This window comes from Lepus europaeus, chromosome 16 (genome assembly GCF_033115175.1).
Source record: "Lepus europaeus isolate LE1 chromosome 16, mLepTim1.pri, whole genome shotgun sequence".
Taxonomy (NCBI): Eukaryota; Metazoa; Chordata; class Mammalia; order Lagomorpha; family Leporidae; genus Lepus; species Lepus europaeus.
The window spans coordinates 10,000,556-10,144,734 of NC_084842.1; the positions used below are offsets into that span (position 1 = coordinate 10,000,556).

Consider the following 144,179-nt stretch of genomic DNA (forward strand, 5'->3'; position numbering starts at 1 on the left):
GCGGGCAGAGGATTAACCTACTGTGCCACAGCACTGGCCCCTCTCTTAAGTGTATTTTCTTTTCCTGTAATGCACCTTTGCTGTTATACTTATTTTCTGTGTGAGCGTCATTCAATTTCATGTCCTAGGTTCAAAAGAACCTGTACCTGGGATGGGGCTATCAAAGAAGGAGGTACCTTTCTCTGAAGGGAGGAGAGAACTTCCACTTTGTGGCCTTGTCTAAATAAGATAGGAGTTGGCGAACTCAAGAGGCTTCCATAGCCTTGGCAGCTCATGACAAGAGCCTCAGGTGATTACTGATGTCATAAATAAGAGTGTCAATTGTCAAGTCAACAACAGGAGTCACTGTGCACTTGCTCCCCATGTAGGACCTCTGTCCTTAATGTCTTGTACTATGAGATAACAGTAAAACTAGTCTTCAAATACTGCTTTATACTTCGTGTGTCTGTGTGGGTGCAAACTGTTGAAATTTTTACTTAGTATAGTGTTGATCTTCTGTATATAAAGGTAATTGAAAATGAATCTTAATGAAGAATGGGATGGGAGAGGGAGTAGGAGATGGGATGGTTGGCGGGTGGGAGGGTGGTTATGGGGGGAAGAACCACTATAATCCAAAAGTTGTACTTTTAAAATTTATATTTATTAAATAAAAGTTCCTATTTAAAAAAAAAAAAAAAGAACTGACTGGTGCCACGGCTCAATAAGCTAATCCACCGCCTGCGGCGCAGGCACCCCAGGTTCTAGTCCTGGTCGGGGTGCTGGATTCTGTCCCAGTTGCCCCTCTTCCAGTCTAACTCTCTGCTGTGGCCCGGGAGGGCAGTGGAGGATGGCCCAAGTGCTTGGGCCCTGCACCCGCATGGGAGACCAGGAGGAGGCACTTGACTCCTGGCTTCAGATGGGTGCAGTGCGCCGGCCGTGGCGGCCATTTGGGGGGTGAACCAACAGAAAAAGGAAGACCTTTTTCTCTGTCTCTCTCACTAACTCTGCCTGTCAAAAAAATAAAATAAAATAAATAAAATAAAAAGAACCTGTACCTGGTCCTCACCTGTCTACTCTCGACTCCCAGAGCACTCTGACAGTATGACTAGTACTGCTGCTAGTACAAGGATGTAAACCAGCAGTAACTCTCATCACCCATTGGACGGTGTGCAGTGACTCACTTTACAAGGTCATTTAGGAAAATCACATAAAACACGTCTTCTTATCCTACAGCCTGTAGTCCTACTTCCAGATACATACCCTAGAGAAATGTTCACATCTACCTACAAAAAGACATGCATAGGAATGTTTAAAGAAGCACAACAAACACAAGAATCTAAAAGTCCTCAACAGAAAAATGAATGTCAATTGTATCACTGGCATACGGTGGAAAATACTGGAGCAGTGAAAATGAATGCCAGATGCATAGTGCCAACACAGATAAATCCTAAAATCCTGATCATCAGGGAGAGCAATAAATTACAAGTGGAAACTGTATTTGTTTATCACTGTGTGTAACAAATTACCCCGCAAATGTAGCAGTTTCAAATCCCACATATATTTATTCCCTTACAGTTTTTATTAAGATTTATTTATTCATTTATGTTTATTTGAGAGGAAGAGTTACAGAGAGAGGGAGAGACAGAGAGAAAGGTACTTCCATCTGCTGGTTCACTCCCCAAATAGCCGCAACGGCTGGACCTGGGCCCATCCAAAGCCAGGAAACAGGAGCTTCTTCCAGATCTCCCATGCTGCTGCAGGGGCTCAAGGACTTGGGCCATCTTCTACTGCTTTTCCCTGCCACAGCAGAGAGCTGGATCAGAAGTGCAGCAGCTGGGTTTCGAACCGGTGGCCACACAGGATGCCAGCTATGCAGGCAGCAGCTTAAGCTGCTGCACCACAGCGCAGACCCCTCCCTTAGTGTTTATGGGTCAGGATTCCAGGCCCAGAGCAGGTGGTCTGCCACGCTGGGCTCAGGGTCCTTTAGGACTGTATAGGCAAGAGGGAGCATGCTCATTTGTAGGCTTGACTGGGGAAACATCTGCTTCCAAGTTCATTCAGAACTGGCAGCTATTATTTCCTGTGTGATGGGGGCCCAGCATTTTGTAGGCTGTGGCCTGGAGGCTGCCCTCAGGCCCTGGACGCTGTCTGTAGCTCCCTGCCACATGGCTTCCTCAACATGGCTACTTACATCAGCAAGCCAGCCATGAGAATCCCTCACTTCAACTTGCTAACACAGAATCTCATCAGTGTAATAATGGGAGTGACTGTCCATCACCTTTGCCATATTCTGTTGGCCGGATCAACTCACAGGTCCACTCTCAAGGGGAGGGGACAATATAGGGCAAGAACACCGGGGAGTGGGTGTTCAACCTAGGGCTACCTGCTTCTGATCTCTCTGCAGCAACTAAAATAGACAACATGAGGGCACGTCAAAAAGGTCATGAAAAATCGGACTGAAAAATAAGTCTAGGGATCAGGCATTGAATCTAGTGATTAAACATCCCACGTTGCACATTGGAACGCCTGGATTCTAGTCACAGCTCCAGCTCCAGCTCCTGACTCCATCTTCCTGCTAAGGCAGGGAGGCAAGGGTGATGGCTCAAGGAGGGGGGTCCTTGTCACCAACGTGGAAGACCTGGAATGAATTTCCTGCTCCTAGTTCAGTCTCAACCCAGTCTTGGTTGTTCTGGGCATCTGGGGAGTGAACCAGGGGTGACTCTGTTGTGTTTCTCTCTTTCTTCCCCTCTTCCCCCAAATAAATTTTAAAAAAGAAAAAGAATATTTTGGTATAAAATATATTTTAAAATCTATGTATAGATGTTTCATTTTTTTTCTTTCTTTCTTTTCTTTTTTTTTTTTTTTTGACAGGCAGAGTTAGACAGTGAGAGAGACAGAGACAGAGAGAAAGGTCTTCCTTTTTCTGTTGGTTCACCCCCCAAGTGGCCGCCACGGCTGGCGTGTTGTGGCCAGCACACTGTGCTGATCTGAAGCCAGGAGCCAGGCGCCTCCCCATGGTCTCCCATGCGGGTGCAGGGCCCAAGCACTTGGGCCATCCTCCACTGCACTCCCGGGCCACAGCAGAGAGCTGGCCTGGAAGAGGAGCAACTGGGACAGAATCCAGCGCCCCGACCTGGATTAGAACCTAGGGTGCCGGCGCCACAGGCAGAGGATTAGCCTATTGAGCTGCGGTGCTGGCCAGATGTTTTATAATATACATTTCCCATGTTTTTGAAGGCCTCTCATATTTGATATAAGGTTTAGTTTTTATAAAGATTTATTTATTTATATGATAGGCAGATTTACAGAGAAAGAAATCTATCTGATGGTTCACTTCCCAGTTGCATGCAATGGCTGGGGCTGGGCCAGGCGAAAGCCAGGAGCCAGGAGCTTCAACTGGATCTCCCAAGTAGGTGCAGGGGCCCAAGCACTTGGGCCATCCTCCACTGTTTTCCAGGCCCATTAGCAGGCAGCTGGATCAGAAGCGGAGCAGGGGCCAACGCTGTGGTGCACCAAGTAAAGCTGCTGCCTTTGGCACCAACATCCTGTCTGGGCACTGGTTTGAGTCCCAGCTGCTCCACTTTGATCCAGCTCCCTGTTAATATGCCTAGGAGATGCTTGGGCCCCTACACCCATGCGGGAGACCCAGAAGAAGCTCCGGGCTTCAGATCAGCCCAGCTCTGGCCGTTGTGGCCATTTGGGGAGTGGACCAGTGGATGGACAATCTCTCTCTCTCTCTCTGCCTTTTCGTCTCTCTCTCTCTAACTCTGCCTTTCAAATAAACAAATCTTTAAAAAAATGCACAACACCAGCCCCTCATTTTGTTTTAAAATGTATTTATTTATTTGAAAACAGAGTTACAGAGAGATGGAGAGACAGAAAGAGATCTTCCATCCACTGGTTTATTCCCCAAATGGCCATAATGACCAGGGCTAGGCCAGGACAAAGCTAGGACAGGGCCTCAACACTTGGAGTAGCAGGGCCCCAAGCACTTGGGTCATCGTCTGCTTCCTTCCCAGGTGCATCAGCAGGGAACTGGATCAGAAGTAGAGCAGCGGGACTCAAACTGGTGGCCATATAGGATGCGAGCATTGCATGCAGTGGCTTAATTAGCTTTGCCACAATGCTGGCCACCCGTGTGCTCATATTGAACGAGAAGTTAATCAAAGTGCTCGGCACTGAAGCCCTGCAGGGCCAGAACTTGGGTGAGGCAGACTCAGGACAGCAGCTCACACTCTGGGTGTTGCAGGAGCAGTCAGCACTCAGGAGAGGATTAGCGCTTCCTCAAAGTCTGAGTCCTAAGTGCCTCATTTGCCTTACCAAAGTCCCAGCCCTCCGGATATCTTGAATTACCTCCCTAGGTATATCTCCTCCTAGACTAAAGCAAAATAGTTCTATTTAGGCCACTTAGGTCTTCCCCACAGTGTTGTAGTCCATTTGTACTGCTTTAACAAAATATGTTAGACGTCTTAGTTTACTTTCTGTTACTGTACCACCTTGCCTGAGTACCTGAGATCAAATAATTCATAAAGAAAAAAATTATTTGCAACAGTTCGGGGATGGGGAAGTAAAGAGCAAGTCTGATGAGGGCCTCTTTGCTGCGTGGTAACACAGCAGGGCAGGCATGCCAGAAAGATCTTGCTTTTATAATAAAGCCACCCCTTCAATAACCCATTAACTATTAATAGATGAATCCATTCCTGAGGGCACAGCTCACATGAACCAATCACCTCCCCAAATCCCCATTGCAAATATCACCAACCTATGAAACTGGAGATGAAGTTTGCGACACCTTACACTTGAGGGACACCTTCAGACTGTAGCAATGGGTAATCTGTACACAGCAGAAGTGTATAGTTCACAGTTCTGCAGGCTGGGAAGTCGGAGATGAAGGTGCCAGCAGATTTGGTGTCTGATGTGGGTCAGTGCCTCACTGAGAGTGACTTTTACAAGGGTATTTCAAAAGGTTCATGGAGATTGGAATTAAAAGATAAGTTTGCTTTGATGCAAACAAACAATGAAATCCATGAAGACAGGGGCCAGTGTTGTAGTATAGAGGGCTACAGCAGTGGCATCCCAGATCAGAGCACCAGTTCAAATCCCAGCTCTCAGTTCCTCATGCAGCTCCCTCTTGATGTGTCTGGGAAGGCAGCCCAAGTATTTGGGCCTCTGATACATGCATGGAAGACCCAGGTGGGGCTCTGGACTCCTGGCTTTGGCCTGACCAGTCCTGGCCATTGCAGCCATTTGTGGAGTGAACCAGTGGATGGAAGATCTCTCTCTGTTTTTCTCACCCTTTCAATAAACAAATAAATCTTAAAAAAAAAAGAAATTGAGGCAGACGAGGAATCTTCTTCAAAAAGGTTGCAGAAAATGCATACTTTAAATAAACTGCATGAATTTCAAAATTTTTTGCACCAAAATTGACTTATCTGTTTTTTAAAAAATACTTAGATATTTTCACTTAAAAGGCAGGCAGGTGTGCACGTACACACACACACAAATATACAGAAAGGTCTTCCATCTTCTGACTCTCACCTCAAATGCCTGTAACAGCGGGGCTGGCCAGGTTGGAGTCAGGAGCCCAGAACAGGCACTCCATCCAGGTCTCCCACGTGGGTGGCAAGGACCCAAGTACACCTGCTGCCTCCCAGGGTGTGCATCAGCAGGAAACTGGGATTGGGAACCAAAGCAGGACTCAAACCTCAGCACTCTGATCTGGGATGTAGGCTTCCTAAGCAGCGTCTTACCACACTGCACTAAACGCTCAAACCCCAACTTATCTTTTCATTGCCTGTTTCCACAAACTTTTTGAAATATCCTCATATGTGTCCCCATATGGCAGAAAGTCTGGACTTTTTCTAAGGGCTCTAACCCCATCCATGAGGGCTCCATGCTCCTGACCTAATCAACTTCCAGCTGCCACACTTTCCAACACCAGTATTGACATGGGAATTTGGGGATGACGGGAAAATTCAAACCATCACAAACAATACGGTTAAACTAAAAGATCCTGTTTGGTCTACTGTTTGGATAGGCTAGGCCACTGAAACACAACTAATTAGTAAGTTAATTAATTAATTAGTTAATCCCAAAACTCCTGGTAAAATGGGCACAAATAGTCCATCCCCAACCTGACATTTTACTGCTCGGTTCCCCGTGGGGGCCGGCTCCAACTTCCACGAGCACCTCTCTGGGGACATATCCAACTGACAAGATCCTACACAGCAAACAAGGGATGTTCCAGCCACTCAAAACCCACCTCACGGAGTGGAGCCCCTCCTAACAGCACAAACAGGCTGTTGCCCACTCACTGCCGGGCGGGCTGAATCCCTGCTCAGACACCCACCCCGCCTTTCCCCTTACCTCGCTGTCCTGTCTTCAGTAAAATTCTTTCCTGCTGTAGCTGGCTGCCTCTTCGCTTTCTTCTTCAAACCCTACAATTCTAAAACTTACATCTACTAAACCTTGTGAGCAGACTGATTAAACAACCCAGCCTTGGCTCAGCTTTAAGGCGCTCTGAGTTCCTGAACCCGTGAATTTGTGCGCCAGGCCGAGTTGTTTGAGAAGCACCAAGCCTCCCCTGGGGTGGGGGTGGAGGGGTGGGAGTGGGGGTGAGGGGAGAGCCCAGGCCGGCACCAGGGAGGCCAGCATCCCATCTCCCAGGGCAGGTTTGAGTCCTGGTTGTTAGCGCGCCTGGCAAAGCAACAGAGGATGGTTCAAGTGCCCGCGCCTCTGCACCCACATGGTGGACCTGGAGGAAGCTCCTGCCAGGCTCCTGGCTTTGGCTTGGCCCAGCCCTGGCTGTTGGGGCCGTTTGGAGAATGAATTCCCTCGCTCGCTCTCTCTCTTCCTCTCCGACACTCTGCCTTTCAAATACATATAAATAAATATTTAAAAAAAAAAGTTTCCTGTGACTTTCTTAGGAGAGGGTCTCTTGCGGGGCCGGGCTCACCAGTGCAGGGCGCGCCAGTGCCCCTGGACCGCGAGTCCCGCTAGTTTCTAACAGCGGGGCGAAAGCCTGGATCCCGGAAAACTCGGCCAGAGCGCTGCCCGGGTTATCCCCGCCTCCGCCATTCCAACCTCTCCTTTCCCGGGCTTCCGCTGAGCTCGCGCGGGGGCGCAAACTGAAAGTGAGAAGCCGGGGCGGCCGCCGCCGGGGACAGGTGAGTGGGGTGTCCTGGGGCTTTTCCGGCTTGAGTGACAGCCGGGTCTGGGCTGAGACCCCCCTCAGGAGACTTCTGCGGAGTCGCAGCCGAGGGACTGTGTGCCGCGGGAGGAAGACGGAGTTGTGTGCGCAAGAAGAACCCCCTCTGGGGGACGTGGCGACCGTGCGCGGCGGCGCCGGGAGCCGTGCCTGAGACCTCGGGCGGCGAGGCCGCTGAGCCGGCGCCGGCGGGAGGCTGCGGACGGGCGAGAGCGTGCGGGGGTCCCGGCCCTGGCCGGCCCGAGCCCGCGGCGCCGGGGCCAGGCTCGCACCCGTGCCTTCCCCCTGCGCTGCGGTCTGCGTCCTCTTCCCGGAGAATCACTTGTTGCTGGGAACCTGTGCTGGAGCCGTAGCGGTTCCGACCTGCCCGGGTGTAGAGGATGGAGAGCAGGCCCGGGGAGAACCCCACCCCTACCCCGCCCCGCCCCGGGCCTCAGCCCAAAGCCTTTTCCTAGGTGTTTGTGTGCCTGAGGTGGGCGCCCTCAGGGGAGAACTCAGGGTGTGTGTGTGTGTGTGTGTGTGTGTGTGTGTGTGAGAGAGAGAGAGAGAGAGAGAGAGAGAGAGAGAGAGAGAGAAATGACATTACTGTGGTCTCGGGATTTTCTGGGGGACCTATTAGTGACGCTTTGTAGAACAAATGCCATGCAAGATAAGTGCCTAAACTCCTCAGCTGTGACAGGCTGCTCCCTGCGCCGCCTCTCTCCCTGAAATACTTGGGTAGAGATTGTTAAGTTCATTTGTGGAATGGATGCAACTCTGGCTGGGCACAATTTATTTTTTTTAAAGTTTTTATTAAAGAGAGCAGACCTCATGCGTTTCAATTGCAAGGAGACAACCTTGCCCGGCTTCCTGCTAGATGGCAGTGTGCAACAGTGAATTAAATGCACAACCTCGGCTGTGAGGGTGTGATTGCTGCTTGTCTGTTGTTCAATAAGAAAATAAGAAGTTTAGTTTTATCCTACAAGCATTTTTTAAAAATTCAGGTGTGTTAAATTTAGGCAATTAAGGAAAGGGATATAGCTCGGACAAACAATAGTGTTATTCATGTATGTGTAGTGTTGCAAACACTTGATTTGTATTTATTTATTAAATGTTTGTTTTCATCAATTTGAAAAGCAGAGTGACACACACACAGAGAGAGATACCTTCCATCCACTGGTTCACTCCCCAGACAGCCAGGGCTGGGGCAGGCCGGAATAGGAACCAGGATCTCCATTCAGATTCCCATGTGGGTGGCAGCTGAACAAGCACTTGAGCATCATCTGCTTCCTCCCTGGATGCGCTGGCGGGGAGCTGGGTTGGAAGCAGAGTGGTCAGCACTGGGACTGCTGCGGGCTGTGGGTGTCCCAAATGGCAGTTTACCTCGCTGCACCGCAGCACCCACCACCGACCCATATTTAAAAGTGCTTGTATTTGGAATGGAAAGAGTTGACTTCAGGAAGAAATTCAGTATCTGATTCAACTACCAGCATTCTACAATAAAAATTAATATTTCTGAACATGCGTTTTTGAAAATTAAAAATTAACTTAGTTATCTTTACAGCACCTTTTTTTTTTTTTCTTGAGAATAAAATTTGTTTTTAAAAGGTGAGGTTGGGCTGGCGCCCAGCTCACTAGGCTAATCCTCCACCTGCGGTGCCGGCACCCCGGGTTCTAGTCTTGGTCGGTGCACCGGATTCTGTCCCGGTTGCCCCTCTTACAGTCCAGCTCTCTGCTATGGCACGGGAGTGCCGTGGAAGATGACCCAAGTCCTTGGGCCCTGCACCCGCATGGGAGACCAGGAGAAGCACCTGGCTCCTGGCTTCGGACCAGCGCAGCACACCGGCCGCAGCACGCTGGCCGCAGCACGCTGGCCGCAGCGGCCATTGGAGGGTGAACCAACAGTAAAGGAAGACCTTTCTCTCTCTCTCTCTCACTGTCCACTCTGCCTGTTAAAGAAAAAAAAAAAAGGTGAGGTTGAATTTTGTAAATAGTAGAAACAAAGATCATGTAATCCTAAACTTGTTAAATACAAATATTTTTGTTTGATATTTCCAGAACTCTTTTTTTTAAAAGATTTGTTTATTTATTTGAAAGGCCAAGTTATATATATATATATATATATATATATATATATATATATATAAAGAGAGAGAGAGAGAGAGACAGAGAGAGACAGAGAGGGAGATCTTCCCTTGGTTGGTTCACTCCCCTAATGGCTACAAGGGCCATAGCTGGGCCAGGTCAAATCCAGGAGATTTTCCCATGTCTCCCATGTAGGTGTGGGGGCCCAAGCACTTGGGATATCCACTGCTGCTTTCCCAGGTACATTGACAAGGAGCTGGATTGGAAATGGAGCAGCTGGGATGTGAACCTGTGCTCATATGGGATGCTGGAACCAAGGGAGCAGCTTTACCGATTATGCCACAGTGTTGGCCTCCTTCCAGAACTCTTCAATTGTCTAGATTACTGTCTTTTACCTAAATAATATTTCATCTATGGATTAGGTTTTGTTTTGCTCCTGGACACTATTCATGGAATCAGAGCTTGTTATTGGAATGAAACCTCAGATGCAGCCTGTGTCTTTAGGCACAGGAATTATTAGCCACATCTTGTCAGTATGCTTTCACCAGTTCCTCCTTCAGGATTATGTAATTGATAGAAGCAGAGGGGGGAGTTTATCTTTTTATGCTTGCTAACCTTTTAAGATTTATGTATTGCCTTGAAAGGCAGAGACACACTCACAGAGAGAGAGAGAGAGAGAGAGATCTTCCGTACACTGTTCACTCCCCAAATGTCTGTAACAGCTGGGAGTGGGCCAGGCCAATGCCAGGAGTTCAGAAATCCATCCAGGTATCCGCTGTATCTGGTAGGGGCCAAGTACTTGGACCACCTTTTGCTTTCCCAGGCTCATTAACAGGGAGCTGGATCGGGAAGTAGAGCAGCTAGGACTTGAACCAGCGCTCATATGGAATGCCAGCATCTCGGGGAGCAGCTTAACCCACCATGTCACAATGCTAGCAGATGAGGGATTCTTAAAATCAGATCTGACAGCTAGGGGGAAAAAAGCCCACGAAGTAATATATAATCTCTTGGAGACAGCATAGTTGCTGAGAAGACTTCACTGAAAAAACAAACTTGAAAAAAAAAATCCCTGCTTTTGAGGAGTTCCTAGTGTAACACATGGACTCGACTGCCTTTCTAAATCGAGTCTGGTGATTGATGGGGCATACAAAGTGTAGTCTGGATGGGTGTTGTGAAGAAGGTAAAGCTACTGCTTGGAATGCCCACGGCCCATATCTGAGTGCTAGTTCAAGACCCAGCTACTCCGCTTCTGATCCACCTCCCTGCCAAATGCATCTGAGGAGCAGCAGATAATAGGCCAAGTACTTGGGTTCCTGCCAGACTTGGGGGCCCAGAATGCAAGTTCTTGGCTCCTGGCTTCAGCCTGGCCACGCCCTGGTAGTTGCAGTTGAAGGAAGGAAGATCTCTCTATGTCTCTCCTGCTCTCTCTCTCTGCCACTCTGCCTTTCAGATACATAAGTAAACACATAAATAAAAGTGTAACCAGAGCACCCTCACATTTCTATTGTAGCACTGAGGGAGATGCCATTCTTAAATTCCAAACACATTGTGCAGTGTTAATGATATAATCCTACTGCTGTTGGGACTCTGTGTGAGCATTCCCGTACCCTTTGTAAAGCTGGGGCTGGGCCTGGCGGAAGCAGGAACTGGGAACTCAGTCCGGGTCTTTCACATGGCTGTCAGGGACCCGACAACTTGGGTCATCGCTGCTGCCTCCTGGAGTGCTCATTAACAGAAAGTCAGGAGAGGACCAGGAACTTGAACCTAGGCACTGTGATACAGGTGCAGGCATCCAGAGCAGCATCTTCACTGCTGGGCCACTGCCTGCCCCTGGTATGGTTTTTTTTTTTTTTGACAGGCAGAGTGGACAGTGAGAGAGAGAGAGAGAGACAGAGAGAAAGGTCTTCCTTTTTCCATTGGTTCACCCTCCAATGGCCGCTGCGGCCAGTGCATCGCGCTGATCTGAAGCCAAGAGCCAGGTGCTTCTCCCGGTCTCCCATGTGGGTGCAGGGCCCAAGGACTTGGGCCATCCTCCACTGCCTTCCCAGGCCACAGCAGAGAGCTGGCCTGGAAGAGGAGCAACCGGGATAGAATCTGGCACCCCAGCCGGGACTAGAACCCGGGGTGCCGGTGCCGCAAGGTGGAGGATTAGCCTGTTAAGCCACGGCGCCGGCCGCCCCTGGTATGTTTTTATGTAGTTTCTATGTCAATAAATACCCATTTCTGTGTGATTGTATTATTAACACTTCGTAACAGTGCTGCAAAGTGTGTCTTTGAAGAGTGGCGTCACTCTCACTTCTGCAACAGAAATGTTGCAGAAATGGCTACATCATCTGTCCCCCCATTCATCACCAGTCCTGACTTCCGTGGCTGCCAGTCTCCCTTTGTCTCTTCTGGTGTGCTTGCCTGAAACATGCTTGGCTGAAGAAGATGACCTTCCCCACTAGAATTCTGCAACCCGAGGCATGCCCAGCAAAGAGGACCTTCACAAAGAGTGAAGAATACACAAATGCAATTAAATGTTGCTATGCAAAATTGGGGAAAAGTAGAAGCTGTTGCACCATCACGTCACATTCATTTGGTGCTCAAGGGACTGTCACATGCGCTCAGGACGTCATCCTCTGCAAGTTAACAAAATAGGGCAGTGTTTTACTGTTCAACAGTTGTTGTCAATGCACCCAATAGAGAAGCTTTGAAGTTCCTGAAACCCCTCAGGTTCCTGCACTGTCTCCGTTGCTTTGATAGAGACAAGCACAGGGAACTATGGACCTTCTATACACTGACTTGGTTTGGGAGGGATAAAGCTTCCCAAAGTATTGGAGAATGGCTAAGCCTGTTGAACAGGTAGAAGTATTCTAGGTCGGTTCAAGAGCACAGACCAGGGAGCTATGTCCCAGAAGCTGCAGTAGCAAGGGCCGTGTGTGGAGGCAGGCGTTTGGGTGCAGTGGTTATGATCTGGCTTCGGATGCCCACATCCTGTATTGGAGTGCTTGGTTTGAGTCCTGGCTCTTCCATTTCTGAGCCTGCTTCCTGCTAATGTGCACGGTGGGAGATCTGGATTGAGTTGTGGGCTCCTGGCTTTAGCCTGGCCCTGCCCTGGCTGTTATGGGCATTTGGGGAATGAACTAGCAGATGGAAGATTTCTCTCTCTGTGTCTCTGCCTTTCAAATAAAGTGAAAAATAAATAAAATTAGTAATAATACAAAAGGACTGTGTGTGGAGACCAGGAATGGAAGTTAGAAAAGTAGGGCAGGAGCCGGCACTGTGGCGCAGCGGGTTAACACCCTGGCCAGCATCCCATATGGGCGCCAGTTCGAGACCCGGCTGCTCTACTTCCGATTCAGCTCTCTGCTGTGGCCTGGGAAAGCAGTAGAAGATGGTCCAAGTGCTTGGGCCCCTGCACCTATGTGGGAGACCCGGAAGAAGCTCCTGGCTCGTGGCTTCGGATCAGCGCAGCTCCGGCCGTTGTGGCCAATTGGGGAATGAACCATTGGATGGAAGACCTCTGTCTGTCTGTCTGTCTGTCTCTCTCTCTCTGCCTTTCCTCTCTCTGTGTAACTCTGACTTTCAAATAAATAAGTAAATAAATCTTAAAAAAAAGAAAAGTAAGGCAGAGCCTACATTGTCTTGTTTTCTAAGCTAACAGCTTCCTCCTCATCTCAGATCTTTGGGAATGCATTGAGGATTTGACTGAGAGGAGCGATACCCAATCAGCATCCTAGGAGCATCTTTTGGTAGCTTGCAGATGGCAGAGGGTCAGGCTGTGAAGAACGCCAGCATTTGGGTTTTTGGAGTCACCAGGAAGGAAGCAATGAGGAGGGCTGTCACTGAAAGTTCCTGAAGACATCCTCCCGTCAGCCATCTCATCATCCATTTCTGTGGACAACCGCCATTGTGGGGTGTTCCCCATTGATGGGGAGACACATGCTGTCGGGATCTGAAAGCTCCTGGCTTGGAGTGCATCACTCAGAGTTGGTTTCTCATTTCCTGGTCAGATGTGGGACTGGAATCATCTCTTGGTTGCATTTATGAGACTCTTAACCTATACCTTAAACTGTCCCTGCATGACCAAAATTTGAAGCTGGCAGCCTCTGACTGCTGACTCCCTTTAACATTCTCAGTCTTTCTTCTGTTTATCTTAATGCAAAATAAATTGGAAAAAAAGCTGCTGCTTTTGATGGGATGCCACTTGCAGGAGTATGAGGGAGTCACCCTCAGCTCCAGACCCCTGTCTGGGCAGCAGATGGCCAGCCCTGGACAGTACACAGGAGGCATGCAATGCATTGCAGAAGCTCAGCTCCTCAAGTCAAGAGGGCAGCTTAGTGAGAGACCATTTCAGATGTTACCCACCAGGGTCCTCCTAGGAAACACTTTGTTCTGTCCCAGAAGGGAGTGTTCTGGGCACCCTCTGGTGGGACTCTGAGATTCACCCTGCGATGTTTGAGTCAGGTAGAATTGGAGCTTGTTGGTCTCACGGTGCTCTCTGCAAGCCCATCTGTACTACCAGTGTGGGTACTGTTCACATGCTGACAGGTTCCTAAGGCATTAATACCATATATTCACTTGCCTGTTACTGTTGCAATGTCCCCTGCTGCCTGGTTGGTCACTACCTGCTACAAATCAAAATACTCTCCACCCTGGCTGGGCTGTGTTCTGTAGTGGTGGATACTTAACCACAGCTTGATCCTTGAGACTCTACCATCCTTTTAGTTTTGGGAGTATTATATAAGTGGTGATGCAAGGAAATCTGTATCCTTAAATTCTCCTGCCGTAGGTATACAGCCACATGGAGATCCTAAAAATGACTTGGTGGCTATGAAAATACTCAAAATTTTGTTTTCAGATTCTCTCTCCATCTTTTGTTTCCTTTTATTTCTGGTTCTTTTTATATGCTTAAAAATTGTTGAGAGTTCTTTTTATACTCTTCACTGCTTCCCCATCTCCTTCCTTCCCACTGATCTTAAGAGTCAGGTGATCTGATTGCTATACCCACTTCTGTGTTTAAAACAGAGAATCCTGGGCAAATCGCTTCAACTTGCTATTGGAAATAATAAGTAACACTGACCTTGCTAGTTTACAAAAGTGGTTAGAACTAAGATTGAGTAGAGCAATATCTAAATGTGTTTTGGAAACAATGTAGATTTATGCCCATTTAACGTGGTAATATTATTTCACTACCTAGTTTGAGTTGCATTAACTATAGCCATAATGAATTGCTTTTGCACATAAAGTAGAAATGTGATAATCTTTCTGTTGTGCAAGGCAAGGAAATAGTAATGATTAATGTTTATTATTTATTATGAAGAAAGGCTTGGAAAAATTCAGTCACTTGTCAAAATTGATATATGAGTGACAGAAACAGGATTGGAACTCAGATTACCAGCTCCACACTTTACATGCTAATAGCTGCTGGCCTCTTTTGAGTTTGAAGGAAAAGTGCTTTCTAGGTTCTGAGAGATTTTTGTTACTTTTTTCTCTGGTATACCAGCAGACAGACAACTGTTCTACAAAGGTTTTATTTTCTGATAACCTGGGAGTGTTAGCTTTATCTGGAGGGGATTCTACTATTACCATTAAACACGTTTATAAAAGAATACCTGAACTTCAGTGTCTGACTTGTTTTCGGCTGTAGCACTTAGCCTAGTGACAGACCTGGGCAGGTTACCTTGAAACTGTTTTTCCTCCTTTAAAATGCAGCTCGTCATTGCTCCTTCATGGCCTGAGGGAAGGATGGAGGAGTGGTGCGCGCTGAGCACTTAGAAAGGCCTTGCTTGAAATAGGTTACTCAGCAAATGCTGGTGGGCTCCTTTTCCTTGGCAAAGTGAACATTTCTCCTTTTTATTTTTTTTTTTAAAGATTTATTTACTTGAAAGGAAAAGTGAGAGACAGAGAGAGAGAGAGGGAGAAAGGGAGAAAAATCTTTCTGTTAGAAGATTGCCCAGATGACTGCAATGCCTGAAACTGGGTCAGGCTGAAACCAGGAGCCTGAATTTCCAGCTGAGTCTCCCATGGGGGTGACAGGGGCCCAAGCACTTGGGCCATCTTCCTCTGCTTTTCCAGGTACATTAGCAGGGAGCTGGATTGGAAGTGCAGCAGCCAGAACTCTAACCAGTGCTCTTTCGAGATGCTGGAGTTGCAGGCAGCTGCTTAATTCACTGCCCCACAATGCCAGCTTCCCCTCTATCTTTTTTTTTTTTTTTTTAAGATTTATTTGAAAGGCCGAGTTACAGAGAAGCAGTGGCAGAGACAGAGACAGAGAGAGAGAGAGAGAGAGAGAGAGAGAGTCTTCCATCCGTCGGTGTCTTCCATCCGTCGGTACACTCCCCAAATGGCCACAACAGATGGAGCTGTGCCGATCCAAAGCCAGAAGCCAGGAGCTCTTCTGGGTCTCCCACACAGGTGCAGGGGCCCAAGGACTTGGGCCATCTTCTACTGCTTTCCCAGGCCATAGTAGAGAGCTGGATCTGAAGTGGAGCAGCTGGGACAAACTGGTGTCCATATGGAATGCCTTACCTGCCATACAACAGCACTGGCCCCTGTCTATCTTCAGGTATCTTGGAGATCTGCAGTTCTGACTTAGAAGTGGATCTTATGGGCTCTGTGAAGCACCCCTTCCCTTCGCTTCCCTGGAATGTTGATCCTTGCTCCACTCTGAACTCTGCAGAGCCACCTGCCCAGGACACTGGACTTCCTAGGATCTTGGAGAGAAAGAAATTCCATGGGACCATGTGGTTCCTTTTAGAAGCTTTTTGTAAAGATCCATTTTCAAATAGGTGAAAATCTTATTTTCTATTGTTCTATTGCACTTGCCACAAAAGACTTAACAAATAAGTCAGTAATCAGAATTCTTTGGCTGTGGCTAAAGTTGGTTTTCTTAGGGGACACTGGGGTCTGTTGATCATTATCCATTAAAACTAAAAAAAAAAAAAAAAATTTGAGAGTGCACCTGTTTAGTAGTTCACTCTCCAAATGCAACATAAGCTGGCCAAAACTGGGAGCCAGGAACTCAGTCCAGGTATTCCATGTGAGGGGAAGAACCTCGACTACTTCAGCCATCTCTGCTGCCTCTCAGGGTTTACATGAGCAGGACATTGGAATCGGGAGCAGAGGCAGGACTCGAACCTAGGGCCTTCAGTATGGGATGCGGACGTCTCAGTCACTAGGCCAAATGATTACCTTTGCCCGTTTTTGATCAGAGCCTGGATCTTTTATTTGTTTTCCTAATTCTTGCAGGAGTGGATAGGTAGTCCGGATCATTGCTGACTTATGTCTCTACTCCTTTGAAAAGCAGTTAGCAGGAAGGTACTTCATGTAAATGACTTCTGGAATTCACTTCTCTGATGGCAGTGAGAAATAAGTGGGAATGGAATTACAGATTTGGCATTCTCCATGGGTGGGCTGTGTGGCCTTGAGCAAGTTACTTCACCTCTCTGGTCTTGATTTCCTGGTCTATGAGTGGGGAGATATTAGGACTCTATGATCTCAGAAGTTCTTTTTCAGCTTAAAACTCGGACATTTCTAGGGCCAGTGCTATGGTGTAGTGAATTAAACCACCATCTACAGTGCCTTCATCCCATGTGAGTGCCTGTTCATATCCTGGGTATTCTACTTCCAATTCAGCTGCTTGCTAATGTTTCTGGGCCCCTGCACCCATGTGAGAGACCTGGAAGAAACTCCTAGCTCTTGGCTTTGGTCTGGCCCAGCCCTGGCTGTCTGGAGAGTGGGCCACTGGATGGAAGCTCTCTCTCTGTCTCTCCTTCTCTCTCTCTGTCACTCTGCCTTTCAAATAAATAAAACAAATTTTTTTAAAAAAAGCTTTAGTATTTCTACATAATAACCCTGCAAGATTACATTTCTTGTATGTTCTGCATGATGGCTAAAAGATCATCTGTTCATTTGTTACAGATTTTTGGTTGCCTTATTGTTTGAAGACTCTCCAGCTGCTCTGATGGTAGCTTAAGAAGACCGCACTCTGTGGCCGCCCCATGCCCAGCCAGGCCCACTCAGAACCTTGGATCTCTCTCCTTCATGGATACCAGGTCCCAGCAGGAATGGCAGGGCTGGAAATTGGCACCCAGATGGTTCCTCTGCGGGAAGTTGTCTTGGGCAATGGGCTGATGCGAGAACACCTGGTGCCCAGCCCGGCCCCCTGTCAGTCACCCAGGGCAGGGCAGCATGGTGCGGGTTCAGAGGAGGAAGCTGCTGGCATCTTGCCTGTGTGTTGCTGCGACCGTCTTTCTGCTCGTCACACTCCAGGTACGAAGAGTTTGGGTTGCAGGGCGTACGATTCTGGCTTTTGCCACCTCTCTCCCGTTCCCCAACTCCATTCTCTCAGAGCTCCAAGTACTTTTGGCTTAATCTTTCAAGATAAGGGGTTTTCTATGTCTTAAGTAAGGGAAATCACTTAAAAAAGATGAAGTTGAGGTTTAGTGATTGAGTGGGCCGGGTAGAAACCGAGTCATTGAGCTAGGCGGTCAGCGTAGGGTCCTGGTGTCAGCGTAGGGTCAGCCTGCAGGGTCTTGGTGTCAGGGAGATAGAAAAGTAAAGCTTGGTCTGCCAGGGCCAGCAGATTAAGCCACAGCGTGCAGTGCCAGCATCCCGTATCCCAAGTGCTGGCTCTGGTCTCCACTGCGGCATTTGCAATCCTGCTCTCTGCCAATGCTACTGGGAAGGCAGCGGAAGGTGCCCCAGGTGTTTGGGCCCACGCCACCCACTTGGGAGATCCGGATGCATTTCCTGGCTCCTGGCTTCAACCTGAATCAGTCCTGACCATTGTGGCCATTTGGGGAGTGAACTGGTGGAGGGAAGACTGCTATCTCTCTCTCTCTCTCTCTCTCTCTTTTTCTCTGTCTCTCTCTGTGTCACTCTGCCTCAAAAATAAATAAATAAACCTTATTAAAAAAAAAAGCTCAAGCCGGCTCCGCGGCTCACTAGGCTAATCCTCCGCCTTGCGGCGCCAGCACACCGGGTTCTAGTCCCGGTCGGGGCACCGATCCTGTCCCGGTTGCCCCTCTTCCAGGCCAGCTCTCTGCTGTGGCCAGGGAGTGCAGTGGAGGATGGCCCAAGTGCTTGGGCCCTGCACCCCATGGGAGACCAGGAGAAGCACCTGGCTCCTGCCATCGGATCGGCGCGGTGCGCCGGCCGCAGCGCGCCTACCACGGCGGCCATTGGAGGGTGAACCAATGGCAAAAGGAAGACCTTTCTCTCTGTCTCTCTCTCACTGTCCACTCTGCCTGTCAAAAAAAAAAAAAAAAAGAAAGAAAAGAAAAGACTAAGCCTGGCCCCTCAATCTCTGTGGCTTCCTGTCTTGCCATGTGGCTGTTCTCTCCCTCTTGCACACTTCCCACTTGGATGCATTTACCACGTTGTGATGTAGCCACCAAAGGCCAAAAGCATTGATGTCGCTGGACATTGTACTTTGGGCCTCTTAAAACTGTGAGCTAGGGCCAGCGCCGTGGCTCAACAGGCTAATCCTCCACCTTGCGGCGCCGGCATACCGGGTTCTAGTCCCGGTCGGGGCACCGGTCCTGTCCCGGATGCCCCTCTTCCAGGCCAGCTCTCTGCTGTGGCCAGGGAGTGCAGTGGAGGATGGCCCAAGTGCTTGGGCCCTGCACCCCATGGGAGACCAGGAGAAGCACCTGGCTCCTGGCTTTGGATCAGCATGGTGCGCTGGCCACAGCGGCCATTGGAGGGTGAACCAACGGCAAAGGAAGACCTTTCTCTCTGTCTCTCTCTCTCTCACTGTCCACTCTTCCTGCCAAAAAAAAAAAAAAAAAAAAAAGAAGCAAATCCTGGACATCATATAATTTTACCTGGATATACGTTAGTATGATTCTCTAATAGATAGGAACTTACACAAATTTACTATAACAACGTTACTACTATACCACAATAAAATGAACAGCAATTATTCAGAACCTTCTATATCCTAGGCCTTGTGAAATTTTTCCTGATTGTCTCAAGAAAGTCTTTGTAGTGGGTGCAGTTGTATCTGGAATGATTAAATTCTACACATTTGTATTCCTTGTATGTCTCAGGTTGTGTGTGTGTGTATGTGTGTGTGTTGTGGTTGTTTTCTGTAAACATTTCTTTTGCCCTACCTTTTACTCCTGGTCACGGGTTTGTTGAAGAAACTGGGCATTTAAAATCCTTTTGAGACTCCTAGGTTGTGGCTTTGGCTGAGTTTTACCTTGATGGTTCTGTGTAGTATGTCCCTCTGTCTGCCATACTTACCACAACCTAGCAGCGGTATCTGAGGTTAAATGCTTTTTAAAAAGCTGTTTGAAGAAAAAGTCTTCCTTACAACGATCCCTTGTTATTTGTGAGTGATCTTAGGCCTCACTCAGAAGTGTAGAACAGAGTTCACGTTTGAAGTTACATCCCCTGGCTTTCTAAAAGCCTTTCTTTCAAGTTGCTAGTTGGACGATAGAAGGGGACACTTGGTTGAAAAGATAGTTTGGGGTTAGAAGTCAGCTTCATTCCGTGAAGCCACTGGGGAAGAATCACATCATTGTGTTGTAGAAGAAGTGAGAGCACAGTTGGCAAAGGGGACACCTCAGTTTTCAGTGACTGTTTTTCTGTCCTAATGCTGCCTTGGGTGTCACAGGCAAACTGTACTTTTTTTTTTTTTAAAGCTAATGCAATTCCTTATTCCTATTGGAGTACCACTTGGTTTTTACTTAGCAATTTCTTCCTTTTCCCTTTTTTTAAAAGAAGTATTTATTTATTTGGGAGGTAGAACGATGAGTTAAGGGAGAATGGGATAATAATGATAGTAATAATAATAATGATAATGATAATACTAATACTAATACTAATACTAATACTAATACTAATCCTCTGGTTTATTCCCCAGATGGGCTGCAGTGGCCCCAGCTAAGTCAGTCTAAAGCTAGGTGCCAGGTCTCTCATGTGGAGGGCAGGGTCCCAAGCACTTTCCCCAGCACATTAGCAGGGAGCTGGATTGGAAACACAGTAGCCAGGACTTGAACTGGCACTCTGATATGGGATCCCAGATATTACAAGAGGCAGCTTAACTCAGTGAACCACAGTGCTGGCCCCTCATATCAAAATTTTTTTATAGAATTATTTTATTTATTTGAAAGGCAGAGCTATAGAGAGAGGGAGAGACACAGAAAAAGAGATCTTCCATCTGCTGATTCACACATCAAGTGGCGGCGGCTGGGCCAGGTCAAAACTAGGAGCCTAGAACTCCATCCAGGTCTCCCACATGAGTGGCAGGGGCCCAAGCAATTGGGCCATCCTCTGCTGCTTTCCCTGATGCATTCGTAAGGAGCTGGATTGGAAACAGAGCAGCCGTGACTTGAACAGTTGCTCAGATATGGGATGCCGGTGTCACAGGTGGCAGCTCAACTCTCTGTACCACAGCGCCAGCCCCATCATCAGATCCTAAAGTGTGGTGAAAAGGTAGCCCTTTTGAGAACTTTGCACTTCACCTGCCCTGCCCTTCAGGTGATTGTTGCTGATGGCCTGGCTGTCCAATGCCCCAGAATTAGACTATCCTGTAACTAATAAAATAAACATGGTTGTAAATGGAAGGGAGTGGAAGCCCACTGCTCTGGGTCCGCTATGCCGGTCACACAGACTTGGGGGAGTTTTGTCTTGGCTGTTACTTTGCAGTCTCAATGAGATAGTAGGTGTAATTAGACATACAGCATCCACGTTGTGACTCCTTTAGTCAGAAAAAGAAGCCAGCTGCTACTTTAGAACTGATTTTCCCTAGAGTAGAGTCTCTGGTCGTTGTCAGGGAATAACTCCAACACAGGTTTCATTAAGAAACACAGCTATTTCTGGAAACTGTGTATGCTCATGAGATGGAGGAGAAATGTACCCGTTGTTTGGTAGAATTATTAAACATGCTTGTTGGTAGATATCTTGGAGGCAGTGTCCACGCCCTAATCCCAAGAACCTATGGAATACGTTACTGTTCACAGCAAAGGGGATTTGCAGGTGGGATTCCCGTGAGTCCCCTGGAGGTGGGAGATGTTATGGTTTGAATGTGGTTCCCAAAGTTCATGGGTTGGAAACTGAACCCGCAGCGCAACTGTATTGAGAGGCGGGAACATTAAGAGGTGGTGGGGTCTGGAGAGCTGTGCTCCCAGGGGTGGGTTGGTGTCATTCATCAAAGTAGTGGGTTCTGGACAAAAGGATGCGTTCTGCTCACTCTGTCCCTCTTTTTCTGTCATGCTCTCCTGCCCTTCTGCCGTGGGATGTTGTAGCAGAAAGGCCTTTGCCAGATGTGGGCCTCTTGGCCTTGAACTTCCCAGCCTCTAGAACGGAAGAAATACGAGTAAATCTGTTTTCAATGAATCACTCTGTGTAGAGTGTTTTGTTACAACTTGCCAACATGGATGGAGACAGGACATCATCCCGAGTTATTTCTCTGGGCCCAGGGTAATCACCAGAGTCCTTACAAGTAGAGCCCAGGGTTGGCGTTCTGGTGCAGCAGGTAAAACTGCCGCTTGAAATGCCGGCGTTTCATATCCGAGCCCCGGTTCCAGTCCTGGCCGCCCCACTTCCAGTTCAGCTCCCTGCTAGTGTACCTGGGAAGAGCAGAGGAATGTAGTTCAAGTGCTTAGGTCCCTGCCAGCCACATGGGAGGCCCAGAAGGAGTTCCTGGTTCTTGGCTTTGGTCTGGCCCAGCCCCAGTTATTGCCATCATCTGAGGAGTAAACCAGTGGATGGAAGATCTCTCTCTGCCTCTGTCACTCTATCTTTCAAATAAACAAAATAAATCTTAAAAAAATAAATAAAAAAGGAGAAAGCCTTTCCTGCCTCTGGTCAGAGAGATGCAATGTTGCTGAGTTTGAAGATGGAAGGGAAGGTCCAGGAGCCTGGAATTACGGTGGCCTCTTAAAAAAAAAAAAAAAAAAAAAAAAAAAAGAAAATGGATTCTCCCCTGGAGTCTCCGGGAGGGAACTCAGCCCTGCTGATCCTCTAATTCTCTCCCACTGAGGCCATTTCAGACTTCCACCTCCGGAACTCGCAGTGATGAATGTGTGTTGTTTTAAATCACCGAGTTCATGGTAATTTGTTACAGCAGCAAGAGGAAACTAATAATGAGACGCTCAGTCCCCAAGATGAATGGGAGATGCGCAAAAGGAAATGAAACCGTCTGACTCTGATAATCGTCTTCCTCTCTGTTAGGTGGTGGTGGAGCTGGGGAAATTTGAAAGGAAGAAGTTTAAAAATCCCAAGTTGCAAGTCGGACATATGGAAATGGAGGAAGAGCCCGAACATCTCCATCCGTTCCTCAAGAAAGAAGAACTGACCTTGACAAATAAAGTGGAGGAGGATGGCTTCCCGGTCATGCTCTGGTGGACCCCACTGACTGGGGAGGCAGGGCGGCTGGGCCAGTGTGGGGCGGACGCCTGCTTCTTCACCGTCAACCGGACCTACGCGGATCACCCCATGACCAAGGCGTTCCTCTTCTACGGTAAGCAGGGCGTCTGCTTTCCCTCCTCCCCCAAAGCCGAGTTGCTGCTGCCTCCCAGGAAAGAGGTGGTGGGCGCCCCTTGAAGACCTGTGTCTGCTCAGTGGAAGGCTTGAGCATTTAGCACATGCAGCAAACCAACAAGCCTGACCCACATAGAGGGGGATGGCTAGGCCCCTCTGTATGTGCAGGGAGAATGAGGCGCTGCTTCTCACCTTTCCACAGTTAGGTGCTGTGCACAGTGAATTTGACATTCAGGGAATGGAGTGTTGCATACACCGCTCAGATAACTTGGAACTTCACTTGGTCTGATAGCCAGGTGCTTTGGATTACCATGGCAGATGTCGAATTGGACATAAGCCAAGATTGACGCTCTTTATGTCTTGGATGTCAGGTTAATCAGAAATAAAAATAAACAGGGTATTCAGCTTCAGTTTTTCAAGAGCAAGTTTACTCATCCCCTCTTGAAGCCGTTTGTGTCTTGTGCAGGGATTGCAAGGCAAATGAAGCCAGGCAGGTGGAGTTGGCAGTGTGCCAGTGGCAGTTAGAAAGATGGGGGGGGGAGTGCTGTGGCACAGCAGGTTAAAACCCTGGCCTGAAGCACTGGCCTCCCATCTGGGCACTGGTTCAAGTCCTGGCTGCTCCCCTTCCAATCCAGCTCTCGCTATTGCCTGGGAAAGCAGTAAAAGAGGGTCCTAGACCTTGGGCCCCTGCAGTCGTGTGGGAGACCTGAAAGAAGCTCCTGGCTCCTGGCTCCGCATCGGCTCAACTCTGGCTGTTGCAGCCATCTGGGGAGTGAACCAGCGGGTGGAAGACCTTTCTCTCTGTCTCTACCTCTCTCTGTAGTTCTGTCTTTCAACTAAATAAAATAAATCCTAAAACAAAAATGAAAGACAGGGCTACTGGGAGCTGAGTGATGGGGGCGAGTGGCACACATTAGTCAACTGACCAAATACAGGCAAGATCGGTGTAGGACTGCGTGCTTTAGAGTGGGTATGGACGTGCATGTTTGTGTGTAAGTCTAGTGCTGGCTTTGGAGGCGGAACTGAGGCTGTGATATAGAGCTGAGTCATGCTCAGGGTTCTGCCTCACAACAGCTCACATGAAGCAGGGAATGAATGCAGCAGGAATGAGGTGGCCTATATGTCCCACGAGCTGGCCAGGGCTGCAGAGCAGTGGGCAGGTGCTGGTAAGCACTCAAGGATGTTTTAGCTACTTAAAAATCTAGACAAGCTCCAGGTACTTAAAACTCCAGCTCCTGGCCAAGTTGCCAAAGGCCTGCTAGTCCACTTGCTTTGCACCTCTGCTCTGGAAAGGAACCAGCATAGCTCTGAGGGTGAGTCTTCTTTGTCCAGAGAGGAGAGCAACAGCCTGAGTAGTGCCCACTGCTGATTTTGACATCACTTGGTCACAGATCCCCCTGAAGGTGTAACATAGTGCAGCTGATGGTATTGTATTCAAGCACCCTACTAAATCCTCAACAATCTGAATTTTTTTTAAGATTTATTTTTTATTTATTTGAAATGCAGAATTACAGAGAGTGGGGAGAGAGAGAGACAGAGAGATCTTCCATCTCCTGGTTCACTCCCCAAGCGGCTGCAAAGGCCAGGGCTTTGTTAGGCTGAAGCCAGGAGCTTCATCTGGGTCTCCCATGTGGGTGGCAGGGGCCTAAAAACTTGGGATATCTTCTGCTGCTTTCCTAGGCACGTTATCAGGGAGGTGGATCAGAAATGGAGCTTGAACTGGCACCCATATGGGATGTTGATGTTGCAGGTGGTAGCTCAACCTGATATGCCAGAATGCTGGTCCTTTTTTTTTTAATGCTGTATAACTCAATAAATTCTAAAAAGTATTTAAATGATAGCACTGTGATACGACCACTTTGGATGTTGGCTTGACAATATCTAATAATTGAATGCATGGAAAATAATCCCAATACTAGGTGTATAACCTCATGAAATCTCACACATTTACTTGGATTGCTTATATTATTATTATTATTATTATTATCACTTACCATAAATAAGGCTTTTAAAATAACCCAAATGCCCAGCACTGAGAAAATGGTTGAATGAAGTACAATATAAAATGCAATGGAATACTACACAATGGTGAAAATGGACAAACTAGAGCAGTAAGCCTGCGACTTTGATAAATCTCAAAAGCCACAGTGGCGATAGAAAGTTACCATATCACATAAGTGTACAACTTTCAGATGTGCAAAGGTAGTACTGTGTGTTGTTTACGGTCATGCCAGGAATCTCTAGTAGGAATTTGTTCGAGAATATCTGCTGCTACTCCAGGGAAACCAACAAGGTGGGCGCACACACACACACACATACACGTATACACATAGACATGCACACCCACAGACCTGCCACGCGTCCTCATCCTTTGTGAGTAGTGTGTGCAGTGTGCGGTTCCGCTCCCCTCTCCCTACTCCAGAAGCATACAGAATCTTCTCTTTCTCACCAGTTTGGGAGTTGAGTACTGATTGCTTGGGTGTCTCGTTCCTTTCATTGTGGTGGCAATGCAAACGACTTGCTGCCCACGCAGTATTCGACACAGTGACTTTTCCAGTACTGGCAGAGCTACAGGTTCCTGCACTTAATTTTGTCAATATACTGGAGATTGATTTTTCTCAAGGGATGGACTCATCTCCAGCCAAGTTCTCGGGAGACTGGCGTGTCAGCCACAGTGCTCTGGTGTATTTTCAGACATCAGAGCCTCTCACTCTCCAGGGTGCCAAGCCACCGGCAAATCTCCCTGAGAACGGGATCTATGCCATGTGTATAGCTTGGCATTGGAGGCTCTGTGTAATCTTACTGCCACCTGCCTACCAAGCTTACCCTCTGATTCTGCCAGCTTAGCCTTATGTGCACAAGTCAAAGTGGAATAGTTACCGTTTGAGGCTTCTTAACCTAGCACCATTGTTCACTCCGTTTCTATGTCCCAGAGTATCCTTTTGGTCTTTGCCTTGTCAGAACAATCCGCTGAACACCTTCCATTTGTTTTGGCGAGGAGATGAGCGATATAGTTTCTAATGGCAAAGACATTGCTTGGCTGCAGTACAGGGCCGTGTGAGGTATATACTGCAAGGAAAAAGTCAGCAAGTCTTGTGGGGTCTCAGAGACAGGAGAGGGCACATGTGTGGTTGGAGGGATCGGGAAAGGCTTCCTGAGCCCTCCTTCCTAAAGCAGGAGACACCAGAAGTGGGCCTTGAGGGATCATGGCATTGGGTTGTGGGGCTTGGGAGACGCTGTGGCTTGAAAAAGAGTGAATGGGGACGGGATGTGCAAGACAGCACGCAGCATGGAGACTGGTGGGCGGTGGCATCTCTCTGTGTATCACAGACATGGACTGAAGGGTATGTTGGGACCAAGAGCATGGAGGACCTTGAGTGTTGGCTTATGATTTTACATCGGTAGGGAATGGTGTCGGGGAGTCACTCAAAGTTGAACAGCCTGTGAAAAGTCAACTTGAATATAAGACTTCTGGACCACCCCTGATTGCCCGGTCTTCTTGCCAGGCCCACTGGACATTTTTGTTTCTTTTATGTCACTTACTGAGCATCCGTTGTATGCTAGGCGCCATGCCAGTCATGAGAAGTAGAGAAGATAAAGTAACTGTAGCATCTGGTCTCCTACTGTCTGTTGGACAGCTTTTCCTCACTGCAGCAAAACATCTGAGGCCACTAACTTTATTAAGAGCAAAAGTCTCTTTAGCTCGTGGTTTTGGGAGTTCCAGTCCAAGAGTGAGCAGCTCCACTGGTCTGGTCTCTGATGAGGGTGATGGGTGGTGCTGTGGGAGTGTGTGCAGAGGAAGGACTGTGTGGCAAGCCAGGAAGCGGAGGCATGAGCTGGGCCTAGTCAGACATTTACAACCCAACCCTTTCCGGAGAACTATCTTTTGAGGACACACCCCTAGTGAACTAAGGACCCCCACTGGGCCCCACCTCCTAAACACCATCATTGGGTGAAGTTTCCATCCTCATAGTGCATTAATTATGACTTGTGGGGTTTAACGTCCTGTACAAGTTCAAAGCCTACCCTATTCAATTGTAGACACCGTAGCATCCATATGGCCTTCTTGTTCTCTGTGATAGAGTGACTTCTGTTCATTGTACTTCTTCCCACACCTAATATGCAGTGCAGGGCTTTGTACCTGGTGGAGGTGAGACGCCTGATGCTCGGGGGGCCTAGGGATGTACCAGGGCTGTGCTTAGGCTCTGCTTAGGCAGAGAACCCGACTGGTGCTGTTTCACGTAGACCATATTGGAGTAGACACTCATGAGCATAATTAGACCCATTTATTTGGGATTTGGAATTGCGCAAGGTGCCTGGTTTTTAATAAACTGAATTAGAAATCCTCTTCAGTAATAAGGTCTGTTGAGTAAAACAGAATGGAGACAACATGCTTATGTGTCTGCTGGTTCCAAATTCTAATTAAGTAGGTCACTTAGACTGCAGATGGGACTCTGGTGCAGCAGGATTGAAAAAGAAAGACAAACGATCGAGGTATCAAAAGCTGACCTAATTGAAAGGAGAGTAAACCTGAAGCTTTGGTAAACCTGAACATTTTTTATTTTGCTTATTATCTTTGTAAGCTACTTTTTTTTTCTTTCTAGAGATGATTCATTTATTTAATATAAACACATTTCTGAAGATAACAGTTAAAAGACTCTCAATGGTGAAATAGAGCAAATGGTGTGTTTGTTTGATTTGAGCTATGTGAGAAATGCAAGGATTTTGCTCCAGGAACAATTATCTGAAACACAAATTAACCAACCACAAGTGGGTAAATTACAATTTTTAGACCAAATGTCCATAGAGGAACTGAAGTGAGTCTTACGGACCATTACCTTAATGATTGCAAAACACCCCTCTGAGTCGTTCCTCCTTCCTTCCTTCCTTCCTTCCTTCCTTCCTTCCTTCCTTCCTTCCTTCCTTCCTTCCTTTCTTAAAGATCTATTTATTTACTCAAAAGTAAGAGTTACACACACACACACACACACAGAGAGAGCCAGAGAGAGAGAGAGAGAGAGAGGTCTTCCATCCGATGGTTCGCCTCCCAGATGGCTGCAATGTCCGGAGCTGTGTGGATCTGAAGCCAGGAGCCAGGAGCTTCTTCCGTGTCTCCCACGTGGGTGCAGTGGCCCAAGGACTTGGGCCATCTTCTACTGCTTTTCCAGGCCATAGCAGAGAGCTGGATTGGAAGTGGAGCAGCCAGGACTCCAACCAGCACCCGTATGGGTTGCTGGCGTGGCAGACAGAGGCTTAACCTTCTACACCACAGTGCAAGCCATATTAATTTCCTATGTAGATATTATATATGTCATATAGACTATTTTCTTGAAAACAGGGATATTAATACCACAAAGTGTAGTTTTCATAACAATGATCATGAAGTAGGGAAAGAAGAGTGTCTTGTCATGTACATGGTATGATGCAGTGAAACAATGCTTGTAACTATATACCAAATATGATATTCTCACAGTTTTTATAATCAATGTATGTTAACTTCCACACATAAGAGAACACATGACATTTGTCTTCATGGGTCTGGCTCATTTCACTTAGCAAAATGATCTCCAGTTCCACCTGTTTTGCTGCAGGTGTCCGGATTTCATTCTCTTTCCGGCTGAGTGATACTCCATTGTGTGTACACACCACGGTTTCTTGATCCGGTCATCAGCTGTTGGACACTCTTATGGGGTTAGTAATCCTGTGGTCACTTCAAATCGCAGACACAGTTCAGACTTGGTCACGGGATGTCCAGTCCCGGGCGGAATCCAGGCTCTGAGCAAGCATAGCTGTATCCTTTGGCATCCTTGACTCAGACCTCTTCCACGTGAACAGCTGCCCAGCACAACCCTTCCCCCGTTCCCCATCTCCCTCCCCTCCAGAGCTGCATTGTGGATCAACGAATGATTGAGTCCATGAAGCTGGCCCTGTCCTCACATATTGTTGAGGAGAAAATGAGGACACTGATGATTTTATTTTTTTACTAGATCTTAAGATATTGTATAAATTATCCACCTATCCATGTTGTGCCTGGCACTCACCTTCAGTGAGTGCATTAGACCTGAGAGCTAAAACTCTGTTTTACATAGCTTACATTTTGTCATATGTGTTCATGTATGATGTCATGCATTGCTTAACAACAGGGATTTTTCTGATCAAGGCTACTGGGACTCTGTGTCTGCCTCTTCACACCTGGCATTATTGTAGTCCACAGCTCGGCTTGGCGGTGTGGTCGCCCTCATCCTTGTCAGCATTTTGGAGGCTTTTTCCTCTTTCATTTCCTGCCCTGGAGGTCATAATGGAGATGCAGACTTCTGAAGGGAGCTGAGTTGGGGAAGAAGACAACCGAGCTTCCCAACCCCCAGACTGCAAACTGACTTGATTTTGTTTTCCAATGTGATGCCCCTGACCTCAGCTAGACCCTCTACCTGCAGCCAACAAACTCTTGGGTTTTCCTCTTGAGAGTGAAAAGCTATAGGTCTTTCCCAGGGTAGAGATGAGCAGTTGTTCATCTGCATGGAAGAAAGGGATCTGTTTCTTTCTTTCTTTTTTTTTATTTAAATTTATTTGAGAGGCAGAGTTATAGACAGAGAGAGGGAGAGGTAGAGAGAAAAGTCTTCCATCACAGGTTCACTCCACAAATGGCTGTGAGGGCTGGGAGCTGGGCTGATCCGAAGCCAGGAGCTAGGAGCTTCTTCCAGGTCTCCCACAGGGTGCAGGGGCCCAAGGACTTGGGCCATCTTCTGCTGATTTCCCTGGCCATGACAGAGAGCTGGATTGGAAGTGAAGCAGCAAGGACTCGAACCGGCACCCGTATGGGATGCCAGTGCTGTAGGTAGAGGCTTAGTCTACTCTACCATAGTGCTGGTCCCAGGATCTGGGTTTTTAACTCTCTTCTAAGCTGACTTTTAAACAGTCCTCTGCATTTAGTTTCATCTTCACATTGCCTTTGGACACACCTAATACTGTCACATTCTTGGAGCATCCTGGTGGTGGGGGCGGGGGTGGGTGGAAGGGACTTGTAGATGGATTAGGTCACCCACTGTCCTTCCTGCTCTGGGTTTTAGATCCATCCTTGAGGCTGTGTGTCAGAAGCTCTCATCACTATCTGTCCTGTGGTCACTACATCTAGTCTTCTCCTGTTTCTTTGGTTTTATGCCCTAAGAAATATATCTCTTTACTATCATTTAAGTGAACAATCCATCATCTTTCACTGCAGACCTATGTTTCTTCATGATTTGTCTGACACAGAACCTAGAAGACATGAATTAGGCTCAAATCTTAAGTCTTGGAGAAGGAGGAAGAAACACACTTCACTGTGTGCCGATTTGGATCTGCAGCTTGGAAGCCACGTGCCTGGCACCCGGCTGCAGAACGTCAGTGTGGCCACTGTGGGGACAGCTGTGTTGCAGCCTTTAGGTAATCAGTGGAAGCTGATTGATTGTCATCTCCACTGGGTGTCACCTGACAGCCAAGGATAATAACTCAAGCAAAAGGCTGTCATGGGTAGAAGGGCATCATAAAGTATTGTACCCAACAGGAAGCAGATGCAAACACAGTATTTGTTTTTGTGCCAGGGTACTTAGTGGGAAAGTGATAAAACCAAAACATCAGTCTAATCTCTGATGCTTTTCGTGGGTATTGTGATGACTTCTGTGGATTGTTCATGTAATAGAAAGCGTGGATTATTCCTTCATCTTGTATGCAATTCATTTCCATAGCTAGAAAGTTTCTGCAAGAGATGTTAGGACAGTAGAGAGAATAAAACAACATTCTTTGCCATTTGAATTTCTAAGACTGCAGAGTGTGTGAGAGTACTGATGTTGCTTCATATGAGTGGTTTCCAATCGTAGCTCATCCTGAGCTCACAGAGTGAAAAACTGAGTTCCATGTGCCCCACTGCAGACTCACTCTTTCAGAATCCCAGGTGTGGAAGTCTCATAAAGGGTCAGACACAGGTCAGTTTTCCCTGGGGCAGGCTGGCTTGAGAAACCTTTCACAGAGCTTCTGGAAGGGGCGGGAGGAGCTAGCTGGAGATTTGAAAACAGATTTTCAAGAAAGAAAATAGAACCCTAATGCCCTGGGTTGGCCCAGCAGTAAACAAAATTTATCCTTGTAATAATGCAAGCTGTGGATATAAACTTAATCAAAAATGGAGAGGGAGGAAGACATTGTGTACAGGAAAGGGTGATGTGGAAGAGTTAAATCTGCATCTTCCATAGCAGAAAGACTTAAGAACTTGTGAAACCGAGAAATCAAGGAATAGCATGTTATTTAGATACTTCTGAAGTGTAAATACAGACGGAGCAACTGGAGGTTTACTCTAGCATGTAGAGATAAGGAAGAGGGATGGGGGCGGCCAACACCTTTGCTTTGTGTGTCTAATACAACTATATATAACTGTTCACTATTTTTTAAAAAAAGATTTTTTTTATTTGAAAGGTAGAGTTATAGAGGAGCAGAGAGAGAGAGAGAGAGAGAGGGAGAGAGAGAGAGAGAAATCTTCTGTCTGATGTTCACTCTTCAAATGGCCATACCAGCTGGAGCTGAGCCAAACCAAAACCAGGAGCCAGGAGCTTCTTCCAGCCTTCCCCATGGGTGCAGGGGCCCATGCATTTGGGCCATCTCCCACTGCTTTCCCAGGCACATTAACAGGGAGCTGGATCAGAAGTGGAGCAGCCAGGACTTGAATTGGTGTCCATGTGGGATGCTGGAGCTGCAGGCTGTAGCTTTAGCTGCTGCACCACAGTACCAGCCCCGATTATTCACTTTTAAAGCTCTCTGCAGATATTCATTTGCTATAAATAAAAACTTAATTAAAAAGATGTTTTGTCATAAGATATGGGCAAAAGATAGTAACAAAAATGATTACTAACATAATTCCTCAGCATTTTTTTGCTTTATAAGGTACCCATTGGGGAAAAGTGTTAATTTTGTAAAGACTTTAATGTGTCTTACAGCTAAGGCACTCGTTTCCTTCTATGGAAAGATTATATATTAGTATTACTTGATCTTTAGTCTTTCTAGATAAAAATAAATAGAGTTTTTCTAGATTTAGTTTCCTGTGAGGACGGAGGATCTAATGATTCATTTTAGGGGTTGACCGGTGAGGGCTCTGTGAGCCCTGTTTCTGATGTAGTCTCTCCCTTCCTTTCATTCCCCTCTCTGTGCATGAGTAGCATGTGGTGCTGTGAAGATCAAAAAGAGCAAAAGGGCTGACAATACGACAGCATCTCTCAGGTCAAACGTTTTTTTCTTTATTTTTTAAAAAAAGATTTATTTATTTATTTGGAAGGCAGTGTTACAGAGAGGCAGAGGCAGAGAGAGAATGGGAGAGGTCTTCCATCCGCTGGTTCACTCTGCAAATGGTCTCAATGGCTGGAGCTCGGCCAATCCAAAACCAAGAGCCAGGAGCTTCTTCCGGGCCCCCAACAAGGGTGCAGGGGCCCAAACAACTTGGGCCATCTTCCACTGCTTTCCCAGGCACATCAGCAGAGAGCTGGATCAGAAGTGGAGCAGTTGGGACTTGAACCAGTGTCCATATGGGATGCTGGCACTGCAGGCGGTGGCTTTACCTGCTATGACACAGTGCCGGCCCCTCAGATCAATCTTAAAACTCAGCGCAGAAGTGCCAAGTGCAGAAAGTCAAGTATTGACCTTCTGGATCCCCTTAGGGGGCAGTGGACAGATTTTTGTGACTCAGCTTCAGCAGTTTGGGCCACTGGGGATGCTGGCATCCAGAAACGCCCTGAGACAAACGGGCAGCTCCGTTGTTCAGAGCAGACAAATGCAGCTCTCGTAGGTATGCAAAGAGAAACTGTGCAGCACTGGTTAACGTGCTTCTCTTTGTTCTTTTAAAAAATAATTTTATTTATTTATGGGGGCGGGTGTGGCAGGGAGAGAGGAGTGGAGAGGAGAAAGAATGATATCAAGATCAAAATCCCCCATCTGCTGATTCATTCCCCAAATGCCCACAGTGGTTGGGAGTGGGCCAGGCTGAAGTCCTGAGCTGGGAACTCCATCCAGGCCTGCCAATTACGTGGGCCATCACTGCTGCCTCCCAGGGTCTGCATCAGCAGGAAGCTGGAGTCAGGAGCTGGGACCTGGAGTTGAACCCAGATACCCTGGTGTGGGTTCCAGATGTCTTAACCAAAGGCAGAGAAAAGAACCTCAACCACTGAGTGAGGGCAGCAGATACTTTGTCCCACAGATTTCACATTCACAGTCTGATGCCACCTCATCTGGGTTGTTGGAGGGCACAGGTTCAAGGCTAAGGGTCTTTGGAGAGAAGGGTGCACTAAGGAATCACCTGCCTGTCCAGCACATCTGCCAGCATCCGCCTCGCAAGGTCTTTGTGTTACTGTGCATGTGCTGGGATTTCCCTGAAGTGTAACAGCTTTGTTTATTAGGGGAAAAGACAACCCCTCTGAGGGAAGTCAACTGCTGATGTTGATAATGGCAGTAGAAATGAAAATGAAGATCAAGTGTCTGGGCAGGTGTTTGGTCCAGCTATTAAGACATCTGGGTCCCACGTACGAGTGCCTGGATTTGATGCCAGGCTCCACTCCTAGCTAAGGTCAAGTGTCAATGAGAGACAGTGGTTTTTAGGCAGAAAATAGTAATTTAAATAAACTAGTGGAATCTTGGCCCAACTTGTTGGTTTGGATCTTGGCAAAATGTTCCACATAACTCCATTTTTGGAGGAAATAACGTAAGATTGGTGATTTGGGAGAGTTTGAGAGTGTCTCAGGATGCATCCCTTGCTCACATAAATGTGTATTCTTTTTTCCTTTCTTCTCTTTCTTTCTTTCTGAGACTTATTTACTTTTTTGGCAGGCAGAGTGGCAGAGATGGAGGGAGAGTCAGAGTGGGAGAGAGATCTTTCATCTGCTGATTCACTCCCCAAACAGCCACAGTAGACAGGGCTGGGCCAAGCCAAAGCCAGGAGCCCAGAACTGGGTTTCCCACATTGGCAGCAGGGGTCCAAGCACTTGGGCCATCATTTGCTGTGTTCCCTGGTGCATTAGCAGGAAGCTGGATATGAAGAAGAGCAGCAGGGACTCAAATGGGATTGGGATGCTAGTGTCCCAAGCGACAGCTTAACCTTCTACATCTCAATCCAGCCCCAGGGTCTGTCCTTTGTTCATTTGAACAGCTGATGTGTGAAGGTCTGGGGTTACAGTGGTAAACACGGGGTAGCGATCATCATTGACCCTGGACTGAGTGATGAGGGAGGCCTCTCTGAGGACATAGGGTTTGAAGGTGAGACTGGAAGGGTGAGGAGGAGGCGGTCTTGTTCCAGTGGAATTTGATGCGTGATGTATTCTTATTGTCATGGGAAAATATCAGAAGGTTTTAAGCAGGGGTGATTATGTTTTGATTTTTACTTTGTTTGGTTCTGACTTACACTTTAAGAGGATCCCACCTGTTTCTTCATTGGGGAAGAGATCGGAAGGTGAATGTAGAAGCAAGACATGTTTTTTTATGAAATAAGTGAAAATGCCAGTGGCCTGGATTAGAGTGGGAGGCAGCGGGGAAAGAAAGCAGTGGGTGGATTTGAGTTGCGATTTGAAGATACAATTTATGTCTTGCCGATGGCTTAATGGTGATGGTTTTTGTACATGCAGGTGTCCCAAGAGGAGAATGAAGTGTTGTGTTCATGTAACCACTTGGCCTCTCAGACACTTTGCTCAACCTCAGGTTCTCAGCTTGTCACAGCTGGATGCATAAAAGACGTAAATGCAGTTATTTGTTTCCTTCCTGACAGGTGAAAACAAAAAAGTCGGTAAATTATCGATCACTATTTTGCTTCCATGGGCACATAAATATTTAATCCTTAATTTATTGACTGCTGTGTATTTTGCACTCCTGAGTATGGCCATCTAAGTTTGACATCCAGATCATTGGTAAGTCGATATTTTTGTTCTGCAGGAGGATTGGTGATTAAAACCCAAGTGTGGGGGCTGGCGCTGTGTTATAGTGGGTAAAGGTGCCAGCATCCCATATGGACACCTGGTTCAAGTCCCAGCTGCTCCACTTCCGATCCAACTCTCTGTTATGGCCTGGGAAAGCAGTACAAGATGGCTCAAGTCCTTGGTCTCCTGCACCCACATGGGAGACCCAGATAAAGCTCCTGGCCCTAGGCTCCTGGATTCCACCCGGCCCAGCCCCGGCCATTGTGGCCATTTGGGGAATGAAACAGCAGATTAAATATCTCTGTCTCTCTTTTTGCCTCTGCCTCTCTGTAACTCTGACTTCCAAATAAATAGATAAATCTTAATTAAAAAAAACTTAATAAAAAATAAATCTTAAGAAAAGAAAAAAAACAAGTGTTTACCTGCTTGGCACTCATGTAATTCACTGCCAAAAACTTTCACATCTGAAAATGTGAATGCAAACTCCCCAGGTTCTTTCATTTGCTCATGAAGCCATTGGCATTTGACCAGTCAGTGTAGAGGAAAATATCCAGATCACTTCCATGGGACTTTCCCCCACCAAGAGCAGTTTAAAAGCAGGCAGCCCTTTTCCTTCCTTCTTTGCCATAAGAATGCTGATTCCAGGTGCTCCTCCTGGAGTCACCCGAACACTGACCCACAGGTGGACATGAGTGTTGATGGGAAGGGAAAAAGAGGTAATTAAATAGTTTTTGTGTTCCCTTTGTGTGTGTGTGTGTGTGTGTTTTAAGATTTATTTATTTGAAAGGCAGAGTAACAGAGAGAGGGAGTGACAGGGAAAGAAAAGAGGTCTTTCATCCACTGGTTCACTCCGCAAATGGCTGCATGATTGAGCTTGGGTCAGGTCAAATCCAGGAACCAGGAACTCCAGCCGGGTCTCCCACGTGGGTGGCAGGGACCCAAGTACTTGAGCCATGTTCTGCCTCTTTTCCTGGCACATTAGCAAGGAACTGGATTGGAAGTGGAGTAGCCGGGACTCAAACTGGTGCCCATATGGGATGCTGGTGTCGCAGGAGCAGCTTAGCCAGCTGTGTCACTGCACTTGCCTTATAGATTGCTTTCAAGGAACCCGTGGAGCAGAGTTAAACCCTGGGCCATGGTCAAAGCAGACTGACAAGCAGCCTTGCCTTTCTGTCTCCACCACCCAACATGCTGCCTGCTGTGGTTTCTCTCCCCTTGATGGTTTTGGGGTCTGGGGGTGGCAGGGTGCCTTGGTTAGGGATGGAGGGCAAAAGCAACCAGGAAGAGCAAGATGAGAAGATGAGTGAGAGCATCAGACTCAAGAGGCTCCAGTTAGCAATGTGGACCTGCTGCAGGGCTATTTTTGGAAGGAATGATCAATGAGTGAGTTTAATTCCTTGTTTATGCTACCAGGAAATTTATCAAAACTTAAAAGAGCAGTGCAACTTTCCTTTGAAGGGCTTAGAAACTTGTTTATTCTATTTATCATCCTTTTATACTTTAAAAATGCAAATGGATTAGTTAAAATATTTTAATTTGAGGCAGCTCAAAAGGCTAATCCTCTGCCTGCAGCGCTGGCACCCTGGGTTCTGTCCCGGTTGCTCCTCTTCCAGTCCAGCTCTCTGCTGTGGCCCGGGAGTGCAGTGGAGGATGGCCCAGGTCCTTGGGCCCTGCACCCGCATGGGAGACCAGGAGGAAGCACCTGGCTCCTGGCTTCGGATTGGTGCAGTGCACCGGCCGTAGCAGCCACTTGGAGGGTGAACCAATGGAAAAGGAAGACCTTTCTCTCTGTCTCTCTCTCTCACTGTCTAACTCTGCCTGTCAAAAAATTTTTTAAATTTGTGTTTGTAATAGGTAAGTGTTACTATTTGGGTAACTTTTTAATAGGCCATACTTCTTAATTTATTCTAGTATTATGTTTTTAAATTAGTTAATTGGAGGGAGAAAGAGTGCGGGTGGGAGAGAGAATAAGATCAATCCTATTCACTGGTTCACTCCCCAAAAGTCTGCTTCCACCCCCACCCAGCTAATATGGAAGCCAGAAGCTGGGAATGCAATCCAGGTGTCCCACATGGGTGGCAGGAGCCCAATCACTGGAGGCATCATCACTGCCTCCCAGGGTCTGCATTGGCAGGATGCTGTATTCAGGAACTAGGTCCAGGAATTGAACATAAGTATTTTAATGTGGGATGTGGTCACCTCTTTTTTTCCCCCCAATAAACCTTTTATTTAAGGAATGCACACTGCATGCATTTCATAAGTACAACTTTAGGAATATAGTGATACTTCCCACCATACCTGCCCTCCCACCTACACTCACACCCCTCCTCCTCTTCCCTCTCCCCTCCCCAGTCCCATTCTCCACTAAGATCCATTTTCAATTAACTTTATACACAGAAGACCAACTCTATACTGAGAGTTCAATAATTTGCACAGGAAAAAAAAAAAAACTGTTCCTCAACAATTGAGACAAGGGCTGTTCAAAGTCATTGCATCTCAAAGTTAATTTCACTTTTTTTTTTTAGAAACTTAATTAACTCTAAAGAAGCACCCAAGAATGATACATCTTTTGCGAACACTTAGACGTAACTATAATTTATGAGACAAAAGAATAACCTCCACTTAATACATTAAAAGAAAATAAGTCCTTGAGAATGAGTTTTATCATTAATTAAGGAAGTGCCCAAGAAAACAAGCAATGGAGTTGGACACTTAGGCATAACTAAAACTTATGAGACATAAGGATATCCTCCACTTAATACATTAAAAGAAAGTAAGTCCTTGTTAATGAGGTTTACTGTTAACTCTCATAATACAGCTCTTTGTTCTTTTTCTTTTTTTTTTTTTTTTATTTTTGACAGGCAGAGTGGACAGTGAGAGAGAGAGACAGAGAGAAAGGTCTTCCTTTTGCCGTTGGTTCACCCTCCAATGGCCGCCGCGGTAGGCGCGCTGCGGCCGGCGCACCGCGCTGATCCGATGGCAGGAGCCAGGTGCCCATCCCGGTCTCCCATGGGGTGCAGGGCCCAAGCACTTGGGCCATCCTCCACTGCACTCCCTGGCCACAGCAGAGAGCTGGCCTGGAAGAGGGGCAACCGGGACAGGATCGGTGCCCCGACCGGGACTAGAACCCGGTGTGCCGGCGCCGCAAGGCGGAGGATTAGCCTAGTGAGCCGCGGCGCCGGCCATAATACAGCTCTTTGAGGACAGAGGTCCTTCATGGGGAGTTAGTGCACAGTGACTCTTGTTGTTAGTTTAACAATTAACACTCATGAATGACATCAGTGACCACCTGAGGCTCTTCACATAAGCTGTCTTGGCTTTCCATGCCTGAGATGCTCTCATTGGGCTTTTCAGCCAGAACAGAATGCCTTAAGGGCTGATTCTGAGGTCAGAGCACTACTTAGAGTGATTGTCATTCTATGTGTCTGCTGTGTGGACTGCTTCAAGACATGGACATGGACATCTTAACTGCTAAGCCAAATGGCCACTCCTACTGATTTTTAATTTATTGAGGCATTTGTATAAGCAGCCTGCTAAGAATTTCGGGGTAGCAGGTACTGTGATGTGGACAGAACATTGTTCTATAAGTCAAAGACCCAGGTTTGAGATCTGATTCTGACACTAGGCATGCAACTTTGAACAATTCATGTAGCCAACCTGAAGTGGAAGTTTCCAGATCCAAATTGGAGTAATCTGGAAAGATTTAAAGGGAAAAAACACAGAATTTTGTTTCCTACTCCTTACCAAATCATCATCCTGGGGAATCTGCTCTTTGTGAAGCTTCCCAGGAGATCGTGGTGTGGCTGTTTTATGTTGTGTGTGTGGTGGAGGGCGGGGAGTGCAGCGTCACCTCCTCAATGATGCTCTAGGGAGCTCCTACCTCTAACCTTTTAGCACAATGCAAAATCTCTGAGTTTCATCTTGGTACGTTTGCTGTGCATCTTTGGTTTTATCACCTGTTGTTGCTCACGTTCGCCTGTGATTCATATGGTACTCAGCTTTGGGTGGTGACCACGTCCTTGGGAAAATAAAATCCCCTTTAAGACATTTGCCTTGTGACAGAATTTCCCAAGAAGGCTCTGTGTTGAAATGGGAAAACCGTAATTGGAAATGTGAATTTTGGTAATTCCTTCAAAGGAATTATGCAATGAGGGAATCCTTTTAACCAAATGGGCACTTAGTCATTGGACCAGTACAACATCTGGTGCTGTCTGGGAGGGCCAGAGCCAGTGGCCTTTGTCGAGAGTAAGACTCTTACTGCTTAGCTGATGATGAACTCAAGCAGCGGCCAGGATGGATGGACGGACAGAAGTCCTCACTGCTGCTTCTCCCCAGCTGCACCCACACCTGGAATGCAGTCTCCAGGGATAATGGCACAGGTGGCTATGAAACTGTAAAATGATGGAGGCTGAAGGGGACTATGGGGCCATTTCACATAGCTGTCTTGCTACAGTGCACATGTTACTAGTTGCCTTTATGTTTTTTAAAGCATTAAAATACAGTATACATAAAAAGAAATGGTATATGTATATGTACATGGTATTTATGTGTATAAATGTATATGTATATAGTATTATTGTGTATAAATGTATATGTGTATATGGTATTTATGTGTATTATGTGCATATATGTGTATAAATGTACACATCAATGAGTCTTTTTTAGTCATCTGTTCACACTCATAACCAATATCCAAATGTAAAAGAAAGCATTACTAGTACCCTGAATCCTCACTGTTCCTCCCCCTTCCATTTCCTTTTTTTTCCATGTGAAAGCAGAATGTATTGTCATTTACATGGTATGACTCACTGAAGCACTATTTGTCGCTATATGCCAAAATGGTCTGACATCCACACAATTTTTATCCTTTCTGTATATTAACTACCACAGATAAGAGAAAACGTGTTATTTTTCTTTTTGGGTCTGGCTTATTTAGTGTAACGGACTCTAGTTGGATCCATTTTGTTGCATTCTTTTTTGTGTCCTAGTGGCCTTTAAGGCAATCTCTTTCAGTTCCCCTGTGGTCAGGGACTGTGGAGCACTTAGTTTCCAGGACTGAAGTCTTCGACGTATTTTCTTTGACTGGAGTCTTTGGCGATCCATGTTCTTTTTATTCTCAAGGCACCTGAACACTGTTTTTTTATATGTGTACATGCTGTACAGCAATCCACAAGCTCCCGGTGAAAGGATCCCACGGTTTGATGGGAAGGTGAGCTTTAACATCTCAGGTTGCCTACCTTCAGCTGCTCAGTTCCGTTTTCCAAACCCCCACTTGCTGTACCACCTACAAATGGAGGAGTTGAGGCAACCAGGTGTTGAGGCAGCCAGCTGTTTGCTTATCCTGTGCCTTTGCTCCCCTTGGCCACCGCTCCGTCTCCAGGGATAACATTGATGTTGACTCACAGGACACCATGGGGCTCATAGAAGTGGTTGTTTTCTCAGCTCCAGTCACTGCGTGAAGTGGGGGTTGGTAATGGTGTTGGTGGTGTGTGGGTGGGGAGTTTCTCACACTTCCTAACTCCCCCATTGCTTCATGCCTTTTTGTCATGCGTTATAGAGAATACCTGTCTTCTTTGTTATGTCCTATTATGCTGTATTTTATTTCACATCATTCCTTGGGAGCAAGCAGCTTAAAGATGTTTTACATTAGTCACACTATTATTAAATACTCTGACAGAAAGAGCTGCTTTTTTTTTGATGAACAAAGGCAGGTCTAATTTTATGCATTTCCGTACTTTGCAGAGACAATGAGTGCATTTATTATTTATTTATTTGGCAGGGAGAGAAGTGGGTATGGCAAGCCATAGCTAAACTCTTTTCCACAAATTCCTTGAGAAGCTCTGGGTAATGGAAACACCTGGGGTGGGCACTGGGCTGATTCCTCTCTACTGCTTGTTAGTTCTGTGAGTTGGCACTATATTGCTTTTTTTTTTTTTTAAAGGCTTATTTATTTATTTGAAAGTCAGAGTTACACAGAGTGAGAAGGGGAGGCAGAGAGGTCTTCCATCTGCTGGTTCACTCCCCAGTTGGCTGCAACAGCCGGAGCTGCGCCAATCTGAAGCCAGGAACCAGGAGCTTCTTCCAGGTCTCTCATCCGGGTGCAGGGGCCCAAGGACCTGGGCCATCCTCTACTGCTTTTCCAAGCCATAGCAGAGAGCTGGATCAGAAGTGGAGCAGCCGGGACTCGAACTGGCGCCCACATGGGATGCTGGCCATCTGCTGCTGCTTTCCCAGGTCATTAGCCAGGAGCAGGCTCATAAGAGGAGCCGTCAAGAATCAAACTGGAGCCCACATGAGATGCTGGCACCACAGGAGGTGGCTTAACCCACTGTGCTACAGCGCTGGTCCTGTTAACATGGTTTTTTGAGTGGGACACACTCTCCCTTGTTGGTCCAAGGCATCTTTCTGTTTCCGGGAAGAACCGCACTATCACTCATATTCAGCTTTGACATTCACACTGAGATATTGCTTGTCAGGTAGTAATGGACTTCTAAAGTTAGACATTCTATTGAGAGGATTTTCCAGATTTCTTTACTTGCCCTGCTAAAATAACAAGAACGCAGACTGGAATGCAGCTTGTAGATCTTCTCCTGCCAAGGACATGTTCCTTCTATCTTGGTCACAGTCCTTGATCCTGTATAGTAGAAGGAAGGCGTGGGGGTGGGGTGGGGAGAGACCCAGGCCTTCTGGTCCAGGTGTGGGGGGATGAGAACCAGGGCAGAGAAGAAGCGGAGAAAGGTGGTGGCCAGTGCTTTCTCCTTGCCCTTGCCAACTCCAGATCCTGCTTTGGGGTCAGATTGATTTTTTAAAAGACGTATTTATTTATTTGAAAGAGTTACACAGAGAAGAAGAGGCAAAGAGAGAGAGATCTTCCATCCGCTGGTTCGCTTTCCAATTGGCTGCCACGGCCGGAGCTGCGCCGATCCAGGAACCAGGAGCTTCTTCTGGGTCTCCCACATAGTCTGGCATTTCACCATCCCATCGGCCTAAATGCCCACTTTTTTTTTTAAAGAAGAGATTTATTTATTTATTTATTTGAAAGGCAGAGTTAGAGCGAGAGCAACAGCGAGAGAGAGAGAGAAAGAGAGAGATCGATCTTCCATCTGCTGGTTCACTCCCCAAATGGCCACAATAGTTAGGGCTTGGCCAGGCAGAACTCAGGAGCCCAGAATCCTATCCAGATCTCCAACATGGGTGGCAGGGCCCCAAGCACTTATGCCAACTTCTGCTGCTTTCCCAGGCACCGTCAGCAGAGAACTGGATTGGAAGTGGAGCAGCTGGGACTTGAACCGATGCCCATATGAGATGCCGGCATCGTAGGTGGTGGCTTAATTCACTGCATCACAATGCCTGTCCTAGATGTCCACTTCTTATAAAATTTTCAATTAAAGAACAATATATAAAATGCCTTATCTGTCGTATAAAGGGAAATAAGTTATGTTTGATGAGCACATTGATGTGTGTGTGCGGGTATGTGGAAGAGACAATGAAGTAGCCAAGCACTGAGCCTGTGTGTGGGACGAGCCGGGGTTGTGTCTGTGAGCGCTCTGCATTGTCGACTGACAGCAGAACACCGTGCAGGCAGGGAGCTGGATCACAAGTGGAGCAGCCAGACTCCAGCCGGCACTCTGATGTGGGGCGCAGGTGTCCCGGGCAGCAGCTTAACCCACTGTGCCCCAAGGCCCGCCCACTCCTGCCTGCTGGATCTGTGGCTCCCACTCACCCTGCAGGCCCAGGCTGTGTCACCACCTCCAGGAAGCTCTCTCTGATCTCTCCGACAAGGCCGGTTCCCCTGAGCAGTATAACTACGTCCTCAGAACGTCCTGACACACTGGGGCTCTGTGTTACCGTTACTTGATGCAAGCCTCCACATCCCACGGGGCCGCGAGCCCAGGAGCGCAGGGCGCGCAGTCCCTAGCCCACAGTGCCTGAGTGGCAGGAGTCCTCCATCAGCGCGGTGCCTTCCTGGATCCGCCGAGGTGTGTGCGGCCCGCGCCCTGCCCCGTTCCACTTGCTGACGAGAGAGGGCAGCAGAGAGCTGCCGGAGTCCAGGGCTCTGTCTGCCGGGTCCCGCGGGCAGCGGAGAGTTCCCAGGGACGCAGGGGAGAAGGCCAGGGACCGAAACCAGGGCTGCCTGGGTTACAGGTTCCTACTGGCCCGATGACGTCAATGTTTTCCTCATTTCAAAGTTACAGTAATCCATGGGGTCTGCAAAAAGTTCACGGAAAATGCGTGTTGCCAAAAAGCTAGGCCTGCATTTGAACTTTTTTTTTTTTTTTGCACAAAAATACCTTTTGTTCCATTTTCCATAAGCTGTTTGAAGTACCCTCGTATGTCCCAAATCGTCATCATGGAGCCAAACTGAGTTTTTAAGCCTAACTCTCTTGGGTCAAAAAAATCCCATGGCCTTTACCTTGTTCTCTGGTGACTTCACAATTTGGTGATGACGGTGCCTAACAGAGCCAAAGAGCAATACAGTCATGTCTGGGCATTCCAGAAGCACTGTGGATGCCAGCATCTGTGGATGTCCCTTATGTAAAGTATTTGCTTATACTCACACCTCAGTCACCCCTAATGCAGTGTGAATGCCACGTAAATAGTTATTATACCGTATTGTTTAGGGACAGGAAATAGTCTCTTCCTGTTCAGTACAGATGCATGTTTTAAAAAAGACTTATTATATTTGAAACTCAGAGTTATATGTAGAGAGGGAGAGACAGAGGTCTTCTGTCTGCTGGTTCATCCTCCAAATGACCGTAATGGCTAGGGCTGGGCCAGGTCGAAGCCAGGAGCCAGGAGCTTCTTCTGGGTCTCCCACACGGGTGGCAGGGGCCCAAGCACGGGGGTCATCGGCTGCTGTTTTGCCAGGCCATTAGCAGGGAGCTGGATCAGATGTGGAGCTGCTGGACACACACTGGTGGCCACGTGCGATGTCAGTGTTGGCAGATGGCGGCTTTACCAGCCCACAGATGCATTTTTCCCCTGGTATTTTCTGTCTTCTGTTGGTTGCACCCATGGATGCGGGGCACCTGTATGTGGAGGGCTGATTGTATGTCCTTAGCACTGATGTCCTTTTTGGTGGACTCAAACCAACACCTGTTATCTCTGTTTTATAGACTGGTTGGCTCTTGAGAAACCCAGCGTGCCATAAATGAAATATGCTGCCTTTTAGGCTGGTGGTTTATAGCCCGTGGTTGCCAACAAGGTCTCAGAACGTGAAATACCACAGGTGTGAAGGAACCTTTGTGAGGGTCAGAAACTGTGAGAACTGTCATCCTGGTTTTATACCAAAGGATGCAAACGCACGGAGGTTTTCTTGGTCAGAGTGTCCAGCACACGAATTCCAGGTATAGGGGGCAGGACCACTGCCCACCGTTCTGTGCCAAAATCAGGACCACCTTAAAGTACATGATAGAACTTCTGACTTTAAATATAGTACCTGGCAGAATGGAAAACTCGCGTGAAATCCTCTAAGAACGCACCTCTCAGTGGAGAGCAAATCCTTGCTGTAGGGATTGGCCGCCCAAGCCCATCTCTTGTCATTAGCAGAGCAAGCATGGGGCAGGGGGTCTTGGCCTGGGGTTGGGCAGCAGCAGCTCTGGAAACACAAACCTGTTGGAGTCAAGGGAGCACACACACTGTATTTAACAGCAGAGGAAAAGAAACCTTGGAACTGAACACCTGTCCAAGTTTTGGCGGGCAGATGCGTGATTTTATCAAATATTAAATAATGCTTAGGAAGAAAGTACATTCTTATTGCAAAGAGAAAAATATGGCAAAAAGTGTGTGCGTGTGGGTTTTCTCTCTACTTTGACTTTTTCTTTTTTTTTTTTTTTTCCCTTTTGGGAAGGGGTGGAAGACATGGAGATGAAACATCTGTCATCTGATCTCTGCACTTCGCTCTCCAGGAATGACTTAGATTATGTCGTCTGTGTTGCCTTGTCTATATTTAGGTAATTGGGTGTGAGCAGATACTAATGATAGGACGATCATGATTCTGTACGGCACTCTGGCATTTACAAGAATGCTTGCCATTGCCAACAAATGTCACACGCAGTTCTGGAACTGGTCATTGCTGGACTCAGGGCCCCTTGAGCAGCCACTGTGTGTCAAGATTTTTTCCAGCACCGTGTGTAAATCTGGAGCCACCAACTCTTAAAGGAGCTGAGGGCAAACCAAGGCTTATTTTCCCCAATTGAATAAACAGTTCTTGGAACTCAGAACACATTTCCCTATTCATTGAACCATTTTGAGTTCAGGATGAAATTGTACTGTAAAACCAGGCTGACTTCTGGGTTCTCGAAATGGGGACTAAGCATTGGAGATGATGGAGACTCCAAGTGGAAGGGAGAATGTGACATTGGAAGAACGAACTTCATGTCTGGTTTACACAATTCAAGATGCTTTTCCAGGAGGGGACACTAGAGGGCAGTAGGCACAGCAAAACCTTGACATGGAGCCGGTTACTGAATTCTTCCAATTATGCTTTTTTTGAATTGTTTACATGTTAATTTTTCATTTCATTGCACAAATAAGAGAAAGTCTAACACATTGGAATTATATGCCATTGTAGCAAAAGTACCTTAAGAAGATGAAGAATTTAAATACATTTTAAAATCAAAGTAACATTTAAATTACAAAAAATCAAATGGCTTTTTTTTTTAAATGAAAAAGAAGTCCCTCCTCTCCACACTTCTCGATCCTTGTGTTTTATTCTTGTTTATGTTTTTATGTTAAATACTATCTGCATGTTTTTTTCTTAAAGATTTACTTATTTATTTGAAAGTCAGAGTTGCACAGAGAGGAGAGGCAGAGAGAGAGAGAGAGAGAGAGAGTCTTCCGTCCGCTGACTTACTCCCTAAATGGCCGAAATGGCTGGAGCTGTGCCGATCTGAAGCCAGGAGCCAGGAGATTCTTCTGGTTCTCCCACGTGGGTGCAGGGGCCCAAGGACCTGGGCCGTCTTCCACTGCTTTCCCAGGCCACAGCAGAGAGCTGGATCAGAAGTGTAGCAGCCAGGACTTGAATCAGTGCCCATTTGGGATGCTGGCACTGCAGGCGGTGGCTTTACCCACTACGCCACTGCGCCGGCCCCTGCATGCTTTTATTTCTTGAGCAAAGTGATTATTTGGTTTATTTATTGAAGTAAGAGAGACAGAGACACCCAGAGAGGGATGTGTCCCATCCACTGGTTCACTCCTCAAATGCCCAAGACCACTGGGTCTGAGCCAGGCCCACATCAGGAGCCAGCTGTCCTCTGTGGGTGGCAGCAATGCAACTACCCGAGCCATCACCTGCTGCCTGTCAGGACACGCATTAGCAGGAAGCTGGAATTAGGAGTGGAGCCAGGACTGCAACCCAGGCACTGATGTGGGCTGCAGGCGCATCTTAACCGCTGTGCCAAACACCGGCCCCTGCTTTATCTTTAATGAATTTCCCCAGACATATTTCTGCCCCCCCCCCAATCTAATATAGTCAAACCTTATTGCATTGGAAATAATTGTTTCCAATATAATTGCTATAATTTTAACTTTTTATCATGGCAATTTTCCTATGCAAACGAGAACAGATGGAATGAGGAGTGCCCATATACTCTTCACTCAGCTTTGGGGACTGTCAGTTTTCTCTTGTTTGGGTTTGATGTCCCCTGGATACACTCCACACTCCCCTCTCCCCTCAATACTTCAAATAAATTCAAAACACCGTATCATTTTGCCAGCATTGCTTTATTGTTATTACTATTAAGATATTGCACAAGATGGAGCCAGTGGTTACACTCCCTTTTTTGGTATACTTTATTTATCCAGAGTTAATAGTTGTCTTTTAAAGATTTTATTAGTTTTTATTCATTACTAGTCATTAGTTTTATTTTAATAATGTTCCATTAGCTATATCAAGCACACATACATATATGTGTACACGCATCCATTAGCTATATCAAGTACACATACATATATGTGTACATGCATCCACATGTGTATAGAAATGTATTTTAAATGGATAACATTTAAATAAATGCTCCTTTTCTATCAATTTTATTTTTCTCCCAGGGGACGATTGTTTAGCATCCTCCAACCACTCCCACCATTTTAAATTTTTGGGTTTTTTTTTTTAAAAGACTTATTTGTTTATTTTGAAAGAATTAGAGAGGGGGAGAGGCAGAGAGAGAGAGAGAGAGAGAGAATCTTCCATCCGATGGTTCACTCCCTGAATGGCCACCATGGCCAGGCCTGGGCCAGACCAAAGCCAGGGGCCAAGAGCCAGGAGCTTCTTTTGGGTTTCCCATGTGGATGCAGGAGCCCAAACACTTGGGCCGTCTTCCACTGCTTTCCCAGGTGCATTAGAAGGGAGCTGCATCGACAGTGGAGCGGCTGGGACTAGAACTCACGCCCACATGGGATGGCGGAGTCCCAGGCGGTGGCTTTACCCTCCATGCCACAACACCGGCCCCTAGCCCCTTCTTTTTAAAACAAACGTGCTGCTCTGTGACCCTGCTGAAGGTTCTCGAATATTCTTGTGCAGGAGCTTCAGTGACCCCATGTGATTTCCTTCTTCTTTTCTGCCTTCTTTTTGATGGCTTCTCTCCTTTATGATCAACACCCTCGCGTGACTGTAGCCCATCTTGGAGATGTTTCCTGGGAAAGGTAAGAGGGCGTGGGGGGTCCCGGCTGGCCGGCACCTTCCCTGGGAATGCCACAGGCTTTGCTCCGTCTCCTGGAAGTCTGACCCCATTCTGATTCCGTGCCCTTTGTGAGTCACAGGCCAGTGTAGTAAAGGGACATGCATGAGATTATTGCGAGGGGTTCGTGACTCCACCTCAATGTGTCTGAAGTTAGGGAACCGTGTTTACTGACTGAAGAACACTGGAGTCTGGAATTGGGTGGATCTTAGGTCAGGTGATTACTCTTTCTGTCTCATAGTATTTTGTTTCCCACTCCTTTATAAACAAACAGTCTTCTGGAAACCTCATGCTGGTGGGGCTTGGTGTGGATCTTTGTCTTCCCCGGGGACAAGCAGCTGGTAACACTGTCTGGGAAGAGTCACTCGGCTCTGAAATCTGTCTCGTGCTGTTTTCTCTTTAAGTAATTTTTACTCATTTTCATTGTATTCAAAAGGAGAGATCTTCCATCTCCTGATTTACTTCCCAGATGCCTGCCACAGCTGGGACAAGCTGAAGCCAAGAGCCTGGAACTTCATCTGGGTCTCCCACAGAGTTGGTGGGGACCCAGTTATCTGAGCCATCACCTGCTGCCTCCAGGGTGTGGCACCAGGGAGCTGGATTGGAAGCAGAGGAGACAGGAGTGAGCCCGGCACTCTGGTACAGATGTGGACATCTTCACTGCTCTGCCCAATGCCTGCCCCTCGAATAATTTTTCTGAATCACACCCTTTTCTGTGATCTGCTCTTCTGGTTAAACGCTCTACATTTTTATTTCTATCTCTTCTCCATCACTTTGCCATTTATTCTGCTTTCTGTTGAATTTCTATTTTATTTTCCAACTTTCAATTACAATGAAACCTTTTCTTATACTGTTTTTTTTTTTTTTTGACAGGCAGAATTAGATAGTTAGAGAGAGACAGAGAGAAAGGTCTTCCTTTTTCCATTGGTTCACACCCCAAGTGGCTGCTACAGCCAGTGCATTGCAGCCGATCCGAAGCCAGGAGCCAGGTGCTTCCTCCTGGTCTCCCATGTGGGTGCAGGGCCCAAGGACCTGGGCCATCCTCCACTGCCTTCCCGGGCCACAACAGAGAGCTGGATTGGAAGAGGAGCAACTGGGACAGAATCCGGCGCCCCAACTGGGACTAGAACCCAGGGTGCCAGTGCCACAGGCGGAGGATTAGCCTAGTGAGCCACAGCACCAGCCTCTTATACTGTTTTTAATATAGTCTTTCTTTTACCATTTTTATTTTTGTGGAGGCAATATTGCAACATCTCTTTGATGGAATTAATTATAATACTTAAAAAATAAATTTTCCCTACATTCCCATTTCTTGTTAAAAATTCTCTCTAGATTGTGTTAGATGTTCATTTCTCATTGTCTAATGATCTTTGTTTTTATTTTGGGCTAAAACATTACCAAACTGGGCTGTTGCTGTGGCGTAGTGGGAAAGCTGCTGCCTGAAGTGCTGACATCCTATATGGGTGCCAGTTCAAGTCCTGGTGCTCCACTTCTGGTCCAGCTCTCTGCTATGGCCTAGGAAAGCAGTGCAAGACGGCCCAAGTCCTTGGACCCTTGTACCTGCATGGGAGACCAAGAAGAACTTCCTGGCTCCTGGCTTCGAATCAGCCCAGCTTCGACCATTGCGGCCATTTAGGGAGTGAACCAGTGGATGGAAGACCTCTCTCTCTCTCTCTCTCTGTGTGTGTGTGTCTCTCTCTCTCTGCCTCTCTATAACTCTGCCTTTCAGATAAATAAGTAAATCTTTAAAAAATATTTAAAAAAAACTTTAATAAGCTGATAAGAAACTTCAGGGGAGAGAAGCTTCTATATATGTGGGTTGCTTGGGGACCATTAAGTATCAGCACAGTTAATGTGGGTCATTTCAAGAAAGCTCAGTTTCTGAAAGAAACTGAAGTGTGGGTTCAGTAGGCATGGGCTTTCAGTACAGTTCAGGGGGCTGGTGTCGTGATGCAGCGGGTTAAGCTGCCGCTTGCAACACCAGCATCGCATATCAGAGCACCAGTTCAAGTCCCGAGCCCTCTGCTTCTGATCCAGCTCCCTGCTAATGCGCTTGAGAAAGCAGAGGGTGGTGCAAGTACCTGGGCCCCTGCCGCTCACGTGGGAGACCTGGACGGAGCTCCTGGCTCCTGGCTTTGGCCTGGCCCAGCCCTGGCTGTTGCAGGCATTTGGGGAGTGAACCAGTGGATAGAAGATATTCTCTCTCTTTCTTTCTCTCTAGCTCTGCCTCTTGCATAAGTGAATGAATCTTTTAAAAAACACTGAAAAATGGGTACAGCTCAGTGTTCTTTCATAGTGCTCGTATGTTAACTGTGCCGAGTCTTGTGCTGCCTGTGCGACGTACTTGGGAAAATGTGAATGAAAACTTGGGAATTGTGGAGTGCCTGTTCCGAACTGCCAGTGGCGGATGCCTGGGTAGTTCAGCAAAGAGCTTTTGAACTTCAGAGCTCTCCGATGCTGCTCAGTGAAATTATTGGATGCTTTGGTTAGAGCTGCTCCTAAGATGTGTTCTGCCTTCCTCCCTCTTGCTGTGCCATCTTGTTTTAAATTCAAAAATGAAGATTTTTTTAAAATAATTGGAATCTCTTTTCTTATTAACTAATGGTACTTGGCGATTTTTTATTTTGAGATTGAGCCATTCAATAAAGTTGACATTAGCACATCTTCTTCCGCATCTCTGCTAGGGAACAGATTAATAGAACGTAAGAATATGACTCCATGGTTCATTCTGGACTAGTTCCAGCCGCACCATAGATTGAAACCCCTTCAGCATTTCCCTGTCTCACCCCTTCATCCTGCTTTTGTGTTATTCTATCTTAATTTTCTTACCTTGGATCAGTGAATGTGCTATTTTTCTCATAACGTCATTCACCAATTTTAATCCTCTAATTCCTTTCATGCAAGCTCAATGATATCTCTGTGGTGCCATTATTTTTCCTGAGCACTAGCTCTGAGTTACCGGGGGAGGATTTATTTTCAGGGTTTGGCATCTGAATGGCCTGGACCATAACACCCAGCGGCTCTGACGCTCGTTATTAGACAGAGGGGACCTGCAGATCTGGTAGGAAACCTGAGAGAAATGGCTGTTGGGGTGGCCACCAGGCACAGGCGCCTTGCGAGGGGTCTGGTGTGGGTCTGCCTGGTGCGGCGCTGGGGTCCGCGTGTGCCAGCTCAGCTCCCGGGCTGCAGAGGAGAGCGTGGGCCCTGCTGCTTTACTGGGCCAGGAGCTCCACGTCCTTATTACCGACCATCAGCCGGAGGAGTCAACCCAGTCACTTCCCATTTCCCCATCGGGAAACGATTCTGGGAAGGTGTTTGGCTCTGGGAGCCGTGCGAAGAGCTTGCTTAACTGGCCAACAGGAACCGGCCGATATTTGGCACGTGAATATGTAGTGTATGCATTACGCCTAAAAGCTCAGGAGTCCTATCCCTCGCCAAATATGTATTATGTGGGAGGCTCGCTGACTCTCCACCTCAGAAATTTCCAGTGCAGGCTTGGCTCGAAGAAGCTTCTCCATGGGCTGACACAAGGTTGGGCTGCTGCTTCTCCCACCGTGGCCACCAGCAGGGCAGTGCCCCCTCTCTGTGCTGCCACTCCTGTTGCTGGGCTGCTTGACAGTAGCAGATGGCAGCAGTCCCAGCCTCACGTGCCCACTATGTGCAGTGCACGCCAACCCTCTGCAGTGTTAGAATCACTCAAGAGAGGGGCCAGCATCCTGGAGTAGAGGGTAAAGCCACCGCCTGCAGTGCCGGCATCCCATATGGCCGCTGGTTGAGTCCTGGCTGCTCTTCTTCCAATCCAGCTCTCTGCTGTGGCCTTAGAAAGCAGTGGAAATGGGCCGGGGCCGAGCCTCAATAGGCTAATCCTCCGCCTGCAGCGCCGGCACACCGGGTTCTAGTCCCGGTCAGGGCCCGGATTCTGTCCCGGTTGCCCCTCTTCCAGGCCAGCTCTCTGCTATGGCCCGGGAGTGCAGTGGAGGATGGCCCAAGTCCTTGGGCCCTGCACCTGCATGGGAGACCAGGAAAAGCACCTGGCTCCTGGCTCCGTGGCGGCCATTGGGGGGGGTGAACCAATGGAAAAGGAAGACCTTTCTTTCTGTCTCTCTCTCTCACTGTCCACAAAAAAAAAAAAAAAAAAAAAAAAAAAAAAGAAAGAAAGAAAGAAAGCAGTGGAACGTGGAAATGGCCCAAGAGCTTGGGCCCCTGCACCTGCATGGGATACCTGGAAGAAGCTCCTGTCTCCTGGCTTTGGGTTAGCACAACTCCAGCGGTTGCGGCCATTTGGGGAGTGAACCAGTGGATGGAATACCTCCCTCTGCCTTTAAATAAATAAATCTTAAAAAAAAAAAAAAAGAATCGTGTAAGAGGCAGGAAACTGAAGGGGAATGGTTTCCTTGGATGAGGGCAAGCTAACACTCTAACATTCAAGTACTGTCTCCCTTATAAAAGGGTCATTTGGTGCCTTGAAGGACCTTGGTTTGGGTCCCTCTCTCAGCCCCTTCCGGGTACGTCCCTCCTAAAACTCTTCCCCAGGCAATAATAGCCAACTCTTAGACTGTCCTTTGACGTCAGTAAATAAAGTGTGAAGAGGAGAGTGGATAGCACTCCTGGTCCAAAGGCCTTTACACTTTTCTATGCTGTTGGGCCCCCACGGCTGGGATTGTCTGCACTAGGTGCTGTGTGTGTGAGCTGCCCTCTGCGTTGTTGAAGGTCACCCAAGTCTCCCCTGCTGTTGTGCCTCTGGTCTCACAGTCTTTTGATCAGCTCATAGTTAAAACAGCAACAAAACAACATGAAATGGGGGTGGGGGGCATCAGCTAAGTGCTTCTTTTCTTTTTTCTTTTCTTAAGATTTATTTATTTGAAAGTCAGAGTTACACAGAGAGAGAAGAGGCAGAAAGTCAGAGAGAGAGAGAGAAAGAGAGAGAGAGAGAGATATGTTCCATCTACTTGTTTACTCCCAAAATGGCTGCGATGGCTGGGGCTGGGCCAGGCTGAAGCCAGGAGCCTGGAACTCCATCTGGGTTTTCCACGTGAGTAGCAGGGGCCAAAGGACTTGGACCATCCTCTGCTGCTTTCCCAGGCACATTAGCAGAGAGCTGGATCGGAAATGGAACAGCCAGGACTTGAACTGATACTCATATGGTATGCTGGCATTGCTGGTGGCGGCTTAAGCCACTGTGCCCTGATGCTGGCCCCTGCAATTGGTGATTTGACAACTGTGTCACATAATCATAACTCCAAATAAGATAGCATTTCTCTCACTCCAGGAAGTGTCCTTGTGCCCTCTGTAAGTTCACCTCCCGTTACTCCCGCCACTCCTGGTGACCACTGCTCTGGTTTCTGTCCCTGCAGGCTTGTTCTACCACTTTAGAAACTTGATGTAAATTGAACTTACACTTTTTTGTCCATTTTTCAGATTCTTCTGTTTGCCAATCAAGAGACTAAATTCTGATTTTCAGCCTGTGTTGTCACCTTGTATGACAAGGAGCAGGGCGCGGCTGGGCATAGTTGCATAACTCTTCTGACTTTTATGAGGCTTTTGAAGGACCTGAACGGGTTTTTCTCTGTGATAGGCATGGGGCCAGGGGAGTGAGTATCTGTCCCAGAGATGCCCAGGACTCGGAGTTCCTTGGATAAGGGATTTTCAACAACAAAACCAGACAGATCCTAGACAGACAGGGACAAGTTGGTCATCCTAGCCCCATAGAAAGGATATAGAAAGACATTAGGGCATCAGGCGTGGGAGGGTCTAGCAAATAGGGAGAGGTAAGAAAAACCTGCCCATCTTATGTTTCTTTACCTTGAGGCTGTCAGCTCTAAGGGACCCAGTTCTGGGGGAGCCACTCTGGAAGCCAAAGCCAGCTAGAGAGAGGTTGCTGGGGCCCTGTATCACTTACCTGATTTCAACTGAGTTTTAAAAGTAATGCTTTTCACATTCTTTATGGTTTGGTTTCATATTTTATTAAGGACATATTATGTTTTATTACTTTTCTGCCTTCCAGAATACTGTGTTAAGAGCTCTTAACAATGCCAACACTTAATGTTCTTCAATGTCACCAGGATTATGAAGTACAAATTTGAAAGCACTAAGATTAACAAATGAACGAGTGTTATTATTTCATAGTGCTTGCTTTGACAGAGCCCAGCTTGACGATTTTGATGGCAGTTTAATTTGTAATACCCAACTGATTCTGAAGCTGACGTTCCAGGCATTGTTCTGACAGGGCTGCTCAGAGGGTGTGTGCTGAGCTGCCATTGACTTCTGGAGTCACTCTTGAGCTGCATGTTAGCAGAACACATCACCTGCGAATGTTCAAGTGCGCCATCATCTGCCAGCTCTGCTCTTGTGACGATGGAGTCCCTGACAGTGCACCGTGCCACTTAGGTTCTGAAAGGCGATACTCTGAGCTGCAGGCAGGAGGCCAAGGGCAGCGTTGCCTGAGTGCCCCTCTGAGGATGTGGCAGCTCTGGAGAGCATCTGCGAGCCTGCCTTACTGAGGGCATGAGACTGTTCTGTGCTTCTTTGCAGAGAGATGTCTCTGTTTCTTTTGCTTAATTTTCTGTTTTTTAACAGTTATGCAAATCATAGGTGAGACTATATCATCATTGCAAAATTTAAATAAATGCATTAAGGAAAACAAAGAAAATAGAAAAAAAATGAAATGTGATTGTGATTTTTATTTTCTCACTCTCCAATCCCTGGAGTTTTACCTTTTTCCCCCTTAAAATGAAATGTACCATAGAGAGATACTGTATAGCTTTTAGCATTTAAACATGTTTAAGTAGTTTTTTTCATATTGGGATATATCAGTTTACTTCATTAGTTTTAAAGCTCCATTGGTTCTGTAGGATGGATAAATCCAAATTTATTTAACCATTCCCCTGCTGGTGGTTATTTAGGTTATTTCTATTTTCTGTTAAGTTCCTGTGAACTTGCATGCTGTTGGTTCTGTAGACAACCTAGGAATGGAGTTGCCATGTCAGTGGGTAAATCAAGTTGAAATTTTGCTGTGTACTGTCAAATTGGCATTTGGAAAGACTGCATCAATGCTCCCCCCCAACTCCAGGTTTGAATTTTTTAACTTGTGGAAACTTTGAAACCAAGTAAAAACTTGTAGTTAAATTTTGCAGGCTCAAAATAGCAAATTGGGAATTTGCTCTTCTTATGATAACATTTTTATTTATTTATACACATTCATTTTATTTATTTAAAGATCTTCAGAAAAGCCGAAGACATTGCCTTATTGATTTATTGCCTGTTATAATTTCATGGCTTCATATGACCTTGGAGTTGGAGTGAATCTTATTGTTTCCATATGATCAGCTGCCGAGATCTTTCCACATAACAGACACTAATGGAAATGCAGTCAGAGTGGAATAAAGAAATTACTGAAAGATTACTGAATAATCCAACTGAAAGATTCCCAGAGCAAAGCTCAGGTTAAGAGTCTAATTCTCTTGCATTTTCTTAATATCTCATTTTCTAGTCTTATAATTCTTGAATTGTTGAGTCTGTCCAAAAAATTGCTTTTCACAAGGAGTTAATAACAGGTTACCAAAGTGTTGCTAAGGCTCCATTATGTTTTTTTATGAGGTGGTAGTGTCACTTCCTACTCAAGCATGGAGCATTATCATAATTAATTAAAACTGCTCCAAGATTGGCTCTGTGTACCCACAGGTTTCACATTCAAGGATTCAACCAACCATTGATTGAAAATATCTGCTCCCCCCAACCTACTGCAAAGTACAGACTTTTTTTGTCATCATTTCCTAAGCAATATATAGAGAGAGGGGAAGAAGAGATATCTCTTCCATCATTTGGTTCACTCCCCACATGGCTGTGACAGCCCGGGCTGGGCCAGACTAAGACAGGAGCCAGGACTTCATCCAGGTCTCTTACATAGGTGACAGGGGCCCAAGCACTTGGCCATCTTCTGCTGCATATTAGCAGGGAACCGGATGAGAAGTGGAGCAGCTAGTTTGATTATCCATCTGTTTCACCTATATCTTCCATACTTAATATATCCTCTTATGTTTGCAGAAGCCTGCTGACCTCAGCAGATGGAGACGCAAGTCATGAAATCCTAACCAGGCTACAAATGTGAACTCAATTTTCTGTTTGCTTGTGATGGGACTGATAGAACTGTTAGATGACGCTTGTATAGAAGGCTGCCCTGTGTTTCAATGTCTTGACTTGATTTTAAATTTTGTTTTGTTGTTATTGTTGTTTTCGTTAGAATTTCCTGTGTTTTCATAGTTGAGGTCTGTCCCCCTGACCAATACTTGTTGTTAGCACACAATTTATTCTTTGTCTTATTGTTTACATCATATTGCCAGAATGAGCTAAGGCCTGCTATTTACAAAATGAGATCTAAACATGCTTTCCTGTGTCTTTGGATATCTTTGAGAATGTACCACATTGCAGGCGTTATATGAGGTTCTATGGGCAAAGATGAACAAGAAGTTTTAAAAAAATTGTGGGCACTATGCTGCATATGCAGGCAATGCATTCTGCACATGCTGCACGTGTGTCCCACTGCCAGGCCCCACGCATATCCTGCATGTGCTGCACACGTGATTCCCATGTGCTGCAGCTTTGAGAGCAAACTGAGCATGAAGCAAGGAGCCTTGTCACCTGTTAAGCATCCCTGGTCATGATGAGAGTGTCTGTCGGGATTTTCATTTCTCGTTTTGGGACCTGTTCTGTTCTTTTTTTGAGCCATACTGTCTGTAGGTACTGTGTTTTTATACAAATTTCTTATTATTTTAGGAATCAGAAATATAGAATAAACTAATCTCAGTGCAAATTCTTTTTCTCAAGACATGTTAGTAGTGACTCCAGCTAGTGAGTTGAGAACAGCATGTTCTCATTTAATATCCCTCCTCCCTCTCCCTCTCCCTCTCCCTCTCCCTCTCCCTCTCCCTCTCTCCCCCCTCCATCTCTCCCACACACATAAGCACCCTACAAACATGTACACGTGGGAAATCCCCTAATGTTAAGTTTTCCTTTTCTTGGGGAGTATGGGTGATGCTTCTCCTTTTCCTTCTCTTCATTTGCCATCTAACCTCTTCCATCTTTTCTGTTTTTTTTTTTTAATTCAGTAGATTTTCTTGTATCAAGCAGGTACTTTTAGAAAAATTTGAATGGAAGAAAAATGAGTGGAAAACGCTTATGTCCTTTGGTCTGTGCTTTTATAAACATCTCACTCTTTTCTGAGTACCATGAGAGAATTGAGTTTTACTTGTTTACAGTGTTGGACCTGGGCCCATAGAATACGGTTTGTGCATCGTAGTTCTAGGGATTTGTAATGTGAACCTTAATTCTTTGACTAAGTCTGTTGTAGTTTTGATGATAAGACACCAACATTCAAAATCAAACTAGGAATATGCACCCTTGGTTGACTTTGGAGGACATGCCTTATTCCGCACTGTTTCCCTGTTGAGTGGAGAGGGGCTCTAGGATGATTAAATGGAGTGGAATGGTGCAGGTTTTGAGAGTAAGTGTATTTCTCTAACTCACAGCTTGCAGCCGTGATCACATTGTCCCAAAGGCTAAGTGGAGTGAAGTGATGTGCCAGTTCCCATGTCTACCCTGGTGGATAGACTTGCTTTGAAAAAAGTGTGTACTTGGTGTCTCAGAGGATGGACCTTTGAGTTAGTTTGCGTGGAGACTTACTGCTGTATTTGGTATGGACCTCTGTAAAACATCTTAGCAGCAGCAGCTCTAAGACACATGCACAGAGTGTGCTGAAACTGTAGCTGCTGTTGAACAGGTTAGCAATGTCATGAGCCTTAGGATACAATGCAATTAATTTATGAAAACAGCTATTTATTTTTTAAAAAAAGATTTATTTATTTATTTGAAAGAGTTACACAGAGAGAGGAGAGGCACAGAGAGAGAGGTGTTCCATTTGCTGGTTCACTCCCCAATTGGCTGTAACAGCCAGAGCTGCGCTGATCTGAAGCCAGGAGCCAGGAGCTTCTTCCTGGTCTCCCACACGAGTGCAGGGGCCCAAGGACTTGGGCCATCACCTACTGCTTTCCCAGGCTATGGCAGGGAGCTGGATCGGAAGTGGAGCATCCAGGACTCGAACTGACGTCCACCTGGGATGCCGGCACTGCAGGTGGCGGCTTTACCTGCTATGCCGCAGCAGTGGCCATGAAAATAGCTGTTTCTTTTTTTTCTTTTCTTTTTGACAGGCAGAGTGGACAGTGAGACAGAGAGAGACAGAGAGAAAGGTCTTCCTTTTCCGTTGGTTCACCCCCACAATGGCCGCTGCAGCCGGTGCACCGCGCTGATCCGAAGCCAGGAGCCAGGTGCTTCTTCCTGGTCTCCCATGCGGGTGCAGGGCCCAAGTACTTGGGCCATCCTCCACTGCCTTCCTGGGCCACAGCAGAGAGCTGGCCTGGAAGAGGAGCAACCAGGACAGAATCAGGCGCCCTGTCCGGGACTAGAACCCCATGTGCCAGCGCTGCTGGCGGAGGATTAGCCTATTGAGCCGCGGCGCTGGCCAATAGCTGTTTCTTGACCCATTTCTCACAAATTGGCCTTTGTCCCATACTGTGGAGAAATTGGAAGAATACTGAAGTGACTCCATACACCCATGTGATCGTTGTGAAGAACAGGATATTCTGTTTGCATCGAAGTGAGTATCTCCATGGTGATTAGTTACATAGATCACGCCTGGTTCATAACAGTGTGGATGCTATGTTGTTATCTGAGTGAAAGAATTTTCTGTAAATGCTAAACAGATATTTTTTTCTCTTCGAATTGTTTCTTTTTTTTTTTTCTTTTTTTACTTTTTGACAGGCAGAGTGGACAGTGAGAGAGAGAGACAGAGAGAAAGGTCTTCCTTTTGCCGTTGGTTCACCCTCCAATGGCCCCTGCGGCTGGTGCGCTGCGGCTGGCGCACTGCACTGATCCGAAGCCAGGAGCCAGTTGCTTATCCTGGTCTCCCATGTGGTGCAGGACCCAACCACTTGGGCCATCCTCCACTGCACTCCCTGGCCACAGCAGAGAGCTGGCCTGGAAGAGGGGCAACCGGGACAGAATCCGGCGCCCCGACCGGGACTAGAACCCGGTGTGCCAGTGCCGCAGGCGGAGGATTAGCCTAGTGAGCCGCGGCGCCGGCCGAGATTATCACTTTCAAGATGTTTGTCTGATTCTTCTGGTTGTTATCAGATCTGTAAGTAATATGTCGAAGTTGTTTCCTGAGTTTTCTGTAATAGGCGTTATCTGTTGACTCTGTATTGGAAGATGAGGATTTGCTCTTTCCCTCTCCCGCGTTTGACACATGCACACCCTCCCCACATGCCACCACACACTTGGAGTTTCATTATCACGTTGGATAGGTCAGTATTCACTGTGCACATCATTATGTCTATGCAAATGACATTCATAGTTGAACCAGAGAGTGCACTGATTACTTTTCTTGTTTGCCCTGAGATAATAATTGGATCCTATCTTTTTAATTGCCGAGATTTCTATGTCCTGATCAGTAATTCAGCCCCGGACTCTTGACCAGTCAGAAGTAATTTCTCTTTCCTTTCTCCTGCATCACCCTTTGAGTTTGTGTTAATTCTAGTTTGAGTGTCAGCTAATGGTTTAACATTGGCGTTCAGAATCCCAAGGTCCCTTGGGGCTTATTTGGTTCATCTTCGAAGCCTGTGGGTTCCCTGCATAATGCCTTCTAGATGGCAGGACTCAGCGGAGAGCCCTGCTTTTTGAGAATGACTATGCATTTTTGAGTTGGTGGTTTCCTGACTCCAGCTAGGTTGACTTAGTGGAATAACAGAACGTGCTACCTAGGAACAACTTAACATGGCTTTTACCCAGTTCTTCACATGCATTGAGAGGGAGTCACAGATCCTCCATGGGGTTGATGTTATCATGCAAGTTTCACGTCTCAGTTTCAGCAGAACATCATGGCCAAGGGCTTGCTGCTGTCTCAGTGCCTGACTCACCCGGTGGAGGGCAGGGCCATGGTTGCCCTGGACATGATCACGGCTGCTCTGTTTTCTTCATGCTCTTTCCCAAACGTTTCCTTTTCACAACACCTGATTCTCACCTTCTCACTTCTAATTATCAGGGAGAAACTGGAATTTATTTGTGTTTGGATTCCAGAAGCACTTTCGTTTACCTTCAGCTTACTGTAGACAGCTGTAACATGGAGGTGGCGCTTCCAGTCAATATTGCAAACACTGGAAGTGATTTGAGCTTTGTGAGACCAATGATCCAATCCAAGGAAGGCAAGGAGGAAACACTTAGGTCGCTGTGAGTTTAGTTACAGCAGAGGTGACTAACAATAGGTGAACTCCTGCTCTCTCCTCCCATCGTCGTATTCTGCCAGCTATTTCTTCTGCTTTTAACATCTTTTAGCCACACGAATTTCATTTCAGATGGGCAAAAGCCTGTGTAGTCAAACATTTTAGGAAAAAGTAAGTCTGTGTCTCTTTTTTACATGTGGCATCAAGAAACACAGTGGCGGGCATTAGTCATTGTGATAAAACTGAGGACGTGGCCACACATAGTTTGACTGGGGACCTTCCCCTCCACCTGATTTCTCTCTGTAGTTGCTGGGGTCTCAGAAATTGGTAAATTTAATTCATGCTCAGAGAAGGAATTTACAGCACCGTGCTGGGTGGAGAATGTGTTCTCCCTTTCTAGTAATTTGATGATTCCTTTCTTAAGGGAATCTCATTTTCCAGTGTTGAATTTTCCCTCCTTAAATCAGAGGCTGGCATGTTCTGCTTCCACATTCTCACTGAGCAGGAGAAAAATGAACAGGAAGGTGATTTCTGGTGGGACCACAGAAGCCTGGGGTGGTAGGTGGTCACCTGTGCTGCTGCTGGCTCTATTGCACCAGCAGCCTTAAGCAGAGGTTCTTCCCAGCTCTCACCTTCCGGGCTCCATACTGGCAGCACTTCGTTGTGAGCCGGTTGTCCAGGGAGCCTGAGCAAGGGCATTTGCAGGGTCTCGGCCCCATGCAGAACAGCGCATAGCACGGCAGGGTTAGAAGGGGGCAGAGCTGACAGCGCTTGCAGCCTCCTGTGAGAGAACGGAGCTGAAGTCACTCTGTGCTCTTTATGAGCCCAGCTTTAGCCGAAAGTACTGTAATCTCGGGCAAAAGACCATTGCAGCACTTAGCTTGGAGTTTGGAATCCCAAAGGAAGGTGTGTTGCGGCTTACTGGTGTATCTGGAAGAAATTAGTCTCCACCAGAAAGAAAGTCTCTTTGCTTTAAATTCTTAACAATGAATTTTCGTAAAGCATTGATGCTTTGATTCATTTTGGTGGAGTTTGTTTTTCTAAAGAGCAAAATCTTTCTTGTACATAATATTTTGTTTCTCATAGGAATTTGGAATGGTCTATTTCAGATCATTCCAGGAAAGACATAGCAGCATCAGATCCCGTTGTGCGGGTCCAGCACGGGAAAGCTGAGGCATTGCACAGATCTTGGAGACAGTGGCTCTTAAGTGGCAGCCCCTTTATCCTCATATGGTCTGGAGTCAGGTGAATGGAGAGTAAGAAGAGGTGAATGACTAGAACTCCAGCAGGTTTATACCTGCTCCATTGAAGCGACTATGTCCTCTACCAAGAATTTTGGTCACCCCCGATGCTGTGCACCTGAGATCCACAGTCATGTGTCACTTAAAGACTGGGGACGCTGTCTGAGAAATGCATCACGTGGTTTCATTGTTGGGGGCAAACTTACACAAGCTCAGATGGCTATGATGTCACCAGGCGAGATCACCTTATGGGGTCACTGTTGTGTATATTGTCTGTCTTTGACTGAAATGTCATGACGTGGCCACATGGCTGTATTTGAAAAAGGGAAAACCGAAAGGAAGGAAGAGGTCCACTCAGAGGTGGAGCACCCAGCTTATCCGAGGGGTTCACATCAACTCTGGTGCTGAGGTCAGTGGAGAAGAATAAGACAGGGAAAGGATTGGGTTTGGGAGGAGGATGACTGGTTTAGTCTGGGCATGGTCAGTGTTTTGTGCTTGGCTGTGCCATGTCCAGGTAGACGTTTCCTCAGGAGGGTGGAGCTCCAGGGAATGGTCTGGAGTATACCTTTAGGATCTCTCAGTAACTAGGTTTAGTTAAAACCTGAGTGGGAATAGAAGTATAGTCATGTGGGCGTGGTCAATGATTTACCTTACAATCCATTGGTCACTGGAGAATGCCCCAAAGGGAAGTAGTCAGCCCTGCTGTCCCTCACCCCACCTAGCCACATCCAATATAGTTGCTCAGGAATTTTAAATCTGAACCTGTGCCCTGGCTTTAAGTTGTCAACAGCTGCACACAAAGCCCCTGTTTGGTTCAGAATGTGAGTTCCAGCTGCAAAGTAATGATGGCTTGGCAACTTACACTTGGACACAGGAACCTATAGACTTGGCCAGGAGGGGTCTGTTGCGGCCTTGCTCCAGCCATGCTCTTCACACAGTAAGAGGGTGCGTGGACTGATGTCCCAGGTCCACTTCTGTCCACAGAGCCCACACCTCCTCCTAGATGAAGACACCCAAGCACGTGGACCTTGGAATTCCCTGTCCCAAAGGCCTGGAGGTCACCTCCAGAAGCTGCATTGTCCCTTTCTCTGGTTTCTTCTCCCAAGGGTAGCATCAGCCACTAGTATATACCCAACAGCCAAAGTGTGGGCTGTAAAAAAAATTTAGCAACAGATATGTATTAAAAATAGCAAGACATTTTATTTGTGCTACTGCAAAATGGGAAAGAGACTGCAATACAAAATTGAGCTCCACTCTGAATACAGCAGAGATAGCTGAGTGAGGGGGTGAGTACAGGGATTATTGCTGAGCAGTCATCAAGGGTAGGGCGATTCTTGCTAAAGGCAGGTGAAGGACTCAGATATCAAGGTTGGGGCTGAGGACCTTGGTCAGTTACCAGGGATGGAGAGGGTTCCTGCTAAACTGGGATATTAGGATTCTTGGTGAGACCGGGCCCAGCAGGCCAAGGTCAAGGCCTTGTGGAAAAAGGGGGCTTCTGGGAGTCTGACTGAAGTCTGGTCAACAGGAAGTCTTCTTAGGAAGGAACATGGACTTGCAGGTGGGGTGACCTGCACAGTGTGGGACAGGGCCAGAGTGAAGAGAGAAGGGAGTCAGACACCACCGTGTTCTGGCCGGGAACTGAGAATCTGAGAGTTCTGGGTTTGTCCCTGGCCTTTCAGCCGCAGGCTCCTTGGAGGAACCTGAAAAGTAGTTGTCTGTGGCGACTGCTTCAGCTAAGAAGAAATCTCAGATGCAATCAAAAGAGGAAGAGGAAATGGGTATTTTTGCTGGGGAGGTCCTGAGTGAACAGGAGGGACGGTTTGAGGGATTTGGCGAGGGAGAGGCTTCTTCCATTTCTCCTCTTCACCCCATGACATTCCTGGAAGAGAACGTGATCTTTGGCAGGAAATGCTGTGGATTTCTGATATGTGTTATGCACCATTATGGACTCTTGCTTCCCACACACCTCCACATTTTTATCATGAAGGTATACATGCCAAGGTGGAAGATAGAACATTTATCAGCACGGGAGATGGATTTAGAACTCTTACATATTCAGGGATGTGGTCTGTGGGACTCTGCTCTTGCCTTGGGCCCTGCACGTGTGGGGAAGGGGAGTACAAGGTAACAGACTGACCCGTGGTGTGGGCACAGTAAGGGAGCTTGAGACATTTCCATGCCCAAGGGTGTAGTGGCCATCCTGACTGCACATCGTAATTGGGAGAGGGCTGCGTGACAGAGTTGGTGAGGCGGCAAGGTAAGGAGATGCTTGAAGACAGATGATGGGAGAAGAGAGAGGACTATGGGTCCAGAAGTTGGCTCGAGAGCTTTGTACTCGAGTGTCCTTCTGACTTGACCAAAGTCCCTCTGACTTGGCTGGAGCCAAGGTATCTGCCCCATGGCTAGTTACTCTCTTTGGAATTTAGTCCACGGTAATGGGGGGCCTTTCCCAGTCTTCAGCACCATCCTTCCACGTTTTCAGTTAGCTCTTAGGACCTTGGAGAAGATAAATGACCTGATGGAGATGTCTGGCTAAGTTGAGAAAATTTATGTGAAAAGGCTTTTTAAAAGTAGCAGTGAAATCTGCCAACACTAGATGGTAATACTTGAGGCAACCCATTGGCCTGAGTTGCTCTCTCCCTAAAGTTTTAATTCTCTGTTGGGGAGGATCAGTGGGAACACATTTCACAGGATGGAGAGCAGAGAAGAGCATCTTGTGGGAGCACTTCTCCTGCACGTGACGGCCTGCATTTTCCCATGCATACTGGGGTCTCCACATCATCACTGTGCTAACGCTGGCGATTGTGTTTTTGTGGTTGCACTGGAGAATGCCAGAACTGGGTTTTCATTCAGCAGAACCCACACCGTAGCAGACCCAGTGATTCCTCTGTTCCTTTACTATTTGCCGATCTGAAATTCCGGTCCCCACCTAGGGTTTTCAGCTCTAGAAAAGTGGTTCTAACTCAGTTAAGTGGGGTGAACGATACCTTCTGTCCTCCGTCTGCCTCAGTTTGTGTGGGAGCCGTGGAAGAAGAGGAGCACAAGGCCCTGCAGAAGGGGAGAAGGGCACCCAGACACCGCTCCCCTGCTTTGCTGCTGCAGATTCAGCCTGCGTCGTCAGCAGTCTGGCATCATTTGGCAGCATTTATTCTATTCCATTTGTTTTCAGAGTCTCAGTTCCCTGTACTGTGTGCTTTGCTGCTTAAGATCTGTTTGTCAACTGTTGTTTAAAGGATCAAATAAACTTGTCAGTATTCAGTAAACACAGGGAAGTGCAAGTGTGACTCTGAAGTTGTTAAATGTAAGAGGCAGGGGGAAATGACTGCATCAAACTACTGCATGCAAATGGTTGTGTTGTTAGATTTACCATGGACTGATTGATTTCTGTTTTCTTTAAAGACCTCAGTTCCGATTCTTGCTAGAGTAGGCATTGCCCTGCAGTTGAGGGGAGCAAAATAAGCTGGTTGTTTGTTGAGACACATCAAATCCTTTTAGCAGTTGCTCTACCTTGACACCTATATCCCACGCCATGGTGTTCCCAGTGAGGTCATTTAGGTCTGTCCTGGTTCTCATTTCAGTTCTTTAGTGTATACCATGCTGAAGAGCTCTGGGCTTAGAAGAAGAGCACAAAGGACAAAATGACATCTTTAAAATCTTCCCTGGAGAATTTTAAAGTTTCTAACAGAAAACCTTCGTGTGTGTGTGTGTGTGTGTGTTGCAGGGAAGTTATTAGGAAATGCTTTTCTATAAAGCATATGTGGGAAATAGTTCTAGAAAGTTAGGTTTCTTTAACATTCTGTCCATTACACAGGCCCCACACCAACAAACTAAACCAGACTTCACACTCTCATGGTTTTTTTTTTTAAAGATTTATTTTATTTATTTGAAAGGCAGAGTTAGAGAGAGAGAGAGAGAGAGAGAGAGAGAGAGAAATGGAGAGATCTTCCATCCGCTGGCTCACTCCCCAAATGGCTGCAAAACCTGGGGCTGGGCTGGACTAGGCTGAAGTCAGAAGCATGGAATTCCACCTGCATCTTCCGCATGGGTGGTAGAGGCCCAAGTGCTTGTTCTCCCAGGCACATTGGCAGGGAGCTGGATCAGAAGTGGAATAGCTGGGACTTGAATTGGTGACCATGCCTGATGTTGGCATCACAGGTAGTGTCTTAACCTGCTGCACCACGATGCTGTGCCCTCACATTCTCGTTTTTAAAAGTGTATATGCCTCCTCTTTTTTTCTAAACCCTTATCTAGTTATTTGAAGAGAGAGAGAGAGAGAGAGAGAGAGAGAGAGAGAGAGAGAGAGAGAGAATCTATTATCTATAGTTTCACTTCCCAAATACCTATAATTGCCAAGGTTGAGCCAGACCGAAGCCAGGAGCTTGGAATTCAGTCTAGGTGTCTCACATGTGTGACAGAGGCCCAAGTACTTAAACCATCACCTGTGGCCTCTCAGGATGCACATTAGCCGGAAGCTGGAATCAAAGTAGAGCCAAGACTTGAACCTGGGCACGCTGACAGGGGATGTGAGTGTTCCAAGAGGGATCTTTTTGTTTTTTAAAGATTTATTTATTAATCTATTTGAAAAGTACAGTTAGAGAGAGAGAGAGAGAGAGAGAGAGAGAGAGATCTTCCCTCCAGGGGTTTATTCCCCAGATGGCTGCAATGGCTGGGGCTGGGCCATGTCAAAGCCAGGAGCCAGGAACTTCATCTGGGTCTCCCATATGGATTGCAGGTTCCCAAAAACTTGGGGGTATGTTCTGCTGCTTTACCAGGCACATTAGCAGGGACCTGGATTGGAAGTGGAACAGGCAGGACTTGAACCAGTGCCTGTATGGGATGCCTGGCGTGGCAGGCTACAACCTAACCCTCTGTGCCATGTCAGTCCCTCAGGTACTACTGCATCAAGTGCCTGCTGCAGGTGTGTGCTTTATAATACATGAATATAAATATTTCTTGTTTAGATTCTGCAGACTTTTTTACTGCATAGATTGCATGTGTGAGGGACCTGGTCCTCCTCCCTTTTCTTCCTACATCAGATTCCTAGTTGCAGTATGTCTGAGGCTAGAATGACCCTGTAACTACTGTGTTACAGTTATTAAGAGTGACAGGCTCATTCTAACTGGTGCAGTTTTTTTTTTTAAAGATTTATTTATTTGAGAGACAGAGTTACAGAGAGAGAGAGAGAGAGAGAGAAAAAGAATGGAGAGAGATCTTCCATTAGCTGGTTCACTCTCCAAATGGCCACAATGATGGGAGGTGGGTTGATCTGATCTGAAGTCAGGAGCCAGGAGCTTCGTCTGGGTCTCCTACTTGAGTACAGGGGCCCAAGCACTTGGGCCATCTTCCACTGCTTTCCAGGACTTGAGCCGGCGCCCATATGGGATGCCAGTGTCTCAGGTGGAGGCTTAACCTACTATGCCACAGTGCTAGCCCTGATGCAGGTTTTAAGGCCATTTCTCACCACCTGAACAGACCTACCTAGTGACCACAAAGAGTCTAGACACAGCCATTGGTTGTTCCTCCTACACTTTACCGATGGAGATGAGCAGAAGTACAACACAGGCCCTGTCCACTCTCTGAGGCCCTGAAGCAGGCTTGTGTCTTTCTGCTTCATGGCTCTGCACTTTTGTCTTTGCTGTGGTGCAGAGCCACGAGCCAGAGTAAGAGTCGCCAGTGTGCATTCCAGCAATGATGTTTGAGTCACCTGCTCAAAACTCCTGTGCCTAATCCCCCAGTTAATCTTGGGCCTACCTCTGTTTAGTTGTGTCCTCTCCAGCCTCTGTCATCCTGCAGCTCTGGTCCTTGCCTGTGATCCTGTGGATTGGCCCTTGGTCCTTCCTCTCTCAGGTAAAGGGCCTGGGTTCTCTGCTATGCCTCAGCTGGAAGCTTTATGTTCCAGCTCATGAGTTCCAGTCCCCATCTTTGGCCACCAGACCAGCCTGGACCCTTTCTGAGCAGCAGCTACTTCAGTGTGATAAATTGCCTTTCTTCTCAGATTCTATCTGATGTCCTTACGTTTCTCTGTAAGGATTATTTTATTATTATTTTTTTTTCTTTTTTTTTTTTTTTTTTTTGACAGGCAGAGTGGACAGTGAGAGAGAGAGATAGAGAGAAAGGTCTTCCTTTGCCGTTGGTTCACCCTCCAATGGCTGCCGCGGTTGGCGTGCTGCGGCCGGCGCACCACGCTGATCCGATGGCAGGAGCCAGGTGCTTTTCCTGGTCTCCCATGGGGTGCAGGGCCCAAGCACTTGGGCCATCCTCCACTGCACTCCCTGGCCACAGCAGAGAGCTGGCCTGGAAGAGGGGCAACCAGGACAGGATCGGTGCCCTGACCAGGACTAGAACCCGGTGTGCCGGCGCCTCAAGGCGGAGGATTAGCCTATTGAGCCGCGGCGCCGGCCTCTCTATAAGGATTATTAATTATTAACCTTTGCCAGCCACCCAGCTCTATGTGCCATTCAGTGCCAGGTGTGTACGGATTCTTTATTGATGCTCAAGGTCAAAGACAGCAAATGCCCAGCCAAGGAGTACAGCGTATACCCATTTTTTAGTGTGTACATTGCTGATGATTGGGAGTAAAAGCCTGTTATCAAGACAGAGGAACTCTCTTCTGCAATTTCTCTTTGCTTCCTACACATCCTCTGACATGATCACATCTGATCTTTAATTGTTTAAAAGCCTTGCTTGATGAATTCATTTCTCATTGATGTGTTGTTGGCACCAAAGAGTTTATATTTATTTGAGAGAATGTGCATTGGCAAGATTAATTTTCATGAGCTATACCAGAGAATGTGTTTTACTCTGCTGTAAGTATTTATCTTTTTCCAGTAGGTGGTAGAAAATGCATTTTTTCTTCCCATTTTCTTACATTTAAAAAATTTATTTGAAAGGCATGCATGCACACGCACACACAATGTCTCTCAAATGTTTTTCACTTCTCAAATGCCCACATTACCACGTCTGGACCAGTGGAAGCCAGGATCTTAGAACTCCATCTGGGTCTCCATGGAGGTAGCAGGGACCCATCAGCTGCTGCTCCCAGGGTGTGCATTACCGGAAAGCTGGAATGGAGAGCAGAGCTGGGACTTGAACCCAAGTACTCTGATGGGACGTAGGTGTCTCAAGCAGCAGTTTAACCTGCTGCGCCAAATGCCTGCCCCAGTTCTCACAAACTCAATCAGGGTTCGCAAAATCATCATCGTCAGGAGCACTTCAGCAACTCTGTTTCACCTATGGTGGTGTTTTCTTAATTCTTCCTTCTCAGTTACAGAAATAAATTCTTCCTGGCCGGCTCCCCGCCCACATCCATCACTTCTGTCTGCACATTATCATGTTTCAAAGGTTTTCCAGTTAATCCCGAGGAAGCTAGAATCACTCAGGATTATAATCCTGTTAAGCCTCCTTTATTTCTTGATGTGCTTGTTAATTCATGTCCACCCTGCCGTGGTCTGTGATACGGTGCTATTACCAGCTCTTTCCTCTTTAAGAGCCTCTTGTCTACCACTTTGACTAAGATTGATGAAGTGCACTTTGTTGAAATCGAGCTTTTTGTATTTTTAAAAAAAATCTATCCCATATATTTCTTCCAGCTACTTTTGCATGATTTTGCTTTTTTTTTTTTAATATTTCCCAATTAATCTGCCAACCCAGTTGCATTTCCCATTTTGACTTCCTTTTGCTTACTGTTTCCTTTCCTTTCCTTTTTTTTTAAACTGTCGATCTTGATTTCTTTATTTCTCTTGCCCTGTCTCACACACAGCACCTCTGAAAAGGAAAGCCGATTGCAGGAGGCAGTGGAATAAATTTTCCTTTAGACCTGGCCAGACATACTCCTGTCCCTTTTTCATAAAATGAAAAGTGTGGTCCTCCCACTTGGCAGTCCTGTCCCTGAGAAGTTTCTGGGGTGAAAGCCTGATGCTTTGCAGGACTCTAACCTGCTTCTTATTTATAGCAACAGACACCGGTGTGCTACGCTTACAGGTGGACTCAAACTTAGACACCTAAGTTCTCTTGGATTTACTGATTAATATTGCAAGGAGTTGCATGGGCTAATCGGCAGTGGGAATAAGGAAGCAGGTGTTTGTATGAAGCCTGTCATCCCACTGATTAGACACAAGACATTGCCCCAAGAAAATAAAAAGGTAGGGTGTCTCATTCCCATAGGCAATTGACCAGAACACACTGCAAAGCAGGGTTTTCAGCTGTCACATTTCTCAAGGTCGGCAAGGTAGCATTTGTTAACTGGTCAGGAGCCGTGACCACCTCTGAGAGACAGAAAAAACAAAGCAGACCTCTGACTCTCGAAACCATGTAGAATTTATTGATCAGTCGATATGCACTCCCCATATCAGCTCCCGATACCCAGACCTTGATGGAACCCTCTTTGGGTCTCCTCTTGGGTAGCAGGAGTCTATGTTTTTTTCAATAAAATCTCCTCTCCCTTGCTTTTGGCTAACTCAAATTCCCATAACAACATTTCACTTTCTTTTCCTAGGTACCGACTTTAACATAGACAGCCTACCTCTGCCTCGGAAAGCCCACCACGACTGGGCCCTTTTCCACGAAGAGTCCCCGAAAAACAACTACAAACTGTTTCATAAGCCAGTCATCACCTTATTCAACTACACCGCCACCTTCAGCCGGCACTCGCACCTGCCGCTGACAACCCAGTACCTGGAGGGCGTAGAAGCCCTGACGTCACTCCGCTACCTCGTTCCTCTGCAGACCAAGAACGACCTGCGGAAGAGACTTGCTCCCCTGGCCTACGTGCAGTCGGACTGCGACCCGCCGTCCGACAGGGACAGCTATGTCCGCGAGCTGATGACCTACATCGAGGTCGACTCCTATGGCGAATGTTTACGGAACCAGCATCTCCCTCAGTCCCTGGGAAACCCATCTTCCATGGATGCTGACGGCTTTTACAGGATCATCGCGCAGTACAAGTTTATCCTTGCCTTTGAGAATGCGGTCTGCGACGACTACATCACAGAGAAGCTCTGGAGACCCCTGAAACTGGGAGTGGTCCCCGTGTATTACGGATCCCCCAGCATCGCGGACTGGCTCCCCAGCCCCCAAAGCGCTGTTCTCGTCTCCGAGTTCCCTCACCCCAGAGAGCTGGCGAGGTACATCAGGCGGCTGGATTCTGATGACGGGTTGTACACGGCCTACACAGAGTGGAAGCTCAAGGGGGAGATCTCTAACCAGCGGCTCCTGGCAGCCCTCAGGGAGCGGCAGTGGGGCGTGCAGGACGTCACCCAGGACAATTACATCGATGCCTTTGAGTGTATGGTGTGCAGCAAGGTGTGGGACAACCTGAGGCTTCAGCAAAAGGTAAGCAGGTCGGGGTCTGCCCAGCTGTCGGCCTGCTGCTCTCTGCTGTGCTCTGTGGCTGCTACCTCTCCATGGCTCTCTGCTGTCCTGTCAGAGGCCAGACTTTTTGTTAGTGTCCCCTGGATGGTCGTGAAGTCTACACGTCAGTGAGGGCTTTGGTGCTCCTCCTTTGCTTCCTCTGGGGGACACCTGTGCTGCACAAGGACAGAAGGCAGCCCAGGTTCAAAATCTAAGAGTTCTGCATATCATCTACACCCCTTTTTTTTGGGTTAAGATATATTTATTTGAAAGTCAGAGTTACAGAGAGAGGGAGAGGGAGACTCTATTTCCGTACTACCCTGCCTGATTAGTACTTAGATGGGAGAGAGAAGGAGAGATGGGGAGAGAGAGAGAGAGAGAGAGAGAGAGGTCTTCCATCCGCTGGTTCACTCCCCAGATGGCTGTGACGACCAGGGCTGGGCCAGGCCGAAGCCAGGAGCTTCTTGTGTGTCTCCCACATGGCTAACAGGGGCCCAAGCACTTGGGCCATCTGCTGCTTCTTTTCCCAGGCCATTAGCAGGAAGCTGGATTGAAAGTAGAACAGCCAGGACTCCAATAGGCACCCATATGGGATACCAGTGTCGTAGGTAGAAGCTTTACCCATTTCACTACGGGCAGCCCTTTAATCTCTCCATCAGTGCTGTGGCAAAGGAGTAAGGTCATTTCTCCCAGACCCTTTAGGGTCAGGCCCACAGTCTAACATTTTGAAGCTCATTTTCATTTCATCTACAGAACACACACACATACCTATCTCTCTCATTCCTTTCTCTTTTTAAAGATTTATTTGAAAGGCCGAGTGATGGGGTGGGGACAGGACAGATCTTCCAGCCACTGATTCACTCCCCAAATGGTTGCAGCCGTCAGGTATGGGCCAGGCTGAAGCCAGGAACCTGAAACTCCATCTGGGTTTCTGTGTGAGTGCCAGGGTACCACACACTTGGGCACCACCTGCTGGTTTCCCGGATGCATCAGCAGGGAGTTAGACCCAAAGCAGAGCAGCCAGGACTCCAGAGCTGCAGTGTGGGATGATGGCATTGCAGAGCACAGCTCAGTCTGTGCCACACCACCAGCCCCCTCTCATTCTTGCTCTTTCTCTCGGTGGCACATACACTGTTTGTTGATAAAGGTAGATTATCCTTTATGCAAAATACTTGGAGCCAAAAGTATTTCAAATTTTGGAGTTTTTCAGATTTTAGAATATTCACAGACTTTCCAGTTGAGCATTCCTAATTTGAAAATCGGAAATCCAAAATCTTCCAAAACCTGCGTGTGTTTTGAGCACATGGTGTCAGTGCTCAAAAAATGTGGATTTTGGACTTTTCCAATTTTTGGATTAGAGATGCTGAACCTGTATGTACAGAGACTGTTCAAATCATGATGGGGAAAATCCTTAAAAAACTTTTTTGAATTATTTTCATTAAATTTCTTAGCACTGTTTCTCTCTCTCTCTCTCTCTTTTTTAAATTTATTTGACAGGTAGAGTTATAGACAGTGAGAGAGAGAGAGACAGAGAGAAAGGTCTTCTTCCCATTGGTTCACTCCCCAAATGGCTACTACTGCTGGCGCTGTGCTGATCTGAAGCCAGGAGCCAGGTGCTTCTTCCTGGTCTCCCATGCAGGTGCAGGGGCCCAAGCACTTGAGCCATCCTCTACTGCCTTCCCAGGCCACAGCAGAGAGCTGGACTGGAAGAGAAGCAGCCGAGACTAGAGCCCATATGGGATGCTAGCACCACAGGTGGAGGATTAACCAAGTGAGCCACGGCGCTGGCCCCAGCAATGTTTCTCAATTCCTAGATTGCTCTTGATGTGTTTGTTTGTTAATTGATAATGGCAATGGTCCCACTTTATGTATAACTGGCTTTGTTAAAAGGAAGTTTATTGAAAGAAAAAGAAAGATTAGTTTCAACTTCCTGGGATTTTTAGAAAACCGAGGTGACCCATACCTGTCACCCATCATGCCTTTGCCTGAATCCATATATATAAAATACTTTGTCTAAATTCTCTGAAGGCAGGCCAATTTTTAAAAAATATTTAAATGCCTATTTTAGCTATCATTAATTTCAGGTTAATTATAAATCTGAACAATATGTGAAATTTTGTGTTTGTGTATTATATGTATCCTACGTTGGGCTACATTGGGCTTTCATATACTAAATATTTTATGTTTAGATAAGTTTATAATACTTAAAACACTTTGACAATTGTGAAAATTTAAATTCTTTTTTTTTTTACTTTTATATAATCTCCTCTATGATCTAAGTTATAGGGAAACTTACAGCAGAAAGTAAAATCCACATCACATACACATGGTTGTGAAAACACATGAGTACAGAGACCCTGTTAATGGCCCTTTGGCTGGACAAGCTGTTTATTCTTGAAATATGTCAAGACAGAGAGCAGAATTTCTCAGAGTGAAGATTTCCCTGGCTGTTCTTTCAAGATCCTTTCTTGGCTTGGAGATTATATTCACAGAAACCCTACTGGAATATAATGGGGCACTAGAGAGAGGGTGTAATGAATGGCACTGGTCAACAACTTCAGAAGATGCAGGAGGACACATCGATTCCTATGTTTCCAGCAGAAAGTGCTCCCTGACTGTGGTAGTCCGGAGTGCCTTAGTGTGGTGTGACCGAGTCTCTTCTCCAAGGAAACAGGACAGAGTAGGCAGAGCAGGCCTTCCTCCAGGGTGCTTGCACCTCAGTGGACCAGTCACAATCCAACATGCTAATGTGTACATGCTAATGTGCTCATAGAATAGGAGATACCATGCAAGTAACTGGTACTAGACCACTTGTTTTCATTTGCATTTATTTTACAAGAGTTGTTATAACTTATATATGGCAATTAAATATACATGTATGTGGTACTTACTGTATCTTACATATGATACTTAAACATAGACTTTTTTCAATTTTAGTCAAAGAATAAAAAAAAAACAATCCACTCCCTCTAAATCTGACTATTTTTATCTTGCAGTTGATAATAGTGTAAGTTGTTGTATTTGGATGTAGGAAATCCTGTTAGAACATCAAATGTGCTTCCCATTTCTCTACTTCTCCCCTCCTCTCTCTCTCATAAATACACAGATCTAGTGTATTAGTTATCTGTTGCTGTGTAACAATATTACCACAATCGTCATGGCCTCCAATGACATACATTTCTCACTTCACAGCTCCCATGGATGGGACTTGGTCACGGCCGGGCTGGTTCTCTGCACAGCTGTAGTCAGGGTGTTGGATGCATTCTCATCTGGAGCTCCTCCAGTGAAGAGTTTACTTCTAAACCCACAGACTCTTGGCAGATTCCATTTCTTGCAGCGGTAGGACTGAGTGCTGTAGTTTCTTGCTTGTAGGAGACTGGCAGCTACCCTCAGCTCCTAAAGGCCACTCACAGTTCCGTGCCACATGGGCTTCACCAGCGTGGCCTTTACTTCCTCAAAGCTAGCAGGAAGCTGAGAGGCTCCAGCAGACCAGTGTCACAGTCCTATACAGAACCACACACCCCCTGTCGCCTCTGCTGTGTTCTACTGGCTAGAAGCAAGTGAGAAGTAGCACTCACTCTCAAGCCTCTGTGGACTGAATGTTGGAACCCTGACCCCTATTGGGATAGAATTTTAGGTGGGATTTTTGGGAGGTAATTAGTGGGGCCTTCTTGACTAGATTAGTGCCTATGTAAGAGAGACCCCAGAGAGTCCTCTTGCCTTTCTGCCATGTGAGGGCACAGCAGGAAGATGGCCACCTGTGAAGCAGGGAGGAGGTCCTCACCAGACACCACATCTGCCAGTGCCTTGAGTTTGGACACCCCAGCTTCCAGAATTGTGAGAAATAAATGTATTTTGTTTAAGCTGCCCAGTCTGTAGTACCCTGTTAGAGCAGCCCAAATCATCCAAGACACAAAGGGAGAGGATTTCACAAATGTTAACACTGGAAGGCAGAGGTCTTGGGGGCAACCTTGAGTCTGTCACCATCCATACAGAATCTGAGTAGGCTTCTTCTCTACATTTTATGCTTGTGTTATGTAGGGCAACCTTCCTTCCTTCCTTCCTTCTTTCCTTCCTTCCTTCCTTCCTTCTTTTCATTTTTAAAAGATATAATTATTTTTTGAGAGGCAGAGTTTCAGAGAGAGGATACACATAGAGAGAGAGAGAGAGACAGACAGACAGATCTTCCATCCACTGGTTGACTACCCCAATGGCTACAACAGCCAGGGTTGGGCCGTACTCAAGGGAGGAGCCTGGAACTCCATCCAGGTCTCCCACCTGGGTGGCAGGGGCCCAAGCACTTAGGCCATCTTCTACTACTTTCCCAGGCACATTAGCAGGGTACTGGATCAGAAATAGAGCAGCCAGGTTTGGAACTGGCACCCCAATTTGGGATATTGGTGCCTCAATATGCCACAGCACCGGCTCCACAAAGTCTTTCAGTATTGAAGAGGCCAGCCCATTTTAGTTAAAGAGTATTTTTTGATAAGTAATCCTGTCTTCAAAGAGGCTATAATAGGGGAGATGTCATGTAATGATCAGAAATCCAACTTTATGTTATTGGGATAAACAAAAAAAATTAGCTTTATTGTGGTGTAATTGGTATATAATAACTGACCATTTTGATTGGTTATGACATAAGAGTACATCTGTGAAAGCATCACCACATTTCTACCCCCTTCCCCCAAACTTCCTCAGGTCCTTTTGTAATACAATCCCCTTCCACCACCACCACCCCCACTTTTTTTTTTTTTTTATTTGCGAGGTAGAGTTACAGACAGAGGGAGAGACAGAAAAGTCTTTCATCTGTTGGTTCACTTCCCAAATGGCCACAACAGCCTTAGCTGGACCAATCCAAAATCAGGAGCCAGGATCTTCATCTGGGTAATCTTTGTGGGTGCAGGGGCCCAAGCGTTTGGGCCAACTTCTGCTGCTTTCCCAGGCCATAGCACAGAGCTGGATTGGAAGAGAGGCAGCTGGGACATGAACTGGTACCCATCTAGGATGCTGGCACCAGAGGCAGAGGCTTAGCCTACTGCACCTCTGTGCCTCCATCCCTTTAGTCAAGCAACCACCCATCTGCCCTCTGTTGCTTTTCACCAAGAAGCCCAGGCAGTTTTCTAAAACTTTTCATAAATAGAGTCATTCAAGTATAGTATGCAATGTTATGATAGTGTTGACGCTCATCCACAATGCTTTGTGTATCAGTGTTTCATTTATGAACAGATTTAAATGTCCAAACTTTGTTTATCCACCTGCCTATTGATGGGCATTGGATTTGTTTACTGTTTGGGGCTATTATACAGATGTCATGAGCATTCATACAAAGTCTGAACATCCAAGTATTTGTGTGGACATAGACATTCAGTTCTCTTCTGTGAATATTTAGGAGTGTCAATGGTTAGGCTGTGTGGTAGCCCCATAATTTGAGTTTTTGAGAAACTACCAAACTGTCTTCTAATCATCTTTTGTTATCACCAGCATTGCATGAAAGGTCCATTCATTAACATCTGTTGTGGTCAGTCTTTTAATTTCTCTGTGAGTGTATAGTGGTAGCTCACTGTAGTTTAATTTATGATGTTGAATATCTTTTTTTTTTGACAGGCAGAGTTAGACAGTGAGAGAGAGAGAGAGAGAGAGAGAGAAAGGTCTTCCTCCCGTTGGTTCACCCCCCAAAATGGCCACTACGGCCGGCGCCGCACCGATCCAAAGCCAGGAGCCAGATGCTTCTCCTGGTCTCCCATGCGGGTGCAGGGCCCAAGCACTTGGGCCATCCTTCACTGCCTTCCCGGGCCACAGCAGAGAGCTGGCCTGGAAGAGGGGTAACGGGGACAGAATCCAGCGCCCCGACTGGGACTAGAACCAGGGGTACCGGGCACCGCAGGTGGAGGATTAGCCTAGAGAGCCGTGGCACCGGCTGAATGTTGAATATCTTTTAATTGCTTTTTTTTCTTTTCTTGAAAGCAAGGTAGGATTTATTCAAGTCGGAAACCTCCTACCAGAGTGGCATAGAGGGAGGTTCCAAGAAAGGAAGACCCGAAGGGCTGGCAGTAATGAGGTTTTTAAGTACCATATTGGGGATGAAATTGTCCAACAATAAGGTGGAGACAAACCCAACCAAAGACCTGATTTACAGTTCTTTATCCTGTCTGGCTTGCTCATGATAAAACAAACAAACAAACAAAAAAAACCATCCAGCAGGGTGGGGTAGGTAACTTATTTTCACAATAAATTGTGAGCTCTGGAGGAATCACCATACCCTTGCTATTCTCATGGTAAACTTGGAGAGTCCTAAGGAAGGAGGGCAGACACTTTTGATCTTGCTAAAGATAACCTTTGTGGGGGGGGGGGGAGAACAAGCACCTCCTCATTCCAAATTTGACACCTCACCTTACCCACCCTTTGACACCTCACCTTACCCACCCAGAAGAATGGGATCCTTACTTCTGTTGGGGGACTGGACGATGACTGCTCTGGCTGCTTTATGCTGAAAAGGGGTGTCGCTGGGGAAACAGAAGCAGGGTATTCCTCTGCAGGTCGATCTAAGGGTCCTGGTAGAATGTGGGTATTTTCAGAGGTGTCCTCTGAAGTACTGCTTGGGGTTTGATGGCTTCTAGTTGTTTAAGCCTTGGTAACACAAAACGTGCAAGACAGTTTAATATACATGGTCCTAGCAAGAGTGCAAGAAACATGATACATATTGGCCCTAGGAAGGGCGATAACCAAGATAGCCATTTCCAGTTTTCAAACAAATTTCCCCAATTTCTAAAGAATTTTTTTGTTGACATATGTATTTTATTAACTTTCTCATGCAGCCTGTCCAGCTCCCTTTGAACTAGGTTTGAGTTATCAGTGGGATTAAAACAGCATATTCCTGGCAATTGCTCACATCTGATTTTGGTAGTAATAAGTAATCAATGGCTGCACGATTTTGCAAAACAACCTTCATGAACCTGGCTCAGTTCATCATTGAAATATGTTAAGGTAGCAGCAGCGGCATGAACCTGGTTCAGTTCATTATTGAAATATGTTAAGGTAGCAGCAGCGGCGTTAGCTGTCTTTTCTAGTATACAAGCCAGCTCATCGACCTCTTGATGTGCCCGTGCAGCTAGTCCAGGAGCTGGAATAATGAAAACACCTGCTGTCAGTGCCTCAGTTAAAGGGAACAGCGTTAAGGAGTCATCACAGTCTGAGGGTAATGATCACATGGCATGTATAGAATGTGTAGAGGCTGTCACGGGAGAGATGAGAAGAGCAAAGGCCAAAATATGACTTTACTTCTGTTATTCGCTGAGGGAAGTGTTGAATCTCTAACTATAATTGTTGATTTATCTATTTCTTCTTTCCATTATATCACCATTTGATTCAAGTATTTTCAGTCTCTGTTATTATGTACACAAGTACTTAGTCCTCTTGTGTCATCTTATGAATTGATCTACTTATTATTTTGCTCTTCTGGGCTCATTTGGGGAAGGTGTTGGCTTGGTGTTGGAGTCTGGCAATGTTCAATATTAAAAGTTTTAGGTAATCCTTTTATAGAATAACACAGATTAGCCTGGATTCCCCCCTAAAACTACAGGTGGAGCAGAGGGATTGTGTACTGTTATTTTGTTGTGAATACAATCCCAGCAGGGCAGAGAGAGGGACAAGGAGGGAGAAGCATGAAAGGAAGGAGGGCCAACACAAAGACGGGTTGCTGTGGCAGCCACTGGTAAGTGTCGCTTTGTCTGTGAGAATGCTCTCCTACAAAGCTATCTACATTTTTAAATGCCTTCTCTATGGGAAGAGAGTAGGAAGAATTTATCCACAAATTTCTGCCTGCCTTGGTGACAAGTTTGCCCCACATTTCTGGGGTGTCTACGTGTTCATGTCGGTGTCCTCTGGGTCTTAAAGAAACATCAGTATGGAAATCTTAGGGCAGGAGATGGAAGGCATGGGTACAGCCAGGAGGTGATGTTGTGTCAGGTTATGTTTGTGTGAAGTCTGTCAGACCCCATGCAGAGCTAGACAGAGGCCATCTATGCTGATGCAGCCAGATTCCCACCTTCCCATTATATCCAAGTCTCAGGCTCCAGTACTTAACAGTTATGAGAGGAGATGCCATTGTTTTGTTCCCCCAAGTCCAGTTAGTCACAGAATTTTCTCGAAAATGTGGTCAGCCCAAGTCTCTGAACAACTTCCTATAAGAGGGCTGACAACACATGTTCCTGACCCCACTGCTGCCGCTGGTGTAAAAGCAGTGACTGACACACATTCTTTTCCCGCTTTTCAACCTGTTCTTTATTTCCATCACTCTTTTATTTATTTATTTTTTTTTTGACAGGCAGAGTGGACAGTGAGAGAGAGAGAGACAGAGAGAAAGGTCTTCCTTTGCCGTTGGTTCACACTCCAATGGCCGCCGCGGCCGGTGTGCTGCAGTCGGCGCATCACGCTGATCCAAAGCCAGGAGCCAGGTGCTTCTCCTGGTCTCCCATGCAGGTACAGGGCCAAGCACTTGGGCCATCCTCCACTGCACTCCTGGACCACAGCAGAGAGCTGGCCTGGAAGAGGGGCAACCGGGACAGAATCCAGTGCCCTGACCGGGACTAGAACCCGGAGCCGCAGGAGGAGGATTAGCCTATTGAGCCACGGCACCAGCCTATTTCCATCACTCTTGGTCAGTGGCTTGGTCTTGGTTGCTTGCTTGGTGGGGCGAGCCACATCTTCTCCTCTTCGGAGTCAGTATTGCCTCGCCCATCTCAGGCTGTGATTCCTGCATGCATGTTGCGTAGTCCCTGACACACCCAATTTGAATCTACTGTGCAGCAGTAATGTTAGCTCTTCATTAGTCCTTTATCTTCCTGTTCATCTACGGGCATGAAGAACTCAGAGTGACTAGGTAACAGCTATAGTTGTGTAGATTAAGTTTATTGGGAACCTTCCTGTGCTCCTGGTGGAAAAGAGTCCTACTGGCTGACATTGGAGGACAAGTCATGCCTTGCACCTGCTTGTTATGAGCTTCCTCTCTGTGGGTACTTTCTACTGCCCAGGAACCTAGGAAAGCTTAAGGTTTCATGGATGAGAAACACAAAATAAGCAAGAGGATCAGTGGGCATGATAGTGAGATTAGTCAATCCTACTTTAATGCTTAGTTGCTGTAACTAGTCTAGTTGTTTATGAGAGTATAGTCCCGAATATAGTTTACTGATTTAATAAACCCATAGAGCATTGTCCTTGCATTGGTACTTGAACTGGACCACTCATACGATATTCCACAATCCTTTGAGGCCAGCTTCTTCTGAGTGATGGGGTACATAAAAAACCAGTAAATCCTGTGTCCACGATTACGTTATCTGTTGTCACAGTGTCTTGTGTCCCTTTTGATGTTTCCTTTACCATGCAGTGAGTCCACAGGTATGTGTTAATGTTGTATAGAATGTTATGTTGCTGAATGTTGAGTCATGACAGAGGAATGGAGGATGAGGAAGTCGAACATCTGTTTCTCCAGTAAATGCCAAGTCCAGCAAGGACAAACCTCTGGTCTTTCTAGAGTGAATGGATGTTAGTCTCTCACTTAGAGACTAGGTGAGCTCCTTAAGGAATGGGGCCATAGCAAAAGGCTCAGACTTAGCATCATTGCTGGAATGCTCAGTATTCAGGAGCGGCAGTGATGGATTCTGCCTTTATGAATAGGTGACAAGGCTTTGTGGTTCATGCGTAGCCTCTGTCTTCGCCATGATGTCTTCTCTGTTCATGGCCCCATGGAATTAGCAGTGAGGTGACAGAGGGGAGAGGCTGGCTGACATTCAAAAACAAATCATACTATGTACCTGCATGTTGTGAGCTCCCTCTCTGTAGGTACCTGTTAGCGGATATTGCCATCAGAGGTTAGATGTTAACTGGAGCAATGCTGATTACATATCCAGTAAGGCGGCTACAGTTGGGTCTACTGTCAAGTTAAGTTCATGGCAATCCCCCATCATCTGTCATGATTGATCTTGTTTGTGTCAGGGGCAAACACGTTAATAAAATTAGTTTGGTGGTGGGGTTTTGAATCAGAAAGCTCCCAGTCTGATAGGGGAATTGATCTTTGCAATGTTTTAAGGCTCTAGTGTTGACTCAGACTTACTATCTGGCTGAGGGTGAAGTTTTAAGGGATCTGACTTGATTTTTCTTAGGCCAGAGGTCAGGGAAATTTGTAAGGCTTCTCCTAGCTGCAAACCAAGGAGAGACACTGGTGGCTTAGTAGACACATTAAAGGCACTAGAAATAGATGAACACACCATTTGTCACGTGTACTCCCACTCTACCCAGAGGACTGCGGTGGAGTTTTGAGCCCCTGTTAACTATGTCAACTTGGACCCTCTGTCTCATAGTATTTGAAAAATCTGAATGTTTTGTTTTCCTTATCCAGTGAACAATTCAATCAAAATGACCCCTTTAATTAATGAAGTCTGCTGTGTGCACTGATTTAATTTTAGAGTGAGGGCTGGAATGTCCACGATGGCAGTTGCCATCACTTTTCTCTTTGCAGTCTCTCCCTTTCAGTTGTACGGTTGAGCAGCAGTCCACTTATCTTGCTCATCTATCTCACTTGTAGAAATGTTGTGATTCCTGGGAGTTGAGGCTCTACCTGTTTGGCATTGCTACCCATTCTGGTAGTTAATTCCTCCTTGCCTTTAAGTGCTGATATCTGACCTTTACCCATTTTGTAGTTGCTGTTACTTTAGGGACCCTAGTTCTGCAGGAGTACTGATAATCTGTGTTCCTCCTTCATTCGCCAGTGCTGTCTGTGTTGATACTGTAAAGGAAGTGTGCTCTTGGCCCTGTCGGGGGACATTGCTGGGAAGGTGGTTCTAGATCTTTCATGGTAAATCCATTCCAGCTTCCAGCTCTGTCATCCCTGTTATATTTAAATGGACTATCACATTGTCCAAAACCATCTCACATGTCCAAGGAGCCATTTGACAAATCATTTGACAAATCATAGGACCATTTTCAGGTACTATACCATAAGTGAGTCCCTCCAGGTCAATGAAATCTTCCGATTTTAACCTCAAGTTCCTCCTAACCTGGGCCACCCCTTGGTGATACACTCCTACACACGCTTCCCCTGGTCTTCCAGCACATCCCATCTGGGTCCTCCAGATGCATCTTTTGGTACATGAACTGTTTCCTCCCAGGGCAGGGACTCTGCTTTCTCACTTACATGCTAAGTGCTGGTGATAAACAGATGAATACCTTGCTCAGTTTAAAGATGGGGATTTTATTGCCATCATATGACTAATATTTTTAGGGCGACTCCTGATACCAATGATCTTAACCTAGGTCCCACAGAAAACAGAAATGGAGGCAGAGGCATATGTGCTATGGTATTTTTAGAGAGAAGAATCTGAGGGGGAAGATGGAGGAACAGATAAACGAAACAATATAGAAAGGAAGGAAACCATGAGGATGTCATTGAGCTAAGTGTTTCTAAGTGGGACTGATTAGTTACTCCTTGGGATGTTACCCCTGAGACACATACACATATCCCATTCCTTCAGGATAAGGAAGGGGAGAGAATTTATCCATTGGCTTTATTCTCCCTTTGGTCAAAAATTTGCCCCACTGGGTTAAAATACACCCCGCCCCCACCTCATTTTCTGCTTGTCCATGTGTGATGTAGATCCTGAGAAGAGTTCCACAGTGACATCAACAGTTGAATTCTAGGGCAAGAAGAGAGAATCACATGGAAGGAGGTGAGATGTTTACTTGGCCACAGCCCTACATAGCTGGAATAAGACATAGGTGAGGTTGAGAGGCTTCAGCTAGGATACATTACCTTTACCCTCCCCTATGCCTATGCTCTCCAAGTGTAAATACTGTTCAACAAACAATACAATTAAGAAATGGGCAAAGGACTTGAACAGACATTTTTCAAGAGAAGAAATTCAAATGGCCAACAGACACTTGAAAAAATGCTTAGGATCACTAGCAATCAGGGAAATGCAAATCAAAACCACAATGTGTTTTCCTCTCACCCTAGTTAGAATGGCTCTCATACAGAAATCAACAAACCACAAATACTGGCAAGGATGTTGGCAAAAAGGTACCCTAATCCATGTTGGTGGGAATGTAAACTGGTACAGCCACTGTGGAAGACAGTATGGAGATACCTCAGAAATCTGAATATAGACCTACCATATGATCCAGTCATCCCACTCCTGGGAATTTACCCAAGACAAAAGAAATCAGCATATGAAAGAGTTCTCTGTACCCTCATCACCCCCCACCCTGTTCACTGTAGCTCAACTCACAATAGCTAAGATATATAATCAATACAGATATCCATCAACTGAAGACTGGGTAAAGAAATTATGGTATATATACACTGTGAAATATTACACAGTGGTAAAAAAAAAAACAAAAAGAAATCCTGTCTTTTGCAATAAAATGGATGCAACTGAAAACTATTATACTTAGTGGAACAAGCCAGTCCCAAAAAGACAGATACCATATGTTCTCCCTGATGTGTGGTAACTAATAGAGTACCTAAAAAGATATTCTATAGGAGTGAAGTTGACACTTTGAGATGCAATTATTTTTTAGAAAACTTTTATTTAATAAATATAAATTTTGAAAATACAACTTTTGAATTATAGCAGTTTCTCCCCCATAACCACCTGTCTACCCACAAACCATCCCATTTCCTACTCCCTCTCCCATCCCATTCTTCATTAAGATTCATTTTAATTATCTTTATATACAGAAGATCAACTTAGTATATACTAGGTAAAGATTTCAACAGTTGAGATGGCATGATTTTTAACAGCCCTTATCTCAACTGTTGAGGAACAGTCATTTTTTTCTCTTTCATACTATTTGTTGAACTCTCTACTTAGAGTAGGATTATAATCAGTCTTCCATTTGTGCAGAATAGTTATCTGGGGTTTCAGCTGCTTCCTACTAAAATGAGAAGAAATCTTGTTTTTAGCTCCATCTTTATGCCCACTTCCACAGATTTTTTTTTAAAGATTTATTTATGTATTTGAAAGACAGAATTACAGAGAGGCAGAGGAAGGGGGGGGGGGAGAGAGAGAGAGAGAGAGAAAGAGAGAAAGAGAGAGATTGAATCTTCTATCTGCTGGTTCAATCCCCAATTGACTGCAATAGCCAGAACTGAGCTGATTTGAAGCCAAGAGCCAGGAGCTTCTTCTAGGTGTCCCAGGCCAGTTCAGGGGCCCAAGACCTTGGGCCATCTTTTACTGCTTTCCCAAGCCATAACAGAGAGCTGGATTGGAAATGGAGCAGCTGGGACTTGAAGCAGCACCTATATGGGATGCTGGCGCTGCAGATGGCAGCTCTACCTGTGATGCCACAGCTCTGGTACCTCCACAGATTCTTTATGCCACCATATGTCTGGATGTGTTGGGCACTCTACAGTGTACATTGAGTTGCTTTTCTGCTTTGCCACCACTTCTTCAGTCAGGCAGAGTGGATAGTGAGAGAGAGAGACAGAGAGAAAGGTCTTCCTTTTTGTCACTGGTTCACCCTCCAATGGCCGCTGCGGCCGGCGCATCTCGCTCATCCGAAGCCAGGAGCCAGGTGCTTCTCCTGGTCTTCCATGCAGGTGCAGGGCCCAAGGACTTGGGCCATCCTCCACTGCCTTCCTGGGCCATAGCAGAGAGCTGGCCTGGAAGAGGGGCAACCAGGATAGAATCCGACGCCCCGACTGGGACTAGAACCCGGTGTGCTGGCGCCGCAAGGCGGAGGACTAGCCTGTTAAGCCACGGCGCCGGCCTGGATGAATTTTTGAGATTAGGATGATAAATAAGGTCTGAAAATGGGAAAGATTTCTTGGAAAAAAAGATTCAGTATGCCAAGACCCTAAAAAGATAAGACAATTTAGAGATGTCTTATTTGAGTTTAAACTGAACAAAGCTGACAGTCTGTTTTATGGTTAATAGAATTTATTTTCTAAGCCAAGATGCCTGTGTTAATTTTTCCTTGCCTTTTCTGTTTTTTTTTACACGACAAAGGTTTTATATTTTTAATATATAAAATACAAAATCAGTCCAATTAAAAACTGAACTAAAGACTTGAACAGACATTTCACCAAAGAAGATAAAGAAGATGATAATAACATTCAATAACATTAAGTGTTTATGGTGTTGAATGCAAATTAAAACCATAATCTGATATTCTCATTTGCCTATTAAAATGGCTTAGAAACAAACAGAAAACCCTAATTGTTCCAACTGCTGGTAAGCATGGTATATGCAGAAAAATCTCACAGTATTGACCTCTCCTGTATTGCTGGTGTGAATACAAAATTAGTAAAAACCGCATGACACTTTGACAGTTTCTTATAAAGTGAAAGACACTTAACCATATAATCCATAAATCCCACTTGAGATATTTACCCAAGAAAACCCATGTTCACATGAAAACCTATGTTTGAGTATTTGAAAACCTGTATATGAATATTTATAGCAATTTTATTTGTGATTGCACAAATCTGAAAACCATCTAAGTGTCTTTTATCTGGGGAATGGATAAAGAGATTGTGGTGCATTCATATGGAATACTATTCAACAATCAGAAGCAACAACCTGTGGATACTTTGAATAATGGGGGATAGTCAACAATATGATAAGTGAAAGGTGCCCGATTTTAGATACACTAATCCTCTTTTATTTATGAGACTTTCTGGAAAAAGTACCATAGTGATAATAATAAATAGATGAGTGGTTTCTAGGATTTAAGTGTGATGAGAGGGTTTGACTATAAAGGAGGTAGGATAGAGAAGTTAAAAAAAAAATAAGAATGTTCTAGGTTTCCAGCAGAAATATCAGGTTACCAACTAGTGAAAGACCTTCAAACAGACCTTGGATCTCTACTCCACCACGTTAAATGCTCAAACTCAAAAGAATAATGTTTATCAAATTCTGAGGGAAGATTGTGACCCTAAAATTCTGAACTCAGACAAGCTATCCCTCCAATTTAAAAGAAAAAAAATTCCTACATTTTTGGAAAACAGATAATACTCATATACCATTCTGTACACTGAAAATATTACTCAAAGAACTTCAATAAAAATGTGACCAAATAAAAGAATTAGAAAAGGAAGGTGTAACATATAATAAATAGTAACAAATTTCTAATAAATTTTAGAGTTAAGCCTAAGTCATCATAGCTGATGTAATTGGCAAAAGTGAATGAGTTTTCTACATATTAATTAAAATAGAAGATATGTAATACAAAAAGAACAGCCTGGAATTAAAATCCCAGGCTACATCATTAAAATCTAATTAGTAAAGAAAGAAGAATAAAAAGCTATTGTTGTCTTGTGCATGGTAGAACAAGAGTGATAGAACTATTTAAATTTTTATAGCAAGAATACAGAATCAACCTAGATGTGTATCAACTGATGAATGGATAAAGAAAATGTGGCATATATATATACACTATGGGATATTATTCAGCCATAAAAAAGAATGAAATCTTGATATCTGCAACAAAATGGACGTAAATGAAGATCATTACACTAACTGAAATAAGCCAGACCTAGAAAGGCAAATACCACATTTTCTTTCCTCTATGGAAATTAATATACAGAAAGTATAAAAACTGTGTGGATGTCATGTCATTTGGTATATATTTATAAATACTGCTTCACTGAATTTTGCAATGTACATGACAATAAACCATTCTTTCCCTACTTTATGATCATTGTCATGAACCCCATATTTTGTGGCATTAATATCCTTGTTTTCAAGAAAATAGCGTATGTGTATATATAATATCTACATATGAAGTAAGTTTAGCAAAATGTTAAAAATTGCTAAGCCTTTTCTGTTTTAAATGAAAAGTATGAGGGAATAATTCCAAGTAGGAGATAATTTGTTACCTTATGTTTCCTACATATAAGCCCTTCATGTCCTTATTTTGAGTTTTCTTCTCTTAGCTTCTTTTTTTTTAAACTTTTATTTAATAAATATAAACTTCTAAAGTACAACTTTTGGATTATTGCGGCTTTCCCCCCTAACCTCCCTCCCAACTGCAACCATCCCATCTCCCACTTCTTCTCCCATCCCTTTCACATCAAGATTCATTTTCAATTATCTTCATATACAGAAGATCAATTTAGTATATATTAAGTAAAGATTTCAACAGTTTGCACCCACACAGAAACACAAAGTATAAAGTACTGTTTGAGTACTAGTTATAATGTTAATTCACATAGTTAACACATTAAGGACAGAGATCCTACATGGGGAGTAAGTGCACAGTGACTCCTGTTGTTGATTTAACAAATTGACACTCTTATTTATGGTGTCAGTCATCACCCGAGGCTCTTGTCATGAGTTGCCAAGGCTATGGAAGCCTCTTGAGTTTGCCATCTCTGATCTTATTTAGACAAGGTCATAGTCAAAATGGAAGTTCTCTCCTCCCTTCAGAGAAAGGTACCTCCTTTGATGGCCTGTTCTTTCTGCTGGGATCTCACTCACAGAGATCTTTCATTTAGGTCATTTTTAAATTTTTGCCAGAGTGTTTTAGCTTTCCATGCCTGAAATACTCTCATGGGCTTTTTAGCTGGATCTGAATGCCTTAAGGGCTGATTCTGAGGCCAGAGTGCTGTTTAGGACATCTGCCATTCTGTGAGTCTGCTGTGTATCCTGCTTCCCATGTTGGATCGTTCTCTGCTTTTTAATTCTATCAGTTAGCTTCTTTCTCTTAGCTTCTTAAAGTGGTGGTATTAGAGTCAGAATATCAGTTGGAAGTGAATTTAGCACTCACCTAATTTAACATCTGCTAAGCTGCTGAAGCCCAGCATTTCCATTTGATTCTTGTTTCATATTACAGCTTTCTGCTGAAACTTTCCTTATGATCATGCACATTGCCTAACTTTTCCACAGTATACTTTAACATGATAGTGGTAGTTGTTTTTAAAGTTCTCACCTGGTATTTCCATTATCTGAGTCATTTTTGAGTCTGATTCTGTTGATTTCTTTGTCTTTATCTCCTGACAGCATCCCTTCCCTGCTTTTTATGTGTCTTGTGATTTTTGATGGATTGGTGGACATGCTGTGAAAAACCACAGAGCCTGAGGTAAATAGCATTTACATGTGGAAATGGACATACCTCTTTTTCTGTCAGACTGCTAATCTGTGTGCATTGAGTCAGACTCACCAGAAGCTGAACTAGCTTTGGGTTTTGTGTAGCTGTTGTTATGTTCTGTGCTCCCTAGCCTTCAAGTTTTTCCATTAATAATAATTATTCAGTATATAAGTGCTGTTATGCTTAGAGCAGTATGCTAAAGAGTTTTGCTTGGTATTTCTCCTGCATTATAATGCCACAGATGTTGTGTCTTCTCCATGTCCTTGCTCCTCTTCCGTCTGTAAACTTCTCTTGCTTGTTGCTTAGCAGTAGTCCCAAGTTGAGTGTAGGGTGGGTTCTTTGTTTTCTTGGCAGCCCCACGCTTAGACAGGCTCTGAATTTCTGGATCTTGGGGGAAGCTTTTCCAGTGTTCTTGTGTTTCCTTCCCAGGGTAGCCAAACTCTGCCTTGTATTTGTGGTTGATTTGAATAGGAGAGAGTTTAGTGTCTCCCACCAGCGGTAGGTGAACTTTCGTATTGTTGTTGGATCCAAGACTCAAAATCCTTTCCAGGCTGCCCTCCATAATGAAAAAGATGAGTGTGCTGCTCCTTGGACTCCCAGAATTAATAGATTTTTTTTCTTGGATTTGGGGAGAAGGGTTTGCAGTTGCCCTTATGGTGGTTTAAGGCTTCTGCTCTTTATAAGGGAAGGGTCTGTGGACGGTGGAGGGTCTTCATGAACGTCTCGCAGCAGAAGCTGATCACCAGCCCTACCTCCTTCACTCAGCACCAAGGATGGGGACTCTTTCTCATCCCCTGTGCTGCCCTCAGTCTTCTTTTTGGGCCTCCAGTGGTGGTCCATGGTAGAGCTGTTGGGTGAATTTGAACTCCCCTTTCATACCTGACAGCTGCTCCAAGCTGACATGGTAAGTCCATACTTGACCTTCAAGACTTTGTTAAGGTATTAACTGATTTCTTGTTATGTGTTTGTGTGGTGGCCACCTTTCTCCTGAGTTCTGCCAAGGGTAAGATAGATCAGGTGTCAACCTCTGCTTGAAGGGGCTTGTCACTCATTAGAATTCAGTTCCCTGTCAGACTCAAGAAAAGTTGTCAATGTAAAGATTACCTGTTTTTTCCTCATTGTTAAACTGGAGCCATGGTGTCTTTGGAAGTGAAATATTTTGAAGCCATAGGTCAGAAATAGCTTTTTTTTTTTTCTGCCCAATACTTCAAATTTGAACGGGAAGCTGAAACTTAGTTATTTCTAAAAAGCCATAACTATCCATCAGACACACTTCCCTCAGATTATACTCTGAAGTATTTCTGGTGGAACATTACAGTTAAAAGATTCTATTCTGCAAGGTTCTTTTCTCTGTGATGTCACTTTCACACTGTTGAATGGACTCTACAGCTGGTGGGCAAGGAAATAGGCTTGATTACTGATTTTTCTCATATAAAACAATCAGAGTTGGGCAGGCCATTGAAGGTTAAGGGATCAGTATAGCTACCAGATGACTGGTAATTAAGTATCATGAAGAAGTTGTCCTTAATTTGTGCCAGGACATTTACAGTACTGGCTATTAATTTTTTTTTTAAAGCAAGATCCTTCATGTTAGCACATGACAGTGTATGGTATTATAAACAGGCATACCATCTTTTTTTTTTTTTAAGATTTATTTATTTACTTGAAATTCAGAGTTACAAGAGGCAGAGGTAGAGAGAGGGCAAAGTCTTCCATCAGCTGATTCATTCCCCAAATGGCCACAACGGCTGGAGCTGGGCTGATCTGAAGCCAGGAGCCAGGAGCTTCTTCTGGGTCTCTCACACAGGTGCAGGAGCCCAAGCACTTGGACCATCTTCTACTGCTTTCCCAGGCCATAGCAGAGTGCTAGATCGAAAGTGGAGCAGCTGGGACTCGAACTGACACCCAAGTGGGATGCCAGCACTGCAGATGGAGGCTTCTAAACCACAGTGCCAGCCTTAGTTACATAGTTCTTTATGTTGATTCCAGACTTCCCTATCTATAGTCTGTAGCTATCCACTTCTGATATTCTGTTCAGCAGGGTACAGTTTGGCATCTGTACCTAACAGCCAAGAAAAGTGAGCAATTGACTCAAAAGTTTCAGTTTGGATTTATATCCTGGTTCTCTGTGCTCAATATTATCTTGAATAAAAAAAAATCCCTGTACTTTTTCTAGACCTTTGGAAGCCAGACTTTATACATTAAAGAATCAAATATTTCTACTCAGTTAATGAATCAGTCATCTTCTGCTTCCTTTCCTTCCTCCCCAGGTGCAACCACAGTGTGTAGCTAACTATTTAGTAATTTAGATATTTACACATACTTGATATTTCTAAATAACATGTTCATACACTGTTTTTTGATGTTCAATGTTTATGTAGTTGTAGCTCTGTAACTTATTGAGCCTTGTAGTATGCTGAGTTTTTCTTTTACCTATACAACCTTTTGTTCTCGCCTAGTTAATAACCATATTTGATTCTTTCCCTACATAATTCATTCAGTCTTTGTTGATGATTTATATCTCTTTTAAGGAGGATCCAAAATGGCTGAATAGGGCATAGCCACAGTAACAAGCTGCTTTGGAATATGAAAAGAACAAAGAAAAGATTTCATCTCCAGGGGTCTGAATGACAGAAACTTTTGGTAAAGAAGTGAAAAAACAAAAACAAAAACCAACTAGGACTCGAAGACTCTGTGAAACAAGAGGAGAGAATACAGACACTGCACAGCCAGCCATGTGGCACAGCCAGCTGCTGGCTGTGAGCTACCATCTTACCACTTTAAGGCAGGAAGAAACTGCCATGTGCCCTGCCTCTTGCAGTTTTAACTGAGAGGGGATTCCACAGTCACCCACTGACTTACTTTCAGCCTGGAGAACTGACTGGGATCTGAGCAACTGCCCGGCTTAGAGCATGGAAGCCACTTTGCTTTCCTTCCCTCCCCTTCACCATCCAAACAGAATGACATACTCAGCTGCAAAAAGCCAAGCAATATGCCTCTATTCTACTTCTACCAGCATTGTAGTTAGAGTCAGGGCAATGTGTGGGGCAAAGGACAGATCCCTACATCCTGTAACTGTGGCAGTTTTTACACATTAGCCTCAAGGCTATGCTCATGCACTCCATGGGAGCTGGGCCATTCACCTTAGCTTCTGGGGGTTAACACCAGAAGCAACCCATAAAAAAAATCCACTCCCACCTGGGAGATCTGGGTAATGACTCCACTATCCCCTGCAATACCAGGACTGTAGCAATTCATTCTAAATTTCTCAGTACCACTGGCATCCACCTAGTGGACATAGGGAAGAACTTACCCACATTCCACCTCTCTGGACTCATATCCTCCACAGTAAAATTTCCTTGTATACCTTGTGGTCAAGGATTGGAACAGGATTCCCTTCACATACCCTAGTCTTAGGACTAAGGATCTTGGTATTATAAGCCACAGCATCAGCTGGACCTGAGGAAGGGTCCACCTGTATCACATAGTCTTCTAGCAGGACCTGAGGAAGGGTTCATCCAAATCACACAGTCCTAGAGCCACCAAATCACACAGTCCTAGAGCCACAGCAATTGGTGCCAGAACCCCAGAATCATTCAGGCTTGCCAATAGGACAAGAGGGGCAGCCATGCTTGTCTTCCTTAGCACCAAGAACAAGGCCCTGGCTGTCACAATCATCAAGGAGACTGACAATGAACTCTCTGTGGGAAAAAGATACACAACCCAAGGAAACCCTTACTCTTCTCAAAGCCACACTTTTATCCCTATGAACTGCAGCAGACTAGACCACTGTGTCACTTATAGACACAGCTGACATTGATTAAGACAAAAGAAATCACTCAGAGACTACACTCCTGGGCTCATCTAAAACTAAAGCCAAAGCAACAAGTCCAGTGATACCCTGCAGTCCAGCTCAATCATAAACTCTTTTACAATAAAACCTACTCCTTAAAGAAGAAGGGACAAATACACCAGATGGGTAGGCATCAATGTAGGGATGCAGAAGACATGAAGAAGCAAGGTAGCTTGATGCCTCCAAAATAATATAATACTCCTCCAGAATTTCCTGAATTGAAGGAAGTCTATGAGGTGACAGATATAGAATTCAAAATACTGAGTGTAAGGAAACCCAACAAGATGCAAAATTATATGGACTGATTTAAAGAAATGAGGAAGTCAATGAGTGACATGAATTAAATCATTACTAAGGAGCTAGAACTCATTAAGAAGAGCTAAATAGAAATTTTGGAGATGAAATTTTTAATCAGTGAAATAAAAATAAAAATATAATTGAGAGCTTCAACAAAAGAAAAGACAAAGTGGAAGGAAGAATTTCTGACCTTGAGGACAAGAATTTTGAAATAGCCCAATCAGACAAAAATAAAGAGGAAAGAATTAAAAAAGAGTAAAGAAGGTCTATGTGAAATATGAGGCATCATTAAACAACCAAATATTCATATTGTAGGTATTCCTGAAGGAGAAAAAATGGAAAAAATGTTGAGAATCTACTAAATTGAATCATAGTTGAAAATTTCCCAGATCTTAAAAGAGATGTGGACATTGAGATACAAAAAGCTCAAAGAACTCCAAGCAGACTTAACCAAAAAATGTCTTCTCTGAGGTATATTGCTATCAAATTGTCAAAAGTTAAAAACAAGGAAAGAATCCTAAAACAGTAAGAAAAAAGTGTGAATTTACACATAAAATAAAACTAATTAGATTAAAATTAGACTTCTTAGTGGAAACCCTACAGGCCATAAGACAAGATTTTTGAATTAACTCAATCAGATAAAAATAAAGAGGAAAGAATTAAAAAAGAGAAGAAAGTCCACATGAAGTATGGGGTACCATTAAATGACCAAATATTCATATTGTAGGTATTCCTGAAGGAGAAATGGAAAAAATGTTGAGAACCTGCTAAATGAAATTATCGTTGAAAACTTCCCAGATCTTGAAAGAGACATCGACATCCAGATGCAAAAGGCTCACAGAACCCCAAGGAGACTCAACCCAAAAAGGTCTTCTCCAAGACTATGGCTGTCAAATTGTCAAAAGTTAAAAACAAGGAAAGAATCCTAAAGGCAGTAAGAGAAAAACGTCAAGTTACATATAAAGGAAAACTAATTAGATTAACATCAGACTTCTCAGTGGAACCTTACAGGCAATAAAATAATGGGATGATATATTCATGATCTTAAAAGAAAAATAAAAACTTCCAAGCAGGCATATTATTTCCAGTGAAGCTATCCTTTAAAAGTGAAGGAGAAAGAAATAAAAGTATTTTCCAGTTAAACAAAAACAGAGAATTCACCACTACCAGACAAAGCTTTACAAGAAGTTCTGAAGGGTATCCTGCATGAGAAGAAAACATGCAACACATGACATCACTACCAAATTCACTAACAGAGCAGGTAGATTCCTTATCTGACCAACGAAATGACAGGTCTGAGTTCTTATCTATCAATATGAAACTTGAATGTAAATGGATTAAATTCAACAACCAAAAGACTTAAGTTGGCTTAATGGACAAAAAACCATGACCTCACTATATGCTGCCTACAAGAAGCCCACTTCACAAAGATACACATAGACTGAAAGTGAAGGGTTGGAAAAAGATGTACCAGACAAATGGAAACCAAAAGTGAGCATGCGTAGCTATACTGATAGCAGGTAAAACAGACTTTAAATCAAAAACTGTAAAAAAAGATAAAGCAGGACATTATACTTTGATAAAAGTTTCTATTCAGCAAGAATATATATAAATATCTCTCTCACACACACATACCCCAGTGCAAGACTACCCAGAGATATACAGCAAATACTTTTAGACCTAAGGAGAGAAATAAACTCCAATATGATAATAGTGGGTAACTTCAACACCTTCCTCATTAATGGGCAAGTCATCCAGACAGAAAATTAATAAAGATACGTTGAAGTTGAAACATGCTATATCCCACAGGTTTTGATATGTTGTTTTTTCACTTTCCTTCGTTTCAATAAAATTTTTTACTTCCTTTTTAATTTCTTCATTGACCTAGTGATTATCTGGTAACATGTCATTGAGTTTCAAAGTATTTATGAGTGTTCTATTGCTCTTACTGTTGATTTCTAGTTTTATTCCTTTATGGTCTGAGAAGATACATGGTGTGATTTCAATCCTTTTAAATTTTCTGAGACTTGATTTGTGGCCGAATATGTAGTCTATCCTAGAAAGTGTTCCATGTGTTGATGAGAAGAATGTGTATTCTGTAGCTGTTGGGTGAAATGTCCTGTAAATGTCTGTTAGGTCCATTTGCTCTCCAATAAATAGATTAGTGGAACCGAATAGAGAACCCAGATATTAATGCATGAACATACAGCCAAATGATTTTTGACAAAAGATCTCAGACCATACAGTGGAGTAAGGATAGTCTCTTCAACAAATGGTGCTGGCAAAACTGGATTGTATATGTAGAAAAATGAAATTATATCCATGCCAGGGCCAGCACTGTGGTTCAGCTGGTTAAAGCCATTGCATGAAATGCTGGCATCCCATATGGACACTGGTTTGAGTCTCAGCTGCTCCACTTCTGATCCAACTCCCTGCTAAAGCATATGCTCCTGAAAAAATAAGAAATTAGCTCCTTATCTCTCACCATATACAAAAAACAACTTGTTGGGTCTTAGTCCACCCGTACAAGGATGGACTGGGTCCGAGGAAAGGTAAGTGCGCCGCTCGCCCGTTCCCCAGCCTCCCGGTCCCGGAGACAATCAGACGCAGCGGGGAGCCAAGTCTAGCAAGGACTCAGTCACCTTTTGCATAATAGTACCTTTTATAACACAAAACTGCAGAGTCATTGGGGCAGGGCTAAGGGCCAACCAATCACTTAAAAAATCACCTTATGGGGGGATTTCTATAGGAGTAGCCCTATGTCTATACACTTGTTACTAGTTTTGTTACCTCCCTTGATGTTGCGCAGCCAATTAGTTTTAGTGGTAAACAACTTTGGATTCCGCCCATCTTACTTCCTCTGGGCGCCATCTTACTTGGCTCCAGCTCGGGCGGGGGCACCCTGGAGCAGCTGCGCATGCGGAGCCCCCGGGCTTGGCCTGGCCTGGCCTGGCCGCGCTCATGCCCCACAACAACTCAAGATGGATCAAAGACCTGACCTAAATTTAAGACCTCATACTATGAATTTGCTGGAAGAAAATGTCGAGGAACTACTCCAAGACATTGGTGGAGGGGATGACTTCTGGGACAGTACCCCAAAGCATAGGCAACAAAAGCGAAACTAAACAAATGGGACTATATCAAACTCAGAAACTTTTGCATAGCAAAGGAAACGATCAGTAGTGAAAAAACATCCAACAGGATGGGAAAAAATACTTGCAAACTACCTATCTGACAAAGGATTAATATCCCAAACATATCAGCAACTCAAAAAACTCAACAACACAAACAATACAATTGAGAAATGGGCAAAGGACTTTAATAGTTCTCAAAAGGAGAAATACAAATGGCCAACAAATATATGAAAACATGCTCAACATCAGTAACCATCAGAGAAATGCAAATCAAAACCAAAATGAGATATCACTTCACCCCTGTCGGAATGGCTAAAATCCAAAATACAGAGAGTAACAAATGCTGGCAAGAATGTGGACAATGGGGAACACTTACACACTATAGGTGGGAATGTAAATTAGTGCAGCCACTGAGGAGAACAGTGTGGGGATTTCTTTAAGAACCAGAAATATTCTTGCCATATGATCCAGTAATCCCACTGCTGGGTATATACCCCAAAGACTTGAACATAATGTATTGAAGAGATACCTGCACCACCATGTTCGTAGTAGCACTGATTTGGAATCAACCAAGTGTCCATCATCAGATGAATGGATAAAGAAAATGTGGTAGATATACACAATGGGATATTATATGCAGCAAAATGGATGCAACTGGAGGACATCTTATTGAGTGAAATAAGCCAGACCCAGAAAGACAAATAACACATATTTCCCCTTATTTGTGGGAGCTAAAATTTAAAAAACAAAAAAAAGAAGAAATGTTTGTGGATCAGTATTGCTGCAAATAGAATTTTCTAAGACCTTATTGTATACCTTTGTTAAACAAATGGTTAAGAATGCTATACTACTAGAGTTTTAATGATCTGTGATTAGTTTAAAATTTACTGTATATGAGTGAAATGGTCATTTTTCCATTCAATTATTGTTTATAGCCATTGTCTATATTCCTATTAAACTAGATTCTTTTTGCTTTTTACTCGTTAAACTTTTTACTGTAATATAAACTTAAAATATGTTATCTCAAAAACAAAAAAAAAAAAGAGAAAAGGAAGGAGAGTGGTAGGGAGAGAGGGGGAGGGAGGTAGGTAGGGAATATCATCATGTTCTTAGAATTTTATTTATAAAGCACATTGAATCTGTGAAAAACTCATCACAAATTAAAATTTAAAAATACAAATAAATCTCCTTCAAAGGCAGGTATTTGAGGCATCCAGTTGATTTCATCTTGCCAGAGAGCCCTCTCCCGGAGCCTTCTTACCCTCTCCTGTACGTGCTGGTTTTCCCCTTCACTTGGCATGGACCATCAGCCTGAGCTCTCCCTTCCCCATTCTTGTGAGACAATTTCCTTTTCCTTTTTATGTTGACACCTCTTCTGCCTGTGTGCTGAGGCTCTAGCTTCCAGTGTGTAGGCATGGATTGCAGGAAGACAGCAAGAGTCCCAACCCTCAGCATTCATGAACTCACTGAATTTTCTGTGCTTGGTGCTGCACTTCTGCCTCCAACTTTGACTCTTGTTCTCTGGATCAGAAATGTTGTGCTTCACGTTGGCAGAGAATAAGCCTTTTTTCAGGTAAGGAAGAGGCTGGCACTTGGCGGTGAAGAGTAGAAGAGATCTGGGAAACAGTTCCTTAAATAGACTTTCTATTAAATTGTCTCACTTTGTCTCCCCTCTCTCACTTCCAGGAGTATCTGGTGCCTATCAACCCCTGGAGTTCTGCAACATCATAAAATAGATGACCTCTCAGTTCACCCCACTGCTACCTTATCATTCATTTTATTTTCTAAAAATCTGTTAAATGCTTTACTGCTTTTACACCTGATTTCAAGTCTCTAGCACTTTTCTGTTTTTCCAGCCCCTTCCATTCTCTCAGTTCCTACGTTTTGAGAGCAATCTTTTTACTGTCATTTTAATGGCATTTCAGGAGGGAAAGAAATTAGGTGTGTGTGTTCAGTTTGCCATTCTGAAGTCTGTCTGTCGCTCTCTTTCTTTCCTTTTTCCTTCCCTTCCTTCCTACTACCTCTCTTAGAAATTATTAAAGGAACACGTTCTGATGTTGGACTGTAACCTGGAATGAGGGGAGATGCTGAGTACAGCTTGCAGTGGATCAAGAGTGGAATTGGAGGACTAGTTAGAGACCATGGACACAAAGAGAGCATGGACTGAGCATGAGGTTCATGGAATTGAAACTTGGATGTAGTACACTAACGGCAGGAGGCATTGTCTGGTGGAAACCTGCCAGTGTCAGGGACAACTGAGTGCAGTGCATACACATGAAAAACAAGGAATTGAATGTATATGTGACAGTGTGGGTGGTTGTCAAATGATGATGCTTGGTGTAAAAATTAGCAAATGGGAATAGATGTATAAGATAATAACATACAAGCAAATTAAAAATAAGTGCCCAGGAAATGAGAACATATCTTTTCAACAAGACATTTAAATACCAAGAACTGTATTAAACGCATTAAAAAGTTTTCCTTTTGGGACCGGCACTGTGGCGCAGCGGGTTAAAGCCCTGGCCTCAAGCGCCGGCATCCCATATGGGCACCGGTTTGATTCCCAGCTGCTCCACTATTGATCCAGCTCTCTGCTATGGCCTGGGAAAGCAGTAGAAGATGGCCCAAGTCCTTGGGCCCCTGCACCCGTGTGGGAGACCTGGAAGAAGTTCCTGGTTCCTGGCTTTGGATTGGCACAGCTCCAGCTGTTGTGGCCATCTGGGGAGTGAACCAGCGGATGGAAGGCCTCTCTCTGTGTCTCTACCTCTCTCTTTCAAATAAATAAAATAAATCTTAAAAAAAAACTTTTCCTTTCAGGTTGAGGGCAGAAGTAATGGGATACAGGAGCAAATAAATGATTGAACCAACAAACAGCAAGAAGAAAACTTGAGAATCTCTGTAAGAACTGTGTGTGGGGGACTAGTGCCTGCTTATGCTTGACATAAGAATTCAGTGATACAATCAAAACAAAAACTCCCAGCAGTGTCTGATACCAGGAATATTCTCAAAAAATGTTAGATGCTTTCTTTGCCTTTCAACTATCCAACAACATAACTATTGAGACTCTGTGGAGTGGAGGTATTTGCTATAGGGGAAGACTGTACTGGGTTCTGTTATTGTGAGGTGGCATATTGGGAATGAGGCTTTCTAGTCATAATTTTTGTTTGTGAATGGCAAAATAACTTTATTTCATTTTGGGGAGTGGGTAGGCATCGAGTGTCAGAATTTCTGGAAGTGCCGTGTGGTGTCAATTTTGCCTTGGTGACCTTGAACATGCTGAAGCTCACCTACTTGCTCAGGGCGACTGTGCCTCGGATCTGGGCATCCCTGAAGTAGGGGGCCAGGTGCACACGCTCTTGTGCTGCTTCTCAAAGCCGTTGCACTTGTGTCTGTAATGAAGGTAGTCCTGGCGGATGACTTGAGCTTCTACATGTTCATCTTGGTCACCATGCCAGACAGGACCCTCCCTCGGATGGAGACGTTTCTGGTGAAGGGGCATTCCTCGTCGATGGAGGCGCCCTCAGTAGCCTCTTCCGGTGTCTGGAATCCAGACTGATGTTCTACTAGGAGCGCAGGAGCTTCTCCCTTGCCAACTTCTCTGGTTTGGAAAGCTGCCCGGCTGCTTCTGGTACGCGTGCTTGGTCTGAGTAGCTGCCATTTTCCAGGCCGCCTGAATAAAAATCGTACATTTTTAATTCCTTTTCTCCTTTCTCTTGATACAGGGCTTACCACCCAAAAGCTGGAAGGCAGAAGTCAGCCACCTGAGCTGCCCAGAGCCTACCGTGTTTGCTTTCTCGCCTGTGACTGCTCAGGCTCCGCGTCGGCGCTCTTTGCGGGAGATGTGGATCCCAAGCTTCCGGCAGTCGAAGAGAGAAGCCCAGGCCTTGCGGTGGCTGGTGGATAGGAATCAAAACTTTTCCACTCAAGAGTTTTGGGCCTTAGTGTTCAAGGACTAATTTCAGAAAGTGTCGGAATGACACAGAACAGAGCCTTGTTGGGGTTTCTTTTCTAGGTTGCCTTAATAGTTGCATATGATAGCTATCATGTTGACTGTCACTAGGGGAAGAATTATTGCTGCTGTACTCATCATGAGCCCAATCAAGTCATAGATTTGAACCTTCCTTAGGGGTTGCCGCCGTATTTTTTATACTAAGAAAGTCAATGCATCTCACAGACTCTGGTCCTCTTTGGTTTCCTCATCTGGACCCATACTTATTACCTTTGAATAGTGACTCCTCTGATGTACATGGTGGAGGTGAAGGTTCTGGCTGTGGATTTTTTGGGTACTTAACCATCAATAGCTTATTGGTAATTGACAAGCCTAATATGCTGATGCTCAATGTGAGCATGAAACACACCGGACCTTGGCAATGACACAGACCATCTGTTGGTTTCCAGGGATGTAAGTACTAAACACTGTGCCAAGTTTATCTGCTGTCCACCACCTTCAAAAGAACATGGACATGGGCACCGGTTCTAGTTCTGGCTGCTCCTCTTCCAATCCAGCTCTCTGCTATGGCCTGGGAAAGCAGTATAAGATGGCCCAAGCTCTTGGACCCCTGTACCTGCGTGGGAGACCTGGAGGAAGCTCCTGGCTCCTGGCTCCTGGCTTCTGATCGGCACAGCTCTGGCTGTTGTGGCCATCTGGGGAGTGAACCAGTGGATGGAAGACCTCCCTCTGCCTTTCAAATAAATAAATAAATCTTTAAAAAAAAGAACACAGGCATATCTACCTTCTCTGTAATCTCCATCACCTCTCCAATCTTTTATGTCTTCAGCTTGCTAGTGGCCTTCCCACATTGCCCCTTCAAAGTGAAATGTCTTGCATAGACGTGACTCTTCCTTGTGTATTTTGATCAGATGCAGTCGATTGCTCCTTATACTGGTGAACAGAATAACAATGAGATTTGGGTGATTCAGACTGAACAACATGACTGCAAAAGTGAACACCCCCAGTCCCTCCAGCTGTGTTGCAGCTGATGTGTCTTGGATGATGTACAGCCTGTCGTGCTGGGCAACCACAGGCATTTGGTTTGTGAGCACTGCCTGTCCTTTGTGCTCTGGTCACAGAGCAGGTTCAGCTGTCTTGTCTAGGGTGTCTCTTGGAGCTCGACAAAAGCAAGAGGAAACAAGACTGGTTAACATTTTATCTCCCTGTAAGGGTGAGGTGGCTTCTGAATTCTACCAATGCTTTTTAGCCACCTGATGGGTCATGGCTTCTGAATTCTTTATTGGTACTAGGGTCCGGGAAGAGTCTGATATTCAAGTCTATGGTGTGGTGCAAAGTGGAAAGTTGAAGAGCTCCCATGGTAGCAGTGGCCCTCTTATTGCAGTGCCATTGTGTCTGGCAGAAATCAATGTCCTCTTCACAGAGCACTCTCTCTGGCAGTGGCAGCCAGTGTTTGGGAAATGAGGACTAAAATTAGCATTTTTTTTCCTCTGAAATTTTTAGTTATCTTGCAGAGAGGGAAGGGGGGAAGGAGACTGAGAGAAAGAGGAGAGAGAAACACAGATCCCATCTGCTGATCACCCCTCCTACCCCTGCATACCTGCAATGGCTTAGCCAAGCCCTGGAAACTCAATTCAGGTCTCCTATATGTGTGTTGGAACCTAATATCTGAGCTATTCCTGCTGCCTCATAGGGTCTGCCTTAGCTGAAAGCTGGAATCAAGAGCTAGAGCCAGGCATTGACCCTAGGCATTCCAATATGGGACATATCTCTCATGTTTTAGCCATTAGGCTAAATGCTTGCTCCAGCACACTTCTTATAAGAAGGGTCACATTTCTGAGTGGGAAGTGTTTATAACTGAATTCTTCCCAATGCCAGCCCTGCCACTAACTAAATATGATCTTAGACAAATCTCCCACCCTCCTTGAGCATTATTTTTGCATCTAAAAAAAAGTGATTGAGCTGGTCTTGGGGGGCTGTTTTCTATGTAACATTGATTATTTATCAAAAATTAAGAAGTTTGCTTTTGGAGCTGGGTTGTGGCATAGCGAGTAAAGCTGTCACCTATGACACCATTATGCTTACCATATGGGTGCTGCTGGGAGTCCTGGCTCCCCCACTTTTGATCCAGATCCCTGCTAATGGCTTGGAAAAAGCAGCAGATGGTGGCCCAAGTGCTTGGGTCCCTGCCACCCATGTGGGAGACCTGAAAGAAACTCCTGATTCTTGGCTTTGGCCTGACCCAACCCTGGCTGTGGCAGCCATCTGGGGAATGAACCAGTGGATGGAAGATCTTTCTCTGTCTTACTCCCTACCTCTTTCTGAAACCCTGATTTTCAAATAAATAAAAATGAATTTTTAAAGAAAAGGTTTACTGTTATAAGTGTTTTTATTAAGGCAGTAACAAAATCTTTGAGAGCTACTGTGTTATTCAGGGAAGTATGTTCTTTGGAGGGAAGACCATTCTTTTTGGATAATATCGAGGCAGAGGGAACTTGGTCTTTCTGCCATTTTATCTGATACTATTCAAGTAGTAAGAATTTTGTTTGCTAAAGGCAATGTTTTAAGTTTTATACTAAATGAAGTGGGTTTTTTTTTGAACCCTCAAAATAAAGCCCAAGAGATTGATTTTGCCACTGGTAAGCTGTCATGAGAGCTTTGGTTCTTCTGCCTAAATGCCCGAAACAGATGCCCACTGCTTATTATGCTGCCTGTATGTCCTAAACCTCGTATGTGGGGGCCGGTGCTGTGGCATACTAGGCTAAGCCACTGCATGTGGTGTCGGCATCCCATGTGGGTGCCAGTTCCAGTCCCGTCTGCTCCACTTCCCATCCAGCTCCCTTAATGGCCTGGGAAAGCATTGAAAGATGGCTCAAGTGCTTGGGCCCCTGAATCCATGTGGGAGACCCAGAAGAAGCTCCTGGCTCCTGGCTTTGGATTGGCCTACCTCCAGCTGTTGCAGCCATTTGGGGAGCAAGTCAGTGAATGGAAGACCTCTCTCTCTGCCTCTGTCTATAACTGCTCTCAAATAAATAAATAAATAAATACATAAATCTTTTTTTTTTTAAAGAAATCCTCAAAAGTGCCATGTGATCTTGTTCTGAGTTCTTCATCAAGAGCACACAGGTAGCATTCTCCCTAAACTTTTCTGAAGGATATATTCATGAACTAAAATCATTGTTGGGTTTAATGTACTATGAAGATTTTGTGCGTGCAGAGGAGGCTATAGAAGGGGGAATTCCCTGGGAGGGAAATTGAGTGGATTTCAAAGAAAATAAATTAGAGTTCCTTGGAACTCTTAGTACTCACAGATTTGTGAATTTATTTTTTGCATAGCATATATTTCTATAATACAACTTGGTTAATGAGATGATGCCCTCTTATTTTTGACACCTGCTTTTATGGAGGAAGGAGTATGTCCCCAGTGTAGCATGATCTTTACCTGCAAAGTAGTAGCTATACTTGTTGAATTCCATGTAAGGTCCTTTAGCACATTTTACCTGTGTTGATTCCATCATTCTATACTTTTCCCATTATCATAAAAAAGCAACCTACTTCCCAGGACTGTTGTGAGGAATGACTTGGTACAATGCAACATTCTCATTAGTGCATCAGTACATTTCACTTTGCTTTGTTCTTCAGGACTAATTTTCAAACAATGATAAAATGAACAAAAAACACTTTCAGAAATGTTGGGAGAAAGTGATTAGCAGTACTCATCAACAGTCCTCACTTCTTCACCAGAAAATGGAGGCAGTTTTGACCTTTGATCATACAGCAACTGCATTTCAGAATCTGAATGCTGCCTGGCATATTTGTTGCTCTTAAGGACTAGATTCTAACAACTATAATATCAACTGAGATCATTACACTTGTTAGTTACTGAATGCATTTAGTGTGCCCTACACTACTCAAAAACAAGATATGTGGGCACAAATGAGCATCATTTCTCTTGTCACACTGTGTAGTGTCCATCAGAGAATCTAGTCAGCACCTATAGGGCACTGTATGAATCCAGCCACACTATAGACTTGATCTTGAACTTGAAATACTAAAAAAGTCACTGGAGCTTCACTAGCAAATTGAATCCAACATCAGGTTAAAAAGATCATTTAACATGATCAAATGGGATTCTTACAAGAATGCAAGGATGGTTCAACATACTCAGATCAATAAATGTGGTATACAACACCGAAAGAACAAAGAACAAAAATCATATGATCATCTAAACAAATGCAGAAAAGACATTTAATAAGATACAGCATCCATTCATGATTAAAAAAAAAAAAAAACCTCTGAGCACCTTATGTATAGAAAGAAGATACCTCAACATAATAACCATATTTAACAAGCAAATAGTTAACATTATATTGAATGTAGAAAACTTAAAGTTTTCTCTGCAAGAACTAGAACAAGGCAAGTGTGCTCATTTCCACCACTTCTATTCAGCATAGAACTGGTGGTCTTAGCCAGAGCAACTAGGCAGGTGAAAGAAATAAAGGGCTTCTGAATTGGTAAAGAGCTAGTCAAATTGACACTGTTTGCAGATGACATAATATTTTATGTAGAAAACCCCAAAGACTCCACTAAAAAGGTGTTAGAACTAATAAGCAAATTCAACACAGTTTCAGCAAACAAAATTTGACGTACAAAAATTGATAGCATAGTTATACGCCAATAGTGAATCATCTGAAAAGGAAATTAACACACAAATAAAATACCTGGAAATAAATTTAACCAAAAAAGTGAACAATCACTCTAATAAAAGCTGTAAGTCATTGATAAAAGAAATCGAAGAGGACACAAAGAAATGGAAAGATACCTTCTGTTCATGGATTGGAAAAATCAGTGTTGTTAAAATGTGCACACTATCCAAAGTGATTTACAGATTTAATGTAATCCTACCAAAATCCCAAAGGTATTTTTCACAGAACTAGGAGAAATACTACTAAAATTAGTATGGAACCACAAAAAGCCCAAGTACCCAAAGTGATCTTGAACAGAAAGAACAAAGGAGGCATTTTATTACCTACCTTTAAAATATATTACAAAGCTACAGTAACTAAAACAGTGTAGTTTGGTATAAAAATAGACCCATAGACAAATGGAGCAGAATAGAGACCATACAGGTAAACTCACACATTAGTAGCCAGTGATCTTTGACAAACATGCTACGAACATCCACTGGAAAAAGGAAAGCCCTTTTAACAAATGATCCTGGGAAAATTGGTTGGCCACATACAGAAGAATGAAACTAGACCCGTATATCTCACCACGTGCAAAAATCAACTAAAAATGGATTAGAGACCTAAGTATGAGACCTGAAACTGAGACTATTAGAAGAAAACATAGGACAAACATTTCAGGACATTGAAATTGGCAAGAATTTTCTAGATCAGACCCCCAAAGCACAGGAAATCAAGCTAAAAAATAAATAAATGGGATTTCATCAAACTAAAGAGCTTCTGTACAGCAAATGGAACAATCATCAGAATGAAGACAAAACCTATGAAATGGGAGAATACATTTGCAAGCTACACATCTGACAAGAGATTAATATTGAGAATATATAAGGATTTCAACTTAATATCAAAAAAACCCTCCAGATAATTCAATTTACTAATGGACACTAGATCTAAAGAGACATTTCTCAAAGATAGAAATACAGATTGCCAACAGGTACATGAAAAAGTGCTCAGCATAACCAATCATCAGGAAATGCAAATCAAAAGCACAATGAGATATTACTTTACTCCGTTAAGATTTGCTGTTAACAGAAGACAGCAAATAAAAAGTGGTGTCAAGAATGTGGAGAAAAAGAAACTTTTTTACATTCTTAGTTAAGCTAGTACAGCCATTTTGGGAAACAATATGAGGTCCTTCAGAAAGCTAAAAATAGATCTACAGTATGATCCAGTAATCACATTACTGGGTATATACCCAAGGGAAATGAAATCTATATGTCAAGAAGATATCTGCACTCCCATGTGTATTGCAGCACTATGCACAACAGCAAGAAATGGAACAACCTAGATGTCCATCCACCAGTGAATGGATGAAGAAAATGTGGTATATATATATACAATGGAGTATTAGCCATTACAAGGACGAAATATTGTCATTTGCAACACCATGGATGGAACTGGAGGTCATTCTGTTATGTGAAGAAATCCAAGCACAGAATGACAAGCATCACATGATCTCACTCACATCTGGAGTCCAAAAAACAGGTTATCCCAGACATTAAAAGCATTATGGTAGTTACCAGAGTCTGGAGTGGTAGGTGGAGAGGGAAAGATGGAGGAAGATTGATTGACAGGTATTAAGTTATAGCTAGACAGGAATAAAAAGTTGTGGGGTTCTACCGCACAGTAGGGTTACTATAGATAATGGTGTACAATGTATTTCCCTATTTAAAAAGCCTTATAAGATAGGATTTTGGATGTTTTTCCTATAAAAAATCTTAAATGCTTGAAAGGATAAATAAATTTATACTGATTGGATATTATATAATGTTTATATGTAATGAAACATCACATAGTGTCCCATAAATATGCAAATTTTTATGTATGTTAAAAATTAAAAAAAAGTTGAACAATGGAATTAAATAGTAAATTTATTTTAGTGCAAAATATTTTTGAAATCCATGAATTGTTTAAATAAAAGAACACTCATTTTCCATGAATTGTTTTGAAGCACCTTTGTACTGTCTTTATTATTTTTTCAAATTATTTGGTCTTTTGGAATTTTGCTCATCTGTAAAATGAATATTACATTACTTATCCTAATATTCAACTTCCTCGTGAGATGGTTGTGATGATTAAATAGACTAATGTTCATCCTAAGCTCAATAAATGCTGACTGTAGTGGTTATAGTTTTTTGTCGCCATTTTCCTTCGGTTTTTGAAGACCTTAATTGACATTTATCTGGAAAAAAGGGGAAGGATTAATGATAGTACCATGGGTTATATCTTTTTGTTTCCTACTTATTTGGTACATATGTAGTGAGTATTATAAGATAAGCATTGTTTTAACTTTTTAAATATTTATGTAAGGATTTAAAAGAATTTATTTGAAAGACAGAATGGCAGAGAGAGAAGAGTGTCCATCTGCTGGTTCACTCCCAAAATGCCTGCAATGGACAGGGCTGGGCCAGGCTGAAGCCAGGAGTCAGGAACTCCGTCCAGGTTTCCCATGTAGGGAGGGAACTGGAACAGAAGTGGAGCAGCCAGACCCCGAACTAGTGCTCCCAAATGGGATTCTGGCTTAACCTTCTGCACCACAATGCTGGCTCCATAGGCATCATTTTAGATACCAGAGCTGATGTGAATAAGATAAGGGAGAGAAAGGTGTAAAGGGTGCTGGGATACTATGATATTAAAACCAAGGACTGAGAAATGTTTAAATCATTCTCTGGCTCTCCCTCCATAAGATTTCTGTTAGAATTTTGCATAAAGTTCCCAATATCACACTCAACCTGTTTATAGTATCTGTGCAAACGCAAATAACTGATGCATAGTTTACTTGAAAGGGAGACTGCACTACGATGAAAATGGGATTTGAGCATAGATTTTGATTTGAAGTCTATGTAGGACCTTTTATTGCCTTTACTTTTCCCTGATATGAATCTTGAGACCCACCAGTTCAATGTGCCTTTAGTGAGAAAGGAGAGAAAAATGACTAAGCCTGATCATTCATTAACTGAAGCTCAAAGTAAAGAGAAACCTGACCACGCCTTCTCCCAGGAGAGAAGCTCTCCCCTACTTTTCATAGGATATGAATGCAAACATATGGAATAAAATGTTTAGAAGCTTTTATCATGGTACCTCTATGACAACAAATGAGACTACATCAACATGCTGGGCTCCTGCCTGTTAAATCAACAAGCTGCTTGTGCTGGAGGTAGAGCTTACTCGGTTTATTGGAAAGAGGCAGAGGTGTGGGAGAGGCAGATGGGACCGCCCAGTGTTTTTCTTCTCTTAACTCATTGAGTGTAACAGCTGAGCCTGAGTTCAGTCAGAAACGTGGCTGTATCCATGAAAGGATCTCACCAACCTACTCAGCAAATATTCCTGCCTTCTTTCTGGGGCTCCTTTCCTGGTGTCTCCCCTTGTGCCTTTGTGTACCTCTGCAGTAGTGACATTTGCAGTTTAATTATTAGCTCTGAGTCTTCTCAAATGAATCAGAACTAGACGGTGATTAACGCTTTCAAGGGCATTAGGTCAAGAATTCATTCCTTAATCCATTTCCCACTCAAACTGTGATCACCTCATTTAACCTAGCCTACCGGGAGAGATTATGCAAGTCTAAATAGGTCATTATGAATATTCAAAATAGGTTGATAATTTAAGAAATTTAAGGACCATCCCTATGGGTGAAGGGTGAGTTAGAGGAGTTAGCCTAATAGATTTTGGAGTGAAACTAACACAAGCTGCTTTTTGTATGAGTACATGTAGAGTAAATTTGTGTGATGAGTCCATCCACAGAAAAAGGAAAAGAAGCCAGTTTTATGCAAGGGTATCCTTGGTAAAATGATTAGTTTGATTAATTCTTGACCTTTGAGCATGTCTTGTAGGGTTTTAAAAATTCATTTGATGTAGAGAAAGACACACACACACACACACAAATAGAGAAATCTCATCAGCTGTTTCACACCCAAACGCTCCAAATGGTCCCAGGGTCAAAGCTGGGAGCCAGAACCCAGTCCAGGACTCCCATAGGGGTGGCAGGAACCCAATCACCTAAGTTATCACCATTGCTTCCTACGGTCTGCATTAGCAGGAAATTGGAATTAGGAGCAGGAAGGGAAGGGGAACTGAGCACAGGAACTCCGACATGGGATGTGGGTGTCCCAGCTGGAGCTTAACACAGGCAAATGCCCACCCCCCAATATATATCTTTTTAATATTCTGCTACAACACAGAAAACACTGCTGCTACACACCAAAGCATAACAGGAATTTGGGGAAAGCACTTGTGTGACTGAGTTTTGAGCTAACTAGCTGCTTTTTCTATGGAACACCACTTTATACTCAAAAGAACATCTGGCAAATTACTATGATTCAGTCTTGGATTTTTGTCAATTATTTTCATAGAAACAAACAAAATGAGCCTGTCACTGGTAGAATTCACTGCCAATGATAAATTTTTAACTTCCAAGTGAAAATTACGTTTTTGAAAGCTAATATCCCCCACTTTGGGCTTGACAACTTCCCAATACTTAGAGACTTTCCTGATACAGTTGGTGATGATACTAACGAGTGTTACCTTTGACACTGAATCAAAGCAGGGGCACTGTGTCAGGGTGGTTGTAGCATCGCCATTTGTTTTTATAATTCTAAAGAGGGGAGACATAGTGTTAGGTACTAGGGAAAGAACAATTTTTAAAAACGAAATAATGTTATTTTAGTTGAAGAGTTCCGTAAGTGAAGGCTTATCAATTTTGCTGCAAATATAGTGTTTATCCAACTTTGTCTTAACCCTTTGTCAAAAATTGTTAAAAATGATATAGTGCTATAGTTTTAATGGTCTGTGACCATTTTAAAATGTGCTGTATATGAGTGAAATTGACATGTTTTCATCCTTGCCTATATTCCTGCTGAGCTAGGGTTTTTTGGTTTCATTTGTTTAACTCTATTTAGTGGAGCATTAAGGCTTTCACTGTAATGTAAATTTTTTTTTTTTTTTTGGACAGGCAGAGTTAGACAGTGAGAGAGAGACAGAGAGAAAGGTCTTCCTTCCGTTGGTTCACCCCACAAATGGCCGAAGCCAGAAGCCAGGTGCTTCCTCCTGGTCTCCCTTGCGGGTCCAGGGCCCAAGCACTTGGGCCATCCTCCACTGCCTTCCTGGGCCACAGCAGAGAGCTGGACTGGAAGAGGAGCAACCAGGACAGAATCCAGCTCCCCGACCAGAACTAGAACCCAGGGTGCTGGCGCCGCAGGCGGAGGATTAGCCTAGTGAGCCATGGCGCCCGCCTGTAATATAAATTTAAAGATAGGTTATATCAAAAATAAAAAAGTAAACATTATTGGTTATTTAGAAATTGGGATAAGAAAACAGATAATCAGAGCTAAGGTCCCTCTTACGGAAACATGAGGGGAAATAATCTTTTTGTTTTTTTAATTGATAAATAAGGAAAACATGTGGCATAGTGGGTAAAGCTGCCACCTGTGATGTTAACATCCCATAGAGGCACCAGTTAGTGTCCCAACTGCTCCACTTCAGATCCAGTTCCCTGCTAATGGCTTGGGAAAAGCAGCAGAAGACAGCCCAGTGTTTGGACCCCTGTCACCTACAGGGAGATGCAGATTGAGCTCCTGGACAGTCATCTGGGGAGTGAAGCAGCAGATGGAAGATTCTCTCTCTCTCTCTGACTCTGACTTTCAAATAAATAAATAAATCTTAAAAAAAGGTCAAATAAATGATCATTATTTTGGGTCACTCAGAATGTCACACAGCCTGAACTTTATCCATGTATTTCGCATATTTTTATTGAGAAGTTAAATATGGACCAGGATACAGCCATGAATGTAACTGACCAAATCTCTGATATCAAAGAGTTTACAATCTAAAATGCTTTAGCAAAACTCCAGCCACTTTGAGGAAGCTTTGACTTCTTTATTCTGTAGGAGCCCCAGGAGATGTAACTTACCTTCTGAATCCCCACCACTCTATTTTGAAACATGAAATGTGATCTACAAGAATTATATTTATAGAGTGTATGAAATGGGCTGTACTAATAACAAGGTGTTTTTAAAGTACTAAAAGTTCAAACTTGAAGTGAGTTGGCAAGTCTGGAAGCAAGGTCTTTCTCTGCTCTTGTGTTCTTTCTCCAGGGTTTATTCCTGTTCCCTGGGAGAGGGGGGTGTTTCTGCTGTCATCAGTGGGTGATTTCTGGCAACAATAAGAAATGCGACTTGGGGAGCGGAAAGAAGAGCCGCGAGCCACTGGGGCAAGGGGTTCCGCTCTGGTCCGTGGACATCTGTTCACCTGAAGTCGAGGGCCTGGAGTGAGTCAATATTTACTTAGCCACGGTGCCTCAGAAAGGGTGAGGAGTTTCCTCTTAGGAGCTGCACTCAATCACTGTGTCTGCAGTGCACACATCATTAGAGAGAGGGCTCATTTCACCACTGGAGTAATCCGCTCGGTTGAGAGATCGAAGGTCATTTAGATGAACGTCCATAAGCATCAAAGTTTCATCGCAGAGGTCTTCTGCTTCCTGCTTTTGGGATCTAAAATCTCAACTCCAGCATGGAATGCTGGGGTCACAGGCAGCGGCTTAAACTGCTGTACCACAATGCCAGCCCCTAGTCCTGTTGAGCATTTTTTCATATACCTATTTGCCATTTGCATGTCTTTCCTTTGAGAAGTTGCTGTTTACATCCACTGATCTATCACTGATTTTAAAATTGGGTGTTTGGTTGTTAATCACTCTGGTGATTAACTTTTTGTTAGGTATATTGCATGCAAATATTTTCTCCCATTCTGTAGATTTTTTTTTTTTTTTTTTTTTTTTTTTTTTTTTGCTCTGTTGATTGCCTTGTTTGCTGAGCAGTAGATCCTGACATTTGTGAAGAGTCAAACCATTTATTTAGTGGAATATACCATCGATTTTCTGATTAGATTCAGGGACTCCTCTTTGCAGAGTTAACCCTAGCAGAAAATCTCTGATGGATTGAAGACTCTGATTGAGGCCACCTGTCAGAGAACACGGCTGTGGCCCCCAAGAGGAGAGTCCCGGTGTGGTGAAACGGAGTCTGGGATTGTAACTCAGGCTTGACCTTCGTCTGGAAGAATGCTAGCTCTCTGCAGTCGTGTGTGTGTGTGTGTGTGTTATGTTTTGAGACTGAGAAGGTAAGAATTAGGAGGAAAAGGAGTACAGGGAAGAAACAAAACTAGTGAAGTAGGTACTGAAAAAAACAGATCTATGATATCAAGAAAGTAATGCTGATAGTGAATGGGGCCTTCTAGTACACAATTTAATTTTTCCAGTTTTCTTCCTGTGAGGTTATTATAACCAAGAACAACTCCTTGGTTTAATAGGCCCCTAAGTGCTAAGATTTATCAGAAGTGTTTAAAAAGGAAGATGAAAACCTTTTTGAGACAGGAAAGGCAGAAGCTTATATTAGAACTGTGACTTTATCATGTAACCTAATGAAGCAGGACATATGAATTGTCTATATAATTTATTCAGTGTTAGGTAATTAATGAGTGACAGGTCCAACTCTCAACACCAAGATTGTTCACAATAATGTGTGAGGGTTAATTTTATTTGTCAACTTGAGTAGGATAAGGTAGAGCTAAATAGCTAGTAAAATGTTGTTTTTGGACATGTCTATGAGGACATTTCCAGAAGAGATTAGCATTTGAATCAGTTCACTGACGAACGAAGATCACTGTCACCAATGTGGGCAGGCACATTCAATTGTGTGTTCCCAAAAACTACAAAACCAACAACAAACCAGCAAGCAAAAGCAAGGAAGGAACACTTCTCTCTTTTCTTGACTGAAGGCCTCTGCTTCTCCTGACCTTGTACATGGGTACTTGAGCCTCTGGACTCAGACTTGGGGTCACTTTTCCCAGGTCCCAGGATTTGCAGCATCAGCTCCCTGGTTCTCCAGCTTGCAGCTGACAGATGGCAGAACTTCCTGGCCTCTGTTAATCACATGAACCAATTTTCATAAAAAATTTCCTCCTCTTTCTCTTTCCATCTATCACTATCTATGTCTCTTTCTCTCTCCATCTATCTCTATGTCTCTCTCTCTCCATTTATCTATGTTTCTCTCTCTCTTTCTCTCTCTCTCTCTCTCTCTCTCTGTATGTGTGTGTGTGTGTCTCACTCGCTTGCTCTTTTCTAGCTGTGTTTCATTTATCACCTGTTGGTTCTGTTTTTCTGGAGAACTCTATGACCTTGATTTTTCCAAAAATTTTTATTCTGCCCTGTCTTTCTTATACAGCTACCCCTCAATTTAGAATGGGGTTATATAAAATATATTCATATTTAGTTTAAGGCATCATTAGTCAAAAATACATTGACTACACCTAATATACTGCACAATCTAACTCAGCAACACAGCACACTGTAGAGAATCAATTCTTTCCTCTTCATGATCATGGGCCCAGCTGGGAGCTGCACTTGCTGCTTAGCATCCCAAGAAAGGATTGGGCTGCACAGCGCTAGCCTGGGAAAACAGCGAACATCAGAACTGGAAATACGCTTTTCTTCTGGATGAGCATTGCTTTCATGCCATTGTAAAGTTAAAAAATTGTAGGTGGGAACCATCAAAAATCAGAGACTATCTGTACAGTCACAGGCTTTCATATGTTCAAAAAATTAGAAGCGACCATGACAATAGCAGGCAGTACAGAGGTACTGGTAGTGGAGAAAAAAGAGTGAGAAATGAGCCTTTGAGCAGACATAAAAATAGTGCCAGCACACTGAGGCAGAGCTGTCCAGTGAAGCTGGTGCATACAGTCTTGCTTCCAGAGAGGAGGGTTTCCATGGGGTTCTTTACAGAGGCCAAAGTCTGAGTTTCGGTTTCAGGAAATCCCCAAACAGGAAATAAGATGTTGCAAGCTTTGGGCTTTGGGGATAGACTCATGAGAGAGATAAATTTCAACAACCTAAAAAATTATTGGATGATTTCTTGGCTTCTGAGGACATGTAGTGGAGCCAGGGTGGAGCCACCCTTCCTCTCTCCCTCTGTGTGCAGCTGGTTCCACTGCCCAGGAGCTAACTGCCCGTTGTGCTTACATCAACACAACCAGCTTCTCCATCCATGTCCTCGCAGGACCACTGCTGCAGGTGTACAGCGCTTCAGCAAACTGGAGGATCATTCAGGAAGGGCACAGAGAACAAGGAGCGAGCACGCCCTCGCCTCTGTGGACTGCAGGGAATCTGTCCGTGGTGGCAGGGGGCGGGGATGCTGGAGAACTCAGGGTTTCCACAGTGATCTCAGCCCTGGCAGCCTCTGGATGACCTTGGAAAAGACTTTTTAGTCTGTGTCAACTTGATCAGAACCTCCAGACAAAACACGCAGGTTCAGCCAAACTGAGTGTTTCCAACATTTGCCTGTTTGACATCATGCAGGCACATTCTTTGCGGCGCTGGGCTTCAATTTTACTCTTAAGCTATTGTGGAGGAGTCCTGCCCGACTCCTACCCCCTCCTCTCCTAACACCATTCAAACCAGTTATGAGCAAACGTTCCATAGTGCAGATATGTGACACGGTGATACCACTCACGGATTAACCGGCATGCAGTAGGGTAGGGTTGGATGAATTCAGAGGTGACTGGGAAGATGACTAGGGACTCAGAGTTTGCGTGTGTTCATCAGGATGACAAATCTTCTGAAATGTCACTCTCCTCCCGTGCGCTTGCCGCTTCCCCGAGAATCACCGAGTTCGGCCTCAGTCTCTCTGGTGTTTACATGTGTTCCATATTTCCTCTGGGCACTGCCCACTGGGATAACTGATTAATCTGAGGTGGTCATTAATTGTTTGATGTCTGTCATAAGGAGGATGGGATGACCCCTGCGTAGTTTGAGAATAGCCAGGGGTGAGTGCCAGTGTCTCTACTTGCTCATCTCCCACTGACTCCAGACATTCAAAGTGAGCTTGGCAATTATCTCACTAAGAAAGCAAGGAGTGACATGTGGCTTTTCCTGGTGGGGGATTTCATTGTCCATTTGGGCCCCTGTGTTTACTGCCTCTCAAAGAAACCATGACAACCATATTTGCCTCTATTTCCTCTCCCCTACATGTTTCTGGTTCCATCTGTTAGATATTCACTGATGGAGTCAACTTTTCATTTTTTTTCTCACTATAAGTAGAAGCACACTTATGTGAGTTATTTAAAAAAATGGAAACTTGGCTTAATAAATTGTGAAATACCTTCTCCAACATTTCTTCTTTCTTAATTTTCACTGGCTTGCAAACATGTTCATTTGTTTGATTTGTCAGAAAGTCCCTGGGAAATATGCGAGACGTGTCTTCATCACAGCAGGAAAAATGCCCTGCTTTGTTGATGTTTATTTTGAAAATTCTTCTTTCTTTCTTTGAGAAGGAAAGAGAAAGAAAAACAGAGACGGAGATAGAGAAGTCCTATCCACTTGTTCGATCTTCAAATGCCCACAATACCTGGTTTGGGCAGGGGCAGAAGCTGGGAGTCAGAAATGCAATCCAGTCTCCCACATGGGTGGCAGGAACATAATTTCTTGAGCCATCACCTCTGCCTCCCAAGGTCTGCGTTGGCAGGCATCTGGAATCAGGAGCCAGAACTGGGAATCGAACCCAGGAACTTGGATCTGGGATGCAGGCATCTTAACCGCTAGGCCAAATGACCACAACCAAAAAGTGGCTTCCTCATTCTCAGGCTTAGTGGTGCACATCTTGTTTCTTTCAAAGGGACAAGGGCACTTTCTAACTCCAGAACTGTGAGCAATAAATGCTGTCATTTACACATTAAAAAAACAGTCACAACAACAACAAAAACCCAATTCTCACATAGTAGCCTTTGAGTCCCTTCTGTTTCCAGGAGTGTATGAGAACTCGGGGCTTTAGAAAATGGTGTGGGCACATGGGTCATTGCAGATGAGGCTCAGTAAACCCTCAGACCCAGATGAATCTCACATTTACAGAATGGTCCAGAGGTAGCATGCAGGGAGCAGTCTAAGGGGAAGAGAGGCTGGTGTGGCACCTGCCCAGGGGAAGGGGCACGTTCATGAGTGGTGACAAGTAGTGTGCACCCACTGGCTCAGCTTTCGGTGACTTGGCACTGGTGGCCCATGAAGTGGGTGGTCTCTTGACACTGAGCTGTTCCTTTCCTTGGGTTTCCCTCAGTGCACAGTTTATGTGTAAAGCTCCACAGATCTCTTCCAAGGTCATGTCCACACCCTTCTGGCTCCCAGCACAGCTGACCTTTGTATAGCCTTTTCCCAATGCACTAAAACAGTATACACTTCAAAGATATTTCCAAGTGTTTGTGGAAAACTAGAATTAAAAGAGAAGTTTATTTTGGTAAAAAATGCTGAAATCCATGCAGTTTTTTTTCATAACATATATTTCCCATGAACTTTTTTTTTCATATCCCTCCTATTCTGCTCACTTCAGAGCCTTGCTTTCAACAGGACTTCTCTTTTGCAAATTAAACACCTCCCTGATTAATAATCTTCACGAACCACCCATCCCTTGTAGGAGAAAGATGTTCTAATGTAGCCCTTATTTGACTTTCCCAGCTCATCTGCTACTTCTCCCTGTTAGGCTGTCCCTGAGCTTTGGCTGGACAAAATGACACGTGGTCTGAACAAGTGATGATTTCTTCATACCTCTACATCTTTGCATATGCAATTTTATTCTCTCTGCCTAGAACAAGAATTTTTTTTAAAAGATTTATTTATTTTTTACTTGAGAGAGTTACATATAGAGAGGAGAGGCAGAGAGAGAGAGAGAGAGAGAGAGAGAGAGAGAGAGAATCTTCCTTCTGATGGATCACTCTCCAATTGGCTGCAATGGCCGGAACTGTGCTGATCCAAAGCCAGGAGCTTCCTCTGGGTCTCCTACATGGGTGCAGGGGTCCAAGGACTTGGGCCATCTTCCACTGCTATCCCAGGTCATAGCAGAGAGCTGGATCGTAAGTGGAGCAGCCAGGACCAGAACCGGAGCCCATATGGGATGCCGGCGCTTTAGGCCAGGGCGTTATCCCGCTGCGCCACAGCGCCAGCCCTAGAACAGCAGCTTAATCATCTCTATTTAACCCATCACACTCACCTCAGATAGTTTTCTGAGGAGTGATTAGTCTAGTGTTTAAGATACCTACATCCAATGTCACAATCTCTGCTCTATTCCCAGTTCCAGCTTTTTGCTGATGTGCACACAGGGAAGCAGCAGTAAGTGCTTCCTGTCATGTGAGAGAACTGGATGCATTCCCAATATCAGCCTGGCCTAGACTGAGCCATTGTGGGCGTTTGGAGGGTGAACCACCGGATGCTCACTCTCTGTCTTGCTTTCTTTCTGCTTCTCAAATAAATAAATAAAAAAAAATTTAAACAAAATAAGTCATTTTCTTGATGATGTTTGCCCTAATACTCACTCCTCTTGCATTGCGCATTTTTACGTATTTCTCTGTTGTGATCACCCAGTTATTCTCCATTTTAGAAAAGCAGGGAGCTGTACAATCCATTCCCCAGATGGTCTTACCAATTAACGGCAAAGTGCATGTGTTCACCCTCACTCGTGTGTACATCCACATACAAGGAAGAACATAACACACACCTTAGTCTGCTTTGTGTTGCTATAACAAAAATACCGGAGGCTTGATGTTTTATAAGTAAAGAGGTTGGTCTGGCTCACAACTCTGGTGACTTGAAGTTTTCCAATGCCTGGTGCTGATGTTCTGCTGAGGGCCCCCTGGGCTGCATCACAACCTTAGTAAAGAGGCTGAAAGGGAAATGGCCGTGTGCAGAAGTGACACGTGCAAGCAGGGTGGTGAGATCAGGGAGGGGCCCAGGTCACTCTTTTAACAACAACCTGCTCTTGTGAGACCAGAATGAATCCTATCCAGGGCAGTGCCCCATGATGTAATCACCTCCCACAAGGCTTCACCTCTTAGAGGTTCCTCAACTTCAACATCACCACATTGAGAATCAAGCTTCCAGCACATGAACCTTTAGGGAGGGGGAAAACCATAGCAACGCCCTTTGACTTTTGGTTATGATTCTGTATTCTGGCTCTTTAAGAATTTTTTTTCCTAAATGTATTTATTTTTAATTGCATTTACCACATTTAAAAAATATTTATTGATTTGAAAGAGAGAGAGAGAGAGGAGAGTGAAAGATCTTCTATCTACTAGTTTACTCCCCAAATGGCCATAACACTCAGAGATGGGCCTAGCTGCAGCCAGGAGCCAGGAGCTTCTTCTGGGTCTCCCATGTGGGTGCAGGGCCCAAGCACTTGGGCCATCTTCCACTGCTTTCCCAGGCTGTTAGCAGGGAGCTGGATTAGAAGTGGAGCATCTGGGACTCAAAACATGTAGGATGCTGGCATTGCAGTCAGCAGATTTTTTTCTGGCTAAACCAGAGCACCCGCCCCTCTTTTATAATTTTAACAAGGAGTTGGAAATTCAGGAATTTTTAGAAATTCCATTAATTTCTCTTTATTTAGTTTTTTTTGTTCATTCTGTACCAGTAGGTTCATTGTCCCCAAAATTTTGGACTAGGGAGCATCTGTAATACCATAGGCATGTTCTGTAGATTATCTTCCCTAAAATATTGTCTGTCTCCTGTTTTCCCCTCTTATGCTAGTCTAATATGCACCTGGCATTAGGAGAAAGGTGTGATAAGAAAAACTGATCCTGTAATGTCTATAAAATAATTCATCATGTTGTAATATTTAGACTCTGTTTATATGTTTGTCTCCTACAAACTGGGCTCCTTGGAGATTGGATGGTATCTTCTCTTCTGTTCACCCTCAATGCCTAGCACAAGCCTTCCAGAATTAATCAATGAGTGAATATATGAATTTGAGTCCTGCCTATACTTGTGTTTTAAGATTTTATTTATTTATTTGAGAGGTAGAGTTACAGACAGTGAGAGGGAGAGAGAGAGAGGTCTTCCTTCCATTGGTTCACTCCTCAGATGGCTGCAACGACAGGAGCTGCGCCGATCCAAAGTCAGGAGCCAGGAGCTTCTTCTGGGTCTCCCATGCGAGTTCAGGGGCCCAAGGACTTGGGCTATCCTCTACTGCTTTCCCAGGCCATAGCAGAGAGCTGGATTAGAAGAAGAGCAGCCGGGACTAGAACCAGTGCCCATATGGGATGCCAGTGCTGCAGGCGGAGGATTACCCTACTGCACCATGGCGCCGGCCCCCTGCCTATACTTTTATTAGCAAAGTTATTGGTTAATGTTAATAGCATATTTTGTCTTAGCTAAAAACCTGCTCCCAAGTAAATGAAAATATGTTCGTATATCTACAAATATGTTTGAATTTAATTCATTTTTTCAGGGTCGGGGCTGGGGTGTAGGAGGCTAAGCCTCTGCCTGTGGTGCCGGCATCCCATAAAGGCACTGGTTGGTGTCCCAGCTGCTCCTCTTCTGATCTAGCTCTCTAACATGGCCTGGGAAAGCAGTAAAAGATGGCACAGGTACTTGGGTCCCTGTACACACATGGGAGACCCAGAAGAAGCTCTCCTGACTTTGGATTGGCCCAGCTCTGGCTATTGAGGCCATTTGGGGAGGGAACCAGCAGATGGAAAGCCTTTCTGTCTCTCCTCTCTGTCTGTAACACTACCTCTCAAATAAATAAATAAATAAATAAATAAAAATTTAAAGGCTGGCGCCACGGCTTATTTGGCTAACCCTCCGCCTGCGGCGCTGGCACCCAGGTTCTAGTCCCAGTTGGGGTACCGGATTCTGTCCCAGTTGCTCCTCTTCCAGTCCAGCTCTCTGCTGTGGCCTGGGAGGGCAGTGGAGGATGGCCCAAGTCCTTGGGCCCTGCACCTGCGTGGGAGACCAGGAGGAAGCCCCTGGCTTCGGATTGGCGCAGCACGCCGGCTGTAGCAGCCATTTTGGGGGTGAACCAATGGAAGGAAGACCTTTATCTCTGTCTCTCTCACTGTCTAACTCTGCCTGTCAAAAAAAACTTTAAAAACATTTTCCCATTTAAAATTGGTGCCAGGGGACATTGTTGTGGCACACTGGGCTGTCGCCGCTTGTGATGCTGGTTGGCTTCCCACATCAGTGTGCTGTTCTGAATCCTGGCTTCTGACTCAGCTTCATGCTAATGCTCTTGGAAAGGCATCAGAAAATAGCTCAAGTCATTAGGTCCCTTCCACCCATGTCGGGGATCAGAATGGAGTTCCTGGCTTCTGGGTTTGCCCTGGCACAAACCTGGCTGTTGCAGCCATTTGGGGAGTCATGCAGTAGATAGAAAATATTGCTTGCACACTCTCTGTCTCCATCCTCTTTCAAATAAATAAATGTCTTAAAAAATAAAATTTGTAATAAGCATAGGCAATATTTTCACATGTTTATGCCTATAATTCAATGTAATATGTTTTAAAATAGAGTTTAAAGACGATCTTTGCTGGTGGTGGACACATAGGCGTAATGTATTGGTACACACAATAATTGGAGAACCTCTGGTACACTGAAAGGAAAGACAGTAAACTCACAGAGACAATGCAGTGAAACCACACATGCCTTTTTTCATGAGCACGGCACAAGGAAGCTAAGTGTCAGCTAGGAGCCTGACTGCAGAGCAAGGTGGGGCTGCTTGTTTTCCTCTGGGAGGGAAGAGGCTGGAGAGGTTCTCTTGTTTCTGTGCAGATGGTGACAGGCACAGGAGAGGGTACAGCTGGAGGTTTCTGATTAACATTTTGAGCAATGAGTATTGCTAAGTGTCAGGGGCAGGTAGAGCATTTAGGAAGTCCTTGGGAGACACATGCACCTTACAAATGGCAATAGTGTACTATAATTTAAGATTTTATGGAGACATCATGCTTCCTTCAGGGGCTAAAGTCTCTGGGATATGTTGTCTGACTGACCTCCCCATGATGACCCTTTGCTTGCTGTGAGTAACTGTAACATTCAGGTGGGACATCTCTGTTCTCTATATTTATATTACACCTTTATATGATGCCTTTGGATAATCCCAAATTTTATCTCACCTACTAGATTATCTTGTCCTGGGGTTTCATGCCTTTCTTTTCATTCTCTATAGCTAATATATCTGAGCTATGTTCCAAACACTTTTACATATGGCTGTGATGTGACTTGAGCCTCAGAACAACCCTGCAAGGTAGAAATATTATCTTTATGATTTTCTGCACTCAGAAAACAGATGCAGAGTATCATGTAACATCCAAATTTATGTGCCAAATAAGTGGCAGAGTCCAGATTTAGAGCAAAGTTCATGGCCATTCTGCAGTATAGTTTTTGTAAAATATTTATTCCAAAGGATATACCTTGTGGCCTTTTAGCTGACAAAATGAAGTGAGGAGCCAGCATTTTGAGCCATGGACTTGGTTTATTTTTTTCATGTCATTTGATACTGCATCAATTGTACTGTGGTCATCCATGAAATATGTAATTCAAGGCCCCACTGTTAATTGGTTCAGGGACGAGAAGGGCTTGTTTCCTGACAGTGTGAATGAGACCCTCAGATGGTAGAAGACGATTGAATATGCATCGATCTACAAGTTTGTCCAAAGAATTTAGTTTACCCTTAGGCAACCTGCGTGCCTCTCAGTTTTCTGTTTTCCTTTCTCCTGCCCAAAATGGAGGGCCATTGTTTAAAATTTTAGTAAATAACAAGTTCTGCAATTGCCTTATTACTGTCTTCTTCCCTCTTTCTACTCCCTACAATTACCTATCTGAGATAGTCACAAATTCCATCCTGTGGAAACAGAGTATAACAACATTAAAGTACGTCAGACCTGATCATGAACTGTCATACACACACAAAAAATCACTCAAGGACTTGATCACAGACCTGTAGTGTAAGTCCAATTTGTCTCACTCTTAAACGTCTTTGTGCTTTACTGTCTTAATCACCTTATGGTAGCATTGCTCTCCTCTCCAGGGTAATTTAATGAAAAGATGAAGCTACCCCATATACGTTTTTAATTGTATCTGTTTAAATAAAATAGGTTGATGTCACGAGCGTCGTCTCTCCTGAATCAACTGCAAATGTGTTTTTAATACAAACTGCATTTGCTCTTAAGAAACCTACTGGAGCAACAGAATACGCATGAAAAATATGTCCTGTTGGTTGTATCATGAGTCCCAATTGCATTAGACACTTGCACATTAAATCTTTACTTTGATGCTTCTTATTATTCAGCTCTATTTATTTCTGGAACCCATATAGAGTGTCATGGCTATAAAAATGTCATAAAACCAGGCCATGAATGAAATTATCTTTAGGTACAGAGCAACTTATCCATGTAGGAAGGTAAATTGTACTGCTCATTTTTACTGAGCAAGGGATTTGGCAGTTTGTCTTGTGGATAATTTAGCAACTGCTATCTCGGATTATTTTCTATTCTTTCAATATGTGTCGATAGTCTCTAAGACACCTAAGATTTTACCTGGAACAAGCTCTCTGTGACTCTCATGTGAGCTAATTTACTTTTCTGCATGATAACCTTCTTCTGTGTTTTTGTTTTGCTTTAGCATGTGAAGGAAAAAAAATCCCAAGGCATTAATCTCTCATTCCATTAGAAGGATGCATTTCCGTTTTCATCCAATTAGCTGCTGTAATTTGAAGCTTTTGGTGCCTGCTGATAAGGTAGGAGTCTGGCAGCAGCAAAGGCCATGGAAAGCTTTCAGAGGGCACCCTGTGAGCTGTTATCACAGGTTTCACTCAGAAGATCAAGTGTCAGGCCTGCTCACTCCAGCCTGATCCCCACACTCTTATCTATTCATTAACCATCCATATGTGGTCACTCAGGGAGCTTGCAAGGAAGCATTTGCCTGTACGGAAGGCCTCAAGGCCCAGGGACCCAGAGCAGCCAGTAATAAATTCAAATCCCTTAGAACAGCTTGTTCTCAGGGATGAGGATTTGAGAAGTTGGCTTCTTTCCCTCTTTTGAAAACATAAGCATGTTGAGACCTGGAAATTTTAATTCTACTCCATTTATTCTTTCTTAATGATCTCTGGTATTGACAGGGTAAAGGCACTAACAGGGAGAGTGCAGCCTGTTAATTCTGGAAGTCAGAAGAGCCCTGTGACTTCTCAGCACAGTGATGTGATGATTTGTACATGGGAAAGAAAAGGAAGGAGGAGGGAGGGTTTGGAGGGCCCAGTGCCCCATTTGATATCCACCTACTCCCCTATTCCATCACTTCCTGCAGGAGAGAAGAACACATTGGCTTCTTCCAGGAAGGCCAAGCAGCCTTAGGAAGCTTTTGCTTGATTTTCTATACTTTTTGTAAAGATTTATTTATTTGAAAAGGAGAGTTACAGAGAGGGAGGGAGAGACAGAGACATCTGCTGGTTCTCTTCCCAGATGGCTGCAAGGACAAGGGCTGGGCAGGCTGAAGCCAGCAGCAGCAGCCAGGGTGGCAGGGGCCAAGCACTTGGGCAATGTTCCACTGCTTTCCCAGGCTCATTAGCAGGGAGCTGGATGGGAGTGGAGCAGCTGGAACTTCAGTGCTCATACATGCTCATACAGGAAGCTGACATCTCAGATGGCCGCTTAACTTGCTGTGCCACAATGCCAGCCCCTTGCCTGACTTTCAAGATGATGTCTCTGAAAGGAGCTAGTAATTTTGGACTTGGACCCTTTCCCTTCTAGAATGATCAGCTCCCGTTTTTCCAGGACAACTCCAACATCAAGAAGCTGTTTGTGAGAAATAACTGCACAAGTCAAATTCCTTCACACGTGACTGGAATAGTCAGTTACTTTTGGGAGCAAGGATGGATTTGATAGAATGAAGTCAGTGAACTCAGGGTTTGGCCTTCTCTTATTTTGCTTCTTTGGTTCATCATCAGTACACTACAGAAGGTGTATAATCAGCCATTACTAATCTCTCTTTAGTTTGAGTATTCTGTGATTAGAAAGATTATTTCAGTCTAGGATTGGCAAACAGTAAGCTTGGAGGTGGCCACTCTTGCTGGGTGTATTCCTGGCAGACACTTCTAACCAGTTGTGAAAACTTTTCTTGCTGCCCATGGAATTCCAAGGCCTTAAAATACTTCTTGGCACAGACTTTTGAGCTGCCATTACACATTAGATGGAGACAAGATTTAAGTGCCATTCCAGATATGATGGACAGATATGTAGCAAAGGACAGAAGACAGGTCAGAGGTTGTGTGTCTGTCTTTACCAGTCTGCGTAAACTTTGCATAGTCAACTAAATATTGTAGAATTAAACTTCTTATTAGTTTTTATGAGAAAGTGACTTTTCATTTCTCTAGGATAAATGCCCAGAGGTATAATTGTGGCATCATATAGTAGTTGTATGTTTAGTTTTTAAAGAAATTGATCAACTATTTTTTCACAATGACTTTTATTTTCCCACAAATAATGTATGTGCAGTCCACTACCTGCATTTCTTTTTTTTTAGATATTTATTTATTTATTTGACAGGTAGTGTTTGCAGACAGTGAGAGAGAGAGACAGAGAGCACTACCTGCATTTTATGTTTCAACTATGTTTGCTTTTAGCCATTCTGATACATGTATAGCAATACATAATTGTGATTTTAATTTGGATTTACTTCGTGGCTAATAAATTTGAATATAATTTCATAGACTTTTTTTTTGCTGTCTTTATATCCTCTGTGAAATATCTCTTCATGTCTCTGGCCTATATTCCTTTTTTTTTTTTTAAAGATTTATTTATTTATTTAAAAGGGAGAGTTACAGAGATTTACTCCCCAACAGCCTCAATGGCTGGAGCTGTGCTGATCCGAAGCCAGGAGCAGGAGCTTCCTCTGGGTCTCCCACGTGGGCGCAGGGGCCCAAACACTTGGGCCATCTTCTGCTGCTTTCCCAGGCACATCAGCAGGGAGCTGGATTGGAAGTGGAGCAGCCAGGACTGGAACAGTGCCCAAATGTGATGCAGGCAGCGGCTTTACCTGCTACTCCACAGTACCGGCCATAGCCTATATTCTAATTGACTTGCTTGGTATCTTATCCTTAAGTTTTGAGAGTTCTTTATATATGAGAGAACTTCAAAAAATGTGTGGAAAAATGGATTTAAAAGATAAAAATTTTTTTAAAAGATTTATTTATTTATTTATTTGAAAGAGTTACACGGAGGGAGAACGAGAGGCAGAGAAAGAGAGAGAGGTCTTCCGTCTGCATGTTCACTCCCCAGTTGACTGCAATGGCTGGAGCTGTGCGGATCCAAAGCCAGGAGCCAGGAGCTTCTTCCGGGTCTCCTATGTGGGTGCAGAGACCCAAGGGCTTGGACCATACTCTACTGCTTTCCCAGGCCATGGCAGAGACCTGAATTGAAAGTGGAGCAGCCAGGACTGGTGCCCAAATGGGATGCTGACACTGCAGGTGGCAGCTTTGCCTGCTATGCCACAGCTCTGGCCCCTGCCATTGCTTCTTAAAACCAGGTCTCCATTTGTAAACTGCTGGTTTCTTTGGGGAGCGTTATCTGAATAAACTTTTTCTAAAGCATCACATGGTATCGCCATTCCTCCACCCGAGGTTCACCAACAGTTTGATTCTGTTCTTGCTTCAATTTTAGTAGGTAGGGGCTCTGATACGTGCTCCTTTCAAGCTGATGTCTTATCCTTCATAGTGCCTTAAACTTGGACGTGTTCAGACATGTCATAACAACTTAGTGTGGGTTTATTTTGGTGCAAAGAATTTTTTGAAACACATGTGTAGTTTTAAAATAATTTCTGTGAACTTTGTGAAGACCCCTCATATTTTAGATACTAGCCCTTGGTTAGATAAACAGTTTGCAAATATATTCTACCACTTTACAACTTGACTTTTCATCATTTTAACAGTGTTTTGAAGAACAAAAGTTTTTTATTCTGAAGTCTAATTTCTCACTTTATGACTTTATTTTAATCATGTATTATTTTTCCTTGTATGACTTACATTTAGTATCAAATCTAACAACTCTTTGCCAAGTCCTAGATCTCAAGGATCTTTATTTTTTTCCCTAAAAGTTTTATAGATTGATAGTTCGGTTTGTGATCTCTTTTGAGTGAGACATAGACTGAAGACTTTTTTTAGCTTGTGGATATCCAATTCTCCAGCAACGTTTGTTGAACAAGATTTGTTTTCCCTTTAATTGATTCTGCACCTTTGTCAATGATCAGTTGGATATGTGGTGTAACTCTCTTTCTGTGTTCTCTGTTCTACTTATTTTTCTATGTGTCCATCCTACAAAATAGTTTTGATTAATATAGCTATATATTTTGATTAATATAGCTATATAATATTGAAATAATACAATTTGATTCTTCTTTATTCTTTTTCAAAATTGAGCCATTCTAGTTCCTTTGCATATCCATATACAATGTAGAACAATACTGCCAGTATCTTTAAAAACTCTTGCTAAAATTGCTAAGAAAATTGTACGTCAATTTGGAGATGATTGAGATAGTGTTTTGAGGCTTCTGTTCCATTAACACAATATCTATTCATTTAGATCATTTTTCATTTCTTCACCATTGATAGTTTTCTGGACACCAGTATTGACCTATTTTGTTGCCTTTACCCCTAATTATAGATTAAGTTATTGTATTTTGGTGTTCATTTGTTCATTGCTAATACAGTTGTGATATTTTCTGATAATTAAATTGTTAGACAATTTAGTCTGATGGAACAGGGACATAAACCTCAGCCATTTAGGTTCTTGCCACCCTGCCTTCTTTCAACAGATAAATTCAGTCTCACACCCTATTATCCTCCCCCTAACCTCCCCCCTCCCCACATTCTTCCCCAGGTTTGGAAGCCAGGGAACCAAACTTGAAGAAACTGTGTGGGGAAGCTCACCTCCCACTGCTCCCGACCCCCACTCCTAGCCCACCGAAGATATAAAAGGCCCAGCCTACTGGGGTCTGGGTGTGTGTTCAACTGGCAGTTGGTCGACCTCTGTGCTTTTATTTATTTTTTTAAAATAAATTCGGTCTGGCTACGAGTTTGTATTCTGTCTCCTCTATGTTGCTATGGAAAGCCCTGCACCTGGAACATTCCAAATTCCTAAGACAATGCACTGTAAACTTCACCCAGGAACCTTTCTCACATCTTTGGCCCACCTAATCAGGGTCCACACAGTGCACTGCACTTCCCCCAACAAATACTCCTCTCTTCCTGGACCCGCCTCTCTGTTCTGTCACTCTTTCCCCCTGCATCCTTCCCCAGATTTGGAAACCAGTAGGCCAAACTCAAGAACCTGTATGGGGAAGCTCACCTCTGCCTACTGCTTCCTGCCCCTACTCCTAGCCCATCTAAGATATACAACGGCCCAGCCTACTGGAGTCTGGGCCCTCTGCCACCTGTTCAGTCTGTGTGCATGCTGGCAGTCAGTCAGCTTCTGTGAGTTTATTTTCTTTGACTAAATTCCGTCTGGCTGTAAGTTCGTATTCTGTCTCCTCTTTGTTTTGTGCCCATTTTTCTTACATAGTCCTGGGTGAACATCATGGAGTGTGCATACACAAATCAGATGGCATAGCCCACTACACACCTAGGCTGTTGTCCTTAGGCTTGTAGCCCATGGAGCATGTCACTGTGCTGAGGGCTGCAGGCGTTGTAGGTATTTGTGTATCTAAATATATCTAAGCACAGAAAAGGTGGAGTAGAATGTGGTATGAAATATAACAGAGGTGGAATCCTTTATAGGCCATTAGCGGATGTTGCTGTGGATAAGGGAATGAGCGGTGAGTGAACGTAAAAACCTAGCACATTACTGTACACTACTGTAGATGTCAACCTTTGCTTACTGTAACTTTGTAAGTTTATGAGCTTTAGATTTTTGAGAGAGAGAGAGAAAGAGAGAGAGAGAGATATCTTCCATTTGCTGGTTCACTCCCTAAATGACCACAACAGCCAGGCCTGGGCCAGGCTGAAGCCAAGAGCCAAGAGTTCTTCTGGGTCTCCCACATGGGTGCAGGGGCACAAGCACTTGGACCACCTTCCACTGCTTTCCCAGGTGCATTAGCAGGTAGCTGGATTGGAAATGGAGCAGCCAGGACTGGAACCAGTGCCCATATGGGATGCTGGCATGGCAGGCAGCAGTTTTATCCCTTACATTAAAATGCTGGCCTCAAGCTTTAGATGTTTTTAAACTCTTTTACTCATTTGTAATAACACTTAGCTTGAAATATGTTTTGTATAGCTTAAAATGTTTTCTTTATATTCTTATTTTATAAAATTTTTTACTTAAAAATTTATCTTCATTAAAAATTAAGACACAGACACATACATTAGGGGGCCTACACTGGGTCAGGATCATTAATATGCCTCTTTTCCATCTCCAAATCTTATTCTTCTGGAAGGTTTTAGGGGCTAACAACATCCCAGGAGCTATTATCCTTAATATATCAATGCTTCCCCCTGGGGTGCCCCCAAGGACCTGATTGAGACTTCTCTTAGAAAGGTGTCCAAGGTGATTGGCCTGGTTTGTTGCTTTTATCACCCTAGACTTGCTAGCAGTGCACAACAGGAACAGCTTTTTCTGTTGACAAACCCTTGTGTGTTGGAGCTTGCAAGCCTTTTAAGGAGCTTGTTGAGCTACAGAGCTGGTGCTCATGTGAATTTTCTCGTAGTTCCTGTTTTTTCTTGTTCTGTAGTTTCCTTTTCTCTTGCCTCTTAGCGACGCGTTCCTATTCCAGCTCCACTATAATCCTAGAGGACCACTGTTATATATATGGTCTGTCAGTGACAGAAATTTTTTGTTTCAGTGTTTGACTATATGTAGAAATACAATTAATTTTTGTATTTTTATTGTGTATCATGAAACCTCATTTATTATTTCCCAGAATTATTTTTGTGGGTTCTTTGATATTTTTATGTTTGGAATCATGTTATGTGCTTAAACAATTTCATTTCTTCCTTCCTGACTGTATGTCTTATTTCCTTTTTTTTTTTTTGCCTTATTGTACTGGTTAGTACCTCCAGCACTATGTTGAAGAAAAGCAGTGAGAGTGGATATCCTTGCTTTATTCCTGAACTTAGAAGGAAAGCATTCAATCCTCCTTAACCATTAAGTATAATTAATGTTAGCTATAATTTTTTTAAAAAAAAGATTTATGTATTTATTTGAGAGGCAGAGTTACTGACAGAGAGAGGGAGAGACAGAGAGAGAGAGCTCTTCCATCCACTGGTTCATTTCCCCAAAGGTCGCAACATCTGGGATTGGGCCAGGCCAAAGCCAGGAGTCAGGAGCTCCATCCTGGTCTCCTACATGGATGCAAGGTCTCAGAGCATTTGGGCCATCATTTGCTGCCTTCTCAGGTGCATCAGTAGGGAGCTGGACCTGAAGTGGCCCAGAAGTTGGGACTTGAACAGGTGCTCATATTGAATGCCATGCTTGAAGGTGGTGGCCTAACCCACTACACCACAATGCTGGCCCCAAGCTATGAATTATTTTAGATGCATTTTATCACAACAAGGAAATCTGCCTCATTTCTATTTTTCTGAGAGGCTTTTAAAAAAAACCCATGACTAGACATTGAGTTTTGTCAAATGCTCATTCTGAATTGATTGATAAATTCATGTGTTTTTTTTTCTTCTTCAGTTTATTAATATGGTAGATCACTTTGATTGATTTTCAAATATTGATCCATCCTTGTATTTTTGGATTAAACTCCATTTGGTCATAATATATGTTCTTAATATATTGATAAATTTTATATGCTAAATCTTTAGTGTTTGTATTCATTAGGAATACTAATCTATAGTTCATAGTTCTTTTTTTCCTACTATCTTTGACTGGCTTGGTATCAGAGTAATACTTGTTTTGTATAATGATGTTTCCTGCTTCTATTTTCTGTAACAGATTGTATTCAGTAGGTGGTAACTCCTCTTTCAACATTTGGGCTTTTGTTTTGTTTTGCTTTTTGCAGTTTAAAATTACAAACTCAATTTTCTTTTTTTTAAAGATTGATTTTATTTATTTGAAAGGCAGAGTTACAGAAAGAGAGAGAGGGAGGGATAAAGAGATCCTCCATCTGCTGGTTCATTCTCCGGCTGGTCGCACTGGCACTGGCTGGGGCTGGGCCAGGATGAAGCCAGGAGCCGGGAGCTTCTTCTGGGCTGCCCACATAGGTGCAGCGGCCCAAGCACGTGGGCCATCTTCCACTGCTTTCCCAGGCCAATAGCAGGGAGCTGTATTGGAAGTGGAGCAGATGGAACTTGAACCGGTGCTCGTATGGGATGCTGGTTTTGCAGGTGGTGACTTAATCTGTTACAGCACAACGCTGGCCCCAAATTCAATATGCTTGATAGTTATGTTAGGACTGTTTAAAATACTTCATATTGGTGAGTTATAGTAGTTTGCAACTTTTTAGAAATTGATGTATTTCCACTACGTTTTCAAATTTGTGTTGTTTGTAATTTTCCCTTATTATCCTTCTTTATAGCAGTAGGAGCACTTACCAATATTCCTGATACAGGTACTTTGTTTTTTTCTCTGTTTTCTCCCTTTTGTCAGTCTTGCTAGAGATTTGTCAGTTTTACTGATGCTTAAAAAAAAGTTTAATTGGTTTTTAAATTGTTTTTCTGGTTTCAAATTTGTTAATTTCTACTCTTATCTCTGTTACATCCTTCCTTCTGTTTGCTTAGGTTTTATTTTTCTTTTCTTTCTCCAGTTTCCTCAGCTGGAAGCTCCTATTATTAAGTTGAGGATTTTCTCCTATTCTTTTTTTAAATTTATTTATTTTATTTGAAAGTCAGAGTTATACAGAGAGGAGAGGCAGAAAGAGAGAGAGAGAGAGAGAGAGAGAGAGAGAGAGAGAGGTGTCTTCCATCTAATGGTTCATTACCCAATTGGCAGCCACGGCCAGAGCTGCGCCAATCCCAAGCCAGGGGCCAGGAGCTTCTTCCAGGTCTCCCACGTGGGTGCAGGGGCCCAAGGACTTGAGCCATCTTCTTCCTGCTTTCCCAGGCCACAGCAGAGAGCTGGATCGGAAGAGGAGCAGTTGGGCCTCGAACTGGCATCCATATGGGATGCCAGCGCTTCAGGCCAGGATGTTAACCCACAGCCCCGACCCCAGTTTTCTCCTATTCTAATGTATACGATGACTGCTACCAATTCCTCTCTCAGCACTGCTATAGTTATGCTTTTCTCTGTCTTGAGCCTACCTCTTTACCCAAAGATTATCTGTGTGTTGTTTACTTTCCAGCATTGTGGATATGTTCCTGTTATCTTAATTTCTAGTTTGATTCTGCTATGTTAGTGAATTTCCTCTGTGTGATTTAAATACTGTAAAACTTTAAAAAATTATTGATTTATGTATTTTAAAGACATGGTGACAGAGATAGAGGGAGAGACAAAGAGAGAGAGAGAGAAGAGAGAAAGAAAGGGAAAGCACTTTTATGTACTGGTTTACTCCCCAAGTGCCTGCAGAAGCCAGGGCTGGGCCAAGCTAAAGCCAGGACCTCCTTCTGTGTCTCCCTCAGGGATTGCAGGGGCCCAAGTATTGAGCCATCACCTGTTGCCTTCCCAGACACACAGCAAGAAGCTGAACTGGTAGTGGAGCAGCCAGGACTGGAACTAGCACTCTGATATGGGATGCTAGTGTCACAAATGGTGGCTTGACCAACAGTGCCACAATGCTGGCCCCTCAATAACTGTAAAATTGTTAAGATTTGTTCTGTGATTCAGGTTATGGTGTGGGTCTATGAAGAGTTTTCAAAAAGTTTGTGGAAAATGCATTTTATGAAAGACCTATGCATGGATTTCAAAAAGAATTTTGCAACAAAACAAACTTACCTTTTAATTCCATTTTCACCAACTTTTTGAAGCATCCTTATATATTCTCTAAGTACTTAAAAAGAATGTTGGTTCTCATGTTAAGAGTGCTCTATAAATGTTGGTTGGATTTTGTTGGTAACATGCTGAATTCTATAATTTTTATGATTTCTGTTAACTGTTGAGGGAAGGGTGTAGAAGTCGCCAATTATAATTGTGTATCTGTCCACTGTCCATTTCTCCTTTTAGTACTATCAGTTTTTGCATCTCAGGTTTTTTTTTTTTTTTTTTTTTTTTTGACAGATTGGACAGTGAGAGAGACAGAGAGAAAGGTCTTCCTTTTTCCATTGGTTCACCTCGCAATGGCTGCTGCGGCTGGCACGCTGCGCTGATCCTAAGCCAGGAGCCAGGTGCTTCTCCTGGTCTCCCATGGGGTGCAGGGCCCAAGGACTTGGGCCACAGCAGAGAGCTGGACTGGAAGAGGAACAACCGGGACAGAATCTGGTGCCCCGACTGGGACTAGAACTTGGTGTGCCAGCGCCGCAGGCGGAGGATTAGCCTATTGAGCCGTGGCACAGGCCATGCATCTCAGGTTTTGTAGCTCTCTTGTTACATGCACATTAAGAATTACCACCTCTTCTGGATGGATTGCCTCTTTCATCATTATGTATTATCTCTGTCTGTCTCTGGTCATTTTCTTGATTCCAAAGTCTACTTTATTTCAGATTAATATGATCACTCTTGTTTTCCTTGATCTTTGCATGACTTATACTTTACTCTTTTACACTAGTCTAACTATGCCATATGTTTTAAGAGATTTCTTGGCTGGCGCAGCAGCTCACTAGGCTAATCTTCCACCTGTGGTGCCAGCACCCCTAGTTCTAGTCCCAGTTGGGGTGCCGGATCCTGTCCCAGTTGCTCCTCTTCCAGTCCAGCTCTCTGCTGTGGCCCGAGAAGGCAGTGGAGGATGGCCCACGTGCTTGGGCCCTGGACCAGCATGGGAGACCAGGAGGAAGCACCTGGCTCCTGGCTTTGGCCATTTTGGGGGTGAACCAACGGAAGGGAGACCTTTCTCTCTGTCTCTCTCTCTCTCACTGTCTAACTCTGCCTGTCAAAAAAAAAAGAGAGATTTCTTACATATAAAATATAGTTGGGTCATATATTTAAATCCACATGGTGGGATTTTTTGGGAGTGTGTTAAATTTATATATAATGCAAGTTTTATTTATAACTTAGCAATATATATTTTAAATTTTAATTGACATATAAAGCTTGTGCATACTTATTGGATATCATGTGATGTTTGATACATTTATACATTGTATAATGTTCAGATCAGGATAAACATATCTATCTTCTAATATGTAGGAGTCTAACTTTTTTTTGGCTTATGTTCTGCTTGTTCTCTCTGATTTCCATTTATCTGTTTCCTTTTTTTCTACCTTTTATTGACAAGTGGATATTTTTTAGAATTTCATGTGATTTATTCTATAGTGTTTTTGAACATTTTATTTTTTCCCAGTGTCTTTTCTTCTAGATATTGCACATTATAGACACAGTCATCACAGTCTAATGTGTTGTCATTTTATCTGTTTCAGTGGCTTTTAGAAACCAGGCCTCCTTTTATGTCTCTTTACTCTTCTGCACTTATAATACAATTGTTTTAAGTATTTGTACCACATTTATTTAGAACCATAATACTTATTTCAGCTAATATTAAATTAGAAAACTTGCTTTTGTTTTTATTGTTGTTGTTCATATATTTACTTAGTGTGTTCTCTCTTCTTTCTTGACTTTTTACCTTCCTTCTTTTATAATTGTCTATTTTATAAAACTTTTAAAAACTATGCTTTCAGGGTAGGTTTTCTGGCAACAAATTCTTGAGTTTTCTTTTTCTGAATACTTCTTGATTCCCACTTAATTTCTTTATTTTATTTTATTTGAAAGGTAGAATTACAGAGAGAGAGAGAGAGAGAGAGAGAGAGAGAGAGAAAGAGAGAGAAAGAGACAGAGAGAAAGGTCTTCCATCCAGTGGCTCACTCCCCAAATGGCTGCAATGGCTGACCCGAAGCCAGGAGCCGGGAGCTTCTTTCGGGTATTCCATTTGGTGCAGGAGCCCAAGGACTTGGGTCACCTTCTACTGCTTTCCCAGGCCATAGCATAGAGCTGGATCAGAAGAGGAACAGCTGGGACTTGAACTGGCGCCCATATATGATGCCAGCACTACAGATGGGGGCTTAGCTCACTAAGCTACAGGGCCAACCCCTCCTTTTCATTTCTAAAAGGTATTTTTGCTGGTGATAAAATTCTGGGCTGATAGTTTTCTCCTTTCAGCACTTGAAAAATATTCTTCCACTTCCTTTGGGCCACCATAGTTTCATATAAGTAATTGACCCAGAAGAAGCTCTTGGCCTCAGAGCAGTGGATGGGAGACCTTTTTATCTGTCCCTCCATATTTCTGTCTGTAACTGTGCCTCTCAAATAAATAAATAAATCTTTAAGAATTAGATTTAGGAAGCTTAATCTTGATGTTCCCTAATCTGGAGTTACCTTGTTTGGTATATGTCATCTTGAACCTGTAGATCTATGTTTTTTTTTTTTTTTTTTTACTAAATTTGGGAAGCTTTTGGCCATTTTTAGTACTTTTTCATCATCATTTTCTTCTTTCTATTTTCCTTTTATATCTTATTCATTTTTTTTATCCTGAAACTCTTAATTTCTTTCTTGAAACTTTTGTTTTCTTCACTTATTTCAGGTGTCTCCAAGTATCTCTACGACACTGTATCTTTCTTGTGATCAGCTCAGCTCCAGCCATTGCTGCCGTTTGGCGAGTGAACCAGTGGATGGACGACCTCTCTCTCTCTCTGTCTTTACCTCTCAAGATGACTCTATTTCAAATAAATAAAAATAAATCTTACAAAAAAAAGAGCTGGCATAGACTTTCTTAGGGCTAAATCCACAGAATATCCCCCATCCCAGAACCCCTGAACCCCTCTCTACATTATCCTTGAATTTCTCCACTCCACAGTATGGAGAATTTATCCACCCCTATGGTATGCTGGGGCCAATTGTTATATTTTTAGGAATTTTATGAGCTAGTTAAAAGCAGTCATTATTTAAAACTGTATAAAATAAAATTACAACTAAGTAAATTATATTTAAAATAGTGAAAATCTATTATTTCATGTTTAATATAGTTTTGAATTAGCTATAGTTTCAAGACTATCTATTATATGTACATGGTGGAAATATTGTAGCATGGTGTGCTACTGTACATCTTCTCAATTCCACGCCCAGGGCTATCATATTGGTGGCTTGAAACTGGCCATGCTGGGAATATTTTTAACAATGAAGTTGGAAAATGCTGCAAGCTAGGGCTGGGCTATTGTTCTGTTGACTGTGTAGCCTAATTGTCATGTCTGCAGCTGTTATGTAATGAGTAGCCTCCGAATAGAAGTAATAGTCTTCCAAAATTCGAAACTCGTTATCCACGTCCTCAAAGCCATGCTGATGCACTAACAAATGAAGAAAGCTCTGACATAGTCTGTTGTTTGACTGTGTCTTACTCATCAATGTAAACAAGGGATCTGAGCATTTGACTCAGAACTATATTCATGCCATCAGTGACAGGAATGGCTTGTTTGCTGAACTACATAGTAATTATTGCTGTCTATTTTTGTCAAAACATAGTTGGATTACAATTATAGGTTAGGAGCCAATACAAAAGTTTTGTAAAAATAAGCTAATGCATTCTGTGAGAATCAATTTCTATATAAAAATTATAAAACATAGTGGCAGGTATTTGGCCTGGCTTTTGTCCCATCTTGGAGTGCTTAGGTTCAATTCCCAGCTCCTGCTTCTCGAAGGTAGCAACGGTGGCTCAAAGGTGGGTTCCTGCCACCTACATGGGAGACCTTGAATGAATCCCTAAGTCCTGGCTCCCAGCTTCATCCTAGCCCAGTCCCAGTCTCTGTGGGCATTTGAAGAATGAACCAATAGATGGGAGCTCTGTCTGTTTGTCTAAGTAGCTGTCTCTCTGTCTCTCGTATTTAAAAAAAGCCCAACTTACAAAACATGATGTTGAAAATTCCATCATGTGGATTATGAGCTACAATCCTTTATAAGACACAAACACACACACATTTTTTTCCCGCAGAGTTGGTTGTTAAAATGTTTCTCAGACTACCACTGCTCAGATCCTAATTTTCTTCAAGAATTCCAGTCTTCTTTTTATAAAGTTCTCTCCACAGTATGAAAAAACGTGCTCAGTTGACTCAGTATTCTAAGCCTCTGTATCGAAATATGCATCAAATGTAATCCATCAATTCACCAGCAGGTGTCACTGTGATGTAGGGTCACAGAAGAATGCTGCAGCCTGCGCTTCTCGAAGGATATTGCTGGAGTTGAATTGCTTCCAATTAAGTCATGCATCGAACATCTCCTAAGGTCTCTTTACAGAAAGACAAGTCACATTTTGGTCTTCCTGAAAGATGCAGCAAAGTGACAGAGGGCGACTCTGCTGGTTCTCCTTGCATTTTTGTGTTTTTAGCTCTATTATGTAAAATGTAACTTCAGGAAGCCAGAGGAGACTGGGGTTGACTCTAGAACTATATATGGCCTTGCTATTCAACGTGTGGTCCGTCAGCATCCTAGGCATTACCTGAGGGCATGCTGGAGATGCAGAACTCAGGCCCTGACCCAGATCAGTATGCCAGGTGAGAACCTTCCTTTGGATAAGGTCATCAGGGGATTCTCGTGTGCATGCAAGCAAATGTGGGAAGTGGCCCACATGTCAGCAGTTCCTGTGAAGCTAAGAATAAGGTGGAAAAGTAGGGCAGTTGCTTAGTGCAGCACTTAGGATGCTGCTTGGGAAGCTCACATTCTGTGTTGGCTTTTGTCCTGATTCCAGTTTCCTACTAATGCTGCCCTGGGAAAGCAGTGGTGACAGTCTCTGCCTCCCATGTGGGAGAATCTGACTGCGTTCTTGGCTCTTGGTTTTGGCCCAGCCCAACCCTGGCTACTGAGGGCATTTGGGGAGTGAACCAGCCTATCAGAGTTCTTCTGATCTCTTAGGCTTTCAATAAACAGACAAATAAATACATTTTAAAACAATGGCCGGGTGTCTTTCAGCCTCACTGGTCAAGACAATGAAGTTAGTGGGAAGAGGAGGAACAGTCTCGAGGAAAGATGTCTGGTATTTTTTTTTTTTTAATGCATGTTGGATAGCCTATCCTTTTTCTTTGGGGAAAAAGAAAAGGGCCAGCGCCGCGGCTCAATAGGCTAATCCTCTGCCTGCAGCACCGGCACACCAGGTTCTAGTCCCGGTCGGGGTGCCGGATTCTGTCTCGGTTGCTCCTCTTCCTGTCCAGCTCTCTGCTATGGCCTGGGAGTGCAGTGGAGGATGGCCCAAGTGCTTGGGCCCTGCACCTGCATGGAAGACCAGGAGAAGTACCTGGTTCCTGGCTTCGGATCAGCGCGGTGTGCCGGCTGCAGCAGCCATTGAGGGGGTGAACCAACGGCAAAAGGAAGACCTTTCTCTCTGTCTCTGTTTCTCACTGTCCACTCTGCCTGTTAAAAACAAACAAACAAACAAAAAAACAGAGAGAAGAATCTTTTTAGTTCTTTTCCCACATAGCCTGGGCCCAGCTAACTCCTTCAGTGTGTCTCTTGCCCCTTCTGTTCCACACTGCATTTTAGCCACATTAGATTATCTGTCATTGTGGCTTTAACTCCCTGGTGTGATGATGTCGCTCCAATACATGATGTGGCTTCCTCTTGCTCTTAGGACACGGGCCAACGTCTATACCACGATTTCCAGAGCTCCCCAGACCCAGCCCTGTCTTGCTTCACAGAGCACCTCTCCTTGCACTCAGTGGTGAGTTCCACTGGGCTGTCTGCCTCAGGTGCGTGCCTCTCTCTCTTGACTCTGGGCCTTTGCCTATTCCATCTCCTCTCCCTGGAATGCCCCACCCGCCTCAACTATCCTCTCGCCAGACTGACGCTTTCTTTATAGAATCTGGGATGATCCTCCATTTCTTGCATTTTCATTTCATCGTGCTTATCATGTTGTGATTGTACTTGTCTAGGGTTCTCTTTTCCCTCAGATGATCATTCTTTATATGGGAGGGGAATATGTGTGTCTCGTCTAACTGGATTCTACCATGGCCTTCAGTTCCCTACGTGATCTGGTGTTTCCCCCCACACCAGCCCTTGATGGCTCTGATTCCATCTTCTCTTGGCACTCCCACCTGTACCCTCCTTGCTCTGCCCAGTTCTCCTTTTTGTTCCTCAGACATGCCAAGTGCCTCCTCCTTAGATCTTTGCATTAGCTGGTCCATCTTCTCGGGTTACCTTCCCGACTTCCTGGCCCAACCCCCAGTCATTCTCAGAGAGGCAGACCTAATGGGAAGTTTGGTGACTGACTTTTGGTTTTGGTCTTGTGCTACATCTGCCTTTCAGGGGAGCATTTTGTTGTCCACTGAAAAATGGAAAATATCCCATCTTTCTTGCAGACATTTTACAAAGATGCTCTGGCAAGAAATCCTCTTCTTGAACAGCAGGTTGCTAAGGTTGATTTCTGCACCAGCTCAGACCGCAGACATCGGAGGATGGATTTGTACAGGAATGGATGCAATGAGGAAGAGGTCCCCATTGGCTTTGGGAAATAATGGGTTGGGGCAAAGGAGACTTGGAAAATGGGGGATGGAGTGAGGTTGAGAACTTAATGGCAGTAGAACTGGTTTTTTTTTTTAATCAATATGTCTATTAATGCCGGAGAAATAGATAAGTCCTCTTCCTTTCTCCTTGCTCACAAGTTTGCAAATGTTGTATACTTCAAAGAAGCTGAGGCCGGTGCCATGGCTCAGCAGGCTAATCCTCCGCCTGCGGCGCCGGCACCCCAGGTTGAAGTCCCGGTTGGGGCTCCGGATTCTGTCCCGGTTGCTCCTCTTCCAGTCCAGCTCTCTGCTGTGGCCAGGGAAGGCAGTGGAGGATGGCCCAAGTGTTTGGGCCCTGCACCCCATGGGAGACCAGGAGGAAGCACCTGGCTCCTGGCTTTGGATCGGCATAGCGCGCCGGCTGTAGAAGCCACTTTGGGGGTGAACCAATGGTAAAGGAAGACCTTTCTCTCTGTCTCTCTCTCTCACTGTCCACTCTGCCTGTCAGAAAAAAAAAAGAAGAAGAAGAAAGAAAGAAAGAAAGAAAGAAAGAAGCTGAAATGAAACTAATAATCCAAGTTGTGATTTTTCCTACCACGAAAAAAAAAAATTGTTGCTTGGAGAAAAAAACACATGCCTCCTCCTTTTTCTTTGTTCAGCTCACAACAGAGAGAGCACCCACTCCATGAACCAACGTCTTGCATTGGGGTTATACTCCTGTTTTTCTTAAGGCAGCAACATTTGTATGCACTGGATATCCATCTCTTGATGAATTTATCCTTCAGATCTGGCAACTTGAGTCATCTGCTCCTTTGGAAAAGCTTCCGTGATCCATTCCCTGTGAAGAATAAGGTCGTGTGTACTTTGGTAGTGTGCAGTCTTTTTTTCCCACACTATTCGTATTACACATAGGTAATCCGCTTGCACCAAAGCTTGTCAAGTGGCTACACTGTTCTAGGAAATGTGCTAGGTACTGAGATTACAAAGGTGAAAAACCGCAGTGCTGCCCCTACAGGCTAGCAGCAGGCTGGCAAGCTCCCTGTAGTTAGACAAGATAGAAGGAAAAGTCACAGAGGCAGAGACGGGCAATATCCTGTCTGTCTGGGAAGTACTTCCCAGCTTGGTATGGCTGGAGCATGGGTTTTTAAGGAAGAGGGAAGGAGGGAGGATAACAGGAGATGAAGGCAGAGGCCGCCTTCAACAATAATGGTATTAACCATGGTTACATCTACGCGCCAGGCACTGGGCAAACTAGTTCACCACAACACAGATAGGTGGAGTGACCTGTGCATCACCACACAGCTCGTTAGAAGTAGAGCCAGAATTTGTTACAGCGAGAGGATTTGAATTTTATTATAGGTAACTCATCAGGCCAACAGCGTTTCATAGACATTATCCATGTATGAGATACTTTTCTCATTAATGTGCATGTCTGTCTTCCCTACTAGTTTGTGATTTCTTTGAGTGAGGCGCTTTTTTTTAAAAGTATATTCAGGTTTGTCAATTTCAATTCTAGGAGAGTAGAGCGAAGCAAACATTTGAAGAACTACAGATCCTTCCCCCTTTTCCATGTTGCCTCGCCTAAAGCATTGTCTGCCTCCCTCTAATCAATCACTAAACACTAGCATTTTCTCCTCATTTCTTCCCTTTAGTGTTGAGTATTTTCTGGTTGAGAATTTGAAGGTAAAAGAGACTATTATTCTTTTATTCTCCCTTAGGTTATACATTTGCTTAAGTGAGTCTTTGGATGGAAAACAACTAAAATGTTCTTTGAAGAGGAAAGACCCATTTATAAGAAATACCAAAGTCTCGGTGTTATATTTGATGGCAGCCTAGAAACATATTAAATCTTGCAAGAACACCTCATTATGAACACTCATAATTCTTGGCTGCCTACTTTTACTTAAGAGTGAAATGAAAATAAGGGGAGCTGCCTCCTCATTCTCTGTGGCAATGCTTGTAGCACTGGGACTCCAAGCTACCTCATGTATGATTGGGAAAATCAGCCTCATTTTCCCCGTGCAGCATTGAGAAGTTGTGTCATAGGACTCATTGACATGGATCCAGTGTTAGAATAAGAATAAAGAGAAGTATTTAAAAAATGAAATTACCTGCTTTTCAGTTTCTATATAAAGACAATTGCCTCTTCCTTATAACCTTTTAAATTTTTATTTAATTATTTTTTATTTATTTGAGAGGCGGGAAGAAAGAGAAATCTTCCATCTGCTGGCTCGCTTCCAAAATGCCTGCAACAGCTGAGGCTGGGCTAAGACAAAGCTGCCAGCTGGGAGTTCATTCTCGGACTTCTTCGTGGGTGGCAGGGACCTGTTCCTTGAACCATCATTGCTGCCTCTCAGGATACACATCACCAGAAAGCGGGAATTAGTAGTGGAGCCAGGATTCGAACCTAGGCCTTCCAATACAGGATGCAGGCATTCCAAGTAGGGTCTGAACCACTAGGCTAAACAGCAGCTCTTTTGAAGATTCGATTTTGTCTTATAAAGTTCTGTGGTTTGTTTCAGAAAACACTTTTGAAAATAATCAATTTTTTTTTAAATTCTCTAAATGTCCTGATATATTTAAAATTTTCCTGTAGATAAGTGTGACCAATCAACGGCAATATATCTTTCCCAACTTTTCCATTCTGAAATACGTGCTTATTTCTAAGTGTTCCATGTGACCCTAGAGGTGGGAAAAGAAAGGGAGTGATTGGAAAAGACAGAACACTTGACATAGACATTTGACATGTGGTGTCTATTGCTGGAAAAGCACAGAAGGCAGCCAGCGTATGCCATTCCTGGGTATTGCATACACAGCCTAGCAGCTTTTTGAAGATCACATTTTAATGGTATAGCCAACAGATTCACTAGGCATTACATAACATACCTAAATGTCACATGAAATATCAAAATTAATTTAGGTAATGTGTTAACAAGTTAACTTTAAAATGTAAATTAAAAACTGTGTGGGGTCCTCACTGATGGATTGAGGTCTACCCATGCCCCTGTCTTTGGGGCAATGCTCCTTCCTTGCTCCCTCTGTGGCTAGCCCTCTGCCATTCCCAGGATGCTCTCTTCCCCTTCACAGATGTGGGTGTGCCTACAGACTGGCCAGACAGTGTTCTAGGTCAGCCTGGACACAATATCTGGCTCAGTGTTGGGCACAAGATTTATGGCTTCAAGTTTTCTGACAATGAGAACTTTGGACTGAGATAGATTTTTAGATCAGGCCTTACCCAATGCATGAAGGTGAACAATATACACGGGCATCCCTCGTGAGAGGCTGCGGATGTGTGACTTGTTACCTCTGAGGACTCTGTGCCTGGAGACCATTCTCCATCATGGCATAGTGTGCAGGGTCCTCTGTGGGACCACTCACGTGTGGGACACTGGGCACAGTTGCAGACTTCTGCTTCCACCTCTCTTCCTCTTCACCCCATTCTGAATAATAAGCTGCTTTTCTATGCTTGCAAACGGATCTGTCTCAGATTCCAACCACTCCATGCTCTAATAGAGTTAAACATGGGCCCAACTGGAGCCAGGAGGAGACCTTTGATCAACCCCATGTCACTGTGAGTTCATCAGATGGCACCATAGGAGACACCTCTTCTTGGGAAGTCTGCCCCGGACACCCTCTTTTACCAAGAAACATGTAAGCTGTCTTGAATGAGTTTATGAGCTTTGGCTGTACTCAAGTGATAAGAGAACAAAACCAATATCTTTTCCTGGAAAAGAATAAATGACTAAACGAAGAGAGTTATTTATACTTCTGGCTGTCACCTGCCACAGGCCGTTAGGATTGCCCTATTGAGTGGGCTCTGCTTATTAATAGGAGGAGTGAAGGCAGAAAAATGGAGTTAATGTTGCAATGAGACATGACAGCACCTCTGGTTTCCAGGATTGGTCTGAAATGAATTAGAGCCAAATTATACCAACAAATCTGTCATGCTGCCCTGAAAACAGGAAGTCTCGGCTGCGCCAACAGGAATTAGTCACGGCACACACTGGCAAACCCTACCAGATCAGGGAATGAAAAATGTGCTTCATCTGCAAAAATTAACTTTTGGAATTTGTGCAGTGTTTTCCATTACCCACTTTCTTCTCTCCAAAGGCCAGTCATCAAATATACTTGGCTCACTTATGCTTCTGCTGCACCATTAAGTGTATGAATTTGTATGTGAAATGGAATCCCAACTAGCTGTGTGCCCTTGTATAAATGACCTCATCTTTCTGAACCTGAGTTCCATCTGAAAAATGAGATGCTTAGCATCCCAAGGTGCTGGGACTTTAGCTTTGTTGGGGATTAGGAAACAATGCATCAGATGTTAATTGTGTACCTAAAAAACGCTCAGTCCTGTGCTGAGAAATAGAGATAGGAAATGAAGAAGATACATTCCTTGAAAGAGTTTCTGGTGTCTGTAGGGAGGCACACACTTAAAAAAATATGTGATGAACACAGTGATATGGCCAACAGAAGTCTACATGGATATAAGGCATTTAACACTGTGTCAAAATGAGATGTTTTCCCCTTGCCCCAGAGCCACAACTGAAGTTGAAGAATGAAAGCCGTACATGTGCCGTGTTCCAAAGAAGCTCATCAGCACCACTTCCCCAGGGCTTACTGGGAGGGACAAAAGCAGCACCAGCCATTCCTGGCCTGAGTGAACAGTGCAATGTTCCAGGTGGGAGAGTATTGCCTCCCACCCCTAAAGCTAAGGGTGGTGGTTTTGATCAGAAGTTGCTTCAAGACATGGAGATTGGCATTGTCTTCCTTGATTGGGTTTCAGCCTCCCAGAAACATTTGGATGCTCCTGAGCACAGAGAATGCTTGAGGGGTATTGGGAGGGGGCATCCTGGAATCTTAGGGCAGTGCCTACATTGGTATTTTCTGTCCCAGGGTCTCTCACATGTGCTCTGAGTATTGTGAACCTGCTTGAACTGAGATAATTCAGGTCTAGATATTTCTGAGGATGCAAGGCTTTAGGCGGATTGTTGTGTTTGAAGGAGTGATGGGAGAACATATGTCTCATTTTAATTCTTTATAGATTTGCTTAGAAGGCCTAATGGAGGACAGCAGTCTGTAGGCACCTGGTTGAGCTGACAGCAGCAGCTGTGGGTCTGTCCAGTGAGCCACCACACCAGACAGAATACTGCTCTACCCGGAAATAGAGTTGGGGTGTGTGCAGACAGTGGTACCCACTCTGGAAGGGGTCCTCAGTTAGGGAGGATGCCTGGTTAAAGTAAATATTTTCCCACAAATTGCATTCACACCATGAACTGGAAGCCATCAGCCTTTGGTGGAACAACTGAACCGGAGTGAGTCCAGAGGGAGCTCACTACCATGTAACATTCTTTCTCTTTTTCCTCTTTTCCTTTCTCCAGTGCTTGAGGAACTTAAGGTTAGGAAAAGAAGGAACAGGTGTCTCAGATGCAGATCACAGGACCCTCCGGTACCTAATAAGTGCTAGATGTTTCTTGCATCTGCTACAATGTTGTTAAGGGTGCACTACCCAAAGAAGGAATCATTGTAGCTCAGTTGAAGGTACTTATTGGGGTAAAACCAAAACAGTTTCATACTTATATTTAGTGGGTTGAGCAACTTTAAAAATAAGCTACAGTGGAGGATGGCCCAAGTGCTTGGGCTCTGCACCCCATGGGAGACCAGGAGAAGCACCTGGCTCCTGCCATCGGATCAGCGCGGTGCGCTGGCCACAGCACGCCTACCGCGGTGGCCATTGGAGGGTGAACCAACAGCAAAAAGGAAGACCTTTCTCTCTGTCTCTCTCTCTCACTGTCCACTCTGCCTGTCCAAAAAAAAAAAAAAATAAGCTACAGGGGCAGGTGCTGTGGCTTAGTGGGTAAATCCCTGCCTGCAGTGCTGACATCCCATATGGGTGCCAATTCAAGTTCTGACTGCTTCACTTTCAATCCAGCTCTCTGCTATGGCCTGGGAAAGCAGTAGAAAATGGCCCAACTCCTTGGGCCCCTGAACCTGCCTGGGTGACCCAGAAGAAGTCCCTGGCTCCTGGCTTCAGATTGGTGCAGCTCCAGCTGTTTTGGCCATCTGGGGAGTGAACCAGTGAATGGAAGACACCCCCCTCCCCCGCCTCTCTCTGTAACTCTGCCTTTCAAATACAATAGAATAAGCCTTTAAAAAAAAGTTCCAGTATCATGGTAGTGATAGCTACTTGAGAATGTTCAAGGATTCATGGTCCCATAGCAGAGACAGATTCAGTGATCTTTAGGGCAAATTATAATTGATAAGTGATACAGTGTTGAGTAAAATGCTAGAGGAAAATGGAGGCAGACAAGATACATTCTGATGTATGATACTTGAGAGCTGGGGATGGGAAATTTGAGAGAAGGAAATAGGGTGAACTTTTTGGTAGAAGGACTAGAATCAAGAGGACACGGAGAGTGAAAAGTGTGAGAGCTCGGCCGTGGTTAGACCAGAGAAAGGGAGGACAGGAGGGTGGGCTCTAGGATAGAATTCAAGGACTCCCCCGTCTCGCTTGACCTCCTTTTTCATCACTGACCACAGAGTTTATGCTTGAGAACTAGGAAGTATTCAAGATTTTAGAATATTCTGAAGATATTTCCCTGGCAATATTGTGAAGGAGTTTTTAGAGAAAGGAGAGACTGGAGAAGTGGGTGACCGGTTAGGAGGGTTGAGCAGTAATGCAGTCCAGAAACCATGAGTGTCTGAAACAGAACATGAATCTGGAAATGAAGATCAGGCAATGGTCCTTGTGGCTACTTGAGAGTGAACATTGGGCATAAAAACTGCGTAAGAAGGAGTGGGTGCCTGTGACCTCCAGCTTGATCTACAAACTTGGAGACACATGGGAAGGTGAGTGAAAGAAGGAGGAGTATAATGAAAACAGCATCTATTCAGCACCCACTATGTATCAGGAAGTTTTCTTAGTGTTTTACATTTATTACCTTATTTAGTATTTACCAAAACGTTATGAATAAATACTATTATTATCTCCATCTTATAGAAGACATTATAGGACAGATTTGATTTTGTGTATATAAATTTGAAGTATTATTGAATAATCAAGTAGATGTACAGTATATTCCATTTTGGATCAGGTGGTGAGTTTTGGCTGGGTGTTTGTGAGCAGTCATTGTACACATAGTAACCATTGCATCTAGAGAGTATCTGAGGAGGGTGTGCACCATGACAACACTGGGGGGACCCTGGAAATGGAGAACTCTAACACTGAGGGGTTAGGAGGTTGAGGGGAAGAGTTGCCAGTTGTTCACCATAATCCATATTCTTTTCTTTCTGAGCACACATGTAGGTGACATTTCCCAGCCTCCCTTGCAGCTGGGTGTGGCTGATATCTAGCCAGAGAAATATATGAGCAGCAATTATATGAGCAAAATCCATGCAACTTTTCACATGGGCTTTTCCATGCATCTTTCTCCTTGTGGATGAGTGGTATAGACTCCTCCAAGAACTGTGGGTACCATGTATTGACAAGGCCTCCATCATCTGGGTCTCTGAGCGACTATGTAGGGTAGAGCATTCCTCCCCACTGTTCCCAACCTTGATGACTTGAAATTGCCTTGGGCTATTAGGTGAACAGAAATACACATACATTATACTTAAACTATTACATGAGGGCGCTACAAAAACTTCATG

At 44.4% G+C, this 144,179-nt stretch overlaps 1 protein-coding gene across 5 annotated transcripts; it reads left to right on the forward strand.

Annotated features, from left to right (window-relative positions):
* Positions 1-7,023: 7,023 nt before the first annotated feature.
* FUT10 (fucosyltransferase 10) lies at positions 7,024-105,002 on the forward strand. Of its 5 annotated transcripts, XM_062212688.1 has the most exons (6): positions 7,044-7,145; positions 17,156-17,506; positions 22,418-22,706; positions 69,323-70,158; positions 87,171-87,249; positions 98,265-98,285. In XM_062212688.1, the coding sequence occupies exons 2-5, from the start codon at positions 17,426-17,428 to the stop codon at positions 87,207-87,209; spliced, it is 1,245 nt and encodes a 414-aa protein (XP_062068672.1). In that variant the 5' UTR covers positions 7,044-7,145; positions 17,156-17,425; the 3' UTR covers positions 87,210-87,249; positions 98,265-98,285. The 5 variants fall into 5 exon arrangements, with proteins under 5 accessions (XP_062068670.1, XP_062068672.1, XP_062068669.1 ...); XM_062212686.1 differs by lacking the exons at positions 87,171-87,249; positions 98,265-98,285 and adding an exon at positions 97,943-98,149 and having other exon boundaries at positions 7,024-7,145; XM_062212685.1 differs by lacking the exon at positions 87,171-87,249 and having other exon boundaries at positions 98,265-105,002.
* Positions 105,003-144,179: the final 39,177 nt, after the last annotated feature.

Excerpts from the sequence above, each read along its gene's own strand:
- FUT10 (XM_062212685.1), top strand. The coding sequence starts at position 17,426 with ATGGTGCGGGTTCAGAGGAGGAAGCTGCTGGCATCTTGCCTGTGTGTT. Across the intron at positions 17,507-22,417 it reads TTCTGCTCGTCACACTCCAG|GTGGTGGTGGAGCTGGGGAA; the intron begins GTACGAAGAGTT and ends CCTCTCTGTTAG. Across the intron at positions 70,159-98,264 it reads ACCTGAGGCTTCAGCAAAAG|GGCTTACCACCCAAAAGCTG; the intron begins GTAAGCAGGTCG and ends CTCTTGATACAG.